Source organism: Engystomops pustulosus, chromosome 4 (assembly GCF_040894005.1).
Source record: "Engystomops pustulosus chromosome 4, aEngPut4.maternal, whole genome shotgun sequence".
Classification (NCBI taxonomy): domain Eukaryota; kingdom Metazoa; phylum Chordata; class Amphibia; order Anura; family Leptodactylidae; genus Engystomops; species Engystomops pustulosus.
The window spans coordinates 178,936,466-179,057,484 of record NC_092414.1 but is presented as its reverse complement, the minus strand read 5'-3'; the positions used below and the strand labels follow the sequence as shown (position 1 = coordinate 179,057,484).

Genomic DNA, 121,019 nt, shown 5'->3' with positions numbered 1-121,019 from the left:
AAATGTAATCTTTTTAAAGTGCAGGGATAGCATTGGAAGAAATTAATCAGATGGGCTTGTTATCGCTAGCGGTGCTAAATTTGGGATCATCCTCAACTACATTGGGCACATTCCTCCTATGCTGGAGCCCGAAAAAAAAAAAAAAAAAAACTCACTGCATTATTGTTGCTGAGAGGCTGAGTGAAGCAGAAAGGAGCATTTCTAGGAAATGGAGCAGCACGGCCGTTTTTACGGCCGAAGATGTAGCCGACCGGGCGCCATAGCCGTCTATGGGGACGTATATCCGGTGGGGTCACAAGTACGGCTAGTGCTGTCTTTACAAACATAGGCCTAGCGTACGAGGGCTGGCTTTGGCCCAATTGCTTATGTTTCTATGGAAACGCATGCGATTGGTCACCAGAAGCCGGTGTCTTGCGTTAAACAATGGTTCTGGTTACTGATGTAAACACAGCGCTATGTGTGACCGCACCCTTAACACTTCTTGGACCGCCTGCAGGCGCAGGTCCGCAGTCTAAAGACGTTGCCTCGGTTTTCTACTGCTCTCGTGCTAGCCACAGGAGCAGGACCCAGTCTCTGGTTGTCAGAGGCACCTGGAGACCCTGTCCGTTTCCACTTCTCCCTTCTCCGCTCCTCACAATGCGATGCACGGAGGAGCAGAGCTGGCGCTACCACCAGCTCCATAGACTTGGGGGTCACATGACTGCTGGGTCTGAAGGGGTTAATCAGAACTGCTGGGTGACCCAGTACAGCTCTGATCAGAACCACCAGTCACAGGTGTTTGTTTTCACTCTGTAATTGAAGGTCCTTTAGATGTCCAGTTACAGAAGAAAACTTGTAAAATTAGAAGAAAAAAAACGGAAATTTGTCCCCCAGGGGTCTTTTATGACCTCATGGGGCACATAAAAGTAAAAAACACGCACACACACAAATATTAATGAATATGCATAAAAATATGACATTTCTTCATATAATAAATTACACGCTATACTGCAAGAAGCCATATAGAAGAGCATGGCACACACGTAGAAGTAACCATGTCCGACATACCACAGAGAAACGCCAGATGTAATGTGACAAAGGTCACCGTGACCAAAAAGTTGTATCTAATTTGATCTGTTATACTTACCTCTTTATATGTATGCATTATGGCGAAGGCCAATATCATATGAAATGCTTTGCACTGAATAAAAGAGGAAAATATTACTTCTATGTATGTGCCATGCTCTGCTATATGGATGTATCTGGATTGAGAATCCAACTTTGAGCACCACCCAATAGTGTGAGGTCTCTACTATTCTACCTAACACTAAAAAAAGCATCACCGTAAAATGACAAACTAGGGAATGCATTATTAATTTTGAGTTAATTTGAAAATTAAAAAAAGGAAATATAAATTACATAACTTTTTTCCACTTTTAACCCCAAATAACAAATGAAAAAAAAAATTTTAAAACTTTTTTATGTTTTAACCAGCTCTCTGTGTCCTGAAAAAAAACAGCAAAAAATTTTAAGCTAGCAGGGGAAAAAAAAAAGTTATGGTCCTTAAACTGCCACTTATGAATATTCACTAAAAATGCCCGGTTACTAGAGCCTTTTCAGGTCACGTCACTAAGGGGTTCATAAAAATGTTTTTAAAAATAAACCCGGCTCCCCAACATACAGTGCTACATATAAGACACTCCCTGAAGCCTTCCAACATAGTCGCATGTAAATGTCCCCTCAACCTCCTAACATGCAGTCCCATGTAAATATATCCCTCCTGCCCCCCCCCCAGCCCGTAACATGCAGCCCCATGTGAATACACCCCTCCTGTCCCTCCAATCCCAATAAATCACATGACTATTGTCCATTCCCCATGCACATCTACCTCACACACCATTAGTTCTCTACTCCAAGAACTGACCAGTCTGCCCAGAGATCTGAGGCTTCCCTGCTCCGCCCACTATTCACAATAGTCCTTAAAGGGAACCTACCACCACGGATCTACCTTTAAAGGTAGATCGGGTGGTAGGTGCATCCTTAGGACGTGAGGACAGCCCTTTTAAGAGGTAATTCTCAAGTCCTCTATATCTTTTGATAACTTTTAGCTAATATGTAAATTTTCTAAAGAGGCTACTGGGGTGTGGATTAGGCGCAGCTACTCCACGCCCCAGTAGCCTCTTTGATCCTCCTACCAAATAACTTCGGCACGCAACTCCTCGTAACTGCGTGCCCTTGTCCGCAAAGCCTGCCGTGTCCGCATGCGCAGAACAGCAGGCCCACCGTCACTGCTCCAGAGCCACTGCGCAGACGGCAGGCTTCGTGGACGGGGGCAGGCAGTTATGTGGAGCTGCGCGCCGAAGTTATATGATAGGAGGATCAAAGAGGCTACTGGGGCGTGGAGTAGCCGCACCGTGTAGCCTAAGCTCCAGCTACTCTACGCCCCGGTAGCCTCTTTAGAAAATGTATATATTAGCGAAATAAAAGTTATCAAAAGATACAGGGGACTTGAGGATTAGCTGTTAAAAGGGCTGTCCTTACGTCCTACAGATGCACCTACCACCTGATCTACCTTGTATAGGTAGATCCGTGGTGGTAGGTTCCCTTTAAACCGTGACCTGCTCAGAGAGCAGCCTTCTTCAGTCCTGTGCTTCCTACTCTAGGACAAAGTTATAGAACTAATTGAAGGGCCAGTATCATTTTAATTCTTCATTATGGTGTATGTCCACTGCAAGCATAGTAACAAATGACGTTATATTTTAATGATCCATTTGAATATTAATAATGCGTTTTACAGGAATTCCCCTTTAAGGAATGCCTTAAAAGGGGTTGGCCACTGTCCCTCATGTCTTTCTGTAATGTGTGTGTAAGTGTATGGGGCAGGGTATTAGGTAATTTACCAATATACATCTACTACAAGTTCTGCTCCGCTTTCTTGATATGTAAAGTGAAGCCTCCTGTATTTTACCTCATCCGCCACAGATTCCTGACCACAAATGGAGGATCATGTGATTGGTCACGGACAGATAGAGATCACATGACCCTCCATCTGTGGCCATTTTGTGGTCAGGAATCTCTGGCTGATGAAGTAAAAGACACTTTGAAGTAAAAGACACTTTACATATCAAGAAAGCAGAGCAGAACTACTAATAGATGTATACTGGCAAATTACCTAATATTCTGCCCCTACACTTACATTACAAAAATCATGAGGTAAAGCGGCCAACCCCTTTAAGGCCACACTTGGATAGCTATGCCCCATCTCCCATATGCAGATTTAGATTAACTCAGAGACATATCTATCTTATTTTGGTAGAGGAGAACGCTAGGAATGTGTAGACCTCTGGAAGTATCCTGCGGGGCGAGGAGGCTCTCTGCCCTTGTATTGTGCCAGATGAAGGACATATGGAGGATGTGCAGGGCCTTAGACAAGATCTTGTTTTAATGTATTCTACACACAGGAATTGGAAGAGGGTTCTATGGCCCCCATATAATTAACCTTGTAGTAATACTATTAATATTAATATCTATCAATGTAACTTATTGGGAGTCATTATATAATGTGTGTGCATAGTACAAGCAGGACATATTCTCTCTACATCAATATTGCCTATAGGTTGTCCTGACATTTAGGAAACTTAACCCTGCACCTGTGGACCATTAAAAGTGACTCGGCTCACCGGAAGCTCTGATCACATTTCTAGTTGGTAGTGAATGTGATCGTACATCGGTAGTGACACATCAACCTGTTTTCTGACTATGCTCTGCCTGCCTTTTTCCTTCACCTTGACTTTGCATGAGCGCTTCTTGTCCTGAGATTGTTTTCTGACTATGTCTCAGCCTGTTACTTTTGTACCTTGCTCTTTAGCTTTTAACCTTGTAAAGCGGACACATACATTGTCCAGATCCCTCTGAGGGACACTTTGATAACATCCATGAAAGTAGCAAAACCAAAACTGGTTAGGCGATATGGTGGGTCCTCATCAGCTTTGGGTAACCCCTACCCCCCTTCTAATATAACCCTGGCTGACCTGTGTTCTGAAGCTATAGGACTGACCTGTCTCTGTTGATAACATGGTCTGCATAGGAGCCAAATCTATCAACCGGATACACATCTGCTTGTAGAGCATGACTAGTGTCAGAAACAACAGGTAACATACATTGCATAGGACCCTATGCCCAGACTACAATGCAGCTTTCTGTAGCGCTACTGCCCAGTTTTATTTGTCGAGTTACTACATCTTTGTATTCATGTAATTCATTTATGTAATTTCGGGCCGTGCCAGCAGGTCACCGAATAGATAAAATCAAACAGTAGTGCTACAAAAAGTCACAGTGTAGCCTTAGCCATAGTATAAAGCAGTCAACTATGATATCAGTCTGGAAAACAACACTGCAAGTTTTAATAAGTTGGAAAAAAGTGAGCTCATCTTTAGACCCGGAATACAAAATATTGGTTACATCAAACAAACAGTAATAATAAGTGGCCTATGCTCCAACGTAAAGCAAAGATCACACGTCGCAGTGTAAGGCCTCATATTCATTCATTCATGCGGCAGAGCTTGGTCAGAGATTCATCATATGATACAGCAATAGGATTAGGCCTCCTGTTGTATGCGTCTGGTGGTTGCGCCGGCGGCCAGACTATGTGCGAAAACCATTAAAAAAATGTTGAAGGTGAATGTTCACATAGTCTAGGTCATGCTCAGCCGCGTCTCCTTTTCCATTTAGCGTAAATATATTGCGTGAAGGGGAAATCAATACTAATTTCACAAGTAATGGCGATTATTTCACGACTTCTATGCCAGTTTTCTGGTGTAGAAGACCTGATAAATGTCCCCCATGTACTGCATTTTACAGACTCTGTGCAGGGACTCCTGGTATAGATATCTTTGATGCAAGGAGTCCCTGACCATTATTCGGTATTGTAGGCACCTACAGTAGTTCAGTACAGGGCTGTATTCCAAACATTTTTTTAGGGCAATCAAACAAAGTGGGAAAAGTTCCCAAATCAGATACCCTACTTCTACTATTGGGGTTCAGTTCCATTTCGGCAATAATTTATAGATTGGAAACTACTACTAAATCTGCTTCTGTAAAAAGCCAGTAGTGCAAAATCAGCGTAAAGTGGCATATAGTGATGCGGTATAGCAGCAGCAGCATATACAGATTGTTCTATTCGTCAGCATAGTCTAGTAACATATAAAAGACAACAGTGCAAGTATTTGTTCCTTCATTCCACTAGGAGCCGAGGGAGGCAGCTGTAACAGCGCAGGTTTCCAGCAGGAGCCTGGGGGAGTGGGACGCGGCTCATGAATATCCATGTTTCTTCAGAAGGATTCCCAGGAGATGTATCCTGTTCAGGTCTTCTATCGAGACAGCATGTCTGTCAGGCAGCATCGCGTCTGCGAGTCTCTCATCAGTACATCAGTGATATCGTAGAACTTGTTCTCTATGGCCAGTTTATAGCGAGTGTTAATGGCCTCACAATAGCAGATCACTCGCTTCAGGTTCTGCAGCCCGGTGGGTCCAGGTGGGTTCACTTTGCATCTGAAAATAGACGAATCACATGATGAAAAGTTCTCTTAGCAATGGCCATGAAGGAAAACTAAGTAACTAAAATCTCTGAGATGTCAGATTACACAGGGGAGGGGGAGTAGTAGCAGATTACATAGAAGTTTTATGCACAGGGTAGGGGTACAGTTTTCCAAGTATTTATAGCCCCCAGAGTATAGTTTACAGGCCTGTCCCACTTGTCATTACAGGTACAGGCGGTCCCCTACTTAAGAACATCCCACTTACAGACGACCCCTAGTTACAAACGGACCTCTGGATGTTGGTAATTCACTGTACTTTAGCCCTAGGCTACAATAATTAGCTGTAGGAGTTATAAAAGGTGTCTGCAATTAAGATTTATTGTTAATCCTGGTTCTTATGACAACCCAAGAGAGCAAAAAAAAAATCTGAATGGGGCTACAATTATAAACTACAGGCTGTCCCCGATAACGTACAAGCTAGGTTCTGTAGGTTTGTTCTTAAATTGAATTTGTATGTAAGTCGGAACTGTATATTTTATCATTGTAATCCCAGCCAGAATTTTTTTGGCCTCTGAGACAATTGGATTTTAAAAATGTTGGGTTGTCATACGAACCGGGATTAACACTAAAGCTTCATTACAGACACCTGTGATAACTGTTATAGCTGTTTATTGTAGCCTAAGGCAGCAAATGACCAACATCCAGTGGTTCGTTTGTAACTAGGGGTCGTCTGTAAGTCGGGTGACCTGCATACAGTTCCAACTTGCATACAAATTCAGCTTAAAGGAAACCTACCACTTGTAGTGGCAGGTTTCCGATGGAAATACCGGGCACCAGCTCAGGCTGAGCTGGTGCCGGAGCTTATTTTAGTTAGTGTTTTAAACCGCGGTATCGCGGTTTAAAACACTTTTTAAACGTTATAGCCGGCGCAGGCAGGTACGCGCTCGGCGCTTACCATGCACGCGGCTCTCATTCACTTCCTATGTAGCCGCGCGCACGGTAAGCGCCGAGCACGTACCTGCCTGCGCCGGCTATAAAGTTTAAAAAGTGTTTTAAACCGCGATACCGCGGTTTAAAACACTAACTAAAATAAGCACCGGCACCAGCTCACCCTGAGCTGGTGCCCGGTATTGCCATCGGAAACCTGCCACTACAAGTGGTAGGTTTCCTTTAAGAACAAATCGACGGAACCCGGGGACTGCCTGTAGATAAGATTTGAAGTAATTCCAGATGGTTTTCAATGCTTGGCCTGTCTTATCCAAGTAAAGGAAACCTTCACGATGAAAAACTAGTAAAGCAAAACATGTATGAACAAGACAGAGTGCGTTGTACTGAGATATTAGTTATGACGCCATTCTGATCTGCATCTAAACAGCGTATTCTGCTGAAGTCAGCCTTTGGTTTTCTATAAAATACCGGAAACACAACCGCACCCATCTCTTTCATTCTCACACTGCTCTTACCTTTTTGACAACTGCTCGAACAATCCAGGACCGAGATAGCGACGTTGCTTGAACTCCTCCAGGTACTGAAAATCCCCTCCAACTATCACTTTGTTGTACAGGACTTCTGACCAGTCTGGCTGCAGGTCATAGGCTTCAGTAATAATCATGGCCTAAGAGAAAGATTAGGATGAAGGCAATTTTACATACAAGTGTGATTATTTGACCTTGATCTAATCTTGTAAAAGCACATAATAAACATGTAACAACAAGTAAAGCCATCACTTTCTCACTGGTCAGTCAGATTACCGTGATCCCCATTACCCCTACAAAAGGGTCTGCAGGTAAGGGGATATTTCATAAAACTAAGGCTACATTCACACGGCCATTGGGGGCTGTATATATTGGCCAGCAACGGGTGCGCGGTACGGTGCAGCATCGTACCACTCTGTACCTGCGGAAAAGATAGGACATGTCCTATCTTTCCCCGTGATACGGCGCCGTGTATTTCTATGGAGAGAGGCGGGAGTGAGCAGCCCAGGTAAAGCAAATTATGTGGTTTATAACTATATTCAATACAATGATTCCCTATTATTTATTGTGTTGTAAAACTGATCTCGAAAGATTTTCCTAGGTTTTCACAGGTCATAGCGACACAGAGGACATTCTCAAACTACTTTATTATAACGTATGGAATAAATGACAGACTGGAAGAGAACAGAATTGTATTGCAATTATTTGTACCTGGTAAAATCTGGGAAGTTCTAATATTGGCACCATCAAGTTCTCTCTTTCCAGGTTTATTAGCTTTGTTTGGTGGCCACCATTTAGCAGATGAAGTTGTAGGATCAGAAGACGGGTCAGACGTCCACAGCGTAAAGACTGGCGGACACATGTATCCTGTATAGAGAGATAAGGAAACTCATCATGAAATACCTCGTTTTTACTGTGTGTGTTCCATTGCGTTTTACAAAGACTTTTGGGCCCATCATTTTCTAGTGAATTGCACTTCATCTCGCTCTCTCTGTTCACCTTTTCCTGTCTCTCCACATTGTAGGTCCATTTCCAGTGACACATGGAGATGCCAAGACTTTTCTTTTTTCTACCATTTCCCCAGTTCATCCCCAGTATAAGGCAAACTGAAGATGGGGTTATTCCTCAGTTTACGTGACATCACCAGTGATGATCTGCGGAGGGGTTGCTAAGATTAGCCAATCAGGGGCACATTTACTAAGGATTGCACACTGCACTTTTGTCGGACCGTGCACATTTTTCATGGCTATTACGCACGTTTGTAAGAAGTGTCTGCGCTGAGATTGTGTCGCACGTGACCCTTTTGTGGCACAACTGCGCTGGCTACCATGCGACACAAATTAGGGGGCATGCTGTTGGTCGGTCTGACTAATTCGGCCCGAGTGCCTAATATAACTTGCAGATTATGTTGCACGCCCTAAGTTAAAGGTGCACCACAAAAAAGATGGTGAAGTCGGGTCAGTGCAGGGAAGCGACACATTCATGGCGCACAATCTTAGTGAATCGCCACATCCAGCATTATACACGGACAATGCACTTTCAGTGAACTCTAGTGACCTTGTAAGTAAATGTGCCCCTCTGTGTGAATGCTGCCTAAAGGATTGAGGGACGCTAAGGAGTAATGACATCAGGATGCAATCTGCTCACCTTAGAATAACTCTCCTTAGCATCAATAAGAAGAGTCATGGCCTTCATTATGGAAGATCTTAGGTCCCCCAGATTAGACACCCAATACTCTGAAAAAAGCAGATGTAGAATATTTCACACACACACACACATATATATTATATGCGCAAGTATCACATATAAAGAGATCTGTATCTCAGACCAAGAAAGATTTGACCACTTACCCCAAGGCCTGGACTGGATTAATTTCAGCTGGATTTTTGCGGCCTGTTCGTGGTTGTGGCCAATATCGCGATGCAAGCTGAAGCACAGTGCAGCCATGTTGTGCTTCTCACTGTCACCCGGATGGCAGCGCTTAATATATTCCAGGAGCGCCAGCTGCAATCCCCCTTTCTAAATGCAGGTGGCAGATAAAGAAATGTATCAGCAGATAAGGACATATTATCAAACTCAATTACATACAAAACCTTAAGGCTGTATTGATTCTCATTCCATTAAAGATGGATTTTACCAACTAACAAACTGTTCGGTGAGGGTCCAACTGTCGAGACCCAACCAATCACAAGAAGTGGATCACCAGAAATCCAGAGAATGTTAGAAATTGCCCAGTAGACCATTCTGCACTTACAAACAGTGAATGGGATTGGCGCACATAGCCACAGACTGTGCTCACCAATTTCTCAAAAATTACAAATATATTTATTATATATATTTTTTGTACAGATTCAAGTTTAATTCAAACATCCATAATGCATCTGTATTATAGCAACAAATCACATTCAGACCATGGGCCAAATGACTTAAATTTACAGCACCGTAGAGCCGATACACTAGCGGAATTTGGCTTTAAGTCTAATATTTGAGACATCCTTTTCACAGCAAATGATCTCATAAATCTTACACACATCTCATTATTACCGTATCAAGCCGTTTCCTTAGCAGAGCCTCAAAGTGCTGGTTTTTGTGCAGAAGATCAAAGATGTAAGCCAGATCATTATATCGTCCAATGCCTGATAGGAGCCTGACCTAAAAGGACAAAAAGAAAGACAAAGGAAAATACTCTATATAGTAACACAAGCTACAAAATAGAGAGAAGAACATTAGGGAGGCCTTTTACCATGAGGCTATATTCCCGGTTGGGAGCCAGGTGAATCTCTGTTATGTGGCGACATGTGTGCAGGACACGCCGTATCCCTTCTAGGTGACAGGTCAGACTGAAGCAATCATGAGCAGCGATGAGAACTTCAATGACTAAAGCAAAAGAAAAGTCAGAGTAAGACAAATCACAAATATATATTACAAGTGAGTGAGTGTGGGTCCTTGAGACTGTCCTGTCCTTTGGCTCTACCAGGGGGCAAATTGAATTTCAGTGTGTGTCTTTGTGAATGAGATGACCCATGCCCTGAGGTGTTGGGTAAGGTGAAAAGCAGATCCCGGCCCATTAAAGGGTGATACGAATTCGTCCGCGTGGGATGTGGAGGGACAAGCTGGTCCACTTAAGGGGAACTTGTCACCTACTTTTACCCCAATAAACTAACAACTCCCTCAGGTAGGGTATGGAATATACTTTAAAGGACATCTACCACCAGGATGAAGGATTGCAAACCAAGCACACTGACATACTGGTGTGTGCATCCTCTTGTAGATCTGCTCTTCTTTTAGCTTCTCATGCCCTGTTTTTTTTTTCTACAAAAAAGGCTTTAAAAATTAAGGAAATGATCCTGAGGGGCTCTGGGCTCCAAGGACATAGGAAGCTTAAAAAAAGAGTGGATCCTGCCAGAGGATGCACACACCAGTATGTCAGTGTGCTTGGATTTCAATCCTTCATCCTGGTGGTAGATGTCCTTTAAATAATACCCTATTTTAAGTTAAACCCTGCCCATTTTACCTCCAAAGTCATATAAAAATTTTTTAGCAGAGTAGAGTCATCTTTTGCCAGAGATGATTTAGGCTGAGAAGCTGCAATTGCATTAATCCTTTTTCTTGACTTCTACAGCAGGTAGAACCATGGTATGATATCCTCTTAAAAAAAAAAAACCTTACCTTTCAAAACACAATGGGGCAGATTTACTTATCTGGTCCAGTCGCGATCCAGCGGCGCGTTCTCAGATGCTGATTCGGGTTCTGCCGGGATTCACTAAGGTCGTTCACCCGATGTCCACTAGGTGTCGCTGCTGCGCTGAAGTTCACCTTCTCCGTCTTGGTGTGAGTGCTATTCTTGCGACACAGTTTTTTTTTACATTCCGCAGTTTTTACGAATCCATTGGGTTTTACGACGGCCACACCCCCCGATTTCTGTCGTGTGAAAGCCGGCGCCGATGTGTCAAAATCCCAGGGCAATTCGTCGCAAATCGGAAAACCTGACGAAAATGCGCGATTCGGACCCTTAGTAAATGAGCCCCAATAGGCGTGTGGTTTAAAGAACTACAGTTAAAGTCAAAGTTAGGAAGAAAAACTGAAGATACAGGTCCAATTCCATGCAATGTCTTTAACTCCCTGTTTAACTCACCAAACCACAGACCTGATCAGATAAGATTCTCTTGTTAATCCGATACCCAACGTATAGGCATCTGAGCGGACACCACCCTTTTTTATAGGTAAACTGTGAGATTTCACATAAAAGAGGGAAATCTAGACATTCCATACCCTAGCTGAGGGGTTAGTAGTTTAGTCGAGTAAAAGTCGAAGACAGATTCTCTTTAAGATTTAGAGGTCCCTATATCAGGCTACTACATCCTGGATAGAACCTAGGTCCCCATTCCTTCCCAAATATATTGCAAGGATGAATAACCTCATTTGTTTAGAATCTTTAACTGAATTGTGTTGGAAAACCAAACGTATATGGGGCAGTCGGCTGGGATGCAGGTCATCTGTTGTGGGGGGACCTCTACAGTATACTTTACCATGACTGTACCCGACAAGGATCTGGTTTCTTGGGTGGTTTGGGTTGTGTTAGGTAGGATAATTGCAGTATATCTCATATTGTAGTACTATTAGTATGTCATTGCTGTGTGTGTGTGTGTCTTGTATGTAATGTATGATAAATGTATAATAAAAAAAAAATACATTACAAGTATATAATAATTCCAGGTACTGACTGGTGTGAAGCTCAGCAACTGGGACAGCCTCCAGTTTATCCAGTAGATATAATCCCACCAGAGTCGGCTCAGGACACAGCTTTGCAAGTTGAAGAAAGTTAGCGATTTTCTCTGAGACGTCGTAAACCTCAGAATAACCTGCAAAGATTCACAGATTAAGAATGTAATAATATAAAAATAACCGGCCTCCTCAAAGCAACCTCTAGTCCGGCACCTACCACCATTCTCATGCAGTGTCCTCCATATTGTCAGACTCTCTTCAGCTACAATCTGGGCTACAATCTCAGAGGAGAGCCCGTGTGAGGAGATGACCGCCTGTGCTCGGTCACACAGTTCCGGGCGCTGGCTGGACAGCACCGTGCGCAGAACGTCGCTAGGATCTCGGGAGGATATTTCGGAGAAGGAACAGCCGAGATCCTAAGATGATGTTGGCAAATACAAAAGTGATATCAGATAATTGTATTGATCATGGAAGGCGGAGTAAGATAACTTGTGAATTTCACATTTAACAATGCACATACCTGACTCAGCTCAAACATACACAACATCTGTCTGCAAAACATCTTCCCATGTTTACATGCGTCTTTGAGGACCTCCAGATAAGTGACGATAGGGTTAATGGGGGTCTGAGAGGACGCAGAATCCACACTGGATGCTGGAGATAAAGGAGAGAAAGTCATGCAATCTGTGGGTTATATATTTCCAGAAGTGTAACAATACTCCTTTCACCATTATTGATAAGTATTTGAAACTGTGGAAAAGTATGACATTTTCAGTAATACAAATAAACTCCTAGGTGTATAAAATGTTAATAGACGTCTATTTATTCAAGAAAATCATTACGGACAATGTTTTCGTTGGGTAAATTGCCAAACTATGGTTAGAAAGGTTCTTCTTTCCGGCATAAATACAGCCAAAATTCACTTACAGCTTTTAAATCTCAGTCTTCGGATCCATGTGTTTTCTTGTGCCTTGTCTATACCCTTAGTGATGACAGTCTGGATGTCAGGATGCAGTTCATGTATGGCCACTTCTCCAGACGCCAGAGCGCGACAGCTCAACACAATCCATACATCGCGATGGGATAGCTGGAAGTATCTACATACACGGCTGGCCTCGTAGACCTTACTGTCATCTAGTAGCCGGTCTACTAAATAATGCAGTACCCGGGAGGTTGCACTATTATCTGCCTGTGAAGGATGACTCTCTAGTGGAGGAAGAGTGGACATGTCTAGAAGCTGCGGGGTGTTTAGTGCGGGGAGACCAGAAAATGACAACTCTGCAGATAAACTATTAAAGGAAGACAGGGAGGACAGGGATCCTCCAGTCCGATGTAATAGTTCCTGCTCAATGCGATACTTCCAAATCTGCTGCTCTAATTCCTCTAACGTACTCAATAAAGTGCTGTCATCAAGAGCAAGCCAGTGTCCTGCAAGTGTGAGCAGCAGCTCTTGTTCTGCCAGGCTCTCCGTCTGCTCTCCTGTGTGCGCAGCCGTGGCACTGTGCTGGGAAGCCGTGGACTGAAAGAAGTTGGCTGCTACTCGAGGGGTCAGCTGGTTGGTGAAAAAAGTGGTATGACACCTATGCCAATACTGAGCCCGGCTCTGTGGGCACTCCCACTGCCCCATTTCTTTAAGAAGGCGTTGGTCTCGTAGCACCTATACAAAAACAGAACAAATTTGTTCAGTATTGAACATCAAGATCAGTCTTTATCTGAACACAACATGTTGGATGTTATAAGATAAGACAATTCAGGGTACATAAACTCAGGCCTATATAAAGAGTGACTAGCGGCTCTCAACCCCTTAGCTGCCTCCTAATAGTACAATAACCCGTACATTAGTAACAACGGCAGCACGGACACCTGAGACAATCAGAAGCTATCAAGTCTGGACACTTGTGACAAGTTGGATTGTACTTACAAGAAAAAAAAAAATGGTGTATGAAAAACCTATACAATAGAGATGTACATGGCCATTTTAAAGGATAGGAGTAGTCCAAATACGCAAAAGTATTTACCTCTTCTATCGCCAGGTTGTCAGTGGGCAATTCTGCCAATTCAGCAATCCGACGAGCCATAGTAAAGAGTCCTCCTTCCACCAGAAGTTGCAATAATCTCTTACATTCCAGCTGGAATGCTTCCGGACTATAGTCTATTAGAAGCTGCTTGCTGATGATAATTGGCTGACCCTGCAGGATCTGAGAGAGTCTACACAGCTTGTGAATGTCCACTCCTACAAAAAACAGCAGAGAGATCATATCTTCAATAACACTGGCTTTAATATCCATCTCTTATCAACCGATCTCGTATCTAGCCATCAATTTCATATCTATATCAATAGATATGTGTATCAATATCCTGTGTATTGATTTCATATCTAACCATTTCGTATACATCTCCTATTTCCAGTCATCCATTTGATTTACAGAAATGGGGCTCAGGTACTTCATAAAGTCTATATTAAATATAGACAACTAAAGCAGGAGATGAGTATATGGAAAAATATATTGCATTCAAAATATAATGAATTTAAAACAATTAGTATCCATCTGAGAATGCATTTACCTCCACATAAATCCTGGCTGTCGCTATCACAAAGAAGCTGAAAAACCTGTAATATCTCATAAGAATTGTGGGTCTGGAGGAGGAGAAGCTGCACTAGATGAGAAGCCCGGGCCTGCAGCCATGGGATAGGAATTGGAGTGACAGAGGTGCAATCCAGAGACTGAAGCTGTAAGATAATGTTCATTATATATATATATTATACATCACAGCACCGCTCATATATAGACATAAAATGCATTACTTACATTTCTTATGCTGCTCTGGAAATCCACTATTTTGTGCTTGGCCTGAGTGTAATTCTTGTGACGGACACAAAACTCATACATTTCAAGCAAAATCAGCAAAGGGCAGTCCTAGAAGATACAACAGGGTCTTACAGTGGACTGTACTGCACAATACATACATTTTAATCCGAGGGAATTAGGTTTCAAATTAATAGATCTTCCATCGATAAGTACCTGCATAAATATGCTGAATGCTTTTAGCAGGATCCTGCAGTCCATTCTTGCCAGGAGAATATCCCATATTTGCAGAAGATCCTCCAGACTCCTCTTATGATCCACAGAATCGGACAAGGTTGTTGTGATCTCTGTATACGCAGCCGCATCCACGGACGTTACAATCCAGGCACATAGACAGGAGATGCGGTCTGCACCCTAGTCGCCAGAAGAAGATACATTTATAGAATGAAGACCACTGGTTACATGACCAGAGAGCATCAGCTGTCTTAATGGATAATCCTCCCTGGTACATCAGCAGAATATGTGTAATAACCTCAGCTCCAAACCTGGCGTTCTATAACAGAGGGAGGGCTGATGCCAGGGCAAAGAGATGACTTCTAATGGGTTATCTAGGGTAGGGAGAGGTTCATTGCCCATATTACTTGGGCAGGTCTTCAGGGGAGGAATGGTTACTGCCAAGAGTTAATGAAATCATGGAAGTGAAAGGGTTAATAAGACCATCCTTTGCAGCTTATGGCAGAGAGAGGCTAATGCAAAGCTCCCTGATGGCCGGTGAAACGGTAAATGTCCAAATCTCAGATTTACTAGCACAGAGAAGGGGTTAACGCTAGTAAACATTGTAGTCTGTGGCACAGAATGGCGTTTTAATTTATATCCTGATGATCGGGGGTTAAATTTTGAATTTTCATGTACAGTGTAGGAGTTAGGCCTAGTTCACACCTGCGTCTGGCCTTTCTGTTACAATCTATGTCCAAATTTTTCATAAAAGTTGGACAACCCCTTTACTTGGAGGTATTCACTTCAACTTTGTTTCCCCATTGAATTTAAAGGACCTTTTGTTAAGCATCCAGAAGACACGGACAGCTGCGCTATTTTTGACATTATAAATAACAGAATGTGTAATGGATCCTGCAGAATGTAGGTGTGAACTTCGCCTTATCAGCTCACAACTGAGGTCCTGCAAGTTACTTGTTCCTTTAGGATCTAGCATTGAAAAAGTAGAATTTTTATACCAAATATAGAAGCAGATTATACATAGGCCAGGCCTATGTAGAGCTAGAAGTGTTGCCATCTCACAATACAAGACACTGTCTAAAGTCTTAGGCTGGATTCACACTGCCATTGCCTGCAGTACCGTAGCACGGTGGGCACACGGCAGCGCGCAGGGAGAGGAGGTGTGCACTGCTCACCCCCTCCCCTCTCCATAGGGATATATGGCACACGGCCCTGTATGCTGTGAAAAAATAGGACATATCCTATCTTTTCACGGGGTACGCAGCGGTATGGTGCCGTGTGCCCATTGCCGTCTATGGGGGACGTATATACATCCCCCATGCGGCAGTGTGAATGTAACCTTACTCTACTGTGTGCACTCACCTGTGTGGTGGCAGCCAGCACGCTGAACAGCGGCACTTTCCATCTCATACACTCCTTCAGAAGCGTCCGCCCTGGTTCCTCCACCTTAAGGCATCTTTGCAGCACATGCTGCAGTCTGTCTGTGTTCGTGTCCCTGCCAAGTCCTTGCAAGGAAGAATCGCTGGAGATTTTGTCTTGTAATGCCAGGGAGATATGACTATATAAGACTGGATTTAACTCATCCAAAACATAGATGACCTGGAGAAGAACAGAAGGCAATGTAGATCAAACTGGAAATGACATCTGGAGGATGAAGAACATTGGGCCTGAGTGAACTGACCTGTTCTGGACTGGATGAATGCACCAAAAGCTGCAGCCAGTCTTGTCTTTCTGCGCAGAACCTCAAATAGCTGGTGCTCAGAGCAATACCATGGAGGAGACAGAACTGCACCACCGTCACCCATAACCTTTGTGGAGGAAGAGGACTGCAAGGAAAACAGAAATAATTCATTACATTTAAAAGCAGAACATTGGGGGAGATTTATCATAAGTGTCTTGGCATGGCAACCAATCAGAGATCAGCTTTTATTTCCCCACAGCTGTTTAGAAAATTACAGCTGAGCTCTGATTGGTTTCCATGGGCAACTAGAACAGTTTTACCTCACACACTTTTGATAAATCTCCCCCACTGGGTCTTTTTTAACATCTTAATCCCAGTTCACATCTCTGTTAAGTTATTTCCTTAAAGGAAATCTACCACCAGAATAAAGAATTGTAAACCAAACACGCTGACATACTGTGTGAGTGCCCCCTCTGGGAGGTTCAGCTTTTCTTTTAGCTTCTTAGGACCTTGTTTTTACAATAAAAAGGTTTAACAAATTATGCAAATGAGCCTCCGGGGCTCCAGACTCTATAGATGTCAATGGAGCTTGGAGCCCCAAAGGCTCATCTACATAATTTTGAAAACCTCTTTTTCTTAAAAACAAAGGCATACGAAGCCACAAGAAGAGCAGCTTTTTCCGGAGTGGCCACGCACCACACCTGTTGTGTGTGTATGATCACTCTCTGTTCTGGCTCACAATAACTGAAAACCTAATGGAGATGTGAACTGGTCCCAACACCCTCCACAGCACCAGCAACAATATCCCCACTCCAATGAGACTGGGGACACAGCTCTGCATACAGAAAGGTAAACTTTGATCCAATTTATCTTTTTTTCGGAAAAGACAGTTTTACTATTAAAACTCTTTAGCAATGTGTATACTATTTTCTATGCCAATGATGTGTCTCATCTTCGTCATTTCATACCTGTCTTCCTGCTGCAAACTTCCTTCCACAACCTCTTCTAAGCTCAGTAAAAGATCTCTCGCAGCTTCTGCTTCATTTTCCACTAGTTTTACCAATCTGTGAGCTGAAAAATAACAAATGTTATAGAGTAGGTGTAGAAGTAGCTACGATAAGTACACTATCATCCATGTATAGGCAGTCCCCTACTTAAGAACACCCTACCCCTAGTTAAAGATGGACCCCTCTGTCCACTGTGACCTCTGGATGTTACTATAGCCCCAGGCTGCAATGATCAGCTGTAAGGTGTCTGTAATGAAGTTTTATTGATAATCCTTGGTCCAATTACAGCTAAAATTTTAAAACTCCAACTGTAACTGGGGCAAAAAATTTTTTTTGTCTGGTACTACAATTATAAAATATACAGTTTTGACTTACATACAAATTCTACTTAAGAACAAACCTATGGAACCTATCTTGTATGTAACCTGGGGACTGCCTGTATTACTTTGTATATTGGTGACCTTGCGGCTCATGTGGGCTTCAGCTGAGGTGTAGTAAATGTAACATTTTCCTACTGTAGAGGCCTATATCTTGTCTGCGTATCCTCAATACGGGCGCCCACAATGCTGCTCATAATATTTTAACTCTCTATCTAGCGAATATCTGATTGTTGGGACTTCAAATGCAGGGACCCAGAAATCACAACAACAGTGTGTTATGTGATGGCGAGGAGGTGCAAATGCTCCGCCACTGTAGAAATCACTTCTGTGGGGCTGACAGGACGGCCATATCCTCTTGTGCTGATCACACATATGCACCACTGCTCTATCCACTGGGGGCCATTGCAGGTCCTACCTCTCATGATCCCTGGGGGTCCTATGTATAGCATACTATGTCAGTAGTAGGAGAACCCCTTCAATGTTAGTTTGCAGGAGTAATAGTAAGAAACACAACAAAGTCAATTCAGAATGAATAATAATTACCTAATGCCTCTATGTGGGATTTGTTCCCTGCTTCCTCCTGGACAGGTGAACTGTGCTGTAAAATCAGATTGGCCACATTTACGTCCACACGGAGCTTGTAGCTACTAAGTCCGAGTAACTCAAGGAAGCAAACACATGAGGAAACCACCACGGGAACATGGAAGCAGGACAAGGCCAGTGAGTACACATCCTCTGCAACATGATGGATTCTGAAATAGAGAAGAAAAAAATGAGGGATGTAAAGCAAAAATTCAGAATAGAAAAGCAATAAAATGAGTAAGAGAAATAAAGTACAAAAATACTTGATCAGTGAAAACCTTCCATATGACATAAATGAGGGCTCAGGACTTACAGCTGTTTAGGAACTCTGCTTTTCAGGAGATGATGCATAAGGAAAGTGGAGAAGGCGACAGCCGGTCGGCCACTACGTATATAAAAGAATGTGTCCAGCTGCTCCGCTACAGACAGCTTTTTCACCAGTTTTGGACAGGAGCAGTGTGGGAGCGAAGAACTGGCATCTGTAAAAGAGTGTGTGTTATAAGTACGACCAGACAGGTGCCTATGTGTGGGTCAGGTATAAGGTAACTTACCACTTGCTGCCAATGAGTTTGTTGGCTGCCATGTAAAGAAATGTGCAGGATGAAAAGGGGACAAAGCCTACAAGGAAAAAGGTAATAAGTGACTTAAAGAGGAAGCAAACACATGTTATCACTTGACATGATCCACCTTTAACCTGTAAAAGGACATCTACCACCAGGATGAAGGATTGTAAACCAAAGCCACTGACATACACAATGTGCCCCCTCTGGCAGGATCTGCTCTTCATTAGTCTTAAGATACCATTATTTTAAGAAAAAAAGGCTTTAAAAAATTATGGAAACCTATGTAGCCCGGAGTCTAATTTGCCTTTTTTTCGTAAAAACCAGGGCATAAGAAGCTAAAAGAAGAGCAGATCTTGCCAGAGGGAGCACACACCAGTATGTCAGTGTGCTTGGTTTACAATCCTTCAACCTGGTGATAGATGTCCTTTAACTTAGGAGCTCTCCAGGCACTCTCTGTTGTGAGAGATATCCACAATAACATGGACGTCCCTTATGTCACCCACTGCCAAGGTGTCAATTATCAAGCATTGGATACACATTGCATAGTTTGTTTGTTTCAGATGTGACAGATACAGTATAGATATTTTATGGATGTCATTGTGAGAAACAAAGAGGTGTGAATCAACCAGGGGTTAGAGAAGCCTGAACGCCTACAGAGACTCCACACTTATCATAAAAACTAGACTTTCCAGTTTTATAGGATTTTCACTGTACCTGCAGAAGATGATAGAGAGTAATATCAGAAGGGGATCCACAGTTAGATGGGTGCTGTGAGAAGAGGGCCGCTCTGAGTTTGGGGTAGGGTGTTAGCGCCATCTTCAATAACGGAAGGTCTACGTTCCATTGGCAAAGGTTTGGCTCTTCACTCTGCTTCAGTACCTGTTGTCAAGAAAGCAGCAACATTAAAAAGTTTTAGTAAACTAGATCAAAGAGAAAGAGTAAAGATATAATAATGACATGAATTACCCCATCAATTCCACCAGGAGCATACATGATGGTCGCAAGAGCCAGCAACGTATGCCCATCCAGGAGCATATTGTTCACACTTGGCTGGCATCCGGGCATCAGCATATGGGCGTTGGACAGACTGACCTGGAACATGTGATCGGCATCTGGTGGGGAAATATAACTTTTAACCAAAATCTGACATGTAGGAAACACTACGATTCTAGACGGAAGGACTATTATATCTTACCTGTATTCTCAATTAATTTTCTAATATTCACCAAGAACCCAAACCATGGGTAAGTCTCATGTAAGGTTGTGTTCGTTAGAGCAGGACACACTTCTGGAGTTAATCTGCAAAAGTATCCAAAAGTATATGATACAGATCCATGAATGTCATCGCTGTAGTAGAATACAATACAACAATTGACATCTACTAGAACATACCTATGACGATCTAGATAACTGTACAGCAGATAGTGAAGACCACGCTCAACACACAGGACCACAAAGCGGTTATGAAGATCTGGATGTCCTGTATCAGCGCCTTCCGCATCCATCAATCCCCCATTTATAGCTAAACGTTCCACAAGATGCTCAAAATCGCTCACTTCAGAAGGAATAAAAATGTTCCTCCTGCACAAGAAAAAAAAAAAGAAAAGGGACTTTAGCGTAGAAATAAAACAGCTAATATATACCTAATGCACAATGGTTTGGGACAAGTCACTTAGGAATTTTGTACAGACCTTGATAAAGCATCCAGTATTTTCTGCCTCATGTAGCTGCAGCATAAGGTATCCTCATCAATGACTGCTGGGCTGAGGAGAGGCCAGAGGGGGCGCTCTAAGGTTTCCTTTCTCTGGGCATCGTCTCGGCTTTCAATCCATGATGCAATCCTTGTCCAGTCATGCCATAATGTCAAATAGCGCCAAAGGATTTTGGGTTTGACAACAGACAGGTCTGTGAGAACAGAAGGGAAGACTTATGAATCAACATTGCAACACAAAACTACATCACCTGTTAAAAGGTCAACCAATAGGGGTCACTGAGTTATTTTACAGGGATCTATCATCTCCAATCCTGTGCCTGCTAATTACATGCTTCTATTTATAAAACAGAAAAATAGAAGAAACAGAAAAGCTATAGATCTAGTGCTCAGATGAGCCTTTCCACACAAATCAGATGTGATTTTTACTATAATGGGGTTTCCCCATGAATACATTTTAACACTGATCCACAAGTTCAGGTAAGGTGTCTGAGAACAGGGGTTCCCGAGTTCCCTGTATGTACGTATGGTTCGGGGGTGTACCTGTTTGGCTACCGTTCCATTCACTTCTACTAAAGGCTGTATCCTGCTACCGGTTCACTTCCATAGAAGTGAAGGGAATCATGGTCAAGGAGCAGCTACACTGCTAGAATCACAAAGGTCGATATCCCCTGTTCTCAAGAAATTATTAAGGTCAAACTGCTAATCTCTGGATAGGTGATAAGTTTGTTTAATAGTAATATCCCTCTAATTTTCTTGCTGCTGCTTCATATTGATTTCATTTTGTGGAATTTATGGATTGATGATGGATTGACTATGTAAAACAACAAACAGTACTCGGTATTGGCCCTGGAGATCTGTGTAACCATACCTCTGTCTGTGTTGTTAGTAGCAGGACTGTGAAAAATGCATTTGTGCTGCTTGTATACTTGTGATGGTGGAATGCTGAATATGACTTGATTACACTTTGTGTGTAATGTGTAAACTTTAATAAAATACAGTTTTTAAAAAAATGCATTTGTATTCCAAGATTGTAGCTGGACTTTGTGCAATGAGCAAGTCTCCTCCCCTTGCTGTGCTGTGAGACCTCCGCATTGAACTGCTGCACAGCTCCTCCCCTCTGCTCTGTGTAAAAGCTGTAGCAGATTCCAGGTTAAATGCTATATCAGTCACCCAAACTACACATATTCATCCCTTACCTGTGTCTTTCTTCCAGGGCAGCAAAAGGGACTCTTGTGTCTCAGTGTCCCAGTCCTTAGCCCAATCAAGTAGTAAAATCTCTGGCTCATCTCTTACAGGACTCAGTACATCTTGTAGTGCCTTCACCTCCTGAGATGTGCTACAGATTCTCCAAGAAGAGCTGGAATAGATATCACAGTGAGCAATGAATGTCGATGTAACAGACTCTATTGTACAATACTGCAGCACAAGATTATTACCTGGAGTTATCCACATTGTCCCTCTTTTCAGTGGTCTGACTACTCAGTTCCTCAAGCTTGCACACCGTATTAACTGCTCTTATTTTCTGTTCTGAAAGAAGCCCTTCTTTCTGGAGCAAATAAACCTAAAAGAAGACAGTCCTGGGTCAGTCATCCTCAAGTGCAACCTCGCAAGACAGCTGTAAAATATACCCACCAGTAGTGTCCGTATTGTGAGATCTGACGTGTGCAGACATATGCGATGAAACTCATCCCATATAGAGTAGCCCTGAAATATACAGATTTAAAGGGGATAAATTGTAAAAGATTGACAGATTTGATCACATTTTAACCCATATTTCTTCTTCATTTATCAGGGCTAGAAGTTGTGCCCATTTCCTCCAATTAAGCCAAGGTGTGTGAAGGTGGGTGCAATCATTGGGAGATTAGGTTCCTGCCCTGCACCTGTGTATTGCCTGAAGCCTGCGCCTGTTCAGTCAAAGGTTAGGGTGCTATTCCATGCCAGGTCAGACCTGGAGGCAGGGGCACCATCGAACGTATGATAAATGGTGGCTTAGTAGCAGCGAGACTATGCCTCTGAATACTTATGGTATCAGTTAGGAGAGATGTTTGTGTTCATCAATGGCTGCTGTGCATAGGCATCATGGGATTAATAACACATAAAGAAATAGAAATCTAAAAATCATAATTGAGTTTTTTCCAGCCATGAAGAGGATGGCCTGCAACAAGTAAATATAGTGTTATAAAAGGAAAGAAACATGGGAAACATTACTCACCAAGTTCTGTAGAAGCTGTCGAGCCTCTGACACACAAGCCTCTTTAAGACGTTTGTAAACTAGTTTCAAACCTTCCCTTTTCAACCAAGCCAAGCTGGAAGGGTGATGGCCCTTTTCTCGTAGGAAGGCTTGGGCTTCAGGAATGCAATTTGTCAGAATGGCATCAGAAATAATGAGCTTAAAAAGAGAAAAAATGCACAAACATAAGGGATACTAAAGGAAAAAAACAAAAGATCCAAGTAAATTATCTGACAGTCACGTTACCTCTACAGGCATGTTCTCCCACGCTCTATGTCTTCTCTCAGGACACGAGGTCCTCACAGGTAGTGGCTGCTGCTTCTGATACTTCTTCATGAAAGGTCGAAGCTTAGTAATGTAACCGGTCAGAATATCCAAGCATTGTTCTAGATCCTGGTCCGGCTCTAGGCAAAGGACACACACAGACATATTTGGGGGAATTTATCAAAGAAAATGTACCAGGGGGAATCTACTTTCTTCTTTAATACTTAGTTATGCTAATTAATTTCAGAGGCTACTGGGGGCTCTTGAGGTGAAGGCTACTTAACGCATCCACTAGTCACTGCAGACCCACCTCTACGCGCTCCAGTCTGTTCTTCTGCTGGGAGAAGATATGGGGAGACTGCCCAAGAGTAGAGCTCACTGCTGCCGGCAGTCGAATGGGAGTTACTGTGCATGCGCAGAACTTCCCTGCAGCAGGCGCGTCACCGGCAGCGGAACAGGTGTTACTGCGCTTGAGCACTGCTTAAATGGTGCAGGAGACGCGCCTGAAGAGCGCAGCCAAGTGTAAGTAAGAAAATCCTAAAGTTACCTTCAAGATGTGCTTTCAGTCACTCATTTTTTTCTAACCTTTCATAGTAATTTAAAACAGTTCTGTGATTTGCTATAGTAGTAAAATGCTGGCAGACATGAACGCTGTAGGACAGCTAAAACAGATCTAAGGGACCACCAGGGCATCAGTACTTGAGTGGTGGATTATATGCTTATATATATTTATATGAATATACCAGTCAAGTACATATTTTTCTGCATTTAATAGTATTCCTGACTTCATGGACAGTTTAACTTATAAGTTGTCTTGGTATGGACAGATGTCCATGGAATTTATTTTGTCCATATTATGCCAAAATATCAAATTTTATCCATATGCTACCTGTTTATTTACCAGATAAAACACAAACATATATTTTGATGGGCTCATACACATGGCCATGCGTGATCCGACTGCTCATGCTGCAAAACTCATAGCAGGTCCTATTCCTACCCATCTTTACATCTCAGGAAACTTGGATAATTATGTAAAAATAACATAATAAGGTGATTATAGGAGGTTGTCTGATAATTCACAAAGGCAGCAACCTACCAGACTGCAGATCACAGAGTGTCAGTAACTGAGCGTTGAGGAATCCGAGGGTGAGCTGCAGCAGCTGCTCCGAGAAGTGTTTACTCTGTGTCTCCTGGTCTGTGTCATGGATGTAAGAGCAGAGCAGATCCAGGGCTGGGAGGAGGTCCTGCACATCTGTGGGAAAATATACGAGAGAAAGTCAGGAACAAAAAGAGACCGATTGAAGTAAAACACATCAGCTGATATTTTCGGCTAGAGAGGCAAAGGGAAGAGCTTGTCGATGTTTTTTTATGGGTAGGTGTAGTGGGAATATATGCGTGTGGCTCCTCTTCACTGTTGTTTTATACAAGTGGGGAAAGAATCGGTCATTTTAGCAATTCACACATCTACAAACCAACAATGGTTTTGCCTCTATTTTGCTTTATGACAACCGATTTGTTAATAATAATAAATAAAATTGCAACTTACTGCGGAGGTAGATCGCAGACTGGACACCACTGCCCTCAGAGGCGAAAGAGCTCAGGATACTTTCTTTACTCTTCAGGAAAAAATCAACTGTATCCAGTTGCCTGTTCTCTAAGCCAGCCTGTAAAAAAGGATAAAGGACAAAACTCACATAACATACTATCCCAGAGAACGGAGAGATGGGAAAGATTTCACATTAATTTACCTCTAGTGTGTGAATAGGTACAGAGCAGCGATCCCAGTTATTTAGGTGGCACAGGGCATCCGCAGTACTGGCACTACCATGAATCATTAAACGGGTCAGGAACTCATATTGTGTCACCTTAAAAAGGACTAGAGAAAGGCCACGGTCTGGAAGAGAAAAGACACAGAGAGAAGTCATTATACTCGAAGTTATCACTCTGAGGCGATGTTCACAATGTAAAAATGGCAGAAATAGCATGAGTTATAACAGGACAAACTTCCTTAGAGGCGAGTTTTGTTTACATTGCAACTTATCATGTAAAGGTAGATGAGGACACACCCCAGGTTCCGAAGCTTTTTGGTTGTTTAACCCAACCTGGTTCATACAGCCAGTTGTTGCATTTATGTACTATTTTTAATTGTTTTTAAACGTCTGTGTTCTTCTTGTTTGACATGTGTGCTTTTTGTGAATAATTCACTTTATTTTGGACATTGCCTCTGTGACACACATTCTTTTCTTGTTATAGTGTGTTGGCTTAAACATATTGATCTGGTTGTTGCATGGTCCCATTTTTTGCCCTTAAAAAATAGCATGAATTATAAAAGAGCAAACTTACTACTGGTAGTACATCTAATAAACTTACCTGTGATCACCAAAGACGCTTCATCATCAGGGCTATAGACACACAAAGCGTTTCCAATAGCATGGTAAGTAACAGACTGTCTATCCAGGTCCCAGTGCACCAGGGTGCCACACGCTTCTTTTTGCAGCACATAGAACAAAGCACTATATGAGGACACGGACCAGATGTGGAGAATTAATGGATCCTCCATGTCACCCTTAACGACTTTTACCCAACCTCCTCCAACTACTGCCCAGTAGAATGGTGCTTCAGAGGAGAAGTTTCTTGACTGTGAGCTAGTAGGAAATTCTGAGAAGATGCTAGTCTTGTTTAGAAGCGATGATAACATGGCATCCCATGACCTAAAAAAAGAATAAGTTAACAGTGAGATCACTGAATGCAAGAAGCCAGAGTGCTGTGCGCTGGCATGTGCCACAAAGATGTATTCATTTACCTAAAATATTATATTACACAATGGAAACCCAGTGGAGCTAAGAAAAATTACTGAAGGAGAGCTAAGTGTCTGAACTGTAGAGACCAATGGCCCCTCACTAATGATGAGAACAGGGGTCCATATCAATGATTTTCTGCTTTTTAAATCTTTATGGGGCTGCAAAAGTAAGCTTGATAACATGAAAGCAAAATCAAGCCTCAGCCACAGCATTTATACTGGGATACAGGGGAAGACATGAAACAAAAATATATAAATATATATTTTGCCCACCCAAGACCTTCGACCCCCCCCACTGGTTATTAAATGGCTTATTACTGATCTCATCTGCTGTCTAACAAGTTACCAATGCTCACTCAAAGTACTAGAACGATTGAAAGCACAAAGTGAAGACTCCCATATAAAACTTTACAGGGTAAAGGTCACCTGTCAATCTGTAGAGAATATTCGGCACTTTCTTTAGACAATGACATCCTTGATTTCTTTTCCTGACGCCATGCCTGTAGCCTCAGTAGAATATTCTCCCTGGACAAGAAGAGCAGTCATTTAATATTATTCCAAATATTTTGTCCCAATATATTCTACCAAACAAAAAAGATTTTTACCTGAGACGTTCCCTTAACCTCAAGGGAAGAAAGCAAGAACTTCTGGAGGACACAACAATCAGATCTAGATCAGGAGATACACGGATACTTGTCAGCGGTTCTGCCTTATCAGTATCATTCCTTATAGGAAGTTCTATCTCAGCCACTTGTGACCCATCTTGGGTGTCAAAAACATCTGAGAGAAAAAGTTAAGGAACCACAACCTCTATGATACAACAGATTATACACAGTTATTACAATTATTTGACGTGAAAGCACAGTTTTACATGAAGGATACAAATAAACCCCAAACTGTCGAGAAGAAAGAGGATTTCATGTCTGAAACATGCATCTGAGATGTTCTCTGTGGTGTCTGGGTCCAGGTCCAGGCAAAAGCAGGACACAAGGCTTGGCTTCTGGTCACTGCTGGTATAGCAGAGATGCACAAAGACACTACTGCTGAGCAAAATGAAGATGTCCTTGTCATGAAGAGACAGGAGGTGAACCGAGGGCAAGGAAGGTATACCTGAGAAAAGCAAAATCATACAGGTTAAGGCTAAATTCACAGTAATGTGTGCCCGCCGTAATGTAGCACGGCGGGCACACGTTGGCGCCGGGGAGAGGGAGGGGATGAGAGGCGCCCCGCCACACTCCCTAGAGAAACATGGGGCACGGCGCCGTATTCCGGGGAAAGATAGGACATGTCTTTCTCCCGGCTACGGACTGGTGCCGCACATGTGCGGCACTGTACCGCTCCATATAGCGGGTTGCGCCCATTGCCGGCCTAGGGTGGGCGTACATACGACGCATATACGTCCCCCAAAGTCCGTGTGTATGAGGGCTAATTAAACTAGTTAAAACATTGGGATTTCAGAAAACTAACAAAGTAGTACTCTTGCCTAGGGGCTGATTGTACAGTTCAGTCATATACAAATGGATAGAGATGAGCTGTAATACTAAATACAAAAAAAGAGGGGCGCTTTGTCTGGAAGAACAATCCATATCCATTCTCTACTCCTGCTTCTATCTTTAGATCAAGGTCCACACATTACAGCAGGTATCCCGCTGCTTTCAACCCTTTACAGCTACGGTGAAATAAATAGACACTATGCGGGACAAATGGATCCATCTTGTGGGTTGTTTTAGCAGGCAGATGAGATTTCGTAAAACCTCTGCTAGTCTACTGGTACTGTACATTGCAGCAGGTAAGCCTAAGGCCTAACCTACTGTTGCTACACCCTATTTGGACCTGGACTTAAAAGGGTTTTCAAGAATATTCGGGGCCTGACCCAAACCAATCTGCTGTTTCAGAAGCTGAAAAGGAGCTTAGTTGCAGTTCCTCTGCATAGCCACTGTATAGTGAACTGAGCCTTTTGCATCTGGATGCATCCACTTTACAAGTTCTGGTGCCGGAAGGCTACCACCATAGCTAATCAGTGCAGGGCCTGACTGTAGGACCCCCACTCATCACATAGGTCATTGGTATGAAAAATCAATGGGGACATCAACAACTGAAATTTTAGCAGAAAACGGTAAACCTGAAAAACTGTTAGAAATCAATGTGCTCTCATTGTTACTGCGGACTCATACTCACAAACATGATTCTCTGCACAGAGCTCTCTCAAGGTGTCCTGATCACAGAGAGAAGTCACAGTCACCTGTGCATCCTCACTACACACGTCATAGACACATATGTCATTGTTCTGACCAAGAGTCAGGAGACGTGGGCTCCGATCCAGCACAGACTCATTACAGGTATCATCTTCCCATAAAAATCTGGGGAAAAAAGTATCACAGGTTATATCTGACAGCATATATATAGCCCAAAGTCAAATTATACCGCTGTACAAATGTGGGGTACACTAGGGTCCATCCATTTTGAGAGGTTTGCAAATGCTATGTGCATCGTAACAGATACATTTTAAGGTGTCATGTGTATGTCAGGGGAAATTATTTATAACCATACATACATTTAACCTAATTTAAAATTTAAATTTTTACAGGTGGTGTATGGAGACTATTGTATCTGGTGTGTAACTACTGTGATGTCTCCCATTCACTGCACCCCCTAATGTGAATCAAGGAGGTGAAATAGAACCCTTACTAAAAGCAGCAGCAACTGTAGGTGTTTGTGATTTTCCCATTGCAGTTTCTCCATCCTATTCCTCCCCCTTCCAACTCCATGGACTTCCATGGGAAGCAACTGTGTACTGATGTTATCAGGAAATCTAGCATCAACATCAAGCATGATAAGCCAGGGACACACACTCATAGAAGATCCAGGTGTCGTGACTGTTGTAATCTACTATTTGTTTTCCATGGCCTCCTTCCTTCTAAAATCAATGTTAAAGCTATGCTAATGGACCGTTACCAGATGCCCTCTGTGCTGTAGGTTAACAGGCTATTAAAGTGTTTCAAGGCCCCCAACCCCCCCCCCCCCCCCCCCCCCCCCCCCCCGGCTGGTTGCTTTATTCTCACAATAGAGCAGCACACACAGTGGAAAGGGAGCAGGGTGAGTCCCTGGTTCAAGGCTGGATTTGGATGGTAGGTTACCTTTAAAGGGAATGATAAATGCAGGGAGGAGTGAGAGGAGCCTGACAAGTGGAGAATGAGCCATTTTTAATCAACTATACAAGTCATAAGCGGTGGATATATGTTGTCAGTATTTCAAGGCCACTGTCCATTTCATATAAAATATCATATCATCTAAGGTCTTACTGAGTGAACGGTCCATCCAGCTGGGTACGAGTGCCACGGACTGTCCCAGAGGTGAAGACATCGAGGCATAGTCTTCCTCCTGGTAGAAGGCTACATAAGGTGAGGTTTTTGAGTCTGGTCAAGGACACCTTCAGCGGCCGCTCAGTCCAGTCTTCTCGAGTTATAGAAGGATCCAGAAGGACACTAAGCTCCATTTTATCACTGAAACTGTAATTTTTTCGGCCTAAAGTTGTAAAAAAAAAAATTTCCAATAAAACTACATTTAAGCCACATGCTTCATGCATATCTTCCTTCTGGATCTGACACCAGTACATAGTATAAATCCTCCTATGGTTATGGCAGAAGAGACCATTTCACATGATAGTTCTAAGAGAAGAATTTCTGTGATGGCGAGTCATATGGGTGGTCCTACAACCAATGCAAACATTTAGAAGAGGAATAATAGAGGAACAGCACAATGTAAGCAGAGTTTTAAGTAGAGATACTGATAAACTGTTACTCCAGAGGGGATACAATTAACCATTAGTAAACGCTTACACATGTTTTTACAGTGCCCAAATCTAAGTATATTTCAGACCTCCTGTGCAGGGTAAAGCAGCTGCTCAGGGTTTTTGACTGCTAGGGATCTGCTTTTTATAACTCATTAGATCCTGTGCACAGTATTAACCATGTAATCCAAATGCTTTCTCTCATCCTATGGCAACCAGATGCTTTGGGACTTCCATGTAGCAATATCCCTTCAGATGACAGTGTTTAACACAATACAATATACTGTAGCAGTATCGCAGAGCATTATGAAGCGATGAAATCTGAGAGTCCCATGGTGGAAACAAAAAAACCTGTCGTCTACAACAAGCTCCAACTACAAGAAGTCCCCGGGTTACGTACAGGATAGGTTCCATAGGTTTGTTCTTAAATTGAATTTGTATGCAAGTCGGAACTGTATATTGTATATATTTGTATATCCAGACAAAAAAAATTTTTTTTGCCCCAGTGACAATTGGAGTTTCTAAATTTTTTGCTGTAATGGGACTATTTTATCAATAAAATCTTACAACAGATCATTGCAGTCTGGGACTATAGTAAAGCATTCAGAGAGCTTCACCAGAGGTCACAGTGGGCAGAGGGGTCTTTAACTAGGAGTCATCTGTAAGTCGGGTGTCCTTAAGTAGGGGACTGCCTGTATACACATTATATGATTGAAGAAAATCCATTATGATAAACCAAGGACACTTCACCATACTGAGCCTGGATCTTTGAGTAAGTGTCCCTGGTTTATCATGTTGGATTATGACGGTAGATTTCCTTTAAATTAAAAAAGTAAGCTACCCAGAAAATGCTAGTTTTTAAATTTTTTAGTGCCTCTACCTGCCAAAAAGCACAATAAAAAGTAGAAGAAAAAAAAAAACAATGTTATCAACGCAAACAACAACTAGTTGTGTAAAACCCAGGCCCATGAACAGCTCAAACACTAAAAAAAATAAAATGTAAAATACAATTTTTCCTTTTTGTAGGAGCCAATTCCCATCTGCATTTTGCAGTTTTGTTGTTTTTTTTTTAAATTGATTGTAGTTTAAACAGATGTCTGGATGGATACATTAATATAAAAGTATCAGCTTTTTAACAGATGAGATCCAAAATGCAGATGGGAGCTGGCCCTAAATAGTGATTTTATCAGAAATACATAGATATTTAGTATCACTGTAATCGGAACAACCCGGAGAGTAAAGATTGTTTTTTCATTCTGCACAGGAAACACTGTAAATGTATCATGTAACAAGCCAATAACAGTGTTAATGTTTAATGTTATTAAGTTAATCAATTGTAATCCATAAGTTACAAGTATGTGAAAATGGAGCCATTAAAATCTATAAATAATCATCAGTCCTAACACGGGCACAATACAGGAAAATAAAAACATTATCATTTTTATTGGGGAAAATTACAAATACTGGCTTGGTCACTAAGGGTGCATTCACACGATCAGGTTTCCAGATGCAGTTTTTGAAGCCAAAAACAAGTGTGGATCGTAGAGGGTAACAATATATTATTGAAAAAAGCAGTTTCTCCTATTTTTCTCACTCCACTCCTGGTTTGCACAATAAAAACTGCATCTGAAACAGCGAAGGTGTGAACGCTCCCTATGGGGATAAACGGCCGGGACGCTATGGATGGGGGAGGGGATACTAAAATCAGGGCCGAAATCTGATTGGTTACAATAAAGATAGGCTCTAGTTTTCCCTTTTCTCTTTGGTACGGATAGCAGGAGGGCACATACCTCTTCTACAGTAACAACCCAACCGTTTACCGGGGGCTTTGTGATCACTTACCTGCCTCAATTCATCCCCGTGATTTCGACCTGTTTACGGCCTACCCACACCTGACCCGGGCGGCGCCATCTTGTCTCGCGATCACGTGACCGCACAGGTCAGGCGGAACGATGACGTCACCGCGGGCCGCTGGTTGGCTCTTAGGTGGCGTGACGTGAGCGGGGTGGGCGGAGTTGGTATGGAGTTGCTCTCCGGGCTGCTGTCAGCTCTCCGCCGCGGATCCAAGGGACGGAACCGGGTCATGGAGGAGCGCGCCCTGGAAGTGTATGGTAACCGGCCCCCGCGCTGCTGCCCCCTATGTGTGCGCTATGAGGGGGGCGGTACTTATACTACGGTCATGTGACCTGATATTACATGACCTCCATGTGATATGACAGTATTATACAGGGTGTGCTGTCTCCTTTAGGGATCATGTATATATATACATATATGTGTATAAAAGCTCCTGTCTTTATGGAAAAGGACCCAGGACCGGAGGACCTCTGCCCTGTCCTGGTGTCCTGTTCTCTTCCTGTTTCCAGGATCATATGACCTGTACTACAACTCCCATCATGCTGCAAGTTATAGTGAAAAAAGACTTATATATTTAAAAACTCTGGAGTTGTGCTGTGTCCCCTCATGGTGGTGCCCGGGTTCATACAGATGTCTTTAGGTGCCATTAATGCCTCAGGTCCACATCTGGCATAGTAGTCCCGACCTTATTGGTGTCAGACCCGTAGTCAGGCCTGGACCTTTGATTGTAATAAGGGAGCAAATAATCACAAGAAGTAAACATTAAATGACTTCTCGCCCTTCAATTCTAGGTTCGGTCCAGGAAATCCCACAAGCACTCAGACCCAACTTACTTGTGGGCGAAAGGCTTTATGGCAGTTAGCACCCATTCAACTCTGCACAGCTGATGTGTACAATTTAGGCAGAAATTAAACAAATACAATATAAAACTCGAAATTTCAGTGGTATGCTCCAAAAACAAGTATAAAGCATGAATTCCCAAATCGCAGTATACTAAAATCTAGGACAGGTGCAATATATACTGTCCTAACTCCCCTCCTCCATGACAGTCCTTGTAGAATTGATGCCTATAAATTGAATCCAAATTTCTCAACATTCTATAGTCCTGTAAGGTGCATGTGTATCCTCTTTTAGTCCAGTATTTAGAGATCCACGATCTAAAATGACGCAGCATTAAATAAAGTACAAACAGAAATATCATGAGCAGGAAATCGGCATCCAGTTGTGAACCAGCTCAAGCAGGGCCGTTGCACAGCACTTGTGGAACTAGCAAACAGATGTTGCCCACCAGTTTTTAAATGCTGTGTTATAAGAATGGTATTCTTCTTGTTTCCGTAGATATAATCCGAAGCATTCGGGATCCGGAGAAGCCAAGCACATTAGAAGACCTGGAGGTTGTGTCAGAGAGCTGTGTGACTGTAGAGGAGCTGGATGATGAATGCTTCTTGGTGATCATCAAGTTCACCCCCACTGTCCCACACTGCTCCCTGGCCACGCTTATTGGTAAGAGGGATACTGGTTGTGTGAAGGAACCCTCCATGAGGATTTAGGACAAGTAACCAACAACCACTGATAAGGATCACAATGATGTCCTTCTATAGTCCAAGAGATTCAGTATTACATAGAAAAAGATCTTGGACTGCTTCATATAAATGAACAGTCACAGGGATGAAAAGAAGGACATCCTAGCGTGACTCTTCTCATCTTCCATTAGACCAAGAAGCTTTAAGGCCCCTTTTACACTTGCATTTTTCACACGGGTGCCTTTGACGTGCAGAACTTGCATTGCATTGTAATCAATGGGCTTTTTCAAAATTGTATTTTTTTCCTCGCACACACTTGTTTTTTTTTTTTAAACACGCATGCTCTACTTTTGCAAGTCACACGCGTGAAAAAGGCACCATACAAGTCTATGGAGACACAAGTGCAATGCGTTTCATGCATCAATTGCCATAGAAAAGATAGAGCTCAGTCCTGAGTCCTTTTCATGTGCGTTATCTGCGCGTGAAAAACACATTTTAATTGAATTGTAAATGCATTGAAAAATGGAGACACTGAACAAACTCTGACTGAAAACTGATTGAACTCTGATGAAAAATGTCAGTTTATCACTGACCCAACCCTGATCAGACGGTTTGCAACGCAAGTGTGAAAGTGGCCTAAGACAAAATTGTCCTTAAAGAGTTTTCCTGCAAAACAAGTTAGGCCCAGGCTGATCGGTGGAGGTCTCGGTGATACAGCCTAATTTGTTTTGTGGGAAAACCCCTTTAAGTTGGTTCTAGACACATATTAGAGTAGTGCATGTCTATTACAGTATACACATAGACCAAAAACGTGACACGTGAGAGCTAGTTGTAAGAAAAATAATTAAATTCAGTATCTGTGTTCCTTATATACAGTCTAGGGCCTCATGTACGCAGACACATGCACACGAACGTTGCTTGAGGCCTGACATTGGTGGTTGAGAACTACTCACCTGCGTATGTCCATAGGAAGTGACCGTCTGCACTGCAAATCCGGGAGTTTGAGTTTTCCGAGATTTAAGTGATTATTATAATTTATAAATTATGAAATGGTAATTTTGGTGGTGTGCCGGAATTGATGAGCTTCCTTGACCTCTGTAGCTTGTCTCTGGCCTCGGTGATGTCACCACTCTTGTGCCTGTGTTCATCGGAGGCTGTGTACATTTTGTAACGTCTCATTTACTTATTCTTCACTAGGTCTACACCTGGTTCTGCTGGTGTTATATGTATATGTCTACAGAGATATGGAAGCATTTACCATGGTCCTTCATGTTAATATTCACTAAGGGTCTGTTCACAGTTACCTGCAGATTTTTTTATCTTTATATCAGCACAACGGATGGTAAAACTGGTGTAAAGATGCTGATATGAAGTTAAAAAAAAACTGTTGGCATTTAATATATATGTGAACAGACCTGATAAGAGTTGCTTTAGTACAGAAAAGGGGTAACTAGCTCCTGTCCTGTGCTGCCCTCTGTGTGTGCGCTATCAGCGGGAGAAGGGTCCTTATACATGACCTCCATATGATATCATGAATAGGTTGTGTTATGTCCTTCAGATTGATATTACTCAGCATTGTACAGATCCTGCTTCTGTGTAACTGGATCCAGACCTGAGCCACTCAGCCGTGTCCTGGTGTCATGTTCTTTTCCTGCTTATTTCAACACTAGTCCAGGATCCTATAACCTGTTAGAGGAACCCGTACTACAACTCTCATAGTGCTGGGTGGTATAACGTCAGTAAGATGTCCTGTGTCTTACACTTGTTAAAGAGTCAGAAATGTTAAAATTTTGAGTTATGCCGTGCGTCTACTCGGGGGTCCTCTGTACGGTGCGCCCTATCACCTGCAGGTAAAGGGGCCATGGCCAGGTAACATCTTTAGGTGCCACTTATGAAAACTGATATTCCTGAAGATGCTGATTTGAGCATTTTGAATTGATGGCATCTAATATATGTAAACAGACCTAAGTTCCACAAGATGACTTCAATAGTCTTCCCACAGTAGACATTTATTAAAATGGAAAAATGTAGATTTAAAGAATGACTGGTAGGATCCCTCTATGCAACAAGGTGGAGCGTGATGGGGTATGTACATCTTCGGCTGCCTACACTTGGAAACGGGCCTGTATGTTAACACGATCTACAGACGTCACACCTTGTACAGAACATATACAGAAATATGATGCAAGGACTCCCCATCAGCTGGACGTACTGCAGTGGCAATTCTGTAAAAGTTAGTATAGTGCCAGCACTGCAGTACTGATGCAAGGACTCCCTTCATGTGCAAGTCCGTGGGATCACGCCAACACACAGGCCTGTTTCCGCAGGCTGCGCAAGATTGTACGAAGGCAGCATTAAAATATTAATTGCAGCAAGTTCAGATGATGATAAATCTGCTGCAGGCTGATTGGTAAAGGTTTACTTTAATTTGGTTTAAAATTCTTTGGCATGTGAAAATACTTGTATATTTTTATTCTTTTTATTTAAAATGCAATACATGAACATTTATGATGTCAGGTTTTTTTTTTTAAGATTATTTTCTCCGGTTTTTCTGATTTTCAAAAAGCAACAAGAACTCAACAAAAGAAAACCTAGTGTGAACACAAACATACATTTATGAATGTTTGTATAATTTTAATATATGTGCCGTAATATGTCGGTTATATACTATACAGGTGTAGTTGTAGGTTTCTCATACTAGTTTTATCTGAATAACAGGAGTTTTTTTGTGTCTCCTGATTTGCAGGTCTGTGTTTGAGAGTAAAGCTGCAGAGGTGCCTTTCTTTTAAGCATAAGGTAAATCATCATTCCTTTCTTACTGGACAATCTGCTATGGGATTTTTCCAAGTGTTTTTCCAAATGATCCTATTGGTTTCTCTGGGAGTTTATAATGCTTGTAGATGGATCATGTCATTTTTCTTTCATTGAGCAGAAATAATCGGCAACAGACAGGGGCATAACTTTAGGGGGTGCAGAGGGTGCGCTCGCAACTGAGCACGAGAGGCTTAGGGGGCCCATAAGATGTCACTTTCCCATATGAACAGCCTAACACTATAAACCCCACATTATAGTCGGGGCCTGGCACAAACTTTGCACTGGGGCCCATCAGCTTCAAGTTACGCCACTGGCAACAGACTAAATGCGAGACGGATTATGAGGCAGATTTTTCTGAAGGAGTACAGTAGTAAGGAACATTATTGTTGGGTCTTGCTATGTATTGTCCCAGTACAGAGGTGCTACCATGTACCTGATGTGCAGAGACCTGCAGCACAACCCTACTACAGTATCACACACTATAGGTGATGCACTCTATAGTACCCTATGTCTTCCTTATCACTATCTCGCCCTCCTCCACACTGTTCACTGTTTCATCTATGTTATCTGTCTTCTTCAGACATGTCCACTGTGTGAATCTATAATGTCATCAGTTTTCCGGCCTCTCTCACCATTGGATTTTGTGTGTATTTTTTGTTTCTCTCTATTCTAAGGGCCATTAAGGCTTGTGTTTGCTTTGAGGTGTTATATTTTTCAGGGGCACCATTTTGGGGTACATTTTAACTTTTGTTGAAGCGTGCAGTCAAACAGCAGATAATCTAAAATAAATTAAAAAAGTCATATCTATTTCACTAATCCACAACCACTCTGCTTCCTGCTTTCTCTAAAAGTTCAAGCTCACTGGCTGTAGTTGGTAACTATCCTTTTGGTTAGCCTCAGTCTAGCTTTCACATCAATGTGCGCTGTTCCTGGGCCTCAGCACAATCCATAGTTGGACAAAACCACGGTATCTCCACACCACAACGTATATGGGGATAGGTTAGGCCTTGAACAGGATAGGTGTTAGGGTTCTGGAGATATAGGTGTGAAGTGTGCTCCCTCCAGCCTCTAAGCTGAAGGCAGAATATAAAAGAAGGTGCAGGAGAATTTCACTTTAACTTTGCAGAAGTACATGCACCCTCTGCATCTGTAGCTAAACCTTTGAAATAGTGATGAAATAATGCTGTACATGTTTATAACATATTTTGGTAAAAGTTACTACTTATTAAAAAAAAATACTTTAATCAGAAAAATGACCAAAAAAAAGATTATTTTTTCACATTTGTAGTCAATTATTGGCAAATTTTATAAAGAAAAAAATATGTAAAGCTTTTCCTAGAGATATCGCCATTTACAAAAAGCGCATAGTAGAATGTCGAAAATTGACCTGGACATTCGGGCACCAACTGACCATTGGTCATGAAGGGGTTAATGATCTGTTTAGACCCCCCAATGCCACTGCTCCCAGTGTAATGTGCAAAGACCACTATAGAAAGTCAAACATATTGGGGGAGATTTATCAGAAGTATTTAAGAGCAAAACAGTTCTAAGGGCTCGTGGCAACCAATCAGAGCTCAGTTTTCATTTTATAAACAGCTGTGTGAAAATAAAAGCTGAGCTCTGATTAGAACAGTTCTGCTCTGTCACTTCTGATAAATCTCCCCCACTGAGTGTAATGATACATATTGTCCGCCAGATGGCAGCACATTGTAATCTTATACTGGTAATACCAGTGACTGCCATCTCTGCGCCCAGAACGTTTAACCTCTTCAATGCTGATGTCTTCAGCACATTGTGCGGCAGAGGAATAAATTACAAATCCTGGTTTCACACACCCACAGTCCTGGCAGGATAGTTTGGACCTCAGGGATATCTGGCAGGTTTTCTGCATTCCTCACTCTTCCAGACACTCTGGTAAAGTCCTGACCTGCACATTTGCAGTGGTTTCTGTGGGAAGTTAGTGTCATATAATCCATTCGCAAACAATGTCCTACATTGTGCCAGACCTGTACCTGCTATTATGTGTTGCTTCTTTGATCCCACTCTCTCCTGCAGTGGGTGAGTTCATGTCCTTCTTCTGTTTCAGCTGGAGATCTATATTTCCGAAGGGACGCACTCGACGGAGGAGGATAGTAAGTTCATGCTCTTTTTTTTTCCAATAAGACAGCTTTCAGTATCTGAGAGATGAGTGTAGGACAAGGGGAGCTTTGTAGGTTTTATAAATGTAAAGTCTATAGCGTTGACCTTATTGACCTTTATTTAATGTGAACCTGTCACCAGGAATGTAATTTTTAGCTGGTGACAGGTTCCCATGGTCTATGCTATCCTATTCTATGCTGATTTTAAAAATGCCTTTGTCAGCATTCTGTATAATTTCATTAGTTTATAAAACTTTATTTCACATTATCTGTCTCCCTGCCAGCAGCGTGTGATGAGTCCTGGGTGGGAAGGGGGGAGGGGAACATCAGCTGCAGCCTGTGTCTCCTCATTCCTGTGCAATGTGCATTGAGCAGACTGGGGAGGGAGGGAAATGGTACGAATTAGAGGAAAAATGCATGAGGAGACTAAGACACAAAAGGCTGTGGCTGCTCTCCCTCATCCACATAGCCCCAGCTCCCACCCCCCATTCCTCCTTCCGCCGCAGGACTCGCCACACACTGCTAGCAGGGAGCCTGGTAATTTGAAATAAAGATTTATAAAGTAATGAAATGATTCAGAATGCTGGCATTGGCTATTGTAACCTGCCACCAGCTAATAATTACATTCCTGGTGACAGGTTTTGCTTTAAATCTTATTTAGAGTTTGAGACCCATTATAACCTAGCCAAAAATAGAGTTGGCTTCCTGGTGGATTATTGATCTATTTACTGTAATATAGAGTACAAGGTGCATGAGGTATAAAGGTAGAAAAACAATTGGAACTAAGCCCGTTGATAGGGATTTGCCCCTGGTCATGTGATGTCACTTTGGTGCACGGCTCGTTATATCACAGAGGGTAATCAGAGCCATGTGATGTAACGGACGGTGCACGCACCTGTATGACTTTACAGTACCAGGGATATAATGATCCGTGCACCTGTGTGACATCACATGACCAGGAATATAATGACCCAAGCACCTGTGTGACATCACATGACCAGGGATTTAACAAGCCAAGCACCTGTGTGACATCACATGACCAGGAATATAATGAGCCGTGCACCTGTATGACATCCCATGACCAGGGATATAATGAGCCGTGCACCTGTATGACATCCCATAACCAGGGATATAATGAACCGAGCACCTGTGTGACATCACATCACATCACCAGGGATGTAATGACCCAAGCACCTGTGTGACATGACATGACCAGGGATATAATGAGCTGTGCACCTGTGTGACATCACATGACCAGGAATATATTGACCCAAGCACCTGTGTGACATCACATGATCAGGGATATAATGAGCTGTGCACCTGTTTGACATCACATGACCAGGGATATGATGAGCCGTACACCAGTGTGACATCACATGACCAGGGATATAATGACCCAAGCACCTGTGTGACATCACATGATCAGGGATATAATGAGCTGTGCACCTGTGTGACATCACATGACCAGGGATATGATGAGCCGTACACCTGTGTGACATCACATGACCAGGGATATAATGAGCCGTACACCTGTGTGACATCACATGACCAGAAATATAATGAGCCGTGCACCTGTGTGACATCACATGATCTGGGATATAATGAGCCGTGCACCTGTGTGACATGACATGGCCAGGGATATAATGAGCCGTACACCTGTGTGACATCACATGACCAGAGATATAATGAACCGTGCACCTGCGTGACATCACATGATGTGGGATATAATGAGCCGTGCACCTGCGTGACATCACATGATGTGGGATATAATGAACCGTGCACCTGCGTGACATCACATGATGTGGGATATAATGAGCCGTGCACCTGCGTGACATCACATGATGTGGGATATAATGAGCCGTGCACCTGCGTGACATCACATGATGTGGGATATAATGAGCCGTGCACCAGTGTGACATCACATGACCAGGGATATAATGAGCTGTGCACCTGTGTGACATCACATGACCAGGGATATAACGTGCCGAGCACCTGTGTGACATCACATGACCAGGGATATTAAAAAAACCAAGCACCTGTGTGACATCACATGACCAGGGATATAAAAAGTCATGCACCTGTGTGACATCACATGACCAGAAATATAATGAGCCGTGCACCTGCGTGACATCACATGATCTGGGATATAATGAGCCGTGCACCTGTGTGACATGACATGGCCAGGGATATAATGAGCCGTACACCTGTGTGACATCACATGACCAGAGATATAATGAACCGTGCACCTGCGTGACATCACATGATGTGGGATATAATGAGCCGTGCACCTGCATGACATCACATGATCTGGGATATAATGAGCCGTGCACCAGTGTGACATCACATGACCAGGGATATAATGAGCTGTGCACCTGTGTGACATCACATGACCAGGGATATAACGAGCCGAGCACATGTGTGACATCACATGACCAGGGATATTAAAAAAACCAAGCACCTGTGTGACATCACATGACCAGGATCACATGATGCTGGAATTTTAATAAATCCGAGAACTACTTTAAGTTAGAGGATAACTTTAGAACTTGGGGCAATCCTCTTAAAAACTCTTTTGGGGGAAATTGATCAGAAGTGTCTGAGAGCAGAACTGTTCTAGTTGCCCATGGAAACCAATCAGAGCTCAGCATTTGTTTTCCCACAGCTGTTTATAAATTGATTGGTTGCCATGGGCAACTGGAACAGTTTTACCTCAGACACTTCTGATAAATCTCCCCCTTTGTCTTTACACTGCCCTATCTGTCACCTGTTGTTAACCTTGTGGTTTTGTAAATTCCTTGTATTAATGACTCCTATTTTATCTCAAGTTAATAAACAGATAAACGATAAGGAACGAGTGTCGGCAGCAATGGAAAACCCAAATCTACGAGAAATAGTGGAGCAGTGTGTAACAGAACCAGATTAGTTCCTGGAGTCCTTGTTGGGAGGCGCACGAAGATGTGGAACAAGGGACATGGACAATGATACCCCATCATGACAATAAGACTGGACATGCAGATTTTGGGCTCCTTCTGGTGTCTGGTGTCTTGTTCTTATAGGACACTTTGTAGTAAGCTGCAGCCTCAGGACATGGACTAGTTAATGTACTAGGGTGTAATATGAGCCATGTATGAGCGGGCAGGAGTCAGTAATAAATCTCTTTTACACTCTTGTTTCTTAATAATGGAGTCCTGACATAGATGAACATCTGCACTGGAGCACATATTTCTCTTTTCAGCTCAGTTTGGGATAACTCGCTCCTCTATAGACCAGGAGTCGTGTATTTAACAAGTGACCTGTGTAATGACCCATAGGGAACTCTGACCCTAGTCTATGAGGTGCTGACCTCTTGCTCCGGGAACACAATATTGTTTTACAATGGTGGGGGTGGGATGAGCTTGTTTAAGGTTGGGAATCCATATGTCATCTAAAGTAGGTCAGTTCACACTTTTGTGGGCTGCTTGTTCCAAGCGGGAGGTCATTGTATGTGAGAACAGAGTCCTATAGCCTGCAGTAGATTAGAGACCTACTACCTCAGCATTATAGGGTAATATATCTAATGGTCATATATCTGTCATGAGGTTGAGCTGTGATGGGAATTCTTACAAGATGTCATGTCTACTTAAAGAAGACCTTCAACTATCCCAACTCTTTACATCCTTTAACTGAGGTAAGTAATTAAAGGGAACCTGTCAGCAGAAAGAAACATGATCTGTAAGGTGTAAAGCTGCTAGACATCATACTGGTAGTAGTTTTATTAGGCCAGTTTCTGATGACAGGTTCTCTTTAATGTTATGACTTCCAGCTCCTCACCCATCTGCCAGACTGTCTAATCAATATAATGTACAATATACAATATTAGGCTCTCTACTGTCAGATGGGATAGGCTACTCTGGAACAGAGTTACACTGTTGTGTAACATTTCTCTGAAACTGACAAGTTTGGGGTTATCTTATTTAAAAAAAAACAAAAACCTTTTTAATGCTCAAGATGGTTGTTTTGGACTAGAATAGCTAAGAGAAGGAAACAATAAGATAAGCCAAAAAAATAGGCATATCGGAGGATGTGACATGTCCACAATTTTGGTGTTCAGCCACCCACTGGTTTTATTTTACAATATTTTATGTAAGGAACAATTCTTCTGGCATGTGCATAATCCTCTCCCCATTGTGAAAAGTCAGTGTGATACAGTTATAATGTAGAAGATGACAGTGCAGCCTCCCTGACTGTATACACATGTGGACAAAATTGTTGTTACCCCATGTTTAACCCCTTAACGCCGAAGCCACTTTTCACCTTCCTGACATGGCCCATTGTTTAAAATCTGCCCTGTGTCACTATAAGTGGTTATAACTTCAGAATGCTTTAACATTTAAAATTGTTTTCTCATGACACTTTGTACTTCATGTTAGTTGAAAAATTTTGGTGGTATGTTTTGCATTTATTTATGAGAAAATCAGATATTTGGTGAAAATTTGGAAAAATTCTTGATTTTCGAACTTCAAAATGTTCTACTTTTTCCATACATAGTCATAACCGCAAAAATACTTAAAGGAAACCTACCACTTGAAGTGGCAGGTTTCCGATGGCAATACCGGGCACCAGCTCAGGGTGAGCTGGTGCCGGAGCTTATTTTAGTTAGTGTTTTAAACCGCGATACCGCGATTTAAAACACTAACTAAAATAAGCTCCGGCACCAGCTCACCCTGAGCTGGTGCCCGGTATTGCCATCGGAAACCTGCCACTTCAAGTGGTAGGTTTCCTTTAATAACTAACATTCACAGAATGTCTTCTTTATGTATCCATGGTTTTTTATGCATACTCTTATTTTTGTAGGATGTTATGGGGCTTTGAACGTCAGGTGCGATTTTTCACATTTTCATAAAAAAAGCTAAATCCTGCTATTGAGGGACCCGCTCAGGTTTCAAGTCACTTTGAGAGGCCTAAATAAAAGTAAAACCCCATAAATTACCCCATTATAGAAACTACACCCCTCAACGTACGTAAAACAACTTTTATGAAGTTTGTTAACCCTTTGTTTTACAGGTGTTAAAACTAAATTGGATGCAATTTTGAAAGAAACATTTTTTTGCCTAAATGAATGAGTTTTTCAAAAAATGTACAAATTTTCAGTGGATAAAATACCAAAACGCTCCACAAAATTTGATACCCAATCCCTCACGAGTATAACAATACCCCATATGTGGTGGTAACCTACTGTATGGGCACACGCCAGGGCATCGAACGGAAGCTGCGCCATTCAGAGCAGATTATTCATTCAGGAGCCGGGGCCAGAAGTTTGACGTAATAGTACTGCATTTTGCGGGAACGCACCTCCCGCCATGCAGTACTATTACCTCAAATGTCGGGAAGGGGTTAATGAAAGAAAACCCCACATTGGTCACAGAAATATAGGGCACAGCTCCTCACTGTGCTGCATATAGGGTACAGCTCCTCACTGTGCTGTATATAGGGCTACAGCTCCTCACTGTGCTATATATAGGGTACAGCTCCTCACTGTGCTGTATATAGGGCTACAGCTCCTCACTGTGCTGTATACAGGGTACAGCTCCTCACTGTGCTGCATATAGGACTACTGCTACACACTGTGCTGTATATAGGGCTACAGCTACTCATTGTGCTGTATATAGGGCTACAGCTACTCAATGTGCTGCATATAGGACTACTGCTACACACTGCTGTATATAGGGCTACAGCTACTCACTGTGCTGTATATAGGGTACATCTCCTCACTGTGCTGTATATAGGACTACAGCTACTCAATGTGCTGCATATAGGACTACTGCTACACACTGTGCTGTATATAGGGCTACAGCAACGCACTGTGCTCTATATCGGACTAAAAAAACGCACTGTGGTGTATATCGGACTACAGCTACTCACTGTGCTGTATATTGGTCTACAGCTAGGCACTGTGCTGTATATAGGACTACAGCTACTCAATGTGCTGCATATAGGACTACTGCTACACACTGTGCTGTATATAGGGCTACAGCAACGCACTGTGCTCTATATCAGACTACAACAACGCACTGTGGTGTAAATCGGACTACAGCAACGCACTGTGCTGTATATCGGACTACAGCTAGGGACTGTGCTGTATATCGGACTACAGCTAGGGACTGTGCTGTATATTGGTCTACAGCTAGGCACTGTGCTGTATATAGGACTACAGCTACTCACTGTGCTGTTTGGTGAGATGGTGTGAGACACGCTCAACATGGACCCGAGGAAACTTCAAGCTCAAGCAACATCTGTGTCAGATCGCACCAACCGTTGTTGTTTGAGTCACAGTGGACTTAATGGGAGACGACCAAGGAGGACACCATTGTTGAAAACGAATCATAAAAGCAAGAAATTTGCAAAACTACATGTTGACAAGCCACAAAGCTTCCAGGAGAATGTCCTATGAATAGATGAGACTAAAAATTAAACTTTTTGGCAGGGCAAATCAGCTATATGTTGACATATGGAAAAATGAAGCATATCTTGAAAAGAACCCTGAGCCACTGCTCCCCCGATGTCCGCTCGGCTCGTCTTGAGCCTTGCGCGCCGTCTTCTTTCTTCTGTTGGGCGCCGCCATGTTTTTCCCCCGGGCGGCGCTAAGTATGACGTCAGCAGCGGCGCGTCATACTATGCGCCTGGGGGTAAGGGGAGAGCAATGGCGTCGCCCAGCAGAAGAAAGAAGATGGGTGCAGAAGCCAGAAGATAAGCTGCGCGGACATCGGGGGAGCAGCGCTGCGCATCGGGGCCACCGGAGGGTGAGTATATAAGTTTATTATTTTTTTAATGCTGGGCTGGGCTGGGCTGTATACTACTGGGGGCAGGCTGTATACTACATGGGGCAGGCTGTATTCTACTGGGGGCAAGCTGTATACCACTGGGGGCAAGCTGTATACCACTGGGGGCAGGCGGTACACCACTGGGGGCAGGCAGTATACCACTGGGGGCTGGCAGGCTGTATACTACTGGGGGCTGTGGTGTATACCACTGGGGGAAAGCTGTATACTACTGGGGACTGGCTGTATACTACTGGGGGCAGGCTGTATACTACTGGGGGCAAGCTGTATACTACAGGGGGCAGGCTGTATACTACTGGGGGCAGGCTGCATACTACTGGGGGCGGGCTGGGCTGGCTGTATACTGCTGGGGGCAAGCTGGGCTGGCTGTATACTACAGGGGGCAGCTGTATACTATAGGGGGATGGTTGGCTATATACTGGAGGGGTCTGTGACCAATGCATTTCCCACTCTCGGCTTATACTCGAGTCAATAGGTTTTCCCAGTTTTTGGTAGTAAAATTAGGCGTCTCAGCTTATACTCGGGTCGGCTTATACTCGAGTATATACGGTAGATATTTTTTAAGAAGTGCCTGAACCACATTTGTGTCGCACGTGACACCCTTTTGTGGCGCAGCAGCACTACGCATCATGCGACACAAATTAGGGGGCATTCCAATGCTCAGACATACCGTGCACCATATTTTGAGTCAGACAGAATTGTGTTGCACGCCCCATGTGCCCAAAAAAAGGGGAGGGGCAGTGCGGGGGCACCAAATTCATGAAGAATGAATCCTGAATTTGGTGCACCCTGCACTATACACAGGCAAACTGCTTATAGTACAGTTTGCCCTGTTCTTAGTAAATGTGCCTTATTGTCCCTGGATCCATACACTTGTTCTTTTTCCTTCCTAGGTAGCGTGGTGTTAATCTGACACGTATCTACTTGTGCCTGGATCAGTGTATACTACTTTGTGCATGCTCTCCTGCTTTTCTGCTGCACAGGATACGTGGAGATGAAACGCTCTCTAAACAGTTGAACATTTGTAGGGTGACATTCTAGGGATAGAACTGTTTAAGTCATGAGGAGGATGAAAAAAAGCAGCCAGTGTTTATGAGACTGCGGAGGAAGCGAGGACGGCGCGGCAGCTCATATGGGACTCTGTCCTTTGTTTCTTTTCTTTTCCATATATTTTTGCACATCCGACTAATCCGGAGCTTTGTAAAACTATAAATACACCTATTGTGTGGTGAGTGCTGAGCCCCGCTCTCCTGAGACTCAATGAGTGATCATCCTGAGTCCCAGCTGCGCTGCAGAACATCACTTCTCCAGGCTGTGGTCCGTCACACACCCAACCCACACATAATAATACCCAATTTATTATAATAATAGCGGGATAAGGTCCATGCAAAGCTGAAATTATAGTTCCTTGGATGCGGTGAGAACCCCTCGCAAAGGACATCCTGTAATAACCACCAATTCCATAATGTCAGAATTTCCTGATATTTATACGGGAAACAGAATCCTTCCTCCACCAGCAGTGTCCGTGTAAATTCGCTCGAACATTTTAGGGATCAGTTGAACCTTTATTGACTTAATACTGAAGGTGAACAATTAGTCTTTTAACCTTATGTTTCCCAAAGGGTTCAGAAGGGAGGCTTATAAAGTGGGAAAAATGAAAGCCATTTTTTCGGCTACTAATAAGAGAAGGGTATGTTTTGTGTCCTCACACTGCTGTGCTCATAGCTCTCTGCATTTAGGTGCTCCACAGCCCCTCCCCTCTGCATAAAGGAAGTACCATCAAATACTATGATTTATACGGTGCTACGGAATATGATTGCGCTATATAAATAAAGATTATTATTACTACAGCAGTCAATGGGGTTGTAGAATGGTTTACTGTTCAGAACTCAGAGAACGGCCATTATAATCTTTTGATATAAATATATTTTCTTCCTCACAGGCCTGAGCTAACAACAGATGCATGGTTACTCAGATACTCAGCTCTCCAAGGCCACAAGGAAATCTACCATCAAAATCCATCATGATAAACTAGGGAAACTTTCCCACAGTCACAGTGCCTGGATCTATGAGTATCTTCTTATATTTTTTATCCATGGCCTCCTTTTTTCTAAAATCAACTTGTATAATTATGCTAATGAACCAGAAGGCGTTTGAAGGGCGTTACCGGATCCACTCCGTGCTATAGATCCACAGGCTATTACACTGTACAGATAAACTTCCCCCTCCCAGTGTGTGGGAATACAGCAGGCAGAGGGAGGGGGTAGGGTGGGAAGTGTAACAGTATGTGAAGCCAGAGTCCTTGACTCATTAACATAATTTTATTAAGTTGACCCTAAAACTTATCTGCAACTGACATCACATAGGACAAGTATAGTTACTATAAGCTACCTTCAACAGATGACTTGTAATGATAGACCTGACCTACAGGACATCAAGAAAGGAAGGAAGGAAGGAACACCCCACCGTGTTTCTTCTCCACCCCCATGACTCTTTGTAGAACATTCAAAGCTCTTTTCTTGTATTGCATATAGGACATTGTGGTGATCCTGACACAGAACAAAGAAATGAGTGAAATAAGAAAGCAAAAAGTATTATTGTCATCTATTAGGTGCAAAAACTAATCCAGGATACATGTGGTAACCAGCGGTGTATGTATTTATGATAGAGTAATGCATTGACTAGTCAAAAACATATTTAATGGGCATATAAAATGTGTATTGAAAATAGGGCATTAAGTGATGGCACCAAGGGATCCTCTTCACCGTGCTAGTGTTCTTCATATGCAGATGGTGATTACTGTAATATAGCACCAATAGGGTTTATATGGCTGTAGAAATAACTGGACCAGTACATCTTATACTAGGCCATTTAGTGTACTGACAACCTCCAGGCACCAGACATAACAGTGTAAGAGTCATTGATTTGCTACATATCATTTATGCCATATATTCTGGTTAATGCCCTCGGTTCTTCAGTGCCACATAGACTAGTGCAACATGATTTTCTGTAGATGTATCCATGAGGTATGGTTCACTAGTGCCGAGGCTATAATTTCCAGTACGGCAGAGGCTTATGTTACTATGGATAGTTAGGCAGCACCATGTGCGCATATGGCTGAAGATGGTCACAAGAAGTGGTCTTGTGGACAGTGATTAATATTGGTTTATGCCATTACTTATTACATTGGATTTGTCACCATCAGGATCTTGGCCATCAGAAGTCCATGTCACATCATACTCTTTGTGGTTTCACCAGTGACAGGCTCTCGCGGTAGAAACCCAATCCGTAAACGGTTCACAATGCTATAGGAGAAAATAGTATAGGCCAGAAAGCGTGCAAGGACTTCCTCTGTCTTTAGGTTGCACCATAGTTATTGATTACACCATCATTGTTTGTTTTTCATCCATTAAGAACCGACAGCACCAAGAAGCAGAATTTTCTAAGGAGCATGAGAACCATCACTGGCCAGCCAGCGAGTTTCTTAAGAGGTCACTTGCAGACAATTAGCACCAAAAATCTTGTATTTTTGGATGGGGTTCCTGCTTATAGGACACTGGAAGCAAAAAAAAGTCATACCATTCCTAGATATGATACGGTTCTCCTAAAGACCTTTTAGAGAGCAGAAAAATCTGCAGGGACGGATCTATGGACCTTCTTCAGCAGAGTTTGGATAACCAAGTATTATGGAGTCATTTGGTCCCTGAGATTGGAGACATGGGTAGCGCCCTCACCTCCGGGATGCCCGCTGATTAGTGATCTCACGAGAGCTTGGATTATGAGACTGGCAAGTCTGGCAGCATTGAGCTTGGACTGTAGACAGCGAACAACGACCTAGGATCCTCAATGTCCGGCAGAAGCTGAATGTGAGGCGGTCACGGACGCACTGGTGACCTGCAATTGGAATAGCATATTCAGTGAATGAAGGTTCTTAGTAACTCACATCACAGAAAACAGGGAGCAAATAAATAGGCAAGCAGGCAGCCTATAATAGCCAGTGTCTACTGCAGCCCATAATAGTCAAGTCATCTATGTTCTACCATCACAATAATGTCTGCCTTTATATGACCAGGAGAAGTTCTTCCTATACAGTCAGAGACTTATCTTGAAGTATCTGGACCCTAACACAAAATAACTATTATGTATTGTTTATAGCTTTGGCACCAAACCTAATTTTACTCCAGGGTTATTCGAGTGCATATTAATTTTCTTGGGGACCAGGAGGGGTGTTGACTGAAGGAGTCAGTCACCTCCTATTACCCACAACACTAGCACCAATGTCCTGGTACTGTGGGTAATGAGATGTTTGAGGAGAAGAAGCACCAATCCTGCCTTATCATTGAACTTGTTATTTCGGAACTTAATTATCCCAGGCCCAGTCGTTGGGTAACACTGGTATATAGTACCAGTCTCTTCATTTGAAGAGAAGCTACTGAGCCAGGGTTGACCATAACCTCTGCACCCTTAAAACTTTACAGCCTACTGCCCCCATAGAGGCCTACTGTGCAGGGGTACGGTCCAGTGAAAACACGTATCTCTCCACACCGTGAACTAGCCGTGCTGCCGCAAGATTTTAAAATCTACGATTCACAAGAAACAATATCCAGGTCCCATTGAAATATTAAGGACCCCTTTTAGATCATGATTACTACACACATGCTCCTACTTTCTCAGTACTACCTTCTCTATGATTCGGAGAAAGAAACAGAAGGATGGGAACCACCCACACATCCAAAGCCAAGCACCGAAAGTCCAATGGTCCAGGAGATAGACAGGCACGTACAGCAACAGGAGAAGGAGGAATCCCAGGGGGCTCAACCAGAACAGGCACGGCAATCACACAGGTAAAGAAACAGCCGTGGCACTCACCCGGTAACATCCAAAATCTTTATTGTATCAAAGTGGAGGTGCGGTGATAGAATAAAGATTGATACTTTCTCTATGATCCGTTCAAGTTTAGGCTTAATTACAAGAATCATTTTTGAAGTGAAAAAAGCTAATAAAAAGGGATAAAAAAGAATAAAGAATTGTTGCTTTCCATTTCTCTAATATACATATAATCCTCTTCATCTGGTTTGTAGAGAGGTGTTTTGTCTAATGGTCGTATTCCTTTAAGAAATGCCTCGGACATCTGTTATGAGATATAACCCGGCCCCTTGGTCTCTCACCCAGTTTCCCACACACACACTTGTCTCTTTCTCTGAATATAATCTTCTACAAACATACAAGAGTTCTTTGGTGATCATGCCCTCCGGGCCCGGCGGCTCACACAGTAGATGCGTTTATGTACAGTTACTTAAAGTTACACATGTGGTATTTAAAAAAGCATGAAGGAGTTTATGTCTTTATGGTCTAGTAGCGAAGTAACAGGGTTATCCTTCCAGACTAGAGGAATGTCTACGTGTTTCAACTACCGTATTCATATTATGACACTTATAAAAACTAAAAAAAATAAAAATAAAATAACTTTATAGACAGAAGCAATGAGACACCATATGAAGGGATGGTCAAAGATGTAAAGGTTTCCAATATCTTTCATTATGAGGACATGGGATATTAGGATATAAACAATGTTTCTGCAACAATTATAGGATTATCATTGGAAACAGCCATATCCATACAATTTTATAAAGATGAAAGTGAACTTCTAGGGATTAGAAAACATAAAGAGAATTTTAAACAAAAGTTAAAATAGGGGGCTTTATGTTTTTTTGATAGATAAAGGGGAAGTGAATTATTGCCGCCCTGCTGGCAGAGAGAGACCGGTTAGCTAAATTAACTACCAGTAAATGAAATTAACTTAGGTCGTGTTCACACGTTGCACTTTAATTGCGTTTTGAAACACACTTAAAGTATATTGGGGAGGATCTACTCCTGAATACAGATGTTTTTAGACCTAAATTAATAGCAACACGTTTTTGCCTTGTTAACTCCCAAAACGTGAGTTCTTAGTTCTGGAATGGAAGCGTCCAGGTCTAAAGGCTTTTCCTGAATTACGTTTCAAATTGTAATTCAAGAACAATGTATAAAAACAATCTAATAGGGAGTCACTATCATTACCACAACCAGGTGATGTGTGTGAACACCCTAAAAACCCTATAATGAAACATCTAAACATTCCCTGATGACCAGCAGATACAACCAAACCTTTTATTACAACAGAATATCAAGGAAACTAAAGTGTGGAAAAGACCGGATATACTTCCTCTGCTGGGAATCTGAGGTTTACATGGAGAGAGTCTTCAAAGGTTTCTAATACTGTACATTACCTTCCTATGGAAAAAATAACTGGGGCAATTTTCATTCTAAACAAACACTGAAAACCAGACTAATAGAAGACCCTTCCTTCTTGTGTTTAAGCCAAATATAAGTAAAAGGTCTAAGGATTCTTTCACGTACACAATTTTATATCTTTAAAGAGAACCTGCCATTTAAATTAACCCACCCAAAATAAATTCTTCGTTAAAAACTATGATTAATAACCATTGCCATTATTCCTAAATGGTTCCTTCCCATAGCTTCAATGTTAAAAAAAAATCAGTTTGTAAACATATATGAAAATCACCTAAGTCCAATCCCAATGAGTGAGTCCTGCATATAACATTTTACAAGGGCTTTAAAGAGCAAGGGGGCTCCCTAAACCACATTATCACACTGCCCATACCATTATCATTGGGTCATCTTACCTAGTAGACTAGACCAGTGGCAGTGCCCAGTAGGCTGCCTTTGGGCTTGCACTGACAGGACTAATACATTGCAGGACTAAACAGAATTGTTGTATTGTATAAAATAGCCAAGTCATTTTAAGGCACCTAGAAACTTAAATGAAAAAAAAAAAATGTCCCTATACAGTGAAAAAAAATATTAAACTTCACTGCATTTAAAGTTGTCAATTTACTTAATCAACATGGCGGGCGGCATTAAATATGTTTTGCATAAATGGTGCTACTACAATCAGGCCTGGACTGGCCCACCGATGAATCCAACCATGGGCCTCCAAAGCTAGGTGGGTCCCTAGGCCCCGCATGTGTGGTGCATTCAGACAGAGAAAATGAGGCAAATTTATCAAGCTGTCTGAAAGTCAGAATATTTCTGGTTGCCCACGGCAACCAATCACAGCTCAGTTTTTACCAGTGCTCATGAATATTTTAAAGGGGAGCTGTGATTGGTTGCCATGGGCAACTAGAATTATTCTGACTTTCAAACAGCTTGATAAATCTGCCCCATTAAGTATTCATTATTTAAACCATCGCATGTATTCATATAAAAAGTTAAAGACGGGAACTAGGGTACTGAAAGGAGCCACAGGACCAAAATCGTCCAAAGAAAGGGTTTGGAAGAGAATGGTTGTCAGGTAATATTTGCATGAAACTGTACACTAGTGGGCCTTGAGAACAGACATCCAAGTCCGAGATTGGCTAAAGTGAAAAAAAAATATATATATATATATATATGCAAGATAACTATACACCACACCAACTGACTTTAACTCATTATGGTCATATGTGCTATTATGGATGTGGGAATGATTTTTGTTCCTTTAGCACTGTAAAGTCATGTTTTATAGGGGTTACTAATTATGAACATATTGTTTACACCCGGGCATGTGCAATGAGTCTTTTTCTGTTTGTATCCCCCTCTGATTAATTACCAATTTTTATCCATATCGTTTGTTTGTTGGATACAATAAAAATGTATCATTTTTTACAATATGGTTTCATGCATTTAGTGGGTGAATATTTAATAGGTGTGTATTTATACTTAGAGTTGTGGATACATAGCCCTTTTTTCCCACTTCTATTTTTTGTTTTGTGGTATATTCCTTACATTCATGTAGAAGGGGCTTTAGTACGAGTTATTTTAGATTTGTCTTACGCAGTTTTCTACCATATAAACCTGTGGGTCCATTTTGTTAATGTCATTCCAATGACACAAAGTTTCGACCTTGAGAGTTTTTTTGGACAAGCATCCAACAATATGTTAAAAAAACCTTCCCTTGTGAACAAAGGTTATTTTAACTAAATTGACATTTGACTATTTATAAAATGTTCTGCTGATTCCAGAAATGTGAAAATAAATATTTGCAAACAAGCTGAGACCTATTTAAGGCATCATTTATTAATTAAAGGCTGACACTGCTGAGCGGCGAGAGATAAGACTGGGTATAAGTCTACATCTGGAGAAGTCTCTATTATAAATACTGGGGGAAAAGTGCTTGGGACAGGTGGGTGGTAACACGGCATGGTTAGCTGTTTTTTTTCGTAAAAAACTGGAAATTAGCTAAATAAAAAAAAAAAGATCCCGACATAGGGGACACACACCAGCATGTAAGTTTGCTTGGTTTACGATCCTTCATCCTGGTGGTAGATGTCCTTTAAGGTTACATTAAAGCTCTACTGAGAGGGAAGAAGGAGCAGTGAGTTACAGCAGCAAGATCTCCACCCAAACTATAACTACAGACTGCAGAGAGGGAAGCTGCTGGAAAATAAAGACTACAAGTCACATAATGACCACTAGCAGTGTAATCCATGTACATACATTGGCCCACATTTATTAAAGCGTCTGCGCCAGTTTTCTGTCTGACTTTAAAGTGAAAAGAATGTGATACCCCTGACGAAGCAAGGCGAAACACGTGTCGGTTGGCGTCCACCTTTGGTCTGTAAATACCCGTATAAGTGCTCTTCATCCTCTGTTATTCCTCTGGGTAATGGGCAATAGTGTTGTTATTAGATTTTGGAAACAACCCATTTGATTTGGTGGGGGTGCATTGTGTCCATGCCCCCTATTACTTATATCGATAGTGAAAAGAATGTGAAAAACTCCCTGTACATGAAGGGTTTGCACCAGTTTTGTGGCACAGCTGCACTGTGTACGCCACGCCACAGAATTCTGCACGTAAAGTGATGTTCCGCTGCCGATTTGGACCGTGCACCATATTTATTATTGCGACTCGACGGAAATGTGTTGCACGCTCTTTGTTAAAGGTGCACCAAAACAAAGTTGGTGCACACTTCCCGAGCAGTGCAGGGGGCGCCAGATTAATGAAGAACATGCTCTAGTATTCAATAATCTGGCACACCAATTACTTTTGATACATGTGGACCATTGGGTAACTAATTATTAAGTACACTTTACATGTCTCCCAATTTATCACAAATTTTGCACTAATTGATAAATTTGGTGCAAATTGCATCAGCATAGACTCCAGCAAAACTGACTTTGATCCCCCTAGTGTTTCTTACAATGCTCTATTTTTGTAACCTCGGGTAGTACATAACAATCTGTCTGTCACCTGCACCTTTTATCCTGTTAGTCATTTTATTCTTTATTTCAAAAGTAAGCCTAAAGTAAGCTTGTGTGGGATATTATGTCCTGCACAGCAAGTACAATTTCCTGTTACCACCTATAGCTCCATAGACTCCCATGGTGGTCACCCAAACAGGAACACAAGTGTTTGCTCGGAAACCTGAACTCTACATTAAAAAAAAATAAATAAAAAAAACTCAGACATTCAACTCTTTGGATTGTTTTTACGGTTTGGCATCTCGCAGCATGAATGATAATTAAAGATCAGTACAAATGTTTTAAAGTTGAAACAAGAAAACTAAGGAGAAAGAAGTAGTTTGAATATTTTGTATTTTGTAGCACCTATTCATAACAAGAGGTAGAACCTGAGGGTAACAATACTGGACAGCCCCGTTCTATAAAATTCTGTTATTGTACTGTATTGTACCTTACATTAAAGATTAACTACGGTAAACATTTGAAGCGTTTAATTTCAGATAAAAGTAAACTTTGTATTATACTTCATTAAGTAAAATAGCTTATCTGTGTCTTTTCTGCTCTTTCTCCTATAGTGAGCAGTGTATTGGAAAGTCTTCTGACATCCATCCACTTCAGACTAATGATTAACATTTTCAACACCTAGAGAGTATTCCCCTTCATGATTTAGCTCTATAAGGAGATTAGACTGATCCATTGACTGTCTGTAAAGTGTTAAGTCATTAGACACTTTATCAGGTTCCTTTATCTCTCAGCTGTCAGTGGATACAGGACAGAAAGCTGATTTACACAAAACAGATTAATAAAGGATGAAAGGAAGAGGAACAGACTTCTTTAATAAAGTATATAGGCAGTCCCCGGCTTACGTACAAGATAGGTTCTATAGGTTTGTTCTTAAGTTGACTTTGTATGTAAGTCGGAACTGTATATTTTACAATTGTAACCCCAGCCAAATTTTTTTTGTCTCTGGGACAATTGGATTTTAAAAATGTTGGATTGTCATCAGAACCAGGATTGGTAATAAAACTTCATTACAGACGCCTGTGATAACTGTTAGGGCGCATTCACACTGCCGTTGCCCACCGTAGCACACGGAGGCATCCGGAGCACTGCTCACCCCCGCCCCTCTTCATAGGGATATATGGCGCTGTATGCCGAGAATAGATAGGACATGTCACGTACGGCGCCGCGCACCCATTGCTGGCCTATGGGCGACGTATATGCGACATATATACGTTGCCGTATATACGTCCCCTGAACGGCCATGTGAATTCAGCCTTATAGCTGTTTATTGTAGCCTAAGGCTAAATTACAGTAAATTACCAATAACCAGATGTCCGTTTGTAACTAGGGATTGTCTGTAAGTCAGGTGTTCTTAAGTAGGGAACTGCCTGTATATACATAATTTACTATAACCCTCTGCACTATTCAATTATAAAATTATGTCGAGAGTTTAGTTATGCTTTAAATAGAATATCGGTTAATGTATATGAATACTGAACACCAACCCTGCACTCCCTCCTACCAGGAAGAAGAGTAGTAGAAAGCAGGTAGACAATAGGTGACAACAGGGACTTTGGTATCCCATGCGGACACTTTTAGCGTAGTTTTAACCCTTTATTGCTGTTTTAGCAACTGATAAACTACAACATGTGCTTTTATACCTAGCTCAAATGGTTGTACAATTCAGGAGAGTCTGTCCTCTGTATAGTGACCTGAAAGCTGTGACTACACAAACTAAGCCACAGTTAATGTGTGAACATTTCATGTATAAACATTAACTATCATAGTTAATGGTACTAACCCCAGTGTCAGGCACCAAAGTAGCAGAAAGTGTCTCACAAGATCGACAGCAAACAGACCATTACTATATTGTCTATGTCTCAAATTGCTAAAAACTTGTGCACAAAAGATAGTAAGAAGTATTGCTTCTATGGAGATAACTCTAGCACTCCAAGCATTGCCATCACAATCCATCATGTATCCTCAGGTCACCTTCTGCTGACTCCATTATGGCCCACTCATTATGGGGCTCGGCAGTGCTGTAGGTCATTAGTTTTCTCCATGAAGCTACAGTCTTGAGATTCAATTAAACAAAGGAGAAACACCACATCATTAGAGACAGTACAGTATGTGCTCAAAGGGAAGGCTCCTTGGCTAGACTGCTAGGGAATTACATATAAGAAGTTATCTAGAGAGTTACGAGTAGCCACAGTCTAATCTAGATTCCCAACTGTTTTATTACAATCCTGTCGTAATCTGTAGTTCCTAAAGGCAAAATATAGAGTGCCATAAACAGGACAAGTTCTCGCTGCACCTAAATTTCCTGGCACATAGCTCGTCTGTATTTATAATGTGACCTCTCACAGTGATTCAGCTAGTAATAATTTATCACGTAATTGCTCACAACACAATTCCTAATTACTGTAACTTTTACCGGAATTATTATTGATGACCTATCCAAAGGACATCAGTTGTTCGGAGGCAAAAGAACATAAAAAAAGAACACAGATAAAAGGAAGAAGTTTGCTTCTTGTAGTGGTCGGTGGCACCGCCCCCATCGAAGTGAATGGGAACTGTGCCTATAGTGATGGCACCTGGGCACTATAGGTGTCAAGTTTGCTGCTGCGGACTGGTATCAACCACAACAATCTGATGTTGATGGCTTATCCTGCAAATACACCATCAATAGTTAATCCTGGACAGAATCCTTTTCAGTTATGTGCAGTAAATTCCTGATCTCCTAAAGAGGGACTGCAGTAAGACTTTTATGATATAACCCTTTGTTAAACCAAGTTACTAGTCTCAAGGTGGGATTTATCACCGCTTTATGCCTGAAAACAGGTAAACAAGCCGTAATTTAATCCCAATTCATGGCACAAAGCCAGGAATTGCAACTACTCTGCCCTTAACGCTGGTTTGGCGGACAGGGGGGCGGTGCCAGGATGTGCAGTTGGCAACACAGGTATACCTGTACATCACCTATAGCCTATGCCCATATGGGCTTAGTCAGACCTGTTGTAGAAGTGCCCCAAAAGCACAACACATTGAAACTGCCCACTGGAATTTATCAGAAGGCCGGAGACGCCAGCATATGATAAATGTGTCACAAGCTCTTGGTCCTTAGGCCGGCGGTGCACGTGGCGTTTGAAAACATGGGCCATTTTTAAGCAGTCTGTCACAAACACATGCGTTTTTGACCCATCAAATATATATAATTGGCAAAACTGGTCAAAAACGCATGCGTTTTCAAAAAACGTATGCGTTTGTAACGGACTGCTTAAAAACGGGTTCAAAACACCACGTGTGCCATCGGCCTTAAGGTTCAAGATTCATTAAACTGTTATTTCTGACCTCCCTATGGTCAAAACCCTTATTCCCACCATAAATATAGAACTTAACCAGAATCGTAGTCCTCTTCATTGGTTACAATGATAGATAGATAGATAGATAGATAGATAGATAGATAGATAGATAGATAGTGAAAGTGATACATTAAATATAGAAAATAGTGTGGCCTACATATAGTTGTCTTGTAGTACTATGTATATATATAACTATAGAGCTAGTATATAACTATAGAACTATATAAGTTGCATATAACTATAAATACAAAGGGGGCTGCATGGGAGCTGCAGGCGCAATACAATAAAACTTTTTTCTTATAATGTGCCTTACCTTTAAAGAACCACAATGATATATGCAACATACATAAAGGGGGACATTAATCATAGTCAGTTAGACTGTTTTGAGCGTCTTTTAGCGCTAAAATCTGGCGCATCTCGTTAATTAGGCGCATTTATGCGCCATTTTCTGGCGCACGGCAAAGTTCGGCACGTAGTGGTTTTGAGTCCCTGCGCCTTATCTGACATAGTGAGTGCGTCCTGTACAGATGTTTGCTCGGGATCTATCACAAAAGTGTGCCTAAAAAGGCACAAAATAGGCGCAGAAAATGCACCTGCTCTGAGCAGGTGCACTTCCAAAAAACTTCCCTTTTTATTACTAAAAACATACATTTTAGGTTCCCAAATGAAGAATAACCTCTATGCAACATGGAAAATACTTCGGAGCAGTTTTAAAATGTAGAATTTCGCCAGTAATGACTTCACCATTGTCTATGGGACCATCTCTGGGAGTGATTATTGTCTTATTGTACAGATCTGAGAATATTATCAGACTCCATTCCATGTAAATTATAATAAAAAAGGAAAAGACTCATTTCAGCAAGAATTTTTTTTTTTTACATCTCTGTCACTTTTAGTCCCTGCAGTTACATCACAATGATAGTTTTTTTGTGCAGAGATGAAGCCCTGAACGTTCTGTCACATTTTCTCAGTCTCCTTTCATTATTGCTCACAAATGAGATCTAACATTTGCGCCAAATTTCGCGCAAATTTAGGCGCAAATTAATCGGACATGCGACAGTTCCAAAGTGCATTTACTAAGGCAGAACTAGATCCATCATAGATCAGGAGCCAAAAAGAAGAACAAACCAGGCGCAAAAATAGGCGAACCTGAGACCCACTATGATTAATGTCCCCCATAGTATGCAAGTGCAAGATGTCATCATAGATACCCAGATCATCGTTTAATATTCCCAATATTCTCTATTCTACTAATTCTATGTTCCAGTTAATTATTTTTGTCCCATATGGGAAGAAACACTTCACCATAGAGATGTGGTAAAATCAAGCTGAACATCCGTAAGGTGTATAAGAATTTATAGCCAGTGATATTGGACACTAAACCAAGTCAATCACTGTGTGTAATCTGTAGCGAGCTTGTACTGTATATTTTCCACATCTGCTGATGATAACTACAAATACTTTTCAGCAGTGCAGCCTGATAAATCTCCAGAGCACCTATAAAAATAGATGAAATGCCCTGATGACATGACTTATTAGGACACAACTGTGAATGTGACGCCAGATAGAGCAGCCATATATGACATGGTAAACAGCTTATAGGACGTCTTTAAAAGTAATCATATCTGGGCCATTCCTGGGTTGATAAAGTATTTCATTCCAGATGTACTACCAAATACATTGCACAGTTCAAATTAGGGATATTTTGCTGTTCTTTACACCCACCATGCCGGAAATTTTAGTTCTTTTTTCCAGAGAATTACTTTAAGGGGATCCTGTCACCAGATTTTATTATATTACTGCTAGCCCCCTCAGGTAGGGTAAGAAATGCTCTAAAATGTCCTATTTTTGTGAAATCTCACCTGTTTACCTATAAAATCTGCTTTAAAGTCATGTGAAAATGAGCTGAGAAGAGTCATAGGGGCAGATTTACTTACCCGGTCCATTCGCGATCCAGCAACGCGTTCTCTGCGGAGGATTCGGGTTCTGCCGGGATTCACTAAGGTAGTTCCTCGGACGTCCACCAGGTGTCGCTGCTGCGCTGAAGTTCATCGGAATGCACTGAAGTTCACCGTTCTATCGTGGGTGCAGGTAAGTGCTATCAAGCGACACTTTTTTTTAAAAATGCGGCAGTTTTTTCGAATCCATCGGGTTTTCGTACGGCCACGCCCCCCCTTTTCCGTTGTGTGCATGCCGGCGCAAATGCGACACAATCCGATCGCGTGCGCCAAAATCCCGGGGCAATTCAGGGAAAATCGCCGCAAATCAGAAAATTTTCAGATAACCCATCAGAAAAACGCGATTCAGGCCCTTAGTAAATGACCCCCATAGTTGTAGAAAAGTATTTCCTTTCTGTTCCTGTGCTATAGCACCTAGAAACATGCTTTTGGGGTCATATTAAAGATACAAATCTTATCTTTTTTGATTGCATCAGATTGCTCTGTAATTTACAAAACTAGGGATACAGACAGTTAAAGACATAGTTAAAAATGGGAGCTGCAGGTAAAAATCCAATTCCCTCCTTTTTTTAACTGTCTGTATCTCAGGTTCTGTAGCTCACATAACCACAGGCCTATTGTGATCTGAAAGATGAGATTCTTATCATTAATATGACACTAGCATGTTTGGTGCTATAGAACCAAAGAAGTGACATTTACCCCCAGCAACCTCTGGCAAAAGGTGAGAGTTTCCTGCTCATTTTCACATGACTTTGGAGGAGATTTTTTTAGAGGAAAATGGGCAAGATGTCACAGGAAAATTGTTGGATTGTTGGAAAACAGGAAGTGCTTGTTGGGAAAGCTCATATAGTTCATATAGTGCTATACAATACTGGTTCTACTTATGAGATCATTTGGGACCCTGCAGACTCCCTTGATAGGTTTGTAGGCAGGTAAGGGGGTGTCTTTCCACCATCATTCTCTAATACAGAGGAATTGCAAAAAGGTCTCTGATCCAGATACATGTTCTGTTTTTCTGCTCCTACTCTACAGATGTTCCTCAGAAATCGATAGGGAAGCTGCGTATCTGCTGCCACTTCTACATGACAGCCCCTCGGAGGACCCAGAAGTGGAACCCAAATCTATAAGATACCTGTTGCAAATCATATGTATGAATCTGAAATCCCAAGTAACTATTAACAATCTTTATTGACAATGCCATAGACTAGATGGATCAATTCATTCTTTGAATAGTATTTTACCCAGATATCCAGGACACATCCAATCTGATGTGATACAGATACATACAGATATATCCTCCAGACACAGCGTCTGGAATCATTGGCGCACAATATGGCTAAATTAGAGGTGACTGTGATGCCATTTGGCTGGTCTAACATTGCCGCAACAGAAATATGTCTTGTAACACACTGACTGGGAAACATTGGCATGAGGGTATAGCCAAATTAGGAGCGATTCCGATGCCAGCTGGCTAGCCTGACATCTGTTACAATGTAAACAGTTAACGACTTTTGTTAGGAAATAATTGCAGATATTTTGCAAACTATTAAAATCACTTGTCTCTCCGACTGCAATGCCTCCTGTTATTAGATTTCCCACAAACTTTTATCCTCGTTACAATTAATGAATGCACTTTTCCAGCAACAGTAGTGCCAGCACACAGATCCTTTACAGCTACATGTGATTTAAAGGTAGAGTGATGCATAAATAGATATTATGGGGGAGATTTATCATCAAGTTTCTGAGGTAAAACTCGTCTATTTGCCCATGGAAACCAATCAGAGCTCAGCTTTAATTTTATAAACAGCTGTGGGAAAATGAAAGCTGAGCGCTGATTGGTTGCCATGGACAACTAGAACAGTTCTGATCTGAGAGACTTATGATAAATCTCCTCCTATATGTCCTTAAAGTGGTTGTCAACTTGTAAACATTTTTAGTATAAGACATTAATAGTGTTATTATATATTATACTTAGGCCTCGTTCACACAGGTACGTACGTGTGGCACCATACTGTGTGAAACCTTAGCGCACCGTACGCGGGGAAAAGATAGAGCATGCTCTATCTTTCCCATGTCTATGGCCGTGTGGCGCTGTTTCTTGTCGCCAGCATGCCGCCATATGCTTGCCCAGCTACGGCCGTTAAAGGGTGCTGGGAGCAGCAGGTCATATGACATCGGGCAGCAGGACTCACGACTTCCTATAATGTCCATCTCTGCAGGGCCTCCTCCATCCATTAGGACCCACCGCTCCCAGCAAACTTTAATAGGGTCAGTATAGAGTCAGTATAATTTGGGTGACCAGAGCAGAGTCTAATACATATAAAAGGAAAGTATAAGAAGTAAACACCTTTTAATCTTGTCTGGTTAATGTTATATTAGGGGATTTTGAGTTAATAGAGGCATCCTCAATTACAAAGGCCTTGACAATAATGTCAAGTACTAGTGCCAGATAGCAGAAGGTACAAATAGGTACAATATTATCTTATATCTCTACTACATATAAACAATCTATCCAGATGAATAATTTAAAGCTTCTGGACGTCAGAGCAAAATTTATTACGGCCTCCTCCTTCCCTACATTTATAGACCATCATTTATTCTTTATTATAGAATCAGATATGTTGCACAACTACTTAACCCAAAAGAGCAGAAACACGGCACAAAGAAGCTGCTTTACTTAACCCCTTCACACATCAGAAGATGGCAAAAATGTTTTTTCTTTTTGTATACATTCGTTTCACTTTTGAAAATGTATTAAAACGCAACAAAACCTGTATAAATTTGGTATCACCGCGATCGTACCAAACCAAAGAATAAAGTAGAGGTGTTATTTGGAGCGCAGAGTGAAAGTTGTAAAAACTGAGCCCACAAGAACGTGACGCTTCCCACTACATAGCAGGGAATAATAAATAACATCACAGGAAAGTAAAATTTGTTACACACAAAATAAGCCCTGTTACAGCTCTGTACACAGAAAAATGAAAAAGTTATGCATTTTTGAAGATGGAGAGCGAGAAATGAGCGGAAATACCCTGCGTCCTTAAGGGATTAAAGGAAACTTACCATTTGGTTTGATGCATTATGAAGCAAACATCCCTTGAGAATGTTGTAGCTACAATGATGCAGGATCATATCTCGGTTAATCCCTGAACTGAGTGGTTTTGCTGAAAAAAACATTCAGGACCTTGGGAAAGCATCGGTCAGGCTGGCTACCTAGATCAACACATTAGACACGTCAATCTGAGCTGGATCACTCATACACAGCAGCTGGGGGATGGTGCAGCAATTGATTATTCTGCCTTCAGGCACAACCCAGGGTTTACATCATCGTCTCCTGCAGAGAAAACCTCATGTGCTAGGAGAAGCGCTGAACCAAGTGCTGAAGGAGCCATAGAAGCGACATGTTATATCTGTTTTATCAGCAAAACCACTCAGCACAGGAATTAATCAAAATATGATCCTGCATCAATGTAGCTACAGCATTCTCAAGGTATGTTTGCTTCATAATGCATCAAATCACATGGAAAGTTTCCTTTAAGTAAAATACAAAGTTTAGTGTTATCACCTGCTCTATTTCTTTCTGAAATACCAAAAATACTTCAAAGGTCAGTTACTCATTAACTATAAAAAAAATGGGTTTATTATTCCACATCAGCAATATGCTTTTTAGGAGGTATAGGTAAGAAGGAAAAAGAAAGCACAACTTTTGTGCCTCAGAAATGAGGGGCACTTACTGGTATTGTTTTGCTGGCAGTCCTGTGGGTTACATTTCTGAAGATTTTCAGGCCATGGTTCGTGGTCACACAGATTATTATCTTCCTCAGCAGCCCCCGTTCTTTTGTTCACGCATTTCACCTGACGGCGCTGGATCCCCCCTCCGCAGGAAGCGGTGCACTGTATGCAGCCAAAGCGTGAAGACAGCCCAAAGGGTAAAAGAGAGAGTAACAGGACTGTGATAGGGCAGATAAATGCCCCCAAATGCAATTTGTTTTGGAAAAAGCAGGTTAGTACAGAAGCTTTCTGGTAGATGGTTAATACAGGGAAGAAATGCATCAGTATTCCAATGCTTTGGTGGCTTCCTCATCATCAAAGAAAAGGAACAAAAGATTTTTGGCACTTACCTGACCCCAGGGCCCCACAGCCCAAGTAGTACAAGGATGATCATTGCAAGAACGAGTGTTGTTTGGCTTAAGACTTTCATCACACCGACCAGCCTGGGGACAGGTGACCAATCTCTGCTGCATCCCCCCACCACACTCCTCTGAGCACTGAAATGTCAAACAAGTTATGTTAAAGTAAATTGAACTCAATTATGAAAATTACCATGAAAATTGAGCATGATAAACCAGGGGCTCTGGCCTTCAGCACCTCCCCCTCCCTCTGCCTGCTATAATCTCATGGCATCAGGGAGTAGTGGCACGTAGTTGGAGGGAGAAGTGGAAGTCTGTGAAGCTACAGCAAAGAGGGGCCCTAGTAATGCACTTCAGAGCACTTCTGACACATTATCATACTTTTATGGCGATTTTAGAAGGAAGGAGGCCATGGATAACAAATATAAGAAGATTACCACAGTCACGATGTCTGGATCTATGAGTGTCCCGGACTTATTGGGGCACATTTACTTACCCGGTCCGGAGGAGTTCCCGAAAGTCCATTGTCCAACGACAATGCACTGTGCCGCGATTCAATAAGATCGTGTGCCCTATTCCCTGCATGTGTCGCTTCCCCGCTCAGGCCCGCCGGAGTTCACCATCTTCCTCCTGGTGCATGTAAGTGCATGTCTTGCGACACAATTTTAAAGTTAAATCCTGTGGTTTGTCTGAATCAGTCGGATCGTCCGATGGCACGCCCCCCGATTTGTGTTGCATGAAAGTCGCCGCCCCTGCACCAAAATCCGACTGTGTGCACCAAACTCCCCTTCTAAATGCCTGTCCCAGCAGTGCAAATCCGAAAACGTCGGAATATCCGACTAAAGTGCGGTCTGCGGGACCCTTAGTAAATGTGCCCCATTATGTTTGATTTTGGTAGATTTCCTTTAAAGGGATGAAGTGCTGCAACCAATACATGATGAAATTGAATAGGCAGGAATCTGCTCAACCCAATAGGAGCAGAAAATACATAAAAAATAAGTTAAAAATAAATGCAGCACCTAAAAGTAAAAATAAAAAGTACTTATATCATAAAAATATAGATGTACACCAGAAAATAAACCAGTATGTGTACTTAAATTATAAAATATATCCTTAAATAAATGGTCCAATATCCAGGGGACACCTTCAATGTATAATAACAATAATTACAAAAACAATAATTACAATAATAATACAATAATTACAAAAACAATAATTACAATAAATACTTTTTTGGTAATTACATATCAACTTATTTTATCATATTGGATTGTTATTTGGGTTGTCATGTTTTTAAGGACTAAATTCTCTGATTGACTTTGTTTTATTTATGACTTATTGTTGTAGGGTTTTGAATATTTTGGATCAGATAGGTTAATACAGGCAGTCCCCTACTTAAGAACACCTGACTTACAGATGTCCTCTAGTTACAAATGGACCTCTGGATATTGGTAATTTACTGTACTTTAGCCTCAGGCTACAATAAACAGCTGTAACAGTTATCAAAGGTGTCTACAATTAAGCTTTAGTGTTAATAAGAAAATCCAAAATTGTAAAAATTCAGTTGTCACATAGACCAAAAAAAATTTAGTCGGGGTTACAATTAAAAAATATACAGTTCCGACTTACATACAAATTCAACTTAAGAACAAACCTGTAGAAACCTATCTTGTAAGTAACCCGGGGACTGCCTGTACTCAATATTTTTGATTCTGTTAATTTGTTTACCCTTGTGGGGTCTGAGTACTTACTTCCCTCCAAGACGAAACATACCACTCCATACACTTCTGCTGTTCACAAACCATCTGGATCCGCGGCTTGTAAACAGTACTTTGACAATGGAAAGGTCTTAGCTGCCTTTTGTCTCGCATGTCTACACATTGGACATCTCTTACACGTACTCCAGTCCCGCAACTGCTTGAGCACTATAAAATAAATGTTGTTTTTGACAATGATGGCTCTTAAAAAATACTATATACTCTACTATAATACTCATTACAGAGGTATATTTCAGTACCCTAATATGTAGGAAATTGTTACATTATAGTGGCTGATGCCACATTTTAGTAAACAAGTCCTTTTTCGTTAGTCATTACCTTACTCCAGTTGCCAACTATCCAAGATGCACAAGGCCGTAGGTAGCAGCGTCGAGCAGGAGCGGGCTTGGTATTGATATCACATGTCCCATTGTCTTCTTCTCGGCATATGACTGTACGCCACATTGCACCGAGACCACAAGAGGTAGAGCACTACAAGGCATAGACAGAATCAAGATATAATAACATGTCATTAATTTATGGACCATATAGTTATTACATGATATCACCTATGTATTCATGTATAAAGGCATATAGTATGTAAGGTATAAAGGTTATGTTTTCCATTATGAGTAGAAAAGAATATTTCATGCCTTCACATCATACACTACTTATAGAATTTCATGTATGAAACCTGTGAACCATGGGGTAGTTCACTTATATATGTAGTATGTGTTACACTTATAGACATTTTCTATATGGAGAGTCCAATACAAACCCTTTTAGAATATCCTGATGCAAAAACAAGAGAATTATTGGGATAAATTCATATTATCTGCTTAGTCACTACTCATGTGAAGCGTCGCCTTTACACAGCGTTCTCTATTTCAAAATACTATACAATGTAAATGTCAACCGGCCAAAACAATTTTGCAAAAGAAACCACTGACATCTCCGTGGTCATGGTTTGTCCTAACCTCAAGAGTCTACTGTCTGGGGTTGACATGTTTTAATTACTTTGCAAATCTTACTGTTTATTCCAAGATAATTATGTTTATTCCAAGAAAATCTATTTGCATATGTGAATTGGTGCAGGTCTATACTAGCTCTGACTTCATAATTCCAAAGTAAACCACTCTGGACTCTTATCCAGCTTTTTCTTTTGGAAACTTACCATCACGAATCTACCTATTAAGGTCGACCTCATGGTAGGTTTCTACTAACATGTTAAGTTTCTAAACTATCTTTTTCTAATTCTATAACACTTTCTAATCTGATCTACACTTTATATAACTCATATGCTAATTTTTGGAAGAGACTACTGGGGCATGGAGTAGCCTCTCCAGACTGTGGGATCAAAGGCTACTCCACGCCCTAGTAGTCTATGCAGTCCCTTCTACCTGCACTTCCTCTGTGTTCCTCGGTGTGCACTTCTTCTCACTGCCAGATTGTTCAAGCTCTAAACATTTGCAGTAGCTCTTTACTCAGTGCCGGCAGCAGAGCACACACACATTTTGTGGCAGCCACAGGCCCTTGAGGAGTTACTGCGTATGCGGAGGACTTAAAGAAGATGATGGTGAAAAACAGAGCGCCAAGGAACCATGAGGATGCACAGGTAGGAGGGACAGTAGAGGCTACTGGAGCGTGGAGTAGCTTCTCCAGGCTGTGGGAGCAAAGGCTTCCACATACCCCAGTAGCCTCTGCTCTCCCTCCTACCTGTCAATCCTTGGCACGCTCCAAAAATTTGCATATTAGTTATATAAAGTGTATATCAAGTTAGAACGTGTTTTAGAATGAGCTAAAGTTAATTTAGGACTTTGCATGTTACTAGGAACCTACCATTGGATCTACCTTTATAAGTGGTCATATTCACCACCTATTCCACCAATTCTAGCAAGACTGCCACAGGACCTAGTACACATTAGATAAACAACAGTTAAATCTGCCATTTAGTTTATTAGTTTAGTTTAGTGTATGTGAATATAAGAACAATGGATCTTTAGGGTGAATTACCAAAAAATGTTATTGCTGGAGGCCCCAGGTGTGTCTTACCTGAATAACCTTGCAGAACCCTGCTGATTGGTGGTGGCATTACTAAATGTGTTGTCCATCACCCACCAATGGATTATGTAATGCAGTTTGTTAACCGAACCCTGGAGGATCATAACTCGAGAAACTAGAAAATGGTTTTTGATCTTTTTTGCATTTTCTTTCAATCTCTGCCTTCATACAACAGTCAGGTGTAATGATTATAATATGGCTATTATCCAACATTAAACTTACCTCACTCCAGTTTCCAACTTCCCAGTGACTTCTGACTGGTTTGTCACCTTCACGTGATAAAGAAAGATTGTAGTGAGGTGTGATAGATACTCTTGTTCCTTCCTCCTTGAGATGAGGATAAGTGTTTCCTCTAGTGTATTGGTTTGGAATGTGTGTAGTGACAGATGTCAAGACGTCTTTTACGGTTGAGGTGGTCAACTTGGGTGATGAAGTAGTTACTTGTGTACCATATCTTTCATGAAAATTGGACTTTGTAGTAAGTACACGTTCGACAGAAGTTGTCAGTGGTGAAATCCATGCGAAATCTGAAGTTTCTTTATCCTGTGAAGGAGTAGTTAATATATTATAAAGCCAAGGGTAATTTAGTGTAGTGCTCTTCTCTTGGTGAGATGGCAGATCTGTTTTGGTTAATGCAACATCTTCTAATATTTGGTCTGTAAATGTCTTCGATTGCTCTGTTGTGACTGGATTATGGACACTTTTGTAAGTTGGTTCTGGTATAGAAGTAAAATACTGCCCATGTGTGGTATCTAAAAGTAGTAAATTAGAAAAGGTACGAGCTGATGGGAATGAAGTAGCTATGTCTGGAACATCTGTAGATTTTTCGGAAACAAGCTGAGGTAGAGTCAAATGCGTAAAACTTTCTGGAAAGTTATCGATCATGGTCTGTGTAGAAGCTGAGGTTTCATCTTTATACATTCTAGCTGTTTGTACCAAGTTATCTTTATGTGTTGAACCATTGTCAATATGATTGTCCTCATCACTGGATGGAGGTATGTCCATGAAAATGTTCTTTTCTGTAGAGGTAGATGTTTCTTCAGGTGCATTTACATTACTTTTGTCTCTGGCTGTTATACCAGGGTATACTGAAGTCTTCCGCTTCTCATTAGACATTGTAGTAAAAGGACTATTTGGGTTCTCTGTGGATTGGATATGTTCAGTACTTTGTTCTCCATTCCTTATTCCCACATGAGGGACATGTGTTGGGAGGTATTCCGGTTCCAATTCTTCACCTCCATTAAAATCATTGTTTTCTACTGGGTTGTAGGATAGATCCTCATGAAAATTTATAAAGTTGTAATCGTAATAGAAGTCATCAACAAATGTCCTTCCAGCTTTTCCCTGGCTTCCATCTCCAGTGTTAGAAAAGTCTCCTTCAGAGATGGAGTTGTCATCCAATAAATTCTTGTTGCCATTAGATGATCTTGGGATACCCGGAAAAATTTCATTTAAAATTTCTTTGCTGGACCCTCCACTTCCAGTCCAATCATATGGGTTGTAATTAGGAAAGCATAATGGCATCACGCATACACGCTTGCTGATGGGACGCTCTGAAGGATTGCAGGCACCACCTTCGAGGTCATTATTACAGTACACATCACGATACTGAAAGCCATCTCCACATGAGACTGAACACTAGAAGAAATAAAACATAAATTATGTGGCATAAATATTTAGTTAGTTTTTCAATGCTGTTTCTCCTTCCCCCAAAACTCACCTGGCTCCAGTTTCCATGGTGCCATATTGCAGGGCAAGGTTCACGATGGTTGCAGGTAATACTGGATTCAGGTTTAGGAAGGTGTTGGCAGTCTGAAGGTAGCAATGCACGTTGTTCATCCAGTCCCACTCGTTGAATACACAAGACAGTTCTCTTCTGTACACCACCTGCCCCACAAGTGATAGAGCACTGCTGCCACTCTCCCACCCACCATCTGCAAAAAACAATATGTGAAATGTATTGTTATGTAAAACTGATTAAAACAAATGAGTAAATCAAAATCTAAACTATAATACGTGATTGATGAAAAAAAGGATAAAATCGTCAAGGTCACCTTGGAGGACAAGGCTCCTCATTGCAGGTCCTTTGTCTGTCATCCGGTCGTGTCAAAGAATCACAGTATCTTTCTTCTACAAGACCGGCAACTTTTTCCACGCAATGAACCAGCTGCCTCTGCACCCCTGGCATAATAATAAAAAATGTATTAAAAAAAAATTTAAAAACTTATTTCTGCAGGACTGAGAATATGTTTTTGAAGACTAAGTGTAATAGTCTCATCCAAGCTCAGAGTTGTAGTTGCATGTAGCTATTATGCTGCACCCATAGAAGCACGTGGGACACTTTCTTACTTTTACATGTCTTTTTTTGACTTTTTTGATAGGTTTTTAAAGAGAACAATGCTTTAATACACAGTAGGCAACATATGAGAATGTTCCACATGAACTCTGTGTGAAGACTCCATACACATGATTACATGCAAAAAAAAGTGGACGTATCAAAGAAGGTACTGATAACACAAAAAAAAAATGTTGCCTGAAATGCCAGCACAAAGAAACTACCAAAAAGTAAGACAAAAAGTGTCTGTGCCACCTATACGTAAATATATTTAGGTGAATTTTTGACCTATATAGCAGCAATAATTGTACTAGAGGGACAGATTTTTCCTTCTAGAATACAGGCAGCCCCCAGGTATGTACTTAAGTTGAATTTATATGCAAGTCGGAACTGTATATTTTATAACTGCAGCTCCAGACACATTTTTTTAGTGACAATTGGATTTTCAAAATTTTTTGCTGTAATGGGACCATGGATTATCAATAAAGCTTCATTAGAGACACCCTACAGCTGATCATTACAGCCTGGAACTAAAGTAAAGCTTCCAGAGAGCTTCACCAGAGGTCACAGTGGGCAGAGAGGTCCATCTGTAACTAGTGGTCGTCTGTATGTCGGGTGTCCTTAAGTAGGGGACCACCTGTAAATACATTTGCATGTTTTTTTTTCCATGAAGTGCTGGCTGCAAGACTCAACTTGGTTTTTATTTAATGAGAACCAGAACCCCCTAAGAGTTCCCTAGAAATAAAATTTCTTTTTATAGTTACTAGGTTTTAAAAACTTTCAGTGCTTTTTCCTCTTACCAGTGCCACAAGTAGAAGAGCATTCAGACCACGCGCCATATCTCCATGAGAAGTCTGGTGGCTGAACCTCATTGCTACTGTCTAGGTCCCTCTTGATGGTATACTGGTACCGCACCCCAGGATTCTTCTCCTGGAACAGGAGCTAAAACCACAATAGAATAATTTGGTTTGTCTGTACATATGTATAGATGATCACGTGCATATCTACCTACAGATTTTGACTTTTATAGGAATGTGTGTGAACATTATTAGTAGCCCGTTTTATAAGCCTCTTTTTTATAAGTTCACTTCATGTCCTTTAATTGAGAGTAGAAAATCTAATTTTATAAGGCAGTAGAATAGTATAGATAGAATACTGCTGACCATATTACCTGTATCCATACAGGTTCATATGTCGGTCCAGGTGCAGTCAGGTTTTCCAGATTCCCAGTGCGAGTGTAGGTGAAGGTTGTCCCGGCAGCTTGATAATCTCCATTCCACTGAATGGTCCATCTACCATTTAGGAAATATTTCTCTGGATCTTCACTACGTAGGGCCAAGAAGTTTCCTGCCTCCGCTACTTCTTCAATCTGGATCTCACGAGCACCCGGTGGGATAAGACCAATGTCCACATACCCTATAAGAAAATGATGCTTTAAGGTAACAGAAAATGTAGGTTTAAAGGATTGATTCTGATAGTGTTATGGTACTGGTCACTCATAACATGAAAGTGGAAATAGGACTCTACTAAGTGATGTGCAATTTCAGTGAACCTTGGTTGATCCACCTACGGTACTTTTCAGACTTTAAGGCGCACCGGATTATAAGGCGCACCATCAATAAATGCCTGCTAAAACGTCTATGTTCATATATAAGACGCACCTGATTGTAAGGATGAATGACCAGCAGGTGGCAGACCTGTGCACAGTTCAAGGCAGCTGTTGTCTGTAAGTATGGTTCATATAAAAGGCGCACATGATTATAAGGCGCATCGCACCTTTGATTTAGGAGAAAATCAAAGGATTTTTTGTCCGCCTTATAGTCCGAAAAATATGGTACTCAGAAATTAACAATTGTAAACCTTTCTTGATGGAATTAGCTGTATCTTCTTTGTCCTTACAGTAAACTATAATGTGACAAGTAGTTGCAAATAGCACCATTACTACTCCATGTGAATGTGCCCTTTAGCGTATGTGAAAAGGTTTCACCTTCAATTAACATATTTTTTAACACAACATCACACAAACATCCAAGGAAGTCATATTTTTATAGGAATGTGATTGTTTTAGGCTATTTCAATCATTTTAAGAAGGAAATACTTACCACGTCCATCACTGTCCTCAAACGTTTTGTGCACAGTGTGACATGAAGAGGAGTCCCCATGGCAGACACCACAACGATCCTCCACTGCATTAGAGTCAATCTCATAGTCACAGCCAATGTTCTGTATATGAAGACACAGAATGTATATCAATATATATTTAGCAAAAGCAAACATAACCGGTACATAAAGCAGAATACCTATCATTAATTTTGTGTACTATGTTTTTGTCATCTTAAAATTTGTATTACAAAATGTTTCACTAAAATAAATCAATGGTTTCATAAATATATTGTCCCCTCATTACAATGTAGACAGATATACCCACTATATACGTAACAATGAGTAGGGTAAACATAGAGATAGAGGGGGAGATTTATCAGAAGTGTCTGAGAGCCGAACTGTTCTAGTTACCCATGGCAACCAATCAGAGCCTAGCTTTCATTTTCCCACAGCCTTTTATAAAATGAAAGCTGAGCTTCAATTGGTTTCCATGGGTAACTAGAACAGTTTTACCTCAGACACTTCTGATAAATCTCTCCCAGAGAATATATATAGGGGTTATTTATTATCGCCTTTTTTTCTTTCCTTTCTGTGCCTATCGTGCCTTAATTTATAAAGTGTCGGCGCCACAATATGTGGCGACACTCAAAATTGTGAATCCACTGGTTTCCTGGCGCTTCTATTTCTCCACACTCGTTTTGTGGCGCAAGTCTAGGGAATTCTAAACCTTTCAGTCTGTGCACCAATTAATTAATCTCTTGTGCCACAAACTTACATCCCACTGAAAAATATAGCACAGTTCCCGCTTCATCCTGCGCCAAAATTAATAAATTCCTCTCATGGTGTCTCACATAAGTCGTACCTTACAGATGCCATTGATGCATATATCTCGGCTTCTGTTCCCCTCATAACATGGAGTTCCATCGAACACTGCATCTCGCAACTTCTCAGCAAAGTAGCCGGTGTCTGACTGGCAGTGAAGTTCACAAGGATTAACTGTAAGGAAAATACATTCATGAAAATATCGCCACTGAGGGTGAAATGTCCCCAGTGTGAATAAAACAACTGGGGACTACAACTAATTTACATGATTACATTCTGTGTTTAAAGGGATAATTTAATAACCCAAAGATTTTTCCTTGTCCATAGTGATGGATTGTGTAAGTTTTGAAATCCCTAACCTAAAATTTGCACCTTTCAGAAGGCCCCTTTCACCTTTTTTCTTAATGGGAACCTGCAACAGGGACCTCATTTTCACTAAAGACAGGTTGCAGAAGCTTATTACACCAGCAGTGCAAATCTGCCTCCCTGCCTTTTCTAAGCATTTGCATTACAATATAATTGTGTGTTATAACTTACCTTCCATCCTGACAAAATCCTGGGGTAGCCACAGGAGTTGGGCTTTGGTTTGGATGCATTTCAAAAAAACATGTGACTGTGTTACTCACTCCTCAGATCTTAGCCTCCACCTTTGTGCTCCTGTACAGCTCCTCCCTCCCCCGCTGATGTCAGCTCACAGGCTGTGACCTCTGTGAAGTAGGAAGAGGGAGGATCTGTACAGGAGCACAGAGGTGGGGGCCAAGAGCTGAGGAGTGAGTAGCACAGACAAGTCACATGTTGTTTTTTGAAATGCATCCAAACCAAAGCCCAACTCCTGTGGCTACCCCAGGATTTTGTCAGGATGGAAGGTAAGTTATAACACACAATTATATTGTAATGCAAATGCTTAGAAAAGGCAGAGAGGCATTTTTGCACTGCAGGTGTCATGGGCTTCTGCAACCTGTCCCATAGGTTCCCTTTGAAAATCCAAAGAGCTATATGATGGTCTCAGACCCTGATCAATATGGACTCCTGATGTACAGCTAAAGACAACTCAACTTGGAGGCTACTAGAGTCTATGTTCTTGAGGGTTAATGGAAAATTATTTACCAGAATAATTTTATCTGGTGGAGCAATGAAACCTAACCCAATAGTGCCAAAGTGTAATTTCCCAAACTATGTTCTCTGTAAAATGCATGAAAAATCACTGTAAATGTGTCCCTCTATAAGTACAAAAGTATAGAATAATAGAATAATGATTGTATTTGTACTTACTGCTCATTAACACTGGAGTCCAGCGGTGCAGTTTTCCCTTATAAGGAACTGAATCAAACATGGAGCACTGTATTTGCCTGAAAGACGGGGCCCCTAATGTACATGGCAGAACGTTGCACACACGGTATCTTTTCCTTTCTCCTAGGCAGTATTTACCTCCATATCTGGGCCTTAGGAGCAAAGAAAGCAATTTGTAAATTAGGCAAATATAGACATTTTTTTGAATGCTTTCCTATAGTTTCCCTTAGTTTTACACTGTTAAGCATCTCATTATTCCTATGTCTCATCCCTTCTTAATTTGGTGTCAATAAGTAGATACTTTTTTTATAGTTGATTTCTCTTTATTATTGAAGTCTAATGAGTTACTAATGTTAAAGTAAAATGATTTACTAGAAATCTGGAGAACGTATTTAAAAAGAAAGCAACAAGGGTTAGTAGTCTGTACATTCATTGTAAAGTGCTCAAAGGGAACTTGTCACCAGAGACCTCATTTTCACTAAAGGAGTCCATAGCAACTGCAGTGCAAATATGTATTTCTGCTTTCTCTAAGCATTTGTAATACAATATAATTGTGTGTTATAACTTACCTTGCACCCTGACAGAATCCTCTACTAAGTCCCAGTGGTTGGCTCTGGTTTGGATGCATTTAAAAAAACATGACTTCTGTGGGAAGGAAACTCCTCAGCCACCACCTTAGTTCTCCTGTACAGTTCCTCCCTCCCCCACTTATGTCATCTTACCACATTGTGAGTTCTGTTCCTGTGAAGGAGCACAAAGGTGGGGGCTAAGAGCTGAGGAGTGAGCAGCACAGACAAGTCACAAGTTTTTTGAAATGCATCCAAACCAAAGCCCAACCCCTGAGACTACACAGAGGATTCTTTCAGTGTGCAGGGTAAGTTAAAAACACAATCGTAATGTAATGTAAATGTTTAGAGAAAGAAAAAAATACACAGACATATTTGCAATGCAATTTGCAATCCCTTTAAGATTTCTACTTTTACACATTTTTAAATGCCATTCAATGTTCAAGATTGGTCTGACACCACAAATATTGTGGTGGTACAACCATCCTAATACACTCCTCCAGGAAACATGCCAAAAGCAAAAGGTGGCAGAATTGGGGTATAGATATTCAGGGGGCAGTTACCCAGCTCCACTTACATAGTGGTGTCTACATACAAGGTGGCAGATACTGAAGCCCACCTTGATTGAACACCCCTGCCCCTTTCATTAAAGGTGGGGCTCTGCTGTGGACATTTCTGTAAAGGGGCATCTGCTGTGAACATTTCTGTAAAAGGGAGCTCTGCTTTGGACAATTCTTTAAAGGGGGCTCTGTTGTGGACATTTCATGAAAAGGGGGCTCTGCCATGGACATTTCTGTAATGGGGGGTTCTGCTGTGGACATTTTATTAAAGTGGGGCTCTGCTGTGGACATTTCATTAAAAGGGGGCTCTGTTGTGGATAATTCAGTAAAGGGGGAGTTCTTTTGTGGACATTTCTGTAAAGGGGGATCTGCTGTAGACATTTCATTAATGAGGGGCCAGTACAGGCTCTGGTGGTGTCGTGGGCAGAGGAAGATAAGACCTTGGTGAACAAGGCTTGGTTTGGACGATGGGGGGCCCTAGTCGTGTGAACAGCCCAGGGCCCATGGGACACTTATTATTATTAGATTTTACCCCATTCAACTAGGAGCACTCTCATGTAGGGTATGAAATGTTCTTTCTAGAATTCCCTCTTGTATGTTTTCTTGCCTATTTTCCCTGAGATTAGTAAAATTTAGAGGCTGGAAATGGTGCATCAATTCAGATACCACTATATTAAGTTCCTTTATTGTACCTTTATGCTTTTGGTGTCATAATAAAGATAAGAATCACATCTTTTATATTGCATCAGGCTTTTGATTATGTGATCTACAGAATTGATGATGGTGACATTCCCAGTAAACTCGACACAACTCAGGCATAATATGACTTTCCCTGCTCATTTGCATATGACTTTGGAGTACATTTTTGTTTCTAGAAAGGAAGTTTAATACCCTACCTGATGGGATATTGATGAGGTAATAAAAGGTGAGGTGTTGTTGCCCCTCTTTCTTTACATGAGAAGTGACATGACTAGTGCATTAGGCACTCAGGTTACAGAAGCCTGATACTGAAAAATGGTGGTAGCCTAAATATCAAAATATTTAAGGGGGTGTTCCCATTTCTGCAAATTAATGTTATTTTTTTGTATGATGAAAAGTTATATAATTTTCCAATATATGTTTTGTATCAATTCCTGGTGGTTTTCTAGATCTCTGCTTGCTACCATTCTATAGGAATGTTTACTTCCAGTTGATCTGTCACAGCTCTGATTACTCTCTATGATAAAAACGAGCCGTGCACCTGTGTTACCATGATCAGATTTCTGTCCACTAGAAGTAAATATAGAAGATTTCTATAGAATGACAGCAAGCAGAGATCTAGAAAACCACCAGGAATTGATACAGAAAGTATATTAGAAAATTGTATAACTTTTCAACCCACAAACAATAACATTTACTTGCTGAAATGTGAAGACCCGTTTAACGGCTCTGCAAGTAATATAATGCTCCACTACAACGTGCCCACAGTGGGCACACAACTCTACTGTGGGTGGGCACTCTCCACCCTACACAGGTTACAATTAAGCTAAAAGACCACTATACCTTTAACACTATTGTTTATAGGGAATATTTTATTTTGATATGCTGCATCATATGCAAATATCATTTATAGCCATAAAGTTGAGATTCGTGCCGTCACCTCTTCTATAGTAATAAAGGTTTGGTTCTGGAGAACCATGGGGGGTCCTCCATGCTAAATAAGCTTGTTGTGCTGAAAAAAGCTTAAAGTTGCTATATGTGTTGGCTTTGAGGACAAGCCAGTGTGTATTGGCTCCAGTATACCCTAGCAGTCACCCTTGGTTAGGACAGAAGTGGTTCACTCTGGGTTACTTTGGACAGTCCTCTATGTTCTATGCTGGGTCAGCGGCACCACAGGTGTCCCGTGGGAAGTTGTACACTCCAGAAATAACATGCATGTCCAGCCAAGCCAAACATGTTAATAGAGGAGAATAAGGGCATGGCAGCCGGCTTGTTTAACAGGTTTTAGCGTCCAGGACACCCACATGGAACATGTGATACCCTTATGTTAGTTTCGGAAATATACAAAGCACATGGCTCTGTTTATAATGGACATTATATTAATCCGACTCTGTCTATAACAAAGATAAACACAATTCATTATACAGATACAACAATATACAAGTAAGTGAATATTAGCCGGTGTGACACTCACTTGTTCAGTGATCTTTGCATGTAGCTATCTACTACACTCAGTTCTTGGTGTGAAATGCACACGTACGCCCTTGTGCCCATTATTCTCTAGTGTGTATATTACATAGATACCCAGATATGAGACCTTTGAGCATTCTCCAGCCGCTCAATCATTTCTCACTTTTTCTCAGATTATTAGCTGAAAGCAGCCTCTCTCCTTCCTCCTCACTAATTACTCTAAATGGTACTTGTCTGATGAAGCCCACACTCACCAAAACAATAGACGCTTTCAAGGCGCAACTTGGCGCATTCATGAAAGATGCTGTAATTGAATAATTGAGCACAGTGTCGTTCTGACAGCAAGCAGCCGGATACAATTATAACACGGAAAGATACAAGAAGTTCAGGAAACACAACAAAGACTGTGTAATTTACAGCACTGGGTGACATAAAATGCATATATCAATGCTACAGTCAGCCAAATGCACAATATAAACTCGCCATATATATATATATACTTTTTATTTAGATAGAAAAATGCTTCTTTTACAAGAATTTGTCCACAACCATTTACATTCCTAATATGATCATAATACCTTGTTTTACAGGATCTTAGATCACCATAGGATGGTTTCCTTAGCACATTATGGCAGTTACGTTTATGATCCGCACAGGTCAAAACTGAATTTCCACCATTCACAAACAATAAAGAATAGTTTAATGTTTTTAAGTTTAAAGGGAACCTGTCACCACTGTTTGAAAAAAAAATAGCCTTAGATAGGTTCCCATAGAGCCCTTGGCCTAAGGCAGTGGTGGCGAACCTATGGCATGGCTCCCAGAGGCGGTACACTGAACCCTTTCTGTCGGCACCCGGGCCATCACCCAAGCACACCAGACAAGAATTTTCCTGAAGTTCCAAGTAACTTAAAAGATGCTGCTTTCAGTCATATTTTAAAGTGATACTTACTTGGGACTGTAGGAAGAGGGAGAGCGCCTAATTATCTTTGTTGGACCTCCTGCTGGCCCCATGATTCTCTGTGTACAGAGGGACACTGGAAAGAAGCTACAATGATGCAAAATTTCCCGCCTTCTTTCTACTGTGTTGGTGTCATCAGGAGGCCTATATGATTGAGCATTGTTGAAAACAGGGAGCAATAAGTTAATGAGGGGAGTTTGGGGTTGCAGTTTGGGTACTCGGTCGCTAAAAGGTTCACCATCACTGGCCTAAGGGCATCCTTTTTTTAACTAATATGATAGATGGACACAAGTGGAGAAAATTAACTTTGATTCTCTGTCTGGGCGTATTACTCACGCTTGAGACCAGCACCTCCTCTCATCACTTCATCAATTGCACTCCTCTTTCCCCTATGTCACTTGGCCGTCTTGCCGAATTATTGCGTTTGTGCATAAGCAGAGGATGGCAGAGGATGCGAAGTGCTCAGACCCGAACTGCTCATGACAGCCACAAGCGGCTTATGCGCATGCGCAAGAATTCGGCACAAAGGCCAAGTGGCGTAGGAGTAAGAGGATTGGAATTCATGACGTGCTGAGAGGAGGCGGCTGGACTCAAAGTTCATTTTCTCCACCTGTGACCGTCGATCGTGTTAGTTACAAAAAATATGCCCTTAGGTTCCCATAGAGACCTTAAAGCCTATTTAAGGCTATTTTTTTTCAAACAGTAGTAACAGGTTCTCTTTAATCTCCAGTACTGTTTTCTAAGATCTCTGGCCCAAAATAATCCACAACTTTGGCTTCCTGTTGTATTGGATCAATCTTTTCTTCACTTTAAAGGGGCTGGTCACTTTATTTTATGTAATTTGTAATGTGTGAGGTAAAGTGGCCAACTCCTTTAATAGCACTCAGTACCTGTAAGGCAAGGGTGTTAAGCTCATGGCCTGGGCAACTAATATGGTCACCATCTCTTTTTCTATATACAGAGTGTACTGACCCTACACTCCTGCCATTACTTTCATGTACACAAGGCCGGACGTGCAAATTACACATTCATATGCCTTCACACTGACTATTGCTCAAAACGTGACACAAACACCTTATCCTTTTACTGCAATCTGACTAGTTCCACAATATTGTTAGAACTGTAGTAACATAATGCTATCCCTAACCAAGCACGTTACAGATCATATAGATATAATGTACCATAAATTGTATCAAAATACAAGCATGTCCTGCTTATATTACAATGATCATGCCCTTCAATTCAATCATGCCCTGATATGTAAACCAAAAAAATATGTTTAGGCCTAATAAAACCATAGAATTGCTGCTTTGCAAATGTTCGTGTTTTCCTGTCCTAAGGCTCAATAAAAAAAAAAAAATCACATTTACAAGCCAGAAATGAGTCATTGAGCATTTTTTCTCTAATCCTAAAGGAGAGCTCCACCCGATAAACAGTTTTATATAACAGTTTGTGGAACACTTGTAGTCCGCACGCTACCTGAAACTGGCATCGTCCAGAAAAACTGAAAAAACACCAAAAATAGAACCATACCAGTGTCAGATGGATGTGCCGGTAATGTTCCATAAAATTTTGCCTTTCCCCACAAGTGTTCAGTAAGGCAGTAATAACTCCTAAAAAATATATTGTTGCATATATATGCTGACCATTGGTCAATTGAAGGTGTGGTCTGAGATTAGAAAAAAAACGCCAGCTTTGCCCATGGATTGTTTTTAGTATTGAAATTCAACTGCATTCACTTAAAAGGGATGTACTATCTTAGGAACTTAAATTGTTACCCCCAGGAAACTTTAACAGGGAATCTGAAATTAAGAAAGGGGGTTTGTTATCCCCCCAAAATAAACAGTATGCATGGACCAGACCTGATGCTTCAAGGTGTCTGCTTCAAGGGGTTGTACCAATTTATTAATCCATAATAGGATATATGTAGAAAGATTATCCACTTATTACCTATAGTGCTCCAATATAGAAACATAATGGGGCACATTTACTTGGCTGCTGGAGTTCGACGAAAGTGTCCGACAATAATGCACTGTGCCCGATATCCTGCATGTGTCGCTTCCCTGCTCAGGACCGCCGGAGTTCACCTTCTTCTTCCTGGTGCATTTAAGTGCATTGGATTGCGACAAAATTTTAAAGTTAAATCCGACGCTCAGTCTGAATCAGTCGGATCGTCCATCGGCACCCAGGCCCCCCACCCCCCGATTTCTGTCGCATGAAAGCCAGCGCAGCTGTGACAAAAATCAATCGCTTGCACCAAAATCCCGGCGCAGGCACTTGCTAAATATCTGTCCAAGCTATGTCCGATGAAAGTAAATGAGCCCCATTCTATTGTAATTATGTCATAAATGCAGAGAAATTTTTTTTTAAAAATTGAGTATCATAATCTTAGTCACACCTGCCAAAATAACATATACAAAAACAAATCTACTATTTAATCCAGGCGAGACCCATTAAGTTAAGGTCTATCAGTGAGTCACATCATGGCACTAATATCCTGGGAACAGCTCAGTAGGATGGGAGCATAAACCCTATATCACAGATCTAATTCCTCTTAATTGTGTGCAGATGTCCCACGCTATAGTGTCCGTATCTGGGATCATATTTTCAATGTCTCATAATTACATTTCTGACCAATGTTCTTTAGTCCTTCGTTTCCCATGATTCAGAGAAATAACAACCACTTCCTCTGGAGATTTTGTCTCATATATATGATGTTGACTTCATATCTCCATTGGTGTTTCCATTTTCTATTTTATTGCAGGAACAGAAAAAGCAAAGCTAAGCGGGTGCAGAGCTGTCCTGTGATTAACTATAATGGAGACCATTGGTTTCCTTTATAGTCATGATCATTAAATATTGCATATTAATTATTTTTGACGGATCAAGCAATGGGGCTACAGTGAAATTTTATATAATGATCGGTCAGGCTGTGTAGGATAGAATATTATTATACTATGTACATAAGAAAACTGCATATAATTCTTATAAACTACTGACAGTTCTTTCTATGGACAGAAGTGAAATGGAAGCAGTGAAGGGTCAAAGCAGGTCTGCAGCAAGGAGCTGTGTGGCAGTCTGTAATCTGCTGATGGAGAAACAACATGGGGTCGCTCCCCCTTAAATTTAGCTCAGAAATATAGGATGTAGTGTGGGCTACTACTGGAGAGCAACAGATGAGACACTGCGGGCCTCATTTACTAAGACTGTTCGCTATTTTGGGGGATTACACGGCTCACACAGGTATTTAGCAAGAGTCTGCGCCAGGATTTTGGCGCACACGATCGCTTTTTGGAGCAGCTGCACTGGAACTTCCATGCAACACAATTGAGGGGGCGTGCCATCGGACGATCTGACTGATTCGGACTGAGCGCGGGATTTAACATGCACCACGAAAAAGATGGTAAATGCTGTTAGACCTGAGCAGGGAAGCGACACATTCATGATATCGGGCGCACAATCTTAGAGAATGACTGTGCATTGGAGTGGGACAATGCACTTTCCATGAACTCCAGGGATGGGGTAAGTAAATGTGCCCCTACATATTGTGCAAAACTGCTGAGGCAGTCTGTAATCTGCATAAGCATGTGATGAAACAACTTCGGGTAATTTCCCCTTAAATCAATCACAGAACTATAGTATACCTTGTAGTATAGGCTACTACCGGAGAGAGCTACCTATGAGCCACTGTACTGTGCAGAGCTGCTCTACTACCTCCTACATTGTGGCAACTTTCAATAAATACCAGACTTTCTAACTTCTGAACTTTGAAAATACCATAACTCTAATATAGCATCCATGCCTGGTTGCCTTTACTATAGAAGACCACCACAGAGTGTGTATGCCGGCCCTGGGGTCGCTGGCTATATGATTTACTATGACTGTGCTGTCAGTGAAGGGCACGAATCTACGTTTGCTTTTTGTTATATAAAGAAATGTTCAAAGTATATTGCCGAAAAGCATCTGCTGTAAAAATCAGAGCATCCCATTGATGGATGGTCTATTGCCAACATCTGTTTTTTCCCTGTTATCAAAGACAGCTTCAGGGCTCAACGTGAAGACTGCATCCTCTCCAGCAATTTTTATACTTTCTGCCATCTGAACATCTGCTAAGGCTCATTCCTTGTCCTAAGCCAGATGCAATACTACTGCTTCTGTGAGGGGGTCACGAAGCCCATGTCATTCTAAACAATCTTCATGTATTAACTGGAATTAAACCCACACTTTCTCAGATTTCTCTAGATGACCATGTTGTACTATATTTCTCTGATGATGCGTTGGCTTTACGATATTAGCAGATTCCGATGTCCCTTGTCGACAGTTGTCAGGATTCTACTCGTCTATAAATAATTCTCCCTCTGTCATCTTTCTTGTGACACTTCATTCAAGGGTTTTCAAAGCAGAGCAGAAAAGACAAGCAGCTGATATTATTCTACAAGTTACCACATCATTTCATTGGATATTCCAGGATTTGTAGATCCAGAAGAGTAAATAGGAACTCCACTACCCTAAAGCAAAACTCATAAAAATGCTTCACCAACATGTACCATTTATTAAAATCCCTCTCAACCCTGTACATCCTATGTAGATCCATTCCGCTCTTGTATACAAATTTCCAAAAAATTGCAATTCAAAGTCCTTACACTAAAATACAAAGTCATATCTCCCTTGGCAAGTGCATACAATTCTAATTTGTAGATATCAACCCAAACAATCATTACTCTGCATCCATAATATTTTCATAATGTAATGACAATTCACCTTTAAGATATCATTTAAATAGAGCTATGTATCCTAATGGTGATGATTTTCTTTCAACTATTTTTTATATTTTATGAAGATTGTCCAATATGAGGAGGTACTTAGTGGATTAAGGTGCGGCTCATGTTGTGACAAAATTTTGGCACATTTGTGGCTCATATTGATAAATAAGTGGTATAAATTTATTTGCCAGATTTAACATTCAATAAAATCCACTGTGATAAATCAGTAGGATTTTACGACTGTTCAGTTCACATTTTGCACATTGATGTTGTCAGCAATAATAAAACTCAGATTTTTCAAAATGTTTTATTTAATAGAAGGCTGTCATTCCAGAGATTCCCCACTATAATCTAATACACCATAGCTAAAGCCATTGTAACCGAGTAGCATTGGCAGAAATAACCTGGCAGGCAGCATAGGAAACACCACAACTAACAACCATGTGAAATATTTCATATGTTGACTGCTAAAAGGCTGCCATGAGCTGCAGGGGCTTTAGGTGTGCCCTAGTAGAGGACATTGGGGAATCTCTAGAATGACAAAATGCAAGTAAAACTATTGGGAGTTCACTCCATGGGTCTATTCTACTGCTAAATACTTATCTGTTTGAGCTCTCATCTCCAAGAAATGTCCTATACCTCTGATAGAAAGCCAGTCAATGCTATACTACAGCCACAGCCTTTGTTTCATTATTACCTCCCTTGTATTAAAATATGAATACCACCTCTTGTTATGGATGCAACTTATGGAACCACTGACTCCACTGGCCCCATGGGTTTAACAGTTGTAATTCTGTAGGTATATACCATGTATAATATAATACTATTGTGCCGCAAGGACGACTGTCGGCATCGGAGATCAGTCTCCGCAAAGCACAGCCCGATGTATTAAAGTGGTGCCATCAGTAATGAAGTGTGCGCCCAAATGTTACATGCACTGCGCCTTAATTTTGCTCTCAGACCAATTTTTTCCTCGGCTATTGTGTAAATTTGCGCCTACAAATGCCGGCAAGATACACATAAATGTGGAGGATAATGTGGAAATGTTAGGCCACTCCCACTTGCGCCAAAAAAAACCTGAAGGTGTCAGGATAGTCGGCAACATCTGTTCTTTCTGGCGTAAACTCATTATAAATGTTCTGTAATTCTGCGGCTCTGTAATTGGGTGCAGATACGATAATACATGTCCCCCTACATGTCTTTGTTGTACTAACTATATATAACATATATTTTTTTTCTAAAAACATGGCATCTTGCCGTGCCATTATTCTTTAAAACTGTGATTTCCAGAAATATTCCATGGCTTGCTACAGTTGTGTCCTATGTCAAACCCCCATTGATTTCAAGGTGAATTCGCCAATTGACACTGTGATTCGTTATTGAAAAAACACGTGTTCTCAAGTCTCAAATAAAGAACAATGCAAATAACAGGCCAAGCATCAATATCTTGCCATCAATGGATGGGTGTTCCTTCCTGATTTAACCACTAGTTTGGCAGCGTCTCCTAATAGGACTTTCTGTCTAGATGCATCAGGAAGAATCCATTTCATGTATGAATAAACCGTCTGTTAAACTCTTCTTTGGCCAACTTGTGCCAAAACTGGTAAGTATGAACAGTCAGTGCCCACCCACAGCCAAAAGCTACTAAATGCTATCATGATCATTGAATCATTGCATATCTCATGAAAGCAACATTAGGGTGTACTTGGATGGTAGCACATTGTCATGTAGGGGTTGCCCCAAAAACTATACTTGTTATTATTGTTCAACCTATTACCATCATCACCATTACCAACTATCACTCTCATTACCAATAACAACAATAACAGATGACAACTGGTATTAACATATGAGTTTACATACGATGGATTACTGCAGTGGCGCTCTGCATTCTGTATACCAGCTCCACAGCTTCTCGTACAGGGCGACCATGAACTCCAGGATCCCCAGGCTCCATCCACAGCCGCTGGACGTTGTCCTACTGGGATGCATTCACCACCAAAGCACCACTGCAATTTCAACAGATAAAATCTAGTTATCTCCATATACAAGGAGCATTACTATAATACTATGAAATTTAGGATGAAGTTTCTTTCCGGGATTGTAGTCTTCTAAAAAATTAATTGGTCAGCACCAACATCTTCCCTTTGCAGAATGCAATATTTGCCTCTACACACTAAGCCAATCCTATATATCTATTCAACATAAAGTTCCCAGGCCTTTGTAAACCCTGAAATTATCTCATGCCTACTGTTAACATGACAGCTGTTGGCATTCCTATCCCTTGGTCAAGGATGTTACTATTTTGTGGTCTCATCTGGTTCTGGAGAGAAGACTATTGCTACAAATGTAACTAGTATGGAGGCACTATAAAAATCTTTGCACTAGGGCTTTGGTGCTTTGTATGACACCTATAGTTCTAGGAAGACCCTAACCCTAAGCTCTTTTTGAGTATTGTCTCACGGTGAAAACTCTGAACTCCGTGTCTGACCCTGTGTCCCTGTGACCTCTTACCTTATTATGACCGCAGGTGGTTCCATCCACGGCAGCGTCCAGTTTGGAGTGACATGTTGTTGCAACAGAGCACCAGAGAGAGTTACACACATTCTGTGAGAGTAGAATATAGACAACATTGGAAAAGGCAATAATAATTTCTGGAGGTATTGAGATGTAACTATATTACATACCAACATATAGCTAATGCTAACTGAGCCCTGAGTTTTCGGGTTGTGCCGGACTTACTCTTGTATATACAACCACTTTCATGCTACTGCCGCATTCACCTCAAACACATTTCCAAATACTGTCACCTTCTGCGCACCCCCTTCATCCTCATAGACTGTAAGCTCTTGTGTCACCCCCTCATCCTCATAGACTGTAAGCTCTTGTGTCACCCCCTCATCCTCATATACTGTAAACTCTTATGTCAACCCCTCATCCTCGTAGACTGTAAGCTCTTGTGTCACCCCCTCATCCTCATAGACTGTAAGCTCTTGTGTCACCTCCTCATCCTCATAGACTGTAAGCTCTTGTGTCCCCCCCTCATCCTCATAGACTGTAAGCTCTTGTGTCACCCCCTCATAATCATAGACTGTAAGCTCTTGTGTCGCCTCCTCATCCTCATAGACTGTAAACTCTTGTGTCACCTCCCGATCCTCATAGGCTGCAAGCTCTTGTGTCACCTCCTCATCCTCATAGACTGTAAGCTCCTGTGTCACCCCCTCATCCTCATAGACTAAGCTCTTGTGTCACCCCCTCATCCTCATAGACTGTAAGCTCTTGTGTCACCTCCTTCTTCCTCATTGACTGTAAGCTCTTGTGTCACCCCCTCATCCTCATAGACTGTAAGCTCTTGTGTCACCCCCTCATCCTCATAGACTGTAAGCTCTTGTGTCACCCCCTCATCCTCATAGACTGTAAGCTTTTGTGTCACCCCCTCATCCTCATAGACTGTAAGCTCTTGTGTCACCCCCTCATTCTTATAGGCTGTAAGCTCTTGTGTCACCCCCTCATCCTCATAGACTGTAAGCTCTTGTGTCACCTCCTTCTTCCTCATTGACTGTAAGCTCTTGTGTCACCCCCTCATCCTCATAGACTGTAAGCTCTCGTGTCACCCCCTCATCCTCATAGACTGTAAGCTCTTGTGTCACCCCCTCATCCTCATAGACTGTAAGCTCTTGTGTCACCCCCTCATCCTCATAGACTGTAAGCTCTTGTGTCACCCCCTCATTCTTATAGGCTGTAAGCTCTTGTGTCACCCCCTTATCCTCATAGACTGCAAGCTCTTACAAGAAGGGCCTCACTCCTATTGTTTCATCTGACAAGGGTATTGCTCTGTTATGTCTCATTTTTCTTCTACCCATGATCTGTACAGCACTGCAGAATATGTTGGCGCTTCTTAAACAAAGATGTGTTATTATTCTCTTATCAAATGCTATCTACACACAGATAATAAAGAAACTGGCTTACATCAATGTCTTTGCAGAAGGTAGAAGCCGATCCATATTGTAATCGACACTGATGTGTAACATCATACAGGACTCCCGGGGGCACAGAAGGAAAATCCAACAACTCTTTACTAGGTGGATCATCCAAACAAAGACCCCATCCACGGCTATAAATACAAAAATAGATCAAAGTAAAGAATATTACAGAAGGCATAAATGCAGGATATGATCATATTTATAATATTACGACTACAGAACATTGGGGCAGATTTACTTACCCGGTCCAGTCGCGATCCCGCGGTGCGTTGTCCGACGAGGATTCGGGTCCGGCACGATTCACTAAGTTCGTGCGTCCGAGTTCCTGCATCCGTTGCTTTCCCACCGAGGTCCGCCGGAGTTCACCTTCTTCTTCCTGGTGCATGTGAGTGCTTGATCTTGCGACTCAAACTTTTTTAAAAATTAGGCTGTTTGTCCGAATCCATCGGGTTGTCTGACGGCCCGCTCCCCCGATTACTGTCGCCAAAATCCGATCATGTGCGCCAAAATCCCGGGACAATTTGGCGCAAAACGGAAATCGCCGGGAAACCCGATGAAAGTGCAGCGTTCGGATCCTTAGCAAATGAGCCCCGTTGTTTCTCAACTGGAGTCTTTCAGAACCTCCAAAAGGTTCTGTTTTAAGGAACGATAAACCGAACAAATCGTATAAAATTAAACAAGGGATAAAGTTGTCCTTGATGATTTTCAACAAAGTTGTTTTTTTACATTGTGCGCAAGTTATATGTTTGGTAGTCCTTTATAGGACTTTTTGAAATCTAAAAAATTTTAAATGCATATGAATTATCTAATAACCTTAATTCATATTTTATACATATCACAAAAAAATAACTCAAAATTCAAAGAAAATATTTTAAAAATTATATATATATGAACCTACTACTCAATATACTATTAAAAAAAAAAACAATGAATGGCAGAATGCAAGCTGCAGAGAATTAACCCTTGACACAGCCTGCCTCTAATATCATGGTGATCTTTATTTTTCCAGACCATATTTCACAGTTATCTCCGATTGTGATGTGGCAGGAAGTGGCTGATCTTCTTGTTTGTGTTTGGAAACTTTAGAGGAAGCAAGTAGGTGGGAGGCAGAGTGCAGAGAGGCAGGGGTAGCTATTGTCCGGACGGTTTTCAGGGGTGCGTAGGCTGTTCATTAAAGATTTATATTCAAGTAAATAAAGACAAATAAAATTTGAAAACCATATGGTCGGAAATCAACAGAAAATAAGCTGAGTGCTGTTTGGTTCCCATCCTGGACCTATCACTTTATATGTCCAGTAGACCAAAAGAAGTTGTATGGCCATGAATGGCCGAGTAAGCAGAATCTTCACATAGAGTCAAAACCACTTTCTGAAAAGAACACATTATATATAAAGTGTTCATAATAGAAATTCTATTAGTCTGAAGGTGAGACACAAAGAATATGAATTAATTAGACAACTAAGGATTTAGTTGTTCAGATTAGATAATACCATGTCATATTATAGGTCCAGAGTCTGTTTTCAAAAAGTAAGAGTTCTCCTTACAGAGATTTTGTCAATTAAGGGCGCCTTGCAGGTATGTGGATACTTATTGCCATTGAGGCACCACTGGGGGATTCTGGGAAATATGCATTTACTTTTTCCAGGACGCAATAAGGAAAACATTGCCTCTCTTGGTTACCTTGTAAGGGAGCCCCCTTACCATCTAGCATGACTTTCAAGAAGAATAAGGACATGATGCAGGATTAAATCCAAACCAGTCTATCTATTCCAGAAGGAATAGATTCCCAACTGTTTCCATGTTTCCATGTCTTTGCATCTCATCAGCACAGCAAGCAAAAATGTTTGTGGCAACCTGGATCGAGATCCAATGTGGGTCCAGGCTTCTAAAGATCCTGTTACTCCAAAGTCCAAGATAGGGAAGCAGCACTCCGTAGTAGATACAGATTTTTTATTTCACCAGTGGAAATTACAATGCTTGAGAATCGCTACATAGGGATAGCTGAAACGTTGTAATTTCCACTGGTGAAATAAAAAATCTTTATCTACTACGGAGTGCTGCTTCCCTGTCTTGGACTTTATCAGTACAGCATAGGGAACTGATTTACGGTAACTTAGTAAGAGGCCGTATATATAAGTCCATATAACACACATGATACAAATTAATATATTATAGAAATAGGAGCATTTGTAATTATATATGATGTGTATAAAGGTTTACAGTCCAAATTGCTAAAATACCTATAACTCAATATCATATGGTATATAATCAAATAAATACACACGACTACTAAAACATCTACAAGTTCACTGCTTAGCCCTGTTATATAGAAGGTGTCAGCAACCATGTTAGTTAAATATTATACATGTAGTAGACCACTGTCATGTAACTAATGCAGCATGTGACCTACATAACACTAAGAATACTAAGTGCCGATGTGTGAGGCCATACAAGTGAGATGTAGGAGAAATAATTAACTTTCATACTAAAGACCTTTATGTTGGCATGTACAGCTAAATTATGTTCTATCTTTTTGGTGTTACACAGTCCAGTCTTCAAGGACTACTAGCAGGATTGTACAGGTGATTCAATGATTAGCACATGTATTGTGAAGAATTTATTAAGAACACTGCAAATACTTTACCAGGATGAGGGTATCTTTACATAATGAAATAATCTGAGCTGTTTGGTAGAAAAAAAAATGCCATTATATGATACCATCATTTGCCATGAAACTCCAGGAATTGATAGTAAAGTGGGTGTGCGGATTTTGCCACATGGTTCATAGACACTCAAAGATACCAGAATTATGGTTCTACTTGCTACAGAGCCTGAGATAGGGGGCATCAGAAATGATGCTTCTAAAAGTGACTCATATCAGGCAAAAACTGACTCTTCTCAGCTCATTTGCATACAACTTTGAAGATTTTATGTAAAAATATGAGTTTTAACAAGAGAAGTAATGTTATAGAGAATAAATAAGACCCTACCTAAGGAGGCAGTTAGTTTTGTGGGGTTAAAACCTGTCCCTATTTTTCTATAAGAAAATATGATGTAGCTGAGGACATGTTGTAAAATATTGGTTTATTTTGGCCCTAAAAATGAGTAATAGAGATAACAAAAATTGTGTTGTTACACCAGCTGGAAAGACATTGATAAAACAGTCCATCAGTAATGAAGGTCATCAATTGATACACTCACCATTACTTACTGTATATATATATATATATTTTATACATATAAATATATTGTAAAAGAACATTTCAGTTAGTTAGTTAGTTAAAATCTTGAACCTTACTCCAAAAAGCGGGTGATGTAGTCTCTGCTGCAGCGTGACCATGTAAGGGGAGAGGTGTCATACAATAGCTGCGGTGACATGATGTGAGGTCTTTTTCCTTTCGGTTCACAGTCATTTCCAACACCATCGTGCTGTACTCCAAAACTGGGTCACAAAGGGAAAAAAGTTTTTCAAGTTGGTTACACTAAGAAAATAAGGTGTTTCTTATACTTCTCATGCCACCACTGAGTAAAAGTATTATATCAGCTGTGAGCTGACTGTCTCTGTGTGTGATGCATGCTAAATTTACATTGCACTGGTGGAGGCCCCCCTAATAGTATGTTAGTGGGGGCCCTGGGGCATAATCTAGCTCTGAAAATATGTCTTACAGATGCTACTAGACATCGGATGACCCAGGAATCTAAATTACTACCTGTGTCCTAATTCATGAGTCACAGTAAAGGCTGTCGGCAAACCCGTGTCTTCATTTATATTACAACTGCGATGTGGTTGACACATTCCAGATACATGAGATAGACCCAATGTTTCACATGGACGGTTCATGGAGGCACAGATGTCTCTTCTGCAACAAAAAAATTAATGAAAAGGTAATAAGTACAGTATATATGGATACATTTATACAAAGTTCATGTGTATATATAGTATGTGGGTACATGGGTACATGCAATAATTTTTTTTATTGTGCCGTGTCAAGTGGCCAGCTAGGCAATCTACTAGTTGGGAAAAATGGCCTGTCCGTCATAGTAACAAGTCAATAAGGAACTGTGGAAAGTAATGTATCTTTTGTTTTTTAGGGTCTTTCTATCCAGTGACCTGGTAAGAAGAACAGCAACATCATGATGTAAAGGATGGTCTTCACTTTTCATGTTCATGGCCTTCTGCCATTTGCAAAAGCTACGCAGCGAGTTGTCAGCATGGTGTGAAACCTTCAATTCCTCCTTAAAGATGAGAAGACCATGACATATTAAAAAAACAAGAAGACCAGGCAATATCTTCTTCAAACTGATTCCAGTCCAACTTAGTCAATGTACAGGTTTCTCTATGTACGTTCATTAGATACAGGTATAGGACACCCGGCTTTCATCTCATTCCCTCACATACCAATTTTTGCCCTTCCATCTTAAACATTTTTTCAGCTACTCGACTACTCTATATGTTTACCTCCCTTTATTTTCTTGTTCCACAGCCCCAAAGGTGGTTGCCTCGTCTTGTTACCTCATCACTCTCCAGTAGGATCAGACGTACAACAACGATGTTTATCCTGTTCCCAATGCTAGCATCATGGAAAAGCCCAGCTACCTATTAAAAAGAAATCAGTCAGGGTATATCCATGTAAAGTAGAAGTATAAAATGAGCAATTGGAGAGAATGGGTGCCAAGGCTGTAACTTAAATGCAGTGAAACCTCTTTGAAGCAACTTCAAAAATTTAGTATGCATGGGAAATACAGTCTTGATAAGAGCTGTCGTTTTAAAGAAGGTTTCACTGTATATTTCACAAGACATATGAACACATTACCATTTGTCCTCACCATATTCATAATAGTCAGTACGTAGTTTTCTACACTGTTTTTTCCATGATATTCCACCATCTTTGGATCAGCCACCACTAGGGTCTCCACCCATTTTTCTTTGCTTATCGATCGTTGAGATCTAGCTCTTTCTCTTCTCTCTTGTGCCTTTGATTGTTCCCAGCGCTCCCTTCTCCTCTCCCACTTTTCATGGGAACCTGGATGCTCTGGCAAAACATGGATTATAAATTTGGGTTTACAATTTTTTCGAAAAACAGCAGATCTCACATCACCAGTTGAGAAGTATAATGAGAACCTCATTATGGAGTTCACTTAGAGGGGTTGTCCCAACTTTGGAAGTTATCCGCAATCCACCAATCATGAGACAGTGATTCCTAGCAATTAGTAGAAAGTGGGTCCTATTCTTACTAGAGGGTGGGTTGAGCATGTGCCCAGCCAACGATTGTCAAACACATCTGCTATCCTGGGACTATCCTATACACCTGAATATAGCAGCAAAGCTGGGGGTCCCATTCTCACGATCGGTGAGTTGTTGGATCCTCACTCAATTGGGGATAGCTTCCAAAGTGGGAAAAACCCCTTTAAAATGTCATAATGGAGTGTTATATTCATTTTATACATTAAGTTTTGCAAATGTCAAATCCAGCACAAAAAAATCATATAAAATCAGTCTTTTACTCCACAGGTTAAAAAAAAAAGTATACAAGCATGTACTGTAAAAGGAAATTATACATTGGGCCACATTTACTAAGGGCTGTGCGCCAGTTTTCAAATAAGGGGGCGTTCTGGGGGTCAGTAGGACCATGAGCTCGAGTTATCAAGCAAAGTCTGTTGCACCAAAAAAGTTGGTGAACTCTTTATAAATAAAAGAAAACTAGTGCAAATGCTTTAATAAATGTTGGCCAATGTTGGTGACTTTACTCAGTATCCTGACATGAATCTGCTTTATATATTGGGATGTCAGGCACTCCTTGCTAAAAGTGTTGGTGTTTGTCCATTGGTACACCGTTCCAGAGATGAACAGCATGCGAATGGGCACATTACACGACAGCAGTAGACTTTTAAAAACTATATGAATCTACAAACATGGACTGATGATGAGACTGGTAATGAGTAGGCAATGCTGGCCAAGTGCAGAGGCGGGTGGGCACCTTGTCCTGCTATATAACAACAAAATACCAAGGTGGAGATTTATTAGTCAGTTTCTATGTCTATGTCAGTTTCTGATGTAGAAGCGCTGAAATCATTGCAATTTCTTGTGCACTGCAACATAATATTATATAAATTTATTATATTTGCAACTACGCCACCTCCACGCCAAGTGAGTATGGAGGGGCACGGCCGCTAGTAGAGTGAGAAGATGTAAAAATAGTTTTTGTTTAAAAGTGAGAAGATGTAAAATAGTCTTACCTTTAACGCCGCAGCTGCTGTACCCTGAATCTGGTCCATCAACCAAATGACGGCGGTAGATTCGATGAGGTATTCCTTTTTCTATGGAGGGCACTTCAGTTGTCACTGGTTCTATCAGGAAATCCTCATGTTCTAACTGGAAGACTCCTCTCTTATGGAATACAAAACGATTAAGCACAAATTAGCACCAATTGAAGTAAAAGTTTTTCAGGTTTTGTTGATCATTTTGGTAATCAAAGTCTAAAATTGTTACCTGGGGGCAATGATGGATTTCTATGTGATCAGTGACATGACAACACATGTGTCAGGCCCAGAACACCTGGCATCTTAGTCAGCCCTCAAACACTTTGTGTGACCCTGCACACCTGGGATTAGACAACCCTCACACATGCCAGACTCTGCACACCTGGGAAACCCCCATCAGACTCACCAAGCCCCATTCACTGTGGAAGACAACTAACAATGAGATGCTGTGTACCACCACTTCACATTCGGCTGTCATATTCTAAATATTTCAGAAAAGGGGAAAAAAATATGATGATTTTTGACAATGAAGGTTCTCTACTTACTAGACCACTGCAGATACTGATAGCAGCATTTCCAACATGATGGTGGTGGGCCTGTACCTCGCCCTGCATGTGGCATGAACTGGAAGGGCGACTGACAATTCTTGACTCCCGGATGCCTCCATAACGCCACTCCGTCACAAAGCTAGGGGCCAGCAGCTGGTGGTTCTGGCTTAGGTTGAAGGTCAACTCCACTCCTTTGTACTTAATTTCATAGTAGGTAGAGGAACCAGTGCTTGAAGAAAGTCCCCTCTTCTGTAGATTGCGGGGTGTAAGGTCATAGGTTACAAAACTACCATGTTCATCTACTCGTACAGGATGTACGATATCGGCATCCAAAGAAAAACTGAGAGGAACATCTGAGAAGACAAAAGTTGAGTCGGTCATTGCACTCATATTCATGTCTTGTGTTAAAAGACAACCATGAAAAGTTCGTAGAAGATTGTATTTTGTTATAGGTTTAAGATCATTATTTAGTTCACTAACTTTCGACTTTCTGGGAAGGTATTTTTCTGCCAGGTAAGTAGAAAATAAATTTATCTATTTTCCTTTTTTAGCTATTGATGAATATTGCAAGAAATTACTAGAAACTCTGTAGTGATCAGCCGAGTAATGGAAGGATGAACAGTTTTTTCATTATGTTTGTGTAAGAAGAAATAAAAAATAATCATTTTTATATTACAAGGGAATATGGAAAATGGAAATGCCATTGCTGCCTTTTCTTCAGAAACTGCACCATGTAGGTCCAAACATTGACTATAACTTGGCCCAATTCTCTTTCTCGTTGAGCAAGTGTAGAACTATTTGTATTATGCTCGCCAACCCCCGTCTATTTTTTTAGCTCATCGTATACCAATTTAACTTGCCCCGGTGGTCTACATGTTCCCATACACATTAGATGTTCTCAGGGGCGTAACTACAGCGGTAGCAGCCATAGCAAATGCTATGGGGCCCGCAGTGTCAGGGGCCCCGTCATCCAACCTGACACAATAAAGAATGGAGGATGTGCACCATTATATCTATATTGTACTGCAAATTGTCCAGCATAATATGTATATAAAATATACTGTGATGTGTATATGGTGTCTGTATACACTGTATGTGAGTATGTTGCATATGGCACTGTATGTGTGTGTATATGCTGTGTGTGCACGTGAGTCTATTTATATGTGATTGTAACTCGCATGTGTGAGTATACTGATATGTATATTTTTTAAGTGGGAAGGGGGGCCCCATGCAGTAGCCTGCTGGGGGGCCCTGTCTTTCCTAGTTACGCCACTGGATTTTCTGATATCTCTATGTGCTTAAATATGTCTTACACCTTTTCTGAGGACATGATAGGGGACAACTACATTAATTCTTTTATTTTTGTATTTTTTAAGAAGACAGGATGGAACTTGGCTATCATTTTCAGACCTGGATGTAATTATCACTTCATTTGTGTTGCCTTCAAGTGAAAAATAAGATTGCAAAATAGCAAAAAGTGGTCTTCTCGGTTGGTGGTCATTTCAGAGAAGGTCAATCTTTAAACAGAAGCTAGAAATATAATTTAAAAAATCACATTCCAATCGGATCCAGCCCGGTCTTCTTTGATGGTCTTCTTCTGTAGGCATTTCACTATATTAAGTCTCAGAAGAACAATAACCCCATTGCTTACCAAGTCTCCAACCCTAAGTGTTATCCTAAGCCTTGTCCTTACTTGCATAGTGTAAATGTAGTAACTCCAGGAGGCACCAGTACAATATTTATTCATCTTGGCAATAAGAAGCTGTTTCTGTGTTCTCACTGGGATTGTCAAAAACTATTTTCTATGACTCATGACAAGAGGAGATTACTGGGGCTTCCTCACTTTATGTAATGTCCGTCCTGTGGACAGGATTCGCAGCCACTGTTATTGCATATTATGAACTATACAGTTTTCCACTAATAATCCCATGATCTTTTTTTCCCCTATTTTCCCAAGAGAAGATCTGTACAAATAAAAAATAGGCAGCGCAGTCTTTTGTAGTCTGTATATTCCCATCTCTGGGAACCTGCAGGACTTTGCTCATCCCTTCCCCCTCTTGCACTCATTAGCAGTGCAGTGTCCACAACAATCCATGGCCCATGTACAGCTGCCTCACAGCTGGACGGAGAAGAGCCAGCTGACTGCCTACATCTATGACCCACGTGTGCTGGACTGCGAGGAAGCAAAAACAAACTTGTACATAATCGCGGTACATCCTTTGCCTGGCCTTAGATATTACAGATATACGTATATATGGGGAATTTTTTGTGTATCTGCACATGTGCCATCAATGTGCACTTGCTCCTTCCCAAATTTTGACATGATAATATGTATTCCTTCTTTTGGGAAAAATCTACCACCAAAATCCATCATGATAAAGTGGGGACATGTATCATTATTTCTGCTAGTCAAATTATCAAATTTTTTTAGTTTTTGCGACTTTTTACTGCAACTTTTGCTGTTATTTTTCAAGTACACCTTGGTCTGCACCTTGTGCTGGGCCTTATGTATCTTTATAATAATAATGATAATTCTTTTATTTATATAGCGCACACAGAGCATGTCAAATCGGTCCCTGTCGCCAATGGGGCTCACAACAGTATGTTTTGGAGTGTGGGAGGAACCCCATGCAAACACGGAGAGAACATACAAACTCTTTGCAGATGTTGACCTGGGTGGGATTTGAACCCAGGACTCCAGTGCTGCAAGGCAGAAGTGCTACTCACTCAGCCACCATGCCGCCCATCCTTGTTTTCCAGATGTCCCTTGCAACTTTTCACTTAAGTTTCACTTTTTTGCGACGTTTCAGGCGCAAATCTGCACCTGGTCCAGGGCAGGTGCAAAGGAAATTGGAATTATTTCACATGCTTTAATTGTTTAAAATTTTTTACAGTAACCAGTTTTTTGAAAATTCAGAAATGTTTGCATTCAATTTTTAAAAATTTATTGGTTACTTCTAAGGGTGTGGTCACACGTTGCGTTTGAATTGCGTTTTAATTGCATTTTGAAACCTATTGCATTACTTTTAACACACAAAACACAATATAAATGCGACATTAACGCATGTGTTAACATTGCGTTTACTATGCGTTTTGTAAATGCATATGTTAAGAGTAGTATAATTAGGCAAATCACCTCTCCTCAGCTGTTGTAATGTGTTTAAAACGCAATCAAAATGCAACGTGTGACCTCACCCTTAACACCACGTGTGACCGCAGCTTCATATGTCGTCATCTCCCTTGGGTGTGACTAGAGGGCTTAAAAATGCAGGACAAAGCCTCAAATCCTAAATTAACAGTAGTTGAGACATTTGCAACAAAAAGTCTCAAAAAGAACCCAAAATTTGCACCTGTTAGGAAAGGAAAAACTGAACATGTATCACAAGTAAAAAGACATGATCATACACAAGGAGCCAAAAAGAGCTGCCAAACGTCTCAAAAATGCACAAAAAAAAAAAAAATAGTCATAGATTCAGGCACTGTGACTGTGGTAATCATCTTATATTTGTTATCCATGGCCTCCTTCCTTCTAACTTTAAAATTTTTCAATATATATTCAGAGCCTTCAGTGCTTTAGATTCACAGACTGTTACAATGAGCAGAACATGTCTCACCTAACCCCCTGCTCTCCCCATTTGCCTCTGTAATTTAGCAACTGCAGAGTGCATAGGATGGGGGACCTGCTCCGCTCATTGTAAAAGCTTGTTAAGCTACAGGTCAGAGGGTCCCTGGAAACCCCACCAGAGCCCTTAACGCTCATTAGCAAAATTATAAAAGTTGATTTTAGAAAGAAGGAGGCCATTGTTAAAAATATAAGAAGATTAGCACAGTCACGGTGTCTATGAGTACCGTAAATTTCCCTGGTTTATCATGCTGGATTTCCTTTAACCATAGATATGTATGGTCAGACCATTAGGAATTTTACACAAATGAGACATATGAACATATTCCAAGATTTTAATAAGACTTTGTGTGCCATATACATTTTTAGAGGATGTTCCAACTTTTTACATGAATATCTATGGCAGTGGAATATGGCACTATAATGAAAATTTGCATATAATAAATAAAAATAATGATAACAATTTATATAGCGCCATCATATTCTGCAGCGCAGTACAGATCATGGGGGACATATACAAGCAAAATAGGACTCTACAGAGCAATAACATGGTCCGATTGAGTCCTATAGCGTGTTAAAAGGCTGTGACTGTTATCAATTGCTACAATTCCCAAACACACAAAGTTTAGTTTTTTTCCAAGAGGCAGCTAAATGGAATAGTATGTGAAATTTCACATGTTCCATTTATACTGTGGTAAATCTAGAGATTTTGGTGTGGGAGCTATTATGGCCAATGAAGCATGTTACACATTATAACATTTTCTCTAGTTTTAGTTTTCAATTACACGCTACAACCATAGAAACCCTTTCATAACAGAGACATTCCTAAATGATATTCCTAATGGCAGTGTAGTACTGAATACAAGAAAGAAGCTCAAACATCGGGAACTATTTGCAATAGTGTGGACATTACTGATGTTGGAGTGTCTGTTAAAGGCGACCTGCCATTTAAATTTTCCCACCCAAAATAAATACTTAAAGGGGTATTCCGGGAATATGAACGTCTGATACAACGATCCCATGATGCTGTAAATAAATGAATATAACAAAACTCAATGGAGCTCAAATAGTTTGACTCTATGATTCACAACATTTTATGGCCTCTCTAAATTATGTGTCCAACGCGTTTCAGATGCTAGATGCGTCCTTAATCTTAAGGATGCATCTAGCGTCTGAAACGTTGGAAGTACCGGTGTGTCTGTACATGATTTTAACATGATTTGAATAAAGACAAAGATTTCTTAACTATCTCCTTGGTCCGTGGGATTTGAGCTGGAGAACTACTTTCTACTTCACTACTTAGACTGCCTGAGTCATGTCTGGCAAACTCTGTGCCTGGGAGACAGCCCGTGTGCCCACAGAGAGGCCTCTGAGTGCTATCTCTGGCACCAGTGCCATAGGTTCACCTCCAATAGTATAGGGCATGGAAAGAAGTAGATGGTGAAACAGGACATGTGAGGGAAACAATTTTTAGCTAAAAGACTGGTATCATTTATTTAATATGTCGCCAGTTGTATTTGTAAAAAATGTGGTTACAGGTTCCCTTTAATAACAGTGATAGTATTAATAAATAACATTGATGTCGTCAAATGATGAAAAGGCCATCCACCAGCGTAGGGTTTACAACATGTGCATTCAATTTTATACACATTGGGGCCCATTTACTAAGGGCTGTGCGCCAGTTTTCTGTCGGACTTTACACGTTCTTTCTAGTGTAAACTGCTTGCACAGATATATAAGAAGTGTCTGCACCACAAATGTGTTGCACACGACCGTTTTGTGGCGCAGCTGAACCAGTCATTATGCTATACAAATTAGGGGGCGTTCCGTCGCTCAGTCGGACCGTGCGCCAGATTTAACATGCAAAGTCTGTCACCCATAAATTGGGCACTAGGAGCTGCTTACTAAAGTAAGCAGCTACTAGTGCTTAAACGAACGCCGCAGAGTTAGAAGGATAGCGTTACCGGAATCGTAACCGCTAATCGGTACTGCTATCTAACACTGTGGCGGAGTACAATGTAATCGTCGAAAAGCTGTCCGACGTATTCATGAGGGGGCGTTCCAAGGTGCTGCCTCTTCCCTGGAACCCGCCCCGCTGGCTCCATAGGCCGGCAGTGACTGCCCCTAACCACGCCCCAACCCCGCCCCCTCATGAATACATCGGACCGTTTGGCGAGCAGTCCAACGTTTACATTGTACACCACCACAGTGTTACCAGAGGTTTCAGGTAATGCTATCACTCTAACACTGTGGCGTTTGTTTCAGCACTAGGAGCTGCTTACTTTAGTTAGCAGCTCCTAGTGCCCAATTTATGGGTGACAGGTCCTCTTTAAAGGTGCATCACAAAAAAGTTGGTAAACTCTGTCGGGCAAGTGCAGGGAAGTGACAGATTCATGATTTCTGGTGCTTAATGAATCTTGTGCACCAAGCATTATACACGGGCAGAGCACTTTTAGTGCAGTTTCCCACATTCTTAGTAAATGTTCCCCATAAACTTTAGTCCATTTTGCATGGAATCGCAGTTATTTCAGGGCTCGTACACCAGAAAACTGTCGTACAACTTCTGATAAATGTCACCCTATGAGTGGCGGATACAAACAGGGTCTCTTTGCAGTAATATAACAGAAGCCCTTTGTTATTCCAAATGTTATTGTAAAGCACAATCCTTATGTATAACAAACTACAATATAAGTAATAGTTGGCCCTGACAGTCATTAGCCCAGGCGTTACATACATACAACCGTAGGAATCTTCATTATGATGACAGAGGATATTCGTAATTAGCTTACTGTTCACTGACCAAATTGTAGATTGTCCAAAGCAAGGGCTTATGTACATGTCCCTCTCATTGTGTCATCCATAACCAACCACCCATAACATGGTGTATGTAGAATGCTACAGGTCCATCTCTCACTCATTTCAAACTGACTTAATACAGCACATCATAAAGGTTATATTAATACACTCCACAAGCAGCTCATATCTAATACTTGTGTGCTGTAAGTGCAGTCATTTTATGGCTGTAACCAAGGGAAGATAGCTTCTTCCATTATTTGCCAATAAGCTTAAAATATTTTACATTAGTCAGGGAATTCTAGTGCAAGATTTATTGTGTTCTTGCTTGTGCTACAATTGCAGCTGACCTCTTCATTTTTGTTTTTTCCAATCCCTCCCACTGCTATGAACAACCGGCCTTTGTACACATCCAGCCATGCCGGAATCTGAATATGTATAGACTCAAAGATCCATCAGAACACACTGTTTACTATAATGGAAATAAGGACAATCTATCTAAAATGATACACCCTTAAAACTTATAATGATATTGAACATACTTATGATAAATAATATGTGTATTTTATTGATTTCAATGCATAACAAGTAATGATTACCAACCGGCCCAACTGCAATGAACATATAAGTGTATCTCACCTTTAAACAATGTTTGCACTGGGTGTTTATAAGGGGGGTTAGACTTTTTCTGCACGTTATGTGATTTAAACTTCATTTCTAGCTTATATTCTTGCTGTAGTCTGGCTCTTCTGTACCATTTCTATATAAACCTAGCAGATGTGACTCACCCCACTCCCCTCTCCATAGACTTCTATGTAATTTGACACCTCAGTAAGCCTCTGTCGTTCTTGCTAGCAAGAAAGTATTCAGCAGAAATTTCAAAATAATAGACATACCGTATTTTTCAGACTATAATAAATCCTTTGATTTTCTCAGAAATCAAAGGTGTGCCTTAAAGTCCAGTGCGCCTTATATGAACTGTACTTACAGACAACAGCTGCCTTGAACTGTGTACAGGTCTTCCACCTGCTGGTCATTCATCCTTACAATCAGGTGGGCCTTATAATCCAGTGCGCCATATATATGAACCTAGATGTTTTACAAGACATTTATTGCGTCTTATAATTGGGTGCGCCTTATAGTCCGAAAAATACGGTGCAAGGAAAGAGAGAAACCAAAGTAGTACTTTGCTATGATAACATATATTACAAAGTTTCTTACATATTAATTTACTTAAACTATTCAGTTATGCAAAGTTTACTGAAAAGTTAATGATTTAAGCATGCCTTTATTAAAACATAGTAATGTGCACTGTATTATCCGACACACAAAATGCATAATAATGGACTTCCAAGATAAGAAAAGTGATGATAGTGATCTTATTATTAGGATATATGCCATCAGTATTATAACAGTCAGAGTTAAACTTTCAGACCCCAGTCCAGAGTTTTAAGTCGCTGTAGTGTATGGGGCTTTACGTTTCTATTGGGTGACCTCAGTCTATCTCCCTGCACACATTCTTCTTAGCTGTGGTATCACCAGGGGCGTAACTACAGCAGTAGCAGCTGTATGTGTGTATACACTCACCGGCCACTTTATTAGGTACACCATGCTAGTAACGGGTTGGACCCCCTTTTGCCTTCAGAACTGCCTCAATTCTTCGTGGCATAGATTCAACAAGGTGCTGGAAGCATTCCTCAGAGATTTTGATCCATATTGACATGATGGCATCACACAGTTGCCGCAGATTTGTCGGCTGCACATCCATGATGCGAATCTCCCGTTCCACCACATCCCAAAGATGCTCTATTGGATTGAGATCTGGTGACTGTGGAGGCCATTTGAGTACAGTGAACTCATTGTCATGTTCAAGAAACCAGTCTGAGATGATTCCAGCTTTATGACATGGCGCATTATCCTGCTGAAAGTAGCCATCAGATGTTGGGAACATTGTGGTCATAAAGGGATGGACATGGTCAGCAACAATACTCAGGTAGGCTGTGGCGTTGCAACGATGCTCAATTGGTACCAAGGGGCCCAAAGAGTGCCAAGAAAATATTCCCCACACCATGACACCACCACCACCAGCCTGAACCATTGATACAAGGCAGGATGGATCCATGCTTTCATGTTGTTGGTGCCAAATTCTGACCCTACCATCCGAATGTCGCAGCAGAAATCGAGACTCATCAGACCAGGCAATGTTTTTCCAATCTTCTACTGTCCAATTTCGATGAGCTTGTGCAAATTGTAGCCTCAGTTTCCTGTTCTTAGCTGAAAGGAGTGGCACCCGGTGTGGTCTTCTGCTGCTGTAGCCCATCTGCCTCAAAGTTCGACGTACTGTGCGTTCACAGATGCTATTCTGCCTACCTTGGTTGTAACGGGTGGCGATTTGAGTCACTGTTGCCTTTCTATCAGCTCGAACCAGTCTGCCCATTCTCCTCTGACCTCTGGCATCAACAAGGCATTTCTGCCCACAGAACTGCCGCTCACTGGATGTTTTTTCTTTTTCGGACCATTCTCTGTAAACCCTAGAGATGGTTGTGCGTGAAAATCCCAGTAGATCAGCAGCTTCTGAAATACTCAGACCAGCCTTTCTGGCACCAACAACCATGCCACGTTCAAAGGCACTCAAATCACCTTTCTTCCCCATACTGATGCTCGGTTTGAACTGCAGGAGATTGTCTTGACCATGTCTACATGCCGCCATGTGATTGGCTGATTAGAAATTAAGTGTTAACGAGCAGTTGGACAGGTGTACCTAATAAAGTGGCCGGTGAGTGTATGTCATTTGTATATGCTCTAAATGTGTGTGTATGTGATGTACAATGTGTATATGCTGTATGTGTGTGTATGCATGGGTATATATGGTACTGTAAGTATGTGTGTATATGATGTATGTATATATGGTGTATATACTGTAACTCACATGTGTGTACAAATATGTATATTTCTCAAGGGGGAAGGGGGGTCCCATTCAGAAGTATGTTATGGGGTCCTGGGTCTCCCAGTTACACCACTGCGTATCACTATTGTCGCACTGCTCCATTCAATCAACAAAGCTTCAGAACCCTGCACCCTTGCTTCTATGTAGACAAGGTACCAGTACATGTACCACAGTAAACTTATACAAAAAACAATGTGGGCCCTGGCTACAAATGAACAACAAGGTTTCCTTGAATAGGACCCCCAACAGTTTGGATACTGATGGCCTATCCTAGCAAAAGGTCACAATCCTACCTGCTACTCTGGGAGGAATAGTAATATCCTTATGTTTGCTGCTACCCCACTTCTCTTGAAACTAATGAGCTATATTACAAAGGGTCTTGTATCCTCATTTGCTTTTATTGTATATTTATTTTTTTATTTTTTGTATAAGAGAATGCTCATGGTGGTAACTAATATGTCTTATCTCATGGTACCTATAGATCTAACAGGCAGCTCAAAACAGAAAATTTCTTGTATGAGAACCCCAATCAAAAATGTGAAATCTTCCTTCTGCTTACAGTATATAGAACACAAGGGATTTCCTGGGACAGCTACTTTTCCCACTAGGATTCTATATTTTGCATTACTTCCTCTCCCAGAAAACATATTCCTGCAGATCCAAAAATAACAATATAAGGAGGATTAGGTCATTTTAAGTTTGATTTATCTATCAAATAAATATATACTAAGAAGACGAGTTTCAGTGTGATTTGTAGGCTTGGATGGAACATGTTGGTACTGTCTAAATCAATTGACTCATTAAAATGATAAACCAGGGACTCAAAGATCCAGGCACCATGACTGTGGTAATCTTCTTTTATTTGTAATCCATGGCCTCCATCCTTCTAAAATCAACCTTTATGATTATGCTAATTAGTCTCAAGGGCTTTGGAAGGGTGTTTCCAGAGCCCCTCTGTGCTCTGGGCTCAGAGGCTGTTATACTGTGATGGAGTACTTCCCCCTCCCACTGTGTCCTCAATGATGCTGTGGTCACAGCAGGAAATGGGAGGGGTAAGTGCTGAGGGAGCAGGGGGAACATGAGACATTGTAACTACCTGTGAAGCTACAGCATTCAGATGATCTGGTAATGCCTTCCAGAGCACTTCTGGCTCTTAAGGAGAAAAAAATTGATTTTAGAAGGTAGGAAGCCATGGAGAATAAAAATAAGAGGATTACAACAGTATCAGTCGCTGGATCGATGAGTAAATGTCCCTGGTTTGAAGGAAGATTTCTTTTAACATGAGTGATTATCCAATTCTGTAGTACATATCATCCATATGAGACTTTTTGAAGTAAGTAAGAAAGAGTGATATTTGTGGTTAAAGGGGTTTTCAATTAGTTAAAAATTATTTTAAAATGTGGTTAGAACAAAAAAGAAAATGTTACTCACCTCTCACATCTCACTTTGCATACATCAAATGTATAGTGGGAGTGAGAATCTGCACCATAATAACTTCTGCTTTCATTTAGAAGCATTGGCAGGACCATATAGGATAATATAGGGAATCTGAGACCTGTATTGATGCGAATGAAGCCCTTTGGGTGAGATAGAAACTTCCAACTTATTGTGACCATTTCTCCTTCTCCATTAGCTCCAGCCATTTTCTTTGGCTAAGATAATTTACAAAGTTGAATGATACTATTGATTTGAGAAGTTTGTGCAGATATGTACAATGTATGGACTATATAAGGTAGTAGGTCTGCAACTAGTTAACAAGCATTATTATTATTATTTATTTTTTCATAAAGCACTATTCATTCAATTATGTAAGGGATTTACATACATTACAGAAAGACAAGTACAAATGAAAATGCAAAAACTGCAGAGATCTGCAACAAACGGGAGGGGGACCCTGCCCGTGAGGGTTCCCAATCTATATGGGAGGGTAGATGTAGGTATGAGGTGAGGGAGCAGAGCAGTTAAAAGTCACTAGAGTTCACTAAAAGTGCTATTTCCGTGTACAATGCAGTGTTTCTCTGCGATTCACTGAGATCGTGCACCAGAAATCATGAATGTGTCGCTTCCCCGCAGAGTTCACCATCTTTTTTGTGGTGCACCTTTAACAAAGGACGTGCGACGGACCGACCTATGGCACGCCCCCTAATTTGTGTCGCATGGAGGCCAGAAAAGGGTCGTGTTTGCCACAATGGCAGCGCAGACACTTCTGAAATACCTGTGCCATTTTAGCCATGAAGAACGTGCACGGCCGGACAAAAGTCCAGCGCCCGACCCTTAGTAAATGTGTGTTGAAGGCAATCTTGAACAGGTGGGTTTTTAGGTTATGCAAAAGTAGATAGAAACCTAAACAACATAGTGTAGTAATACAAAATGGGATGAAAAATTGAAGCTCTGTTTTACACAAACCCTTTTCAGATGAGCAAAACTCCTGTCGCAACTGGGAGAATGCATCCATCTGGTTTTTGAAGTGTCCTTTTTATCAAAGGATACTTATGTGGAATCAGTTTAGACTTACAACTCTTGTTTCCATAAGAACTCGACCACAATGGATACAAGAGTACAATCTGTGCATGTACATACATAACCTGCAATAATACCGCAGCATCTGGGAGGTTGCAGAATACTGGAATACTATGTTATCTTATATTGCTAAACATGTTTATGACATAGCATTTACATGTGTTCTGTACACAGACCGCAACAAAGCTGCTACCTTTTAACTCAACCGGAGTTACAACTCGCAAGGTGTCAGACCTCGTGGTAGTATATAGCACTTACATATAATGACAAGCCAATTACCATCTCCTAATTCCACAAGGTTATTTCTAACTAGTGTGAAGGTATAGCTCATGTCATGCCAACTATTAGCTCACAGAAACAAATCCATGAAATGACGCAATGGGGTTTCCTTGCTCTGACTAGAAGAACAAGAACATGCAGTTTACATGTTATGTACCATATATATTCTGGTTACACACACAACAACAATGTATCAATGCATCAGGAAACCTACTGTAAGTGCACACAAATACAGATATTTTGCAGTGGTCAGAACAATTTTTGCACAAAAAAACGTAGAGGAAAAGACTGTAAATACACTATTTTTCAATTTTAGCTGCTAGTATTGGAGTACATCAGCTATATAACACAAATTGGCAAACCTAAAGTTTTGTTATGTACAGTTTTGCAATATTTTCCTCCTTGATCTGGACTGTCAAATAAAATCTCGCTGTCTGTCTGCAGGCGAGGATAGCTGATGGGGTTAAGTAAGTCCAGTCCCTAGCAGTGAGTGGGAAGAGCCTTGATGTACAAGGAGACCCTGCTAACGCTTAACCCTTCACTGCACATCTACTCTTAGCCATTTTTTTTTAATCTATTGTATTTTCTATTAGTATTGATACTCTATATCTATTTATGCGTAGCAGAAGGGGAACAATACTAATATTTCTAAAACACCCAGCAAGTGGAATCAATAGAGCTAACTTCATAAGAAATACTGACCTGAAATGAGTGGGGTGACCTCTTGCAGAGCAGAGCATAGCACAAGCAGCAGGAGCAGCATCTTGCAGGTTGGTGGTTTTATCATAGGAGGGTTGGGGGCTGCATGCTAGTGTAGTGGTCCAGGAGGCAGTAGAATGGATGTGTGAGCTTATGTGTCTGTGCTGGAATGTTTACAGTGCTTTGTGATCTCCTATTTATCCATGTGCTCTTTGTTAGTGTGATGTGCAGAATGATGTTTGTAGTGCACAATGGGAGGGATCATTTCTTGCAATGTTTCTGTCTCTTGGGGCAATTCATCTGGGTATCTGCTCTGTCCTCTGGTGACACAATGTATCCAACATCCAGGAGATTCTCTAACTCTTTTGTCTCTTGTCATCTGTTTCTTGTCTAGGGCTCTCAAGTTTACAGTCCCTCCTCCTGCACCCCAATCTCCCCTCCTCTTGCACTGCCTCTTATCCCTTGTCCTTCCCACACTCTCTTTGCTTTCCTTGTCTTTCATCTGTCCCTCTCTACTGCCCCCTTTTCATCATACAGCCCATATGTGATTATTAACATTCCTATATACCATAAATTAAATCATTCTTCACCTGTCAAGCTAAGTGTATATAACCACAGCTCATTATCATGAATTATTATAAAGTGAATAGTTTCATATTTTGAAACTTTTTGCAAAAGTCTTTTTTTCACCCATAGAACCTGACAGATGATCCAGGCTTGCACTCTGCTGCCATCTGCTGATGACTTCGGAAACATTTACAATTTTTTTATATATATCTTTTGCTTTAAAAGACATCTACCACCAGGATGAAGGATTGTAAACCAAGCACACTGACATACTGGTTTGTGCCCCCTATGTTAGACTATGCTGTTCTTTAAGCTTCTTATGCCCTGGTTTTTACAAAAACAGGCTTTTAAAATTATACAAATGAGCCTGAGCCTGAGCACCTATGGAGCCTGGAGCCCCTCAGACTCATGTGCATAATTTTAAAGTATTTTTTCTTAAAAACAAGGGTACAAGAAGCTTAAAGAAGAGTGGATCCTGCCAGAGGGGTGTCGCACCACCAATTTGACATGCTTGTGCAGCGCTGCGTAATCTGTGTGCGCTATATAAATAAAGAATTATTATTATTAATCCTTCATCCTGGTGGTAGATGTCCTTTAAATCATTTTACCTCATGTACAATAGGGTTATAATGCACATTGCAGTCTCGAATTAATAAAACTCAACCTTGTTCTACATTTTAGTCATGTGAAATTTTTCAAGAGACGATTGTTTTACAATTTTATAGGTTATAAAGATGTTCCTACGACTTTCATGAATAAATTGTTATATAATATACAGAACTTGCAAGCATATTCATGTCCTGGCACTGGGTAAGTGCTATATGAAGGGACATCAGTACTATATATGATCTGTGATGATTGGGGAGGTCCCTCTAGGATAGGATAGGGAGACTTGCTATAATAGCTGCAGAATCAAAAGAATATCCAATAAGGCTTACATTACTGCAGTGCACAAAGTTAGCCCCCTACTAGAGTATCACATTGTCTGTGATTAGATCTGTAATGCAGGTGATACCATATATGTTCCTGCAGCCTGCAACGCAACATATGTTCCTGCAAGTGACTTCTGCTTAATAAATCATTAACGTCTGGCTCAGATGTCCAACCTGTGTGCACGAGAGATAGTAACAAAGATCTGTCAGAACTAATGTAAAAGAAAAGTAAAGTAATTCCCTGTGTCAGGAGCCACAGTTTTGATGCATCTCCGTTAATATCTTACTGACCTCCAAAGTATTATTTCCATTTGTCTTTTTATTTAAAATGTACAAATATACGTTAAGATGTAAAAGTTGCAGAAAGTTTTGGAAAATAAATTCAGCCCTATATCGGAATGAGTTTGTATTTACAGCTAACAAATGGGTTTCTGCAAGTTCCTAGAAATCATTGGAACTGTTCTAAAACTGCTCCATGTGAATATTCCCTTAAAGAGAACCTGTAACCAGGTTTTACCCCATTAAACTAATATTCCCCTAATATATAAACTAGTGTGTGAAATTTACTTTCAAGAATTTTCTCTTATATGTGAAATCTCATTAACCTATTTAAAAAAAAATCCACTCCAAAGTCAGGCAAATATGACTATTCTTACCTCATTTTCACATCAAATGAGTCAAGTTTAGTGATTGCAGTTGAAGTGTCAATTCAGATGTCTCTATCTTCTGTTCTATAGTATAGTGTATAGTATACTATCAAAAGTAGATCTGGTGGTAGATTCCTCCTGCCTTCTCCTGCCCTAATCTGTAATTTAATAATCCTGGAACCTAATTTCACTTGTTAAAAACTTTATTTTAGTCATATGTAAATTAGCTGCTGAGGCTACTGGGGTGTGTACTAGCCTGGCCAGGCACTGGGAGGTAAGGCTATTCCACGCCCCAGTAGCCTCTGCAGTTAATTTACATATTATTGAAATAAAGTTTTTAACAAGTTAGGTTCCAGTATTATAAATTATAGATTAGGACAGAGGCAGCAGGAGGAATATATTCTTAGATTGACTTCTGATGGCAGATTCGTCATAGAAGGGTTTCCTTTAAAGATAAGGATCTCATCTTTCAGATCACATGATCTTTTAGGCGTAGCTCACAGAACCATATTCTTCATGGGATCTAAAAGATGAGATTTCTAGCTGTAATTTGACACAAAAGGTTGTTTCTTGGTACTATAGGAGATGGGGGTTCTGAAATGACACTATCCCCACAATAACTAAACTTGACTCATCTCATGTAAAAATGGGAGATGAGTCATATTTACCTGACTTTAGGGGATATTTTAGATAAGTGGATGGGTGAAATTTCATATAGAAGAGGGAATTCCAGAAAAAGAAATTTCATACCCTGCCTGAGAAGTTTAGTGGGCAAATTCTAGTGATGGGTTCCCTTTAACGCCTTTAAGTAAATGTTACCAATGCAAAAAATCTGAATTGTGATAGGAGATTAATTGAAAGCTAGATCTTAGCACCAGTTATTGAAGTTAGAAGAATTCCGCATGGAAAAATGAAAACTGCCAACCCGGGCTGGTGTCTCACAATGGTGATTTGTACATTCCTTAGAGCACTTGCTGTTGTCTCTTTAGGATTACTATCTCTCTGGGGAGTCAAGTGGTACATGCAGTGTTACCAGGGTTTCTGCATGGCTGGGTAGGATCACTGAGATTTCTGTGCGGACATAGTTTTCCTTGGAGACTGTGGTATGTGAAATAATTTGCTTTGGTTAAATCAAACATAGGAGCCCTGCATGTCTGTCCATCAAGCTACACGGGAGCATTTCCCAGATAATTACATGACTACAGGGTAACTATATAGGACAGGCATTGTTTAATGCGCTTGTACACATAGCCTAAATTCACAAGAGTATACTTTTACATGGCTCTTAGACATCACATGGTTGAGGGTTATTTTTACCATAAAGTCTTGTCCAAATATGGTCATTTTGGTACATTTCCATGTATGGATATAGGTAACAATGAGATCCCGTGCATCATGACCGCCTTCAACAGTTCACAGCATGGAAAGATTGTGTGTATTTTGGTCATCTACAGGGTAATGTAACAATACATCTAGACACTTACAAGTCTCAGTACATAAATAATGTATATAATTATCTCAGAATACTTGTAATGTCACAGCGATGGAAAGTGCAGGAATAATACCCACAGTGATGTCACAGTACAGAGATAATACACACAGTGATGTCATAGTAGAGAGATAATACACGCAGCGATGTCATAGTGCAGGTATAATGCACAAAATTATGTCATAGTGCAGTGATGATACACACAGTGATGTCACAGTGCAGAGATAATACACACAGTGATGTCATAGTAGAGAGATAATACACACAGCGATGTCATAGTGCAGATATAATGCACAAAATTATGTCATAGTGCAGAGATGATACACACACAGTGATGTCACAGTAAAGAGATAACACACACGGTGATGTCACAGTACAGAGATAATACACACAGTGATGTCACAGTACAAGGATAATGAAGTCACAGTACAGAGATAATACACACAGTGATGTCACAGTACAAGGATAATGAAGTCACAGTAAACAGATAATGCACACAGTGATGTCACAGTACAAGGATAATGATGTCACAGTATGGAGACCCAAAGCACAGTGGGGGCTTTACGCCATTTGTTGTTGAATGTGGGTTTTTGATGTGTTGATGCTGCAATTTAGCTTCAATTCCAAAACTCACTTTTTTTTTCTCCGCTCAATTTGGACGCAGCTCTTCAATCCCAACATTTTTCCTGCACCTCTAGATTCCTGACCCTTTTTTTGGTGCATAATTAGACCAACAAAAAATGAAGTCTACCAATTTCTAAAACACTTCATGAAAGTGGTTTCACATTAGTCACACTCACTTGTTCTTCTTACAGTGCGCCAAATAAGTTAAGGCTGTGCATATAACACCACAGTGCTAATCACTGTTAAAAATCGGCACCTAAAAAAACAATAACAATACCCCATATGTGGTGGTAACCTGCTGTATGGGCACACGCCAGGGCATCGAAGGGAAGCTGCGCCATTATTCATTGTCACTTTATAATGGCTATACAATCTTTATTTTTTTTGGCAATTTGGACATATAAGGGATTATTTTTTGCGACATGAGATGCACTTTACAAATACTTCATTTTAGTGGGTCTGTAGCTTTTGGATGATATTTTATTAACTCTTTAATGTATGGAGGAAAAGAAAATTGTCAATTTTGGGTTTCTTTTTTTTGTATCTTTTTGGGGTCGTACACCGTACACTAAAAATACTATAATATATTTATTCTATAGATCACTACGATTACGGTGATACCTCATTTATATAGTTTTTCAATACATTTTTACAATTTTACTGGAAAAAAACGAATATAAAGAAAATCTCATCTCTCTTTTCGGAGATAAAACTTTAATAGTTTTTGGTTGACAGAGCTGGTTTGAGGCTTATTTTTTATGTGTTGAGTTGTCCTTTCAAGTGGTACCATTTTGGTGCACATAACTTTTTTTGATCACTTTTTGGAACATTTTTGTGAAGGGATTTTATGAAAAATGTACATTTTTGGTGAGTTTTTCGGGTTTTGTTTTTACGGCGTTCACTGTACAGGTCCAATAATGTTTCTGACTTAGTGTTTAGGGTTCAGACGCGGTGATACCAAATATGTGGGGGGTTTTGGTGATTTTCAGGTTTTTTTTCTTTATTAGATGTGTATAGGGAATGTTTGTGTTAGGGGACTTTAACTTTATTTAATTAATTCTTTTTCTTGAAAAGTGTGTTTAATTAGTGTTTTTAACTTTTTTTCTTTACTTTTACAGGTTGGCTTGAACAAGTGATCCTCTGATCGCTTGTTCAAGCTATTCTTCACTTAATACAGTGTAATACAGATGTATTACACTGTATTATGTGACACACTGAGCATGCTGCGCAGAAGGCAGGACCCGCCTCCCAGAAGAAGATTGCACAGTCCCGGGACACTGGCAGTCCTGGGGCTGCGATAGGAGCCACGGACCCCCCAGTAAGCGCCGCGGGGGGTCCGATTCCAGTTAAATGCCCATGACACGCCACGTTCAGCGCGACCACGGCGTGTTAGGGGTTATAGCCGACACCCGCCGGTGCCAGAAGCATGATGTAGTATTAATGCATATTGCAGGAGCGCACGTCTCGCCATGCAGTAATACTACGTCAAATGTCGTGAAGGGGTTCATAAATAACATGTTATATAATTATAGGGCATATGGACAGGCAACAGTGTAACTTGAAGATAATGGGCCACATTTACTTACCTGTCCTGTCATGATCCGCAAAAGCGCATTGTCCGACCGGAATGCACTGTGCTGCGTTTCACGAAGATTGTGCGCCCGATATCCTGCTTGTGACGCTTCCCCACTCAGGTCCGCCGGAGTTCAACTTCTTCTTCCTGGTGAATGTAAGTGCATTGTCTTGCGACACAGATGAAACTTAAATCCCGCGCTCAGTCCGAATCAGTCGGACCGTCCGACGGCCCGCCCCCCGATTTCTGTCACATGAAAGCCGGCGCCGCTGTCCCACAATCCGATCACGTGCGACACAATACCCAGTTAAATACCTGTTAAAGTGGCGCAAATCCCGAAAATATGATGAAAGTGCGATCCGCTGACCCTTAGTAAATAAGCCCCAATGGGTCTCAATGCAAATTCTGGAAACAGTGGGGACAAATTTCTGTCAGACTTTGCATGTTCTTTTCGTTGCAAACAGCTTGTTTGCACTGTTCTTAGTAAATGTGGCCAAAACTATAAATCATAACTATGAATTTATAAATCCCCAAATAGTTTTAGCACAGCTCAAGCAACATACAAAAAATGTAATGAAAAGGTCATACGGAGCACATTTACTTCATTATATGCAGTTTGCCTGTGTAGTGTGCAGGGGGCGCCAGATTCATGATTTCTGGTGCACGTTCTTCATGAATCTGGCACCCTGTGCTCTACCCCGACAGAGTGAGCCACTTTTTTTTGGTGCACACTTCTGTCGGACTTTGCATGATAAATCTGGCGCACAGTTCCACTGAGCACCGGAATGCCCACTTCAGTCTAGAAATTTGTGTTGCATGAAAAATAGTGAAGCCGCGACACAAAATGGTCACGTGTGACCAGGGCCACGGCCGGCACCAGCACTTGGCATACCTGGGCAAGTGGCAGGGCCCAGAGCTGCTGGGGGTCCCACATAAGGCTCACCATGGGGGTGAGGTGAGCTGTATTTAATGATTCCATAGGGTGTGAGGAGGGCTTATATATATATAAAATAACCAGGAAGGGTCAGTTTCAGTTTCTGAATTTTTAACGCTGCCATGTGTTCACTGCAAAGGGGCCCACTGAGGCTCTGTCGCCCAGGGGCCTACTGATACCTGGAGCCGACCCTGCTTGTAACACAAATGTGGCACAGGCACTTCCTAAATACATGTGCAAGCAGTTTGCACCTAAAAGAACATGCAAAGTCCTTTGCTACAAAAGGTTTTCATTCATTCAAACTATTAAAACATAATAATTCTACAAATAAATTTGGTATCCCGGTGATCATACTGACCCAAGGAATAAAGTAGTGGGGTCATTTGGACGCATAGTGAAAGCTGTAAAAACTGTGTCCACAAGAAAATGGCGATTTCCCAGTAACCACCATGGAATAAGAAATGCCTACTACAATTCTATAAAGGAAATGTCTACTACAACTCTGTAAGGCTACATTCACACGACAGTATGGGGGACGTATGTGTGGCTGCAAGCTTGCGGATGTACATACATCCCCCATAGAAAGCAATGGCCGCTCGTAGCAATAAGGTGAGCACATACCGCTCCGTACACAGGGAAAAGATAGGACATGACCGGCCGCGTGCAATGGATCGCTATGGAAAGCGGAGGGGTCACCCTTCCTCCTCTCCATCGCCAGCGGACGCATGCGCGCCCGGCCGTCACCTACTACAGCTCCCTAAACGGATATATAAAAAAGTGAAAAATGGAAACCCAAAAAAATAAAATGTCTTGGTCCTTAAGGAGTGAGATCCTTATAAATGATCTGACTATTTTGTTATGTGTATGATAACATGGATATATGAGGATAATGTTGTTGTTGTATGAACTCAGAGCTTCTTGCTTCCAAAGTCTTTCTCCTAGTTCTCATGGCAACAATGATTGAAATGCTGGGGGAGATCTATCAGCGCTTCTATGCCAGCTTCTAGCGATTGCCATTATATTTGCAATTTCGCCACCTCGTGCCATTGTGGGCATGAAGAGGCACGCCCGCTAGCGCAGTGGACAGGTACAGAGCGCTCCTGCCCCACGCCTACGTAATTTTTGAAGACCCCTGAACGTTGTCCATAGATTTTTCCACAAATCCACACTGTCGGGAAGCGCAGGCGTCCGACAGATATATCAATAGGCTAACATCTCTTGATGTACCTCGCAGGACTGGGTTGGGGGCGGCCTCTGTCTTACGATGGCGTTTGAGCGGCGCCGAATGATACATTTCCTCCGCTGATGCAGTCTTTTACCTGAAAAGCAATTTCCAAAATCTATTATTTGTGAGGAAATCTGGTTACAATCTATTTGATGTATGATTAAAAACCTTGAAGAGATATTAATATTTCTCTATAACAAAAAAAACACTAGTGGACACAAGAAATGTATTTTCAGTCCATTTTAGGAAGAAATTTGACATCCCTTATAAGCCTTTATCTATTGTTCTCTGTAAACAATGATGTTATAGCTCAGTATTTCCCTTTGTAATGTTCTGTTGCATCACAGTAATACACACAATCTCCTCAGCACAGCAGCGCCCGGCTAGCTCAGTCGGTAGAGCATGAGACTCTTAATCTCAGGGTCGTGGGTTCGAGCCCCACGTTGGGCGAAATAGTTTTTTTTTTTTTTTAAACTTCCTAATTTATTATTTAATAAAATAATTCTTCATGTAAATAGTGTTTCAGTCATGTTTAGTAGTTTGACTTTATTTTTCATCGTTTACCGAGCGGGAATATAGATATGTATACTCATACCTATAATCCGAACATTACGGTATTTCCCAACACAGATTCATCTGAATATGAATTCTAGTTTAGATGCGAATTGCAAAACAACTATCTATTTTACACATAACATTTGCTGAGGTAAATCCAGTAAACACGGTACAGCAGGGTGGAACTGAGATGGCGGGAATACCTTGGAACTACAATTCCCATTATACTTTGCGCAACCTCCGAGCAACTGAGCAGGCGCAGAGAGGTGGCTAAGGCGAACGAGTGCGCTCTGCGCATGCGCGTTGGGTGCCGTGACGTGCGGGCCCGCGCGGTGTGTAGATGCGGCGGATCCGTTCCCGGGAGCCGCGGACGTTATAAATGGCGCCGAAGCAGGACCCAAAGCCTAAATTTCAAGAGGGTAAGCGACTATCAGTGACGAAGGTGGAAAAAAAAAAATTTCGTCACGTTTACGTAGAAGTGAGGGGCGCCGGAGCTCAGTGGTGACGAAACGGGACTGGAGCAGTGCATGTAAGGTCGCGGGCTGCCGGGCTGTAGTCGGGGCGGTGAGCTGTTCGCTGTGGTGAGCAATGGTGCCCGGCTCTATTGTTACTCCATGGGCAGCACCAGCTGTGCCCTATGGCGGCTTCTTATGAGGCTGAGGTGTAATGAGGCCTGGGGAGGGCAGTGGTCATGGCGGTCTGAGGATGCGCTGCTTTGTGATGGTTGTAGCTGATCCCTGACCCCCAGAGCTATACCCCAGAGCTATACCTGTACACACTATGCTGCAGTGCTGTACCCCAGAGCCTGCCTGATACCTGTACACACTATGCTGCAGTGCTGTACCCCAGAGCCTGCTTGATACCTGTACACACTATGCTGCAGTGCTGTACCCCTGAGCCTGCCTGATACCTGTACACACTATGCTGCAGTGCTGTACCCCAGAGCCTGCTTGATACCTGTACACACTATGCTGCAGTGCTGTACCCCAGAGCCTGCTTGATACCTGTACACACTATGCTGCAGTGCTGTACCCCAGAGCCTGCCTGATACCTGTACACGCTATGCTGCAGTGATGTACCCCAGAGCCTGCCTGATACCTGTACACGCTATGCTGCAGTGCTATACCCCAGAGCCTGCTTGATACCTGTACACACTATGCTGCAGTATCATCTCCCCCAGAGCCTGCCTGATACCTGTACACACTATGCTGCAGTGCTATACCCCAGAGCTATACCTGTACACACTATGCTGCAGTGCTATACCCCAGAGCCTGCCTGATACCTGTACACACTATGCTGCAGTATCATCTCCCCCAGAGCCTGCCTGATACCTGTACACACTATGCTGCAGTGCTATACCCCAGAGCCTGCCTGATACCTGTACACACTATGCTGCAGTGCTGTACCCCAGAGCCTGCCTGATACCTGTACACACTATGCTGCAGTGCTGTACCCCAGAGCCTGCCTGATACCTGTACACACTATGCTTCAGTGCTGTACCCCAGAGCCTGACTGATACATGTACACACTGTCCTGTAGTATCATCTCCCCCAGAGCCTGCCTGATACCTGTACACACTGTCCTGTAGTATCATCTCCCCCAGAGCCTGCCTGATACCTGTACACACTGTCCTGTAGTATCATCTCCCCCAGAGCCTGCCTGATACCTGTACACACTGTCCTGCAGTATCATCTCCCCCAGAGCCTGCCTGATACCTGTACACACTGTCCTGCAGTATCATCTCCCCCAGAGCCTGCCTGATACCTGTACACACTGTCCTGTAGTATCATCTCCCCCAGAGCCTGCCTGATGCCTGTACACACTGTCCAGCAGTATCATCTCCCCCAGAGCCTGCCTGATGCCTGTATACACTGTCCTCCAGTGCCATTTACCAAGAGCCTGCCCCCCCCCCCCCCCCGAGCCTGCCTGATGCCTGTACATTGAGCTGCAGTGCTGTACCCCAGAGCCTCCCTGATGTACACACTATGCTGCAGTGCCACCCCCTCCAGAGCCTGATGCCTGTACACCTTGTGCTGCAGTGCCACCCTCCAGAGCCTGCCTGATGCCTGTACACACCATGCTGCAGTGCCATGGCCCAGAACCTGGCTAACACATGGCTGCAGTATTTTATAGCAAGCACTTTTACAGCTGGTGTGTGTCCCCTGAAACAGAATCTGTTCTTTCCTTTCTTCCTACTATACAGTGTGTTATATAGTATTTAGCCACCCCTATATATTCTTCTCATGCATCCGTTTGTTTGTAGTTTGTTATCCCCTCTATAGGGATTAACATGCTGTTTTTTGTGTGGGGGAGGGTTGAGCCTTGTGGGTCCTGGATGAATATCACAGCAGGTCAGGCATACATCCTTTTACCCATCTCTGTGGCACTGCTGGAGCTCACAGTGGTCTATCTCTATCATTGTTATTGGCAGTGAATACAGAGGCAGGGTGCATGCTCAATCAATGTGACCTCCATTCTTGAGGTCATTGGTTGGACCCTTCCCTATTTGGAGATATTATCCCATGTATATGGGGATATTAAATATTGGGATGACCCCTATAAGGAAAGGTTTGTATTGAAACCCATCAAACTACCCAAGATTGTGCAGTGTTGCTATGTTCCTTAGGCTACATTCACGTGACCGTAGGGGCTGGCAATGTGCGCATGGAGCGATATGGTGTCGCCTGTGTCCTGTCTATCCCCGTGTTACAGCGCCGTGTTTTGCTACGGAGATGGCAGGGGTCACCACTCCTTTCTATGGCGCGAACGTATGCTGGTCCGTCTACGGCCCGCCGGGCATATGAACTGCTATATAGGAAGCCACCACAGCAGGATACTGTCTAACTTGATGATCAGTGCGGGTCTCTGGGATGTACCCCAGTCAGACCCTTCGCTCCCCAAGATAACCAGAGTAGCTGGTCACACATGGTCGGACTGCCACCTTGATCTCAATGGAGCGGACGGAGATTGCTGAGCGTGGCGCGTTCTCATGGGGGTTCCATCATTGAGACCCCTCCCTCACTGATCCATTCTGTTGACAGGGCTTAAAGGGAACCTCGTCCGTCATGTCATGATGTCCGTCATGATGGCCGGCTGAGCAGTCCCAGCTCCGAGGCTGGAGCTACTGCGCATGCATATTACATGTTAGGTCAATAAAGTTTCCCAAAAGTTAGCGGGGACGTGAGGATTAGCTCTAAAAAGAGCTATCCTCACATCCCTTACATCCACCTACCACCCGATCTACCTTTATAGGTAGATTCGTGGTGGTAGATTCTCTTTAACTTGTTTTTTTGCGAAAATCTCTTTAACCAAGTTATTCAGAGATGTATGGAGCAACTCTTTGTTCTGCTTCCCATCTCGGACAATCTTATGATGGACTATTGGTTTTCTTTACTAGATAAATGTATTTGAACTGTCAAATAGCAGTGGAGGCCAGATGGAAATGAGCTGTGGGTAGGTTACCTGAGTTTTTGATGTGGATTTGATATGTACCGAAATCCACTTAAATCCACACACATTTTGGATGTACTATTAATAATTAGTGGCAGATTGTGATGTAATTGAATAGCTCTAAATATGTCCATTGTGTAGCAGGTAGCTATCGCATCCACTCCTTGACTTCAGGCGATGTACTGTATAATCCCTGTATACAGTGATACCAGTGCAGGGGCTGTCCACATCAGTCCCCCCAGAGCAGACTTGCCAGTGTTAGAAGTTGTATGCTATGACTGTGTATCCCTATGAACAATGCCGTGTGTATAATTTAGTAATATGTTTAGGTGTGCTTTGACCTGAGAGCCTGGCATGTCAGTATCTGCGAGGACTGTTGGACAGCCACATCTACCGCATAAAAGCGCCTGGAGCAACTTGTGGATTCTATAATGTGCATCCCGGAAAAGAAGGGAGAATAGGGATGATGGAAACGGAATCTCCGTGAAGGTATTTAAAGCGGCACCACTGCTTAATATTTGACTATCGGGGGCCGTGTATGACAGGGGTGACAAACTACCTCTGATGCTTAAAGGGAAACTGGCATTTTATCCCATCAAATTGCTATCTCTCTCAGGAAGGAATGTAATGCTATCACTACTCTTTTATTTAAAATTTGGCCTGTTTGCCCATACAAAATAAATCATTTAAAATTGGGCATGGAAGAGTCATATTCTGCCTCCCTCCGACAGGGTCATCCTATTTTCAGTTCTGGTGTTACATTAAAGATGAAGTGAAAAACGTAGTTGGAAGTGTAAGAAATGAAGGATGAGCTTCTTATATTTAATGTGGCAGCAAAAGCCACAGAGTGGCTCTCAGCTCATTTGCACATTTGATTAGATTTTTTCTTTTTTTTTGTTAAATTGTGAGATTTTACAGAGGATATTCTAGAAAGGAACAATTCATATGTTATTCATATCTCTTTTAGATATTGATGCCCTATCTGTAGGGTTGGTAATGGTCACACACTAGCCCCGGCCTGGCTGCATCTGTCCTGGATCCATCTTGGTTTATATATATTTTTCCGTTGAATTATATTTTTGTGCAGCTGGATAGAATAGTGGATAAAACCTTGTGTAGTGTGAGACCTCCAGGAGCCATGGTGATGGTATCACAGCCGTGTAATGGGCTGAGCTGCATGTACAGAAGCCTGTGTACACAATGGAGGGGAGGGAGTATCTCTGCTGCTTCATTGTTCTAGCTGGGAAGGAACCTGGTTTTCTGGCCTATCTTTAGGACTGACCATCAACCTGCAGGGCTGTAATTCTCCATGGTTCTGCACTATTTTCCCCAAATGTTCCCAGTATATGAGGTTAATGACTGTATCCTGGTGTCCAAATAATTATCTCTATTTAGGGGATGGGAAACAAACACTGGGTTTGTGCATAATCGCTCTTCTATATACTGAAGCTGTATTAACAATTCTACAGACTAAGTTTGGTGTCACACATGCCGTTTTGTCTGCGTTTGCAAACGCAGCCAAAGCCGCACCCACCGGGTCGGACCGTGGGCCGATCGCTTCAGCGTTTCTATGGAACCGCCTGCGATCGGGAACGAGCCGCCTTTTTTTTTTTTTTCATTAAATTACCATAGAAACGCCGATGCAAAAACGGCAAGTGTGCCACCGCCCTAAGGCTGCTTTCACACCAAACGTTTGTTTGCCCGGTCATAGCGAGGTGAGCAAACGGCAATGCATCAGGAGCGCTGCTCGCCTCTCCCCTCTTCATAGGAAATAACGAAGATGGAGCATACTCTATCTTTTTTGCGGTGTCAACACTGTACGGTACCATAGGTGTCAATGGGGACGTATATCCGGCCGCAAATTTGTGGCCTAGTTCTGTATCATTTCTTTACTTTATATTATTTTGTCAGGCCTTGGATAAGATGTGTGTTTAGCACTTCAGAATTGTATTTAGATTGTATCTAAATATATTTGTGTAATTTCAGTGACTTGTCAATTTGCATTCGATACAGTTATGTTGTCAAAATCTAATGGGATAAAACGACAAAGTGCAGAAGCGCTGTAGAATATTTCTTCCCTCACATCGCAGGCATCTAGAGGAGCAATAGCTGTACTGTGGTGGCTGGTCCCATCACTGCTGGTCTACGGTGGTTATACACAGTGACACCATGTTGTGCAGCACATGGCTTTTGCAACCGAAGACCCACTTCACACCTGAATTGTGGTTTTCTGTTACACACTGTTTTAGTAAGTGGGGAAAAAAATGGGATTGCAATCACATTGTACCCCGGGAAAAAGATACATGCCCAACACTGATGTGAACAGAATTGGGT

At 41.5% G+C, this 121,019-nt stretch overlaps 4 protein-coding genes and 1 non-coding gene across 14 annotated transcripts in view; 3 read left to right on the top strand and 2 right to left on the bottom strand.

Annotated features, from left to right (window-relative positions):
• Window positions 1–4,360: 4,360 nt before the first annotated feature.
• Window positions 4,361–31,860, bottom strand: SPG11 (SPG11 vesicle trafficking associated, spatacsin). Of its 2 annotated transcripts, none has more exons than XM_072148770.1 (41): window positions 31,614–31,860; window positions 29,284–29,506; window positions 28,160–28,341; window positions 26,864–27,091; window positions 26,587–26,761; window positions 26,408–26,506; window positions 25,552–25,892; window positions 24,930–25,075; window positions 24,728–24,845; window positions 24,278–24,433; window positions 23,161–23,318; window positions 22,897–23,073; window positions 22,317–22,388; window positions 22,121–22,245; window positions 21,881–22,041; window positions 20,662–20,875; window positions 20,363–20,551; window positions 20,166–20,269; window positions 19,937–20,082; window positions 19,685–19,849; window positions 18,959–19,025; window positions 18,721–18,886; window positions 18,369–18,577; window positions 17,407–17,509; window positions 16,439–16,583; window positions 16,120–16,356; window positions 14,740–14,937; window positions 14,527–14,634; window positions 14,282–14,447; window positions 13,735–13,949; window positions 12,644–13,373; window positions 12,237–12,370; window positions 11,934–12,132; window positions 11,689–11,853; window positions 9,735–9,868; window positions 9,536–9,643; window positions 8,842–9,010; window positions 8,639–8,727; window positions 7,703–7,858; window positions 6,980–7,131; window positions 4,361–5,529 (listed from the first exon to the last, which is right to left on the bottom strand). In XM_072148770.1, the coding sequence occupies exons 2-41, from the start codon at window positions 29,475–29,477 to the stop codon at window positions 5,349–5,351; spliced, it is 6,981 nt and encodes a 2,326-aa protein (XP_072004871.1). In that variant the 5' UTR covers window positions 29,478–29,506; window positions 31,614–31,860; the 3' UTR covers window positions 4,361–5,348. The 2 variants fall into 2 exon arrangements, with proteins under 2 accessions (XP_072004871.1, XP_072004872.1); XM_072148771.1 differs by having other exon boundaries at window positions 11,716–11,853; window positions 31,614–31,859.
• CIAO2A (cytosolic iron-sulfur assembly component 2A) lies at window positions 31,727–41,281 on the top strand. The gene is made up of 5 exons (XM_072148772.1): window positions 31,727–31,882; window positions 32,964–33,128; window positions 35,895–35,944; window positions 38,049–38,094; window positions 40,926–41,281. The coding sequence occupies exons 1-5, from the start codon at window positions 31,792–31,794 to the stop codon at window positions 41,021–41,023; spliced, it is 450 nt and encodes a 149-aa protein (XP_072004873.1). The 5' UTR covers window positions 31,727–31,791; the 3' UTR covers window positions 41,024–41,281.
• Window positions 41,282–47,264: 5,983 nt separating this feature from the next.
• Window positions 47,265–107,065, bottom strand: ADAMTS7 (ADAM metallopeptidase with thrombospondin type 1 motif 7). 3 transcript variants are annotated; one of them, XM_072148767.1, is made up of 24 exons: window positions 106,693–107,065; window positions 93,827–94,182; window positions 93,258–93,408; window positions 91,848–92,053; window positions 91,534–91,617; window positions 91,132–91,256; window positions 90,731–90,880; window positions 90,319–90,462; window positions 87,007–87,151; window positions 85,552–85,644; window positions 84,901–85,046; window positions 74,004–74,173; window positions 72,772–72,905; window positions 71,909–72,029; window positions 70,978–71,222; window positions 70,607–70,748; window positions 69,526–69,652; window positions 69,192–69,405; window positions 67,694–69,109; window positions 65,750–65,902; window positions 65,405–65,578; window positions 63,645–63,791; window positions 63,258–63,417; window positions 47,267–48,812 (listed from the first exon to the last, which is right to left on the bottom strand). In XM_072148767.1, the coding sequence occupies exons 1-24, from the start codon at window positions 106,775–106,777 to the stop codon at window positions 48,649–48,651; spliced, it is 5,052 nt and encodes a 1,683-aa protein (XP_072004868.1). In that variant the 5' UTR covers window positions 106,778–107,065; the 3' UTR covers window positions 47,267–48,648. The 3 variants fall into 3 exon arrangements, with proteins under 3 accessions (XP_072004869.1, XP_072004868.1, XP_072004870.1); XM_072148768.1 differs by lacking the exon at window positions 63,258–63,417 and having other exon boundaries at window positions 47,265–48,812; XM_072148769.1 differs by lacking the exons at window positions 91,848–92,053; window positions 93,258–93,408; window positions 93,827–94,182; window positions 106,693–107,065 and having other exon boundaries at window positions 47,269–48,812; window positions 91,480–91,591.
• Window positions 107,066–115,057: 7,992 nt separating this feature from the next.
• On the top strand, window positions 115,058–115,130 carry TRNAK-CUU (transfer RNA lysine (anticodon CUU)). The gene has a single exon. It is a non-coding gene; the product is annotated as a tRNA-Lys (tRNA).
• A 367-nt stretch (window positions 115,131–115,497) lies between these two features.
• The window catches only part of MORF4L1 (mortality factor 4 like 1), a 17,418-nt gene continuing 11,896 nt past the window's right edge, over window positions 115,498–121,019 (top strand). For 2 of the 7 annotated variants that reach the window (XM_072148765.1, XM_072148762.1), the window contains exons 1-2: window positions 115,523–115,654; window positions 119,015–119,174. Coding sequence is in view for 2 of the 7 variants with exons in the window: in XM_072148760.1 (XP_072004861.1) it covers window positions 115,615–115,654 (40 nt within the window). In the remaining 5 variants the exon portion in view is untranslated. Of the gene's footprint in view, window positions 115,655–115,701; window positions 115,817–119,014; window positions 119,175–121,019 lie in introns of those variants that run through there. The other 5 variants (XM_072148766.1, XM_072148764.1, XM_072148760.1 and 2 more) reach the window with 4 other exon arrangements.

Bases quoted from the DNA above. Each gene is read 5' to 3' on its own strand.
- SPG11 (XM_072148770.1), bottom strand. From the start codon at position 29,477: ATGGAGCTTAGTGTCCTTCTGGATCCTTCTATAACTCGAGAAGACTGG. The intron at 24,846-24,929 runs GTAAATTAATGT...CCTTTTTTACAG, and splicing joins TACCTATTCACACACTAGAG to GCTGGCTTAGAGAACAGGCA. The intron at 18,887-18,958 runs GTAAGTTACCTT...ACTCTTTTACAG, and splicing joins AAACTCATTGGCAGCAAGTG to ATGCCAGTTCTTCGCTCCCA.
- CIAO2A (XM_072148772.1), top strand. From the start codon at position 31,792: ATGGAGTTGCTCTCCGGGCTGCTGTCAGCTCTCCGCCGCGGATCCAAG. The intron at 35,945-38,048 runs GTAAATCATCAT...CTTCTGTTTCAG, and splicing joins GCCTTTCTTTTAAGCATAAG to CTGGAGATCTATATTTCCGA. The intron at 38,095-40,925 runs GTAAGTTCATGC...TTTTATCTCAAG, and splicing joins GCACTCGACGGAGGAGGATA to TTAATAAACAGATAAACGAT.
- ADAMTS7 (XM_072148767.1), bottom strand. From the start codon at position 106,777: ATGATAAAACCACCAACCTGCAAGATGCTGCTCCTGCTGCTTGTGCTA. The intron at 72,030-72,771 runs GTACGACTTATG...CTTCATATACAG, and splicing joins GCATCAATGGCATCTGTAAG to AACATTGGCTGTGACTATGA. The intron at 63,418-63,644 runs GTAAGTGCCAAA...GGCTGCATACAG, and splicing joins CTGTGGGGCCCTGGGGTCAG to TGCACCGCTTCCTGCGGAGG.